Raw genomic sequence first — 144,179 nt, 5'->3', positions numbered from 1 at the left:
TGACACAGCAATGGAACTAAAAAAAACACCCATCTGCTCATTTACTTCACTCCACGGGTTGTGAATTCGGTGTGGTGCTGTGGGTATAGAGTGTGTGTGTGTACATGCAACCATTTTTATCAGGAATACATATCTGTTCATCTTCAGAAACCAAAATGATGTGATTATATAACATATCCATTGTAATTTTAAAAGCATAAAACACTAGAGAACAGATCAAGCAACACATCTTATTAGCGAAGAATAAAAAAAAGACAGTGCATGCTGTTATATGGAAAATAATCAACACCCAGGGGCTGCGATTCAGCCTGCCGTAAAGCACAGGAATTTCTGACTCAGTGAATATTGCAAACAATGTAAACAATTACATACTGTGGGAAAATTAACACACTTATTCTTTAACGGTTCCAGTTTTGGTGCAAGTGTAGCCTCAGATTCCTGTTCTCAGCTGACAGGAGAGGAACCCGACGTGATCTTCTCAATGTATCCTATCAACCTCCCAGTTTGAGGTGTTGTGCATTCAGAGATGCTTTTCTTCTCACCACATTTGCAAAGAGTTACTCTTTAGTAGTCTTTCTGTAAGCTCAAATAGTCTGATAATTTTCCCCTGATCTCCAAGAACCATACCAAGGTCAAGTCACTCAAATAATATTTTTTCTTCTTTCTCATGCTTAATGAGAACATTAACCAAACCTCTTCATGATTTTAATTATTGCACATTATAGCCCTTTTTAGGTGTGAAAAGTTTGTATTTGCAAGTGAATGTGTTTTGCAAGAAGACACTTAAAGGCTTGTATGTTTTTTAAAATTTGTTTTTTAAGTTTAGTTTGGAGCTACATTGTTCGAAAATTCATTGACTATACCTTTAATCAGGAATCAAATGCAAAGACAGGCTTGCAGGTCAGTGTGATTGGTTGCTATCTGGTCCTACATCCTTACAAATGACAAAGAATTATATACAGGGAAGGTTATATTTTATAGAGCATTGTGTTTATACTGTAGAGTGTTGGGGCAAATTGTTAAGACTCTAGGATGTTGCTTAAAAGGTTGAGGTTTAAGCCACAACACCTCCAAACTGCCAATGTTGGGCCCTTGAGCAAGGCCCTTATTCTACTCCTCTCTGCTCCAGGGATGCTGTATCCTGGATGATACTGTGCTCTAACCCCAACATTCTAGAAAACTGAAGGATGTGGGGAGGATGGAAGGATATGCATGTTGTGATTTTCAGTCGTCCACAAAGTACAGGTTATAAGATGTAACTGCATGCAGGCATTTTTGTTAAAAAAGGGTAGATTTATTTACATTGGAAGCCAAGTCAATGACTGGCTAATGAGAATAGTATGGAAGCCTCAAGAGATCATTACATTTCTTAACCCCTAACTAACCCCAAACATTTTCACTAAATGTGAAAACTAAGCTTCAGAACAGAGGATCTTAATTTTAAGGTCATTTTTACACTTGTAATTGAGCGAGTGTGAGACAGAGACTGTATAGCACATTGAGTATCAAATATACAAATGGTATTGTATAGTAGTGCTTTCTTCTGGCTTCACATTGCAGAGGAATATCAGCAAATGCAAAATGAAGTAAAGCAATCATGTTGTTCTGGAATTCATTAAGATGTAAATGAGAAATGTTTCCATAGGGCCCATTATCACAAGGTTTAAATAAACTGGGGGCTGTAACGCAGCCTGTAGAGCTGCTATATTTGTTTATTCTTATACAAAATTTTCAAAATCCACCAAATTTAAAAATGATATTAGTAGTTGAGTCAGTGTTCTGGTCAGTGTATTAAGCATATTCAGATTAGCTCAGTTGGACTAACGATCAAAAGGTTTGGAGTTTATATCCCATCGCTGCAAAGCTGTTACTGCTGGGCCCTCGATCATGACCCTTATAACCTTCTGTTCAGCTGAATTCATGAGACAAATATAAGTAGCTCTGGTTAATAACTCTGCCAAATGTACATATTTTTTTCTTGAGTAGCATTGATTCAGATTTTAGACACAGGCAAAAAAATCAGGGTACAGAAAATGCGGACTGAGGAGGCAAATCATTTTTTTGCTGCTTTGATGTTCAATGTAATATGTTATAGTATATAAGTGAGCAAATAAAAAAAAAACACTGAATACAATCCTTATAATGATATATGGATGAGAAGCTATATAAAATACTCTAATGAATAAAAAATGCACTTTTATCACGATTAACTGAATTCTGATTTCCCAGTGAGAAATGTGTATAGATAATGCTTTTTACTGTAATTTCATTGATTCTATTTTAATTAATTAAAAAAAAATGTATACTATTCTTTTTTATTATTTATCATTTTTTTAAATAAATGTTAAGGTAATAATAATAAAATAATTCAGATGTATGTGTGTTCCTAATAAAGTGGATGGTGAGAGTAGACCAGACTGTTACCTAATTACTCTGCTGGAGATAGATCTGCACAGACAGCCAATGAACCATGGGAGTGCTGTGGATAGAACCACTTGAAGACTCAGCTTTGTGCTCGGGTTTTCATAGGTGAACATTTGAATACTTCGACAGGAATGACTCTGACCTATTAGTTCCTCAGGAGCGCTTGGTTGCACAATTCCACTCATATATAAACTGTTGTAGAAATTACATTATTTACATTTACATAATTTACTGTCCAGTGTCACCCAGATAAGGATGAGGTTCCCTTCCAAAGTCCTCTCAAGATTTCTTCCTCTCATATAATCTCATGGAGTTTTTCCTTGCCATCACATTCCTTTCCAAGCTCAGGCTTTTCATTAAAGATAGATGTTAGAGATATACAGTAAATAAAAACTTTTATTCTGTTCCGGTACTTCTGTAAAGTTGCTATGAGACAACATCAATTGTTAAAAGGGCTAGACAAATAAATTGAAAATCGATTAATATATCATACTTTTGTCTGATAATTCCAATTATTAGGTGATAAAAGAAAGACCAACTTTATCAATGACTTAGATACAAGCTTCAATTTGCAAAAATACACAGTTGAAGTGACACATTTGCACGTTACTTAAATAAGTATTAAACCAAAAGCCACTGGGAATTAATGGAGGAAATGTTTGTACTATTATGCTGTGTAGAGTAAAAAGTGTACATGTAAAGCTAGTGTGCATAAAATAAAGTATTCATTAGTTAAGAGCAACACTGAGAATATAGCTAACAATTAAGAGCAACCTTTTCAAATGCAAGTAGTTAGTCATAGTTTAGCCTATTTTAAATGTGTTATAATGTAATTTGACAATTAATGTCATTTTGATTTCAGTTAAACACAGGTCTTTATACATTTAACTGAACAATCACTTATTACAGATTGGTGTTAGCTGAAGTCAAAAGACATTGGTACAAAGTCTTTTCCAATTATTTTATGGCCTGAGGAACAATGACTACATTTTACTTTATGATTAATTTCCTATTTATCTGTTCATGCTATCATATTATTGTGTTTGAGTTTTAATGAAACAGAACAGCCTGAAAACTTGCAGTGAAATTTCCTTTGTCAAACATTCATTTATTATTTTATATTCTTCTCACCGGTCGCAGCAACGGATTTAGCAATTAAACTTCATACTGTATATGAAAGATGGAGATGAGCGCCACTAGCGATGTGTGACTCATGTTTGATTTGTGTCTTTGCAAATTGTATTTTTTTTAACTTCAACTGTGAGGCAACGTTTAAAAAGAAAATACTTATTTGATTCGGTGAAAGTCTTCTAGCACTTGAAAAAAAATTCTTGCAGTTGCGTGTAAAGCGACTGATGGACCATCTGTTGCACTTCGTCCAAACAAATGGTTTTTCCACCCAGTGTCTCCATTAGTGGTCCAAAAACAGGATGATGTTTGCCTGACTCATGTAAATTACAGCTGTCTGTTTATCTAGTTGATTTCCCATTTCTAATTGACTAATTTTCACTGTCATTCACAGGTGAAAAAAAGACAAATATATTAACTCTAGTGATTCCTCCGAAACATTACTATCTAAAAAATTCTAGTTAATGTAGGTAATATAATACATATGATGAGCTTAGCTTAAAAGTTCATCGATACAAAATAATGTTAAATGAACGAGTAGAGATAGGGATTATTTTTTGTAATCATGGTTTCTAATGTCACGTTTTGTTTGCTTTGGTGTTAGCGTTGTCAAGAAGTCTTTGGGCACCATACTTGCTGTAATATTTGGTGTTCCTGCATAAAAGGGATCATGTGAATCTGACTAGTCTTTTCATTTTCTATAAATATGTTAAACTGTGATGAGAGAGACAGAGTTTTAACCTGCATGACGGCTTAAGCTGTGTTTGTTCAGTTCTTACTGCTCGGCTGTTCTTACAGTATGTACCGATCAGTATATGTGTGTAGTAATCAGTGTTGTATAAAGTACAAGAAAGCAATACTTGAGTAAAAGTACAAGTATCGTACTAGAAAAAGAAGTGGTAGAAGTGAAAGTCACCTTTTAGAATATTACTCAAGTAAAAGTCTTAAAGTATCTGATATTTACTGTACTTAAGTATCAAAAGTCATTTTATGATATTCAATGTACTTAAGTATTAGAAGTAAAAGTAAAAAGTAAAATTTCAGTGATTTTCGGTAGGCATAAGAGCAGGGGCGGTTCTAGGGTTTCATCTTTAGGGGTTTTAGCCCTCAGTGAGAATTTAAAACAAGAAGAGTTTTATATTATATATTATATGACTACATAGTAAGCCAAAACTTATGGTATTATTAAATGGCAAAAGTGGACACCAAAATTTTATGCATGATGTATGATGTCAGTCTTGAATCAAATCAGTTCATGTATGTGTGCATTCTCTATGAACAGTGTGTCCAATAAATGCAGTCATTAATAAACTAATATTCACAAGACAAAGTCCAAATCAATAAATGTTATTTTTATTTAGTAATGATATTGCCTTAATATTTTCTTTGTGCTATCAACTCTGGTAATAAGAATAGTGACATTTTACTGCGTTTGGTTGCCGCCGTTATAGATAAATGCCTCCAGCTCTGACTGCGTGTGCACGCTGCGCGTACCTGTGCTTCTCCGTACAGCATGCGGAGCGTAATACAATCTAGGGGCAGTGATTCGCCAAACCTCCCTTATTGCAGTCGCACACATTTCTGCTGATTTTATTTTGTAGTAACGAGTAACGAAGATGCTTAGTGGAAATATAACGGAGTAAAAGTGTACATTTTATCTAGAAAATGTAGTGGAGTAAAAGTGAAAGTTGACATAAATTTAAATAGCGAAGTAAAGTACAGATTCGTGAAATTTTTACTTAAGTACAGTAACGAAGTATTTGTACTCCGTTACATTACAACACTGGTAGTAATGATACAATTTGGTCATACTTACATCCACCATGTCCATATTGGTGTTGTCATGTGACCTACAAGATCAGATTAACTGCAAAACAATTTTTTTAAACCTTCAAGTTAAAAGTTTACTCCAGTGTTGGTAAACAAGTAGGAACAGTGTTTAATATCTATAGCACCTACACTTAAAAAGAGCTGACATGATTCCTTAAACTTACTGAAAACTTTGTTGCCCTAGTCGCATTGCCTTATGGGATAGTACAGAGCTTCCATCCTACAGAATCTCTGGAGAAGCTGTAGGCCATCTGCATTTATCCCCTACTGTTTTTTAGATATAAGAAATTCAGACAAACAACTGTTTTGGTGTACTGCTTTTTTTAACCAGCTCTATGACAGGGTGGTTAAGCTATTCGGACACATCTCTGGTCTTATAATTGATTTTGCTCGGGTTCATCAGTGTTTCTGCATATATTTCTGCTAGTTCTTGATAATGAAACATCTACTATCAGACAGATGACATGCCTAGACGGATACTGTATGTGCAGTGCAGCAAATGGAACCTCAGGTGAGCCACAGCAAAATCCATAACGTTTAAACATACATAAAGAAAGCATTGTTTTGTAAAATTAACTACAGTAAGTAGCAAGATTTTCAGTTGCTTGTCTCACTAATTTGCCCACCTTTGTAGTTTAATAACCTGCATTTCTGAACATATTCAGGAGAGTGTATATCCAGTATTCAGCAACCAATTCTGCACCTACTTTGTGGTTCCAGATGTTCTACATCTGGATTTCATTTTCAAAAAAATCATCAATAAGAACAGCTGAGCAGAATATTAAAACATTCAGGTCTGGATAATAAGTTGTTTTCACACACACACACACACACACACACACACACACACACACACACACACACACACACACACACACACACACACACACACACACACAGTAATATTGTGATTTCATTTATGTTGTTAGGTTGTCAGCTTATAATTAGATTTACCTCAAGGTTAATCACAGACTGTTCCTCCGACTATTTCATCATCTCCGTTAGTTAAGAGTCAATTTGTGCAACTGTAGATGTAGTGAGACTCTGAGCAGTCAGGCACTTTGCCATCTGCGTATTGCATAATGCAAAGGATTAAGCTACATAAAGTAATTAAATGGTTGAAGAGGGATAATAGTTTTGTACATAGTTGCAGTCTCTTAAATGGACATTTTTGGCTTCAGACAAATGTCTGTGTGGGCAAGGGTGTGAGGTCTTTAAGCATTTGACTAATATGATAGTATACACTCCTGAATTATCGGCATCCTTTTTTTTTTAAAAAAAAAAAAGAAGAAGAAATACAAAATGAGCATATGGCAACCATATGGCAATATTATGTTTTTTGCATTAATATATTTTAATTTCCTGGCCATTATTCAACATATATACTTAAATTTTGAGTTATTGCCATTTTGTCTTCAAAAATATATATAAAAAAATGTTTGAAATTTTCAACATATACAGTAGCTTAATGGAGCTACTGTATATGTTGAAAATTTCAAACATTTTTTATATATATTTTTGAAGACAAAATGGCAATAACTCTAATTTTTTATTCGGGTGTGTTTATATTAGGAGCTTTGGTTTTCCTATGGGCACCTGGTGGCTTAGCGGTTAGCATGATGGCTTTGCATCTCTGTGGTTGGGGATCCTTTTTTTTTTACTTAAATTATTCATTCATTGTGCCTTGATGTTATTTTATAATTTCCTGTCAATTTTTTTTAAAAGATGTCAGTAGATTTCATTGTTCATTCAATTCTTTAATGCGGATGTGAAATGCCATCAGGTACTATGATGGAAGGAACAAATATTGGATTTTGTCTACACACATAAACAAACAAACAAACAAACAAACAAACAAATAAATAAATAACATAATACAAGTACAGGAAAGAAAAAAAGGTTTCTTTTATTCTGTTCATATCTTTATATATCGAGTATCATTCTGAGCTTCATTTAGCCAAAAGAACTCCAGCATACAAATGTGTTTTTACTCAGGCATGATCTGACAGGTGAAGGAAAGTCACATGTACAAGGTGAACAGCTTATTTCCATAAGACACCAATAGATTTGTCTACACTTGTCAATAGCGGGTTGACGCTTCATTACGAAGTGACAGCGTAAGTGTTTTGGGATTATCCATCATAGGGATTGTAAACAACATGACAAAGAACTTCCTCAGAAATCGCCAATGCATTCAAAGTGACTAGAATTTGCTGGAAGGTGAATAATAACAAGCCGTGATACCGTAAATGTCTGGGTTACTTTTTATAGTCAAGAGAAAAGAAACACTACAAAGACTCCACATTTTTGCTTTTGCACATGAGTGCTCCACATTCACATAGACACTCTTGACCAATCCTCAGCCTGTTTTACTAACTTTAAATCTAGTTAGTAAGATAACCACACCAGCCCTGAGCAGGATAAAGCACTTACTGAAGATGAATGAATGAAAGCCTTTCTATCTGCATATCTGATGACCTGAGCGTGAAGACTACATTAAGTATAATTATCACTCTTTGGTGCCGTGCTGAACAGAAGAGCATCTAAGAAAAGAATGCACAACAATAACATACCTTAAGGTAGACGGGCAACAACAGCCGTCCACGTCAGGTTCCACTCCTTTCAGCCAAGAACCATCTGGACAGTTTAAGACCTGAAAAACAATACCCGCATTTCTTCTAAACATACAGTAATAAGCTAAGTCTTTTGGATACAGTAACTACACATAACATAACAGCATCATTAACAAAATCAGTAACATATCGTCCTTTTCACCTGGACACCCAGCTAGCATTCCTCCTTGTCCGTAATTGTTGAGTTACGGAACCAGTGATTGTTGACATTCCTGAGCCTTCTTATCCTTCAAGCTTCTCTAACAGTGTTGTTCATCTCTGGTCCAACACTGGAAGATTAGCATTGACTGCTGCTATTCAACATTGTTCCTCTACCTCACATACACTATTAAACTATTTAACAAGCTTCTCTGGTGGTTTCACAAGTCTACGTGGAAGTACATAGTCTATAAACCCACAGAGCAGTCTTTATCCCATGGGACCTGGTGGTGAAAATTGCTTTTGTGGTCGACGCAGATTCTGATGGAACCACTGTGCCGACAGTTAAGCAGTTTAAACACAGCTCATTTATCATGCCTTACATTTCAGGGAACTAGCTGGTTGGTGGTCTTTAGAGAAGGTAGGTATAAAATGTCTGGCTGGAAGGCTGAATAAATCTTCCTGCAGAGTCACACAACAATTATATGATATCAAACCATTCATGTTGAATATGTCTATAGTTGACTTATTTATAATATAAAGAGTTTATTCAGTATTTGTAACTGTAAGCTGTCAGTATATTATTGATCTGGCAGAATGTTCACTAAAAAACAGTCTTTACTGTACATTAATAGTTAAAAACACAAAGGGTATAAATTTCTGATATTCGGCTAATACAGATTTTTTCCACAGTCAAAAAAAAAAAGGAAATAAATGGTTGTCTAACATCTGCAATATAATTTGGTAATCTTGTAATTACTTCATATTCACGACATTTGGAAACTGATTGCCGAGAGATAACATTGTTTTGCTAGTGAATTTATGGTACCAGGAAGTTTTTGGCAGTTAAGCAAGTCCTATTTTAGAGCAAAGCATATTGAAAATATCACTGTGACAGTGAACTGTCACTTCCGTCCATGCTGCGCAGCTTCGTATACGTCAGTACACCCGTTCTTTTTTCCATACAGCAACAGAAAGCAAATTTTAAAGAATTTTTCTTAAAATACACTGGCATTATACCAGCTGCTTAACCTATCTGATTAAGTGGTGACAGCCGTTTTACACCATGAGCCTATAATATCTAAGCCTTTTTTTTCCAGTTATACCATACACGTTCACACATACAGCATGAATCATAGTCTGAAATTGGAGCAGAGAAAACATGAAACTGTGAATGAAATGTGAATGAATTATTCCTTCCTTGATACTTTCCCAACATACATGTCCATATTGTGAGGCTTTCTATAATGATACAGAGCGTGACACCCTAGATTGAGTGCCAACTTATCACAGGGCACAATTGCACACACACTCACACAACTATTCACACAATTTAGAGATGCCAAACAGCCTACAACGCATGTCTTTCTGGAATCTAACCCCCAACCCTAAAGCTATAAGGCAAATGCAGTAACCACTAATCCACTGTCCCTCCTAGACTTTTTATATCCAGTGTATATATAGTATTATTGTGACCACATGCATCCTTGAGGTCATTCTGTCTGTTGTCTATTCTAAGGTTTGAGAATACCAAAATTAAACATATGATATGGTTTTTAATATCATTACACACATAAACAGATTGGATGGATACAAACAAATTGGCAGACTTAACATTTTTATAGAGATTTATTGAAACAATGCTACAAAAATTTCTTCAAAAGTTGGATGGGGTACTTGGTGGATGTAGTTACTGATTCATATGGCTAGGTTGCGATATAGGTGCTGTTTAAACAGATGGCATCCTGAACCTGCCAGGTGGCTGCAGGTATGGTGTCGACATGGTTAGAGAAGCAGAAAGATATTTGTCAAAGTCAACAGTTGTGGGGAGCTAAGCGGTGACCCACAGCAAGTCAATACACTGTTGACTTATATCATCAGTGCATCAAGTAATGGACATTGACATGCTATGTACTTTATTCTCCTTGCAGTGTGACCCTGAAGGATTTCCTTTTCCTTTCACATGAGGTCTCTGTATTTAATTATTCAAAATCAAGGATATTTGGAAGAGCAATGACTAAAGACATTCAATTCATTTCTATTTTTGTTTGTATAGTGCCTTTCAAAGATAAAGTTACATTTATTTTTATTCCACATGAGCAAGCCAGAGGCAACGGTGGCAATGAAATACTCCATGAGATAATATGAGGAATAACCCTTGAAAAGAACCAGGCTAAATAAAGAAATTAAGATTTTAACCGCAAATTGTCTGTACATTTGGCAGAGCAACCTATATACATCTCGTTTATATGCAAATGACCTAGCAGTGGCAGCTTTGGGATTCAAACTCACACCCTTCAGCTCTCTAGTCCCACACCTTAACCACTGAAATACCACTGCTTCTTTACAAAACTTCTTGTCTCTGCTTGTCTTTCTCACTAAAAACCCTTCCCTTTGACTGAATAATATGAACACATGATTCTTATCTATGCAGCACGATTGTAATTGATTGGGCTTCAGTTGAATGTTGAGTATTATAAGTAAAGCATTAGTATGCAGCAGAGATAGCTTGGATATTGAGATCAAAGCAAATGATGAATGTAGATCATTTTCTCAGTAAAGCAGATAGCTTTATTTCTGACATTTCAACTCTCTAATGACTATGTAACTTTAACTTCCATGTCTGCACATTAAGCTCTATATAACAAGCGAAGATAAGCCAAGCCGACTCCATGGTAAAATTTGACTTAACAGAAAGTTTATAATGATAAGCTCTGTGACTTAAACTTGGGTGGGAATAAAAGTATGCTATATGTCTGTTGAAGTACAGAAATTACTCTATTTGCTTTATGCATTGCAAAATAATTGTGTACTTCCAGATATGTTTTTAACCAATTTTTCAGCTTATTTACTACTTATTCTCAAGGACTGTCCCATGTGTTAACCGTTTCCTCAATCATCAGTTTTGTGTTTTGTTTCCTCATTCACCACCTTCTCCATGTCTCCCAGTTGTACTCCACACTATGCTGACAGCAGACGTCCTCTGAATGCTTTGCTGGCAGATTGAATGCTATACCAACTCCTTCATTTATCATCCCTTCACATGTGCTCACAGACAAACTTCCAAAACTAGCACTTCCAACATAAATCCAGCATATTTCATCATGATTTATGATATCCTTATAATTCTGTGCTAAAAATATAAGTAAACTATAATTACTATAAATGAACTATGATGACCTGTACTTGTGTCCTTGGCAAATATTTAGGAGACATTCGTCATCATATGTCTATGCTTGTTAAATATGTTGTATTGCTTAATTAACACATACTCTAATCCTTATCGCATCAGAAAATAATGAGCATATATAAACACCCTCTGAGTCATACAGCATATAAATAATTAAAGTCAATATGTTTTTATTGTCATTTCTACCATATATAGCTGATGCAGGACCCTGATAATACATAAAGACAAAGAGCTACATAAGACAACACAGAACTAAGGGCTAAAAAGTGAACATAATAGGCATATAAATATAATATATAGATATAATATAAACATATAATAATGAGAATACTGATCAGTACTGATATCTTGTAAACACTTATGTGTTAATATTTTCAGTAGTACCTCATAAACCTAACCGAAATGACCTGAACTTATCCAAAAGGTTAGTAGTTAAATATAGAGTTGAGAGTGTGAAAATGTAATTATCTGATTTCTTGTAATCCAATTCGTAGCAATAAATATTACATAAATAATATAATATATACAAAAAAAAAGTGCAATATATAATATATTTACACAAGAGTAAGAGCCAGAGTGTGAACAGGTTCACTGAAACTATACAAACCATCTCTTGGTCTTTTTCTAATCTCCAACCGTCGAGTTTCTGTCAGACTGTTTACAATGTACCCTCAGATTAATTTTCTTGGCTGACAGTAGTGGAACTTTATGCAGTCTTCTGCCTCATGGTTTGGTGTGAAGTGCTTTCTGAGATGCTTTTCTGCTCATCGTGGATGTAAAGAGTGATTATCTGAGTAGCCTTCCTGTTACCCCGAACCACTCTGACCATTCATCTTTATTTTTTGTAATCAACAATGTGTTTCTACCCACAGAGCTACTACTCAGTGGGCGTGTTTTGCTTTTTGCACCATTCTGAATAAACTTTTTGTGAAAATTCAGGAAATCATACAGTTTCTGAAATACTCAAAACACTTCTGTCACCAAAACAAGACAGAGTCACTTAGAACCTACACATGTTAACATTAACTGAAGCTCTTGACCTGCATCTGCATGACTATATGCTTTGAGTTGCTGCCACATTATCGGCTGATTGTCTGACTGCATTAACAGGTTAGTTTGAGTTTGGGTTTGAGTTTGAGTTAACCTGATTAAAACTTGATTAAAAGACTATTCATAATGACAACAGTAGCACTCTATAAAAAATAAAAAAAGTGTATTAATTAGCAGAATTAGTTAACAAAATGTTAGCACTTAAAAATATCCATTATTAATGGATATGCATATGTAACTCAGATGCTGTTTATGAATAGTGAGTGTATGTGATAAATTAATTATCTTATTGTATTCAATTTATTAAATGTTGAATTTTCATTTCTACATGTCTCTGACAGGTTTATATTAATACACTCTACTAATAAGGTATCGTTTCTATAGTAACAGCTGATTAAAAAGGACCGTTATTGAAGACGATCCACATAATTGAATTCTAAAAACAATTTCTTAAATCTATTTTCGTTGCCCTGGTAAACATTTTTGTATAGAGAACATGATACCATTTAGTGCAGGAAATGAATTCGGTATTTTCTGCTCTCTGTTATTTCATTAAGATGTCAATTTTCTTTTTTGTGTATTATTATCTTCATGACAGAAGAGAAAAGCAGAGGGGGAAAAAGAAATCTTTAAAGCTCTTAAAACGTAAATACAACAACAATACTGCTCATTGAAGCCCAATTATTGTGTAGCCCATTGTTGACTATTTTCTTAACAGCATACATGGATAATTTTTTATTCTTTACATATAAAAGAATGCGTTAGGTATTAATACCATATATGGTCGTTATGTTTCGACCTTACAGTAAATTGTAAGCAATATGGTTCTCTCAGCTCTTTGAAAAGGAACTAAATAACCTGGGCCCATATTCATAACGATTTTAAGAATGATCTCATGGAGCTCCTAAAATTTCTAACTTAGAATTTTAGCTTAAGAGTAATTCAGGAGCAATCTCAGAGCAACGTTGAGCAAGGAAAATACAAAAACTTTTATCTTATAGAGGGGGTGGGGCTAAACCCTGTTACTAGGTATGACATTCTTTTGAAGACTGTGATTGGTTGTGCAATAAAAAAATAGGAGCTTTTATTATATCAGTGGAAACTCCAAATAGCTGACATAATTGCTTTTATTTTATTTTATTTTTTAATTATTTTAAGCTACTATTTTATTGCAACAAATTAAATCAGTTCTAGACTACCTCTTAAACTAATTCTAAATGAATATGTCAGACCTGAGATTAAATCAGTTACGTATTTTCTATACCATTTATAACTGCTATAATGACTGCTATGAATGAGATAATTTTATATATGGTACTTAATATAAAGGTCTTGTGATATTGCATATGAATTTCCATATAAAGAGATGATGTATTTGCAATATTAATGGATTTTTAACATGACTGTTTCACAGTTTGACCCTCTTTAAAACGGATTTAATTACCCTTAAATATATACAATATTATATACTATATACTGTACAGTAGTGGAGGCCCAAGTGGTTAATTCTCTGGGTTGTTGATTAAAAGATCAAGGTTCAAGCCCCAAAACTGCCAAATCTGCTACTGTTGGGCCCTTGAGCAAGGCCCTTAACCCTCACTGCTCCAGGTGTGCTGTATCATGGCTGACTCGGTATGATTTCAACCTCCAAAGTATATGTGACAAAATAAAGGATTTTTCTACTGACAAAACATCAGTGTTCTACTGTATTTATTCAGAATTTCATGTGTCAGGCCGGGGCATAAATACCAATCAGTGATCGTGCTAATATTTATCTGTCAGTTTATCAGTTTTTAGCTTCTGATTTTATGGAGATAAACACAGCCACATGTTTTCAGCACTCCTTTATGTCAACAGAAGAAAGAATAATTGAATTTAGCTGCATTTTTCATCAGCAATTTGGCAGCTTCACAGGATGGAAAATTGCTGAGGCAGCCAAAAGCTGAGCTGGCACTATTTTTTTTTTTTTTGCCTCATATGTTTTGTCTTCCAGCTCACCATAGTAAAGGCTTGAAATTTCAGGTGTGACTGTTTATGAATTTCAAATGCTCTGATTGACATGTTCATGTTTTCTTTGTTTTGAGTCTCAACAGTCAGTATAATACCTTATGAATGCCTGTTATGAACGTGTTCACAGTTCATTCTACACATGACCTTCAAACAGTCATTGGGATATGATGTAAAATTTTATTGACTGTGTCTTGCATTCTTTTAAGTGCCTTAACTTGACTACTTCAAGCTAACAACTTGAGAGTTTGACCTTCTTTGAAATTGTCATGCCATAAATAAGGCAAGTCACAATCAGATTCATCATGTATAGAAAGTCAGCAAGGACACAGAAGTTTGTGCCTGAAACAGTTATAATGAATAATATTTCTTAATATTTCATAATATTTCATAATATTTTATAATATTTCATTAAATTTATCCAATGTTCTAGAGTTTTTTGAAAAAAGGGAGGGAGGAAGGAAGGAAGGAAGGAAGGAAGGAAGGAAGGAAGGAAGGAAGGAAGGTGTTTGTGTGGGCTTTCGTTGTGTTCCCTGAAACTGGCTATGATCATTTTCTTCTGGTTGTACACAAGTGTGTGAACACTTGTTTGATTGATGTATTCAGACCCATCATGTATTGCAGGACTACCCTCACGGAATTGGCTCTGGATCCCTCAGGATCTCTCTCTCTCTCTCTCCTCCCACTCTCCCTCTCTCCCTGAACTAATACTGTATGATGAGTGAGTTCTTGTTTCACCCAAAACAATCAGAGTATATGATGCTTCCCACGCCACTTTCGATAAGAAAACAAAACCTATCCACACACTAACCTCTTTACAGCTTTTCCCAGATGATCATTCTTTCATGAATGTGTTCTAGCTGGATCTATGATCATACTTTGTACTGGTTATTTTGGAGCATTTCTTTTTCCAGCTTTGTTGACTCATGAACCGCATGTAGCGTTTTTTTTTTCAGCGTGATGTTTCTAAAACTCTGCAGTATTTTTGATTTGTATATCATTTTAATATTTAGAGGGGAAAAAGCCCACCATTGACGTTTACACACATGAAAAACCACTTGATTCTTCTTTTGTCACATAGCACAGCTTTTTACTCTCAGCTCTGGATTGTCCATGCCCCGCATCGTTGTGTGCAGCTGCGTGTGTTTTGTCTCACCTGTGTTTCGTTCTGTTGTGTTTGCGCATTCCGACGTCTTTCGATCACGTCCTTATGGAGTTTGGCATGTAGGCAGTTAGCTGATTCTCAGAAGTTTGTGGTCTCCGGCTTCTTTAGCTGTCCAATCCTTTGAAATTCAAATTCAGATTTTATTGGTCACATACACAATACGGCATGAACTGAAATGCTTTTTATGAACGTCAGAAAAATGGAAATAAATCAAATAAATATAGACTAAAGAATAAAATGGCAATAAATATACCATTTAAATATACAGTTAAGAATTGTTGAAATACAACATAAATGCAATCAAATATCATTACAGCATTAATGAGTATATTTACAGCATTTAGCAAATGCCCTTATCCAGAATGACTTGCATTTACTGTATCTAGTTTATACAGCTGAGCAATGCAGCATGTCTGTTAAATATAAAGTGCAGATGTGTGTAATTGCTTTTCTTTATTTTACATGCGTGTAATTGATTTTATTAAATTTTTTTTTTAGAAAACTCCATTCTGTGTTTTCAGAGCTTTCATGTTCTACCATTGCTTTAGGGGTTTCTTCTGGATACTCTGTTTTCTTCCCCACTTCCTTATTGTAGAATGATTGACATCTCTAAACTGTCTGGCTGTGTATGATTGCGCCTGTTGATGAGTTTGCACTCAGTCCATGGTGACCCCACCTAGTGCCCCAAGTTCCCTGGAATAAACTCCAGGTTCCCTGAGACCATGTGTAGGAAAAAAGGTACAAAAAATGGATGTTTGTTTTCAAATTGTTGCGGTATAAGAAGAATAAACATAAAACACTCTCGAGTTGATGATTATTTTCTATACGGACACATTCACTTGTGTCACACTCTCGTACCATTGACGGTTCACAGAGTACTGAGCAACAAACATCATTGTATGTGTAAATATTGGAAAACAGTGTCTTATTCGTGATACTGTGACTATATAGTCTAAACTTTCCACATTGTTTCAAATTCAAAGCCCTGCCCTTTCTTATGTCAATAATATCCCATCTCACACTAATATCTTTTCATTCTTGAATGACATGCAGTTATGAAATCCATTTTGTCAGCCTCAGAAGACAAAATAAATTTTTGTTTTTCTCTTGGCCAGAAGCATGGTCGATTTTCAGCAATAAATGGCTGCCATGTGGTTGAAATAGCCTTAGGTAGAGGAAGGCTGGCTCTGTGTCCTACACTTGATCTTTTGTAAACTTGGAAGTAGGGCAAGGGTCAAATTTTGAGCTCATCCCTACTTGGCTTCCAGAATGCTCAGCATTGTATTTTCTGATGAACTAAAAGCAATTGAGTAATTACACTGGTTTAAAGAGATTTTCTTTCAGTTACAGGGGGCTTAATAACAGTTACAGGGGGCTTAATAAGAGTTACAGTTGGTTTAATAGGAGAGAACTCAGTGAACAATCTCAAACATGAGGCATAAAGGCCACATTTTGTTCTGAGCAACTGAGCAATTGAGGATTAATGGCATTGCCCAGGAGCCCAGCAGTGCCAGATTGCTGGATGTGAGATTGGAACTAACAACCATTTGATTGGTAATCCAACACCTTAACCACTAGGCTACCCCATCCCCACATTTCTCACATATAAAACATTTTTGGTGGTGGCAGTTTGTAACGTAATTAAATCTGTAAGGTAATTACAGTACTCAGCGGGGGCATGGTGGCTTAGTGGTTAGCAGATTCGCCTCACACCTCCAGGGTTGTGGTTCAATTCCAGCCTCCGCCTTGTGTGTGTGGAGTTTGCATGTCCTCCCCATGCCTCCGGGTACTCCATTTTCCTCTCCCGGTCCAAAGACATGCATGGTAGGTTGATTGGCATCCTTGGAAAATTGTCTGTAGTGTGTGATTGCGTGAGTGAATGAGAGTGTGTGCCCTGAGATGGGTTGGCACTCCGTCCAGGGTGTATCCTGCCTTGATGCCCGATGATGCCTGAGATAGGCACAGGGTCCCCGTGACCCGAGAAGTTCGGATAAGCAGCAGAAAATGAGTGAGTGAGTGAGGTAATTACTCAAGTCATTTTCTTTTTCAGTACTTCTGCTCAATTGAATGATTACAACAAATAACTGGAGATTTTCTGACATTATGTTTTGTGGTGCTTTTTTTTCACCACGTCTCCTCATAAATACTTTAGCCATGTTCCACCATTAGTACAAACAATTTACACTACAACAGCTCATTCAGTTCTCTATTAGGCTTCATAACCTGCTAGTAGACAACCCCAGTCCAGGTTAATTCTCCACAGTCAGACTGCATTCTTGAATCTTGAATACACAGAAAGATGCCATGGAAATTATTTGGCTGAGGTTGTTAGCTGAAGTGAGGTTTGTTTGCCAATCCCTGTGCAGTGAAAACCACTCCAATCACCCCATCCTAGCTTGTTTCAAACTCCTGTGATCTCCTTTCAAGTCACTTATTCTTGTTGTGCTGTCCCAGAGCACTCATTGGCCCCCTGATGTGCTAGCAATATTAAAAGCCCTGCTATCGACAAAAAGCAGCGTGTTGACAAATCCATCGGCGTACTGGGACTTCACTAAACTGTTCAGCAAAACCAAACAGTGGAAAGCTGAATCTTTTAGCTTTCCATAGAGTCTCATACAGACACAGACACAGACACACACACACACACACACACACACACACACACACACACACACACACACACACACACACACACACACACACACACACCATTTTTATAATATGGATGGCGACCTATAATTCAAGTGTTTTCTAATTTTGATCCATATCTAAACCATTAATATCATCAATAATAAATTTCATATTCGCTGATTATGTTTTTCTTACTAATAAAATACAGATGGTGAAAATAAACAACATATCCTCTATTGGTTGGAATTTTGGAGTAGTTAACATTGTATGTTCAAAGATCGCAAAGATCTCATGCAGCTTTATAGACTCCAAGCCATTTTTTCATTTATATATAATCATATCAGTCTTTTTTAGTTATCTGTTAAAAATATAATATGACAACCTCAGACGCTTGAACTACAGGAAAGTGATTTCAATATTCTAAATTTTTTAGGCAAGATTTAAGCAGGTGTGTAACTGAATTCTTAAAAGTCAAAGAAGAATCCCTTTTTAATTACCACTTCAGTCTTTTTTTTAGACTTTAGTCTTCTAAATTACCAGCAAACATCTTAAACCAGAATTTTTACATTTTTTGATGCAATTGCTTTAAAACTTAAAAAAATTGAACATCTAATGCTGTTACATAAACAATAAAAGTTATACATTTAGCACATGACATTAGCTGCATTAATGTAGAAACATTTACTTTTAACCTTTCTAACACGGTAAAAAAAATTGCTTTCATTGAGTACTTTTTTGGCTGAGTACTGATTTTGGCACATTATCTATACTTCCATTACTCAGTACTTTTCCACCTTCGCTCTTGACTCATATTCATCTCTATTGACAATTTTTTATTGTTTTATTTGCAGAAAGGTACAGCCACGCATGTTTTTTCACATAATAAGATTTCCGTTCTAATAACCTTAATCTAGATTTTATTTTTTTTCTATGTTTCAGTATTAGAGTGTGCTAGGATTTGGTATGGTTGCCTTTCTGTCAAATTAATGACCAGATTGTCTAGACTTCTTGAAATTTCTTCCAAGATTGTAGGCCAAACAATGATAAGAAGTTTCCGGTCTTCTCAGTAGACAGAAGCTATATGCTGACCGGTAAAATATGTTCAGATCACGATTCAAATTAAGTTATTTACTGGATAAGATGACACAAATGAGCATGGCACATAGCCACAATAAAGAGCATATCATCCTTCTGTGTAAACGTTCGGGTGTGTGCGGCAAGAATAAAATAAATTACAGTAAATGCTTATAGACCAAAGAGTTTCATTTCTGTCATAAGACTGACGAAGGAGCAGAAAGCAGCGCCACACCAGCAGACGACTGGCTGGTTGTTCGAGTCATAAATAACGCTACAGAGGAATGACTGGGTGCAGTGAGGACTGCAAGCATGATAGACGAGGTTGTAAAGTTTGGCGGCCTCAGTGTGCAGCCGATGTGAGGCAGCATTCTGACAGGATGGATTTGGCTTCAGATCTGATTTATTTTTGCACAGGGGATGCAGAGATGAGATCCGGCAGCAGAAAAAGGGAGCTGCTTAGTGACAAAACCAGACACCGTCAACTAAAGCACTCACAACACCTCCTCTATCAAATAAGGTGGCAAATTAATAACGGACGTTTTGTGGAACAAACAAAATACTTTTTTTGTGTTCCGTGAAAAAAGGAAAGCAAGAACATAATGACTGAAGTGGCCTTGTCGTTCTTTCTTTTCCATTTCAAAGACTTATTGCTTTTATCCTACATATGTTGCAGGCTCAGAAATAGTGCAACTGTCTGTTATACTCTAATGCACTGCGAACATATATCAGCATTAACCTGAGAAATGGCTGTGATGAGTGGGTTCATTTACAAAATGCATTTAGTTGTTTGCTGATTTATGTCAGGTATCTTGTTAGCTGACATGCTAACAGGCAACACATTTTTTCTATCCGTAGCACCCTTAATGTTGTTTGGACATCAGCATAAAATCTTTATTGTTTCCTCCTTATTCAAGGGACCAACAGTGGAAGGTTGGAGATGCTGGGTATTGAGCCCTCAACCTTCTGATCAGTAATGCAGTCCTTAACTACCACTGCCGGTTCAGTCACCCTCTTCCTCATACATTAACTCGCAGATACCCATGATCAGCTGTAATAGACAGAGAAGAGAGAATACGCCATAACTTCCACACTGAGACCAGGCTACATATAATTTACGGCATTTTCCACACACCCTTATTCAGAGTGACTTAATTTTTTTATCTCTTTTTATACAGTTGAGCAATTGAGTGTTAAGGGCCTTGCTAAGGGGCCCAGCAGTGGCATTTTGGTGGACTTAGGATTCAAACTCACAACCTTCAGATCAGAAGTACAACCACTAAGCTCCCACATCCCACAAAATGTTGCTTCACATTATTAACTAAATTTCTTCCAAGATTGTAGGCCAAACAATTATAAGAAGTTTCCGGTCTTCTCAGTAGACAGAAGCTATATGCTGACCGGTAAAATATGTTCAGATCACGATTCAAATTAAGTTATTTACTGGATAAGATGACACAAATCCTCTTCCCCAGCATTTGGAAGATGCCCTTATCCAGATACATACATTTTTATCTCATTTTATACAACTGAGAAATTGAGGGTTAAAGGCCTTGCTCAGTGGCCCAGATGGCAGCTTGGTGGACCTGGGGTTTGAGCTCAGAACCCTCTGATCATTACTCCAACACCTAGCTACTGAGCTACCACATCCCGCATCATATTTCAATGATATCATCACTATTTAAACTTGCAATCTTCCAACCGTAAGGCCATTTTTTTAAACACTGCTGATTGCTGCACTTGTCTGCACTCTCTGCTCTTCTTCTTCACTAACCTTTTCTCAATGTATGCCAAAAATGTGCTATAACACCATATGCGAGAATCATCCAGAATCAGCCAAAGAAAGATCAATTGAACTTCAGATAAAGTGTCTTAAACCTCTTAGTTAATTGCATATATCTTTTGACACAGTAAGGAATAAGAGATCCTCACACCTTTCGGACATTTATTCCTGTTACATTAAAGAATATGCAACCTCAGAGTGGTTCAGTTAGTGATTCACAGAATTTATTTATGTAGCTTACAGATTTATAGTTTGTAATTGAAATATCACAGAAAAATTCTGATAAAAAAAAAAAAAAAAAGTGACTCCACATGTAGGAGCAATGCATACTGAAGCCCTGTTTGACTCCTAAAACTGTGTCACTTTTAAACTGAAATAACGTTGAACTATTTCGATATAGTGCTTTTGAATCTGGATTCTGTCACTGCAGCATCATGTTGGTTTTTGTTGAATCGAGCTCTCGCCTTCCACACAGCATGCACTGGCCCATTGAGGGCAATAAACATAGATTATGTTTAGCTTTGTCAAGCTGAAGTTTTCACATCAGGCTGAATGTCAGCAGTGTAAGAACTCAGTGGAAATATTAGCATTAGTGTACTATGTCAGCTAATGTGTGTTTAAGGATTTATGTAAACAACCCTTCAAAAAGAAATATCTTTTTGTTGATTAATTATGATACAATGCAGAATGTCAACTGCTAGCATGCAGAAACACATTAACATTTATTCTACCGCTCAGCTTTCATAATGTAACATCAGTCAAAGAGACACAATAATTAATTATTATTATATTAGAATGATTATACAAATTGCTAAACTGAACTTTATTTTATTAACAAATCGGTCAAGAGAGAGAAACGCGTATCGGACGCTTGAAGGTGGTGGCAATTGTCAAAGTGCAGGGAGTGTACAAAAATTTGAATAGTCAATATAATAGAAATAGTCAGTTCAAAGAAATTAGGAACAAGGGCAAATGAGGTAAGAAAACATTCCAAAAATGTCAGACAAAGAGCAAGGTCATAGGGGTATAGACAGATCCACATCCAAATGAGAAATCAGAGCAAGAGGTAGGTTTGAAAATCCCAGGAACACAGGACCTGAATATATACTTCCCTAAAGTAAACCATAACAGAGGTGCTTGGTTAAAGGGTGTTAAGCAAACATAAAGTTGATGACTGGGAGCGTGGAACTGCAGGTGGTTGCTGGGAGTTGGAGTCCATGGTGGCCATGTTTGTAGGTCTCGGTGAAGTGGTGTTTGTAACTGTTTGTGATGATAATTACTGTGATAGATAGATAGATAGATAGATAGATAGATAGATAGATAGATAGATAGATAGATAGATAGATAGATAGATAGATAGATAGATAGATAGATAGATAGATAGATAGATAGATAGATAGATAGATAGATAGATAGATAGATAGATAGATAGATAGATAGCCATGATGGAATGGCTGTTTGTATATAACTTACTGTACATTATGTGGACATTCATCAAAATGAAATGTAACTGAAACGTAGGACATGGTGTATATTAATAAATACTAAATTGTAATGGTTGTAATTACTGTGGTATAAATGAAATAAAATTATTTAGGAAGTCATCATTGACTTTATTCATTACTCTTCATTTATTATGTTCAATCTATTTTTTTTGTTCTGCTATTTTCTGTTTATTGAATCATTGTCCCATTGCAATTTTTCTGTCTTTGATTCTATAATCACAGAATCATTGACATTTGCCATTTGCCTTACTCTCCAAGTCAAATTACATATTTCATATAATTCATTTTTGTGTTTTATGTATTTATAATAAATTATTTTGCACGTACGACATAGTGACATTGTGCCATGGTTGATATCCTAATACTAAAAGAAGAAAAGCTGTCCAAGTCCAAACAGTTGAAATTGGCACTATGAGTCATTTGACTTATACCCACCTGTAACCTCTGAGACAGCTGAATGTTTATCAATAACGCAGAAAGCCTTTGGTGGGCATCTATCCATACAGCATAGAGCTTTCTTTAGAGCTTTCATGGTCCCTTGGTAAAGGCTGCCATCTGTCCAGACTTTCTATTATATCCTTGACAATCCCATTCTCAGGCAAATGTGTATTGTTACAGAACCTTTTAGGGGTAAGAGAGAAATTGTTCAGAGGATAGAGAGCTACTATGTAGTGTTTTGTGTGGTGACCAGATTGGACTACATTATTTCTATAAGCTTTACTTTTTTTTTTTTTTACATTAAAAGATCCTAGTGGATATCAGATCATGAGATCTACTGTATGAAGAATGAAATGTTTACCCTGACCATTACTTCATAGTCGAAAGAGACATCAGGGCCCAATTCATGAAATTTCAAGTTTATGAATGCAAAGATCAACTGGAATAAAATAGCCTTGTGTCAATTCTCGTTTACTGAACTGCTTTTTCCACTGGTTAAATTTTATTCTGATATGAGAAGTCATATAAAGTGGCATGAAGAACACATCATTCTCCTTCATACAGACTATTCATTTGTGTCCCACAAAGGTCAATGTTGGATCCTCTTCCATTCTACCTCCATACCTAAGCTCTAGGTGAGATGATATCCTCACATGAATTATCTTAAGAGAAAAGGCTTACCTTTTCATCAACCTCTTGAATTTAAACTTTTAAACTTGTTTCACACTGTACTCACTTGGCCAACAGAGTTTTAGCTCAATGGTACATTTATTCACTGAGCTAGTGAACTAACACGTTTTGATAGAGACTACAAAACATTTCTGTCGGTCCATCTGGATAAAAGTGTCTGCTAAATGCTGTAAATCTAAAATAGGCCAAAAATCTGAAATGCTACAGCAAACCCAAAGATGTTGGAACATCTGCTTTCTCATTTACTGCCAAGAAAATAAAACAGGGTCTGAAAACGGTTTCTCTAACTACTCATGAGTCATCAATGGTAGTGAATAAAACAGATGCCGAAGCATTAGCAGTCATTTAAAAAGTAATCAGCTCCTTTTTCCATAGTCGAAATCTGCTTGACTTAATTTTTATGTGAGACTGAACTTACTGACACATTTTATATTTTAGATACTGGACTATTGGGCCAATGATTAACTTGAAGTGAAGACAGAAATTATCTTTGGCTAGCAGGGATGCTTAATCACTTGTCATCAGAGAACGAGTCAGCATGCGTTCACTAGACCATTTAAAATCATGGTCACAGCATCTTTTGGCATCCATTTTAAGGAATGATGTAGATTTCAGCATGCAAAGTAATGTCTGTGTGGTGCTTAGAACTATTGTACATAGTAATTTACAGCACATTGATCCAAATAGTTGAGAAACTTCAGTGTCTTGAAAAGCAATGGAAATGACTGACTTTTTTCTTTACTGTGATTTCTGCTCACCAGGTCTGATCAGTAGAATCTTTACAACAGATTGAAGCATGGAGTTACCACGGTTACCATATTTCTCTACCGTTTATTTAATTAAGATAAATACTAAAGCTTTAATGTGATGCCAGTAATAGTCATGATCTAAGCCTCCACACTTTTTACCATGGTTGCAGTGCCACACATTTCTTGTTTTGTTTTAGTCTTCATTCAGAGCCTTAAGCACTGAAAGTCTTTGCACTGTAAGTTATGGCTCTGATGCACCCGTGCAAGGCATATTCCCATTTTGAACGGTCACACAGAAAAGAGACGATTCTTTGAAACTAACAGATGTGACCTGAAAGTGAGAAAATGAAAATGAGAAAATGAGATTTTCTATTTGCCATAAAGCTCCATCCTGTAGTGTTTACAGCTGTCATCTCCACTGGTAACTTTTAAAACTGCAGTATGGTTTCATTTTTTATTAATCTCCATGATTAAAGAAATCCCATTCTCATGTCTTTCTTTTGGAAAAGGAATTTAATTCCATCACCACATGTTGTCTAATATAAACCTATAAACTGTATCATTACACAATAGCAGGTATCCTTAATATAACTTTACTGATTGATTGACTGGTAGATTTAAATCAACCCAGCTCTGTTTTCACTTATACTATGTAGTTACTTAATATCCATTTATACCACAGCACTGTTGAATTCTCTATTTTGATTGTTCAGAAGTTGATTTCCGTAACAGCAGCTTCCAGTAGTTCCAATGGCTGCCAGGTTTGAAGTAAACTGCTTGTTCTAATACGTTCTTTTATTTCTCACACTGGCTTTTTTAATGGGAAAATAAATTTCATCATAGATATGGTGAGATTTCTGCAAGGAGATGTCTAGTTTTTTTTAGAGTCTCCAGTGCCAGCACTTTGTAACAGCTATTACTTTTGTGTAAAGTTTGTGCTTTGGGCTGAACACACACATATGCACTTTATGTAGTACTGCCTAGTATAGTTAGATCTTTTGGTCTCATTTATGTGCTTTATTTAGCTTCATGGTCCTGGAGGAACGTTGTTTTATTTTACCTTGTACTGAAACAACTGTATATGTTTGAAATGACAATACAGATATGTTGACATGACCTGATGGCTTGGAACATGTTATAATAAAACCAGAGATTTCCTGTAGGAGTTTGTATAAATGTGAAGGAACAAATTATTAAACTTCTAATCCCTATGCAAATAGAAGTCTTAGAAGTGCGTTAAAAAGGTACTGGCTTACTGTGTCAATCACAATGAGGATAATCTTATTTAAAAATTTACTAAGATTTGGGTAAACACTTCCTGGCTTAATATTCACTATCAAATCCTGTCATGTTGTCCAGCTGGTGTTAACTACTACAAATACTGTAGTGGAGTGATAATGTGGTTTTTAACAGTCATGGTAAGCAGAAATAACCTATAGCACATAAAAAAAACCCCAAAAAATCCATATTGCTATACTAAAGTATCAACTACAATGTAGACTGGTACTTGTTGTTCATGCCTCCCAGATAGCCAGATCTTTCTTGATGACAGGATGTTTCAACATAGTTATTAAGCAGATTATAAATTACCCATTTATCTGTTGTCATTTTCAGATCCATCCCTCGTTAGTCAGCACTTCTACTCACATCTGAATGGCAATTAATTGCACCATGTAAATCATGAGTTCTCTGGAAAAAAAACAGGTCTCTGAAAGGTTTTATGCCAGTTCGTTTTATTTCAATCATCCAGTTCAGGCACTCTTGAATTTCTGCTTTCTTTTTAACTCCCCAAGCTGTTATTTTTGGCTCAACCGGTGCCGCTTCATAACTTTTTCAATACAGTGGCTGACTGTGATGAACACAGAAATGCTGCAGGAGAAAAGGTTTCTTTTGGTTTATTTGAGAATTTTCATGGTGAATAATGGATCAAATAGCTTGAGGAAGTAATAAAAGTAAAGTCACTAAAGAAACCAAACTTAGCAAGCAAAACCACTATAGTGGAACTTGTGTGGCCTCAAAGATTCTGACAGGTATTTTAGTTGGATATTTGATGCAACATTTTAAATTATGGTTTTCAAAATAATCACTCAGTAGACTGCTTGTCAGTAAACCTGCCAGCTTCTGGCATCAGAGGATATCATAATTATGATAATCACTTCTAATTAATAATTATTCTTCTCTACAATCCACCAACTGTTTTGCTTTTGTTAGAATAAACACAGATGAAACCCATGAACATGAAAAACTGCACACAAACAACAACCCACAGGAGCTTAAAACCTCTTCCCTGTCACCCCCCCCCCCCCCCCCATTTTCATGATTTTCGCCTAGATGACATACCCACCTAAAAAGTGGTACAGCTCCCATATACTTTGACACACAGAGGTGAGCTTGGTCTCATTGGAAAGAAGAGAGTCTAGTGTTATAGAGGCTAGAATGGAGGATTTTTATTTCTGTCTGAGTTGTTTACCTGATAAACTGATTACATACATTGCTGTATTTAATGATGGTTGGTAAACAACAACTGAGGGTCATAGCCACATGTCTTGGCTTTCACCAAAAAAAAATGAAGTCAAAAGACTCAAAAATGGATTTTATATGAATATTTTTCTAAGGACATGTCCGTCCGTTCAGGTTTTTCTTGTTTATTTTTTTTACTGTATGTTTTTGTACTGTATAACTGGACGAAGCAAATGTCAGTCAAAGGGAGGGTCACCCACATAGCATGGAGAGACCTCATTGGCTTCTTAGCTGCCTATCTCGGCAGCACAGGCACTGGTTGGCTCATGCGAGGGCTTGTTTGATTCGTCAGATCCTCGACTACAAATCTTTTAAAAGTTTGGTATGCGTCCAATGAGACGTAGGAGTCCAACAAAGGGCGGAAGTGAAGCGGTGTGTTCAGTTTCCGGTCAGACACATAATTCTTGTGAAGCGAGCAAAGCGTTTTGGATTAAAAGGATTACATATTCAAGTTCCTTGGACTCTTGGGGATTTTTACAAGTATTTGTTTTGGAAAATACATTAACATTAATGACAATGTGAAGAAAGGGAAATTTAAAGACCAGCGTTAAAGGTGAGTTCGCAAAACAAACTAGCGCCACCTAGTTCAAATTTCTATCAAATGGTTAAATTACTATAAATCATATTATGCTTTGTGTGTGCACTTAATAAAATCCTGAGAGTCTAAGCTTTCAAACAGTATATAATTTAACTGTGTATTTAGAGGATTTAATGCTTAAAAGTTACAATGAAGTTACAATGAAGTTGATGCAGTCTCGCCTCCTAGCGGTGGTGGCTCGTTAACGAGACGTCGACCTGTAACAGGTTTTAAAACTGAACCAGGGACTCTGGAGCTGTGAGGTGGCAAAGCTACCTGCGGTTCCACCAGGCACTTTCCAGTCAGTAAGCAAAAATTAACTATTAGGTTAATTTTTATCCTTCCATTTGAGTACTACTTTTTGGTAAACATATTGCTCATCATCAATGAGTGGTGGTCTTCTCAGAGACTGTTCCATCAATTTATTAGCAGCAACACCTGTGGAAGACATGCTGCTTGTGAAAAGTAGACACCTATTCAGTTCCAACAGAGCTCATAAAATAGCCAGAAAATAACTAACACTCGATGTTACCCAGTGTATTTCTATTCCAAACAGGAAGTGTGTCTCCAGTCTGGTTGTCAGGGGTTAGTTCTTTGTTGTGTTTTATTTTCGCTTTGTCCAGTCTGGTACACAGCCAATCCAAGACTATATTCTGCCCTCATGTCACTGAGCAAATGTCATGGATACAGCATCATCAGTTGTGGTGGAGTATCATCTCACCTGACCTTTGAATTTACCTTTTCATCACTGTTTTCTTCCACCCCTCCTCTGCCTCCCATCATTTTAATCCTCATTTTGCTCTGTTCCATTGTTTAGTATGGCAGCAGAGTTTTGTACTCCTGTAAAGTGACATGAATATGTTTTCATTATAGTCCATACTGAGCTACCTCCTTTTTAGGATGAATCAAGGCAGTTTTTATAAATGGCAAGTGACTCATTATAATGACACACAGTCATTATCGCTTTGTTGGAATCTATTCAGATGATCATTTTATATCATACAAATGTCTCAGAAGTGGCACCTGCAGATTTGTAAAGTAGTACGACAAGTGATTCAATTTGCTATTCACCAGTGCATGTTAAAATTGAGGCAATTCAGCCTCTTTTTTTCCTTGTCCTTAAACTATGGTATTTTTTTTTTTTTTTTGGTAGGAAAGGAGTGGGGTTGATGGTGTTGTAATACCATATAGTTAATTTTCAATTACAATTTTCAATTTTATTTTTTATTGTTTTAGGTGGTTTTTAGACCTTTTTGCAGCCATAGTCAAACATGTATATAATTTAACATATCCCAACATTGGAGGTTGGGGTCAGAGCTCAGAGTCAGCCATGATACAGCTTTCCTGGAACAGAAAGGGTTAAGGGCCTTGCTCAAGGGCCCAACAGTGGCAGCTTGGCAGTGCTGGGGCTTGAATCCTGATTCTCCAATCAACAACCCATAGCCGTAACCGTTTGAGCTACTACTGCATTTCATAGTTAAGTCAAATCAACTCAAGTCAAGTAGAGTTTATTGTGATTTCATCCATATATAGCTGACGAAGTACATAGTGAAATGAGACAACGATTCTCCAAGACCATGGTGCTTGTGTGTGTGTGTGTGTGTGTGTGTGTGTGTGTGTGTGTGTGTGTGTGTGTGTGTGTGTGTGTGTGTGTGTGTGTGTGTGTGTGTGTGTGTGCATTGTGCTCTGAACAGTTTAGTTCAGTTATTGAGGAGTCTGATGGCTTGTGGAAAGAAACTGTTACACAGTCTGGCCAAGACGGTCTGAATGCTGTTAGAATTAAAGGGTGTGTTGTTGGAGGCAAATGAGTTCTGATATGTGCAATAATTTAAGTTTAAGATTAATTAGTATCTCAAGAATTTGAATTATGTGTCTTTTCTCACCACATCAATCCCTTTTCTTATTCATTGTGGTAAGCCATTTCCTCTCTTAGCGCATCTTGTACAGCTGTGCTTTTTAGAGGCCATAGTCATTTCCGTTTACTTTAGGGAAGCCATAAGTCATGGCATGCATATCCACCATGCGAGGTAACACAAACCCCCAGACACGGCTTTTGAGAATTATCCTTCACTAGTGTTAACGTCTCCTCTTCATTGTGCGGCGTTAGTTTAGTTTAATTACTTCATCCAGCACCACTGACCTTTACAGGTCAAGGCAAAGACACAGACTATGGGCTAAATAGAAGGGAAAATATAATGACATAAGATAGTGATAATTAATATGGGCATGTGAGTAGGCATGCCTGCATAGAGGGGCAAGAATTCTTACATGATTTGTCTCACAGCAGAAAGCTTTGTCCTTTGTTTGCTTTTCTTTGGGTAGACTACAAATTAATTTCCTGCCATCTGGGTTTTTTTCCCCTATGGTTCATTCACCCATTTCTGCTAGCAAGGAGCCATTCCCGAATGATTCATTAAAGCAAACTGTGTGAATTCATTTACAGACACAAGTAAATAAAGCAAATCAATTTGTCCATGCACTAAAAACCCAGGACACATTGTGCATATCCTTTAGTTCTTGTTCAACTACATGTTAGAGTGATCCGCTTATGTGCATTTAATATGCAACAGAAAAAATAATTAAATAGTGTTGCTTGTTGTCATTGTGTGGACATTTTGCAATAACTAAACTTTAAATACACCTTTAAAACGATGTAAGTAAATAAATAAATAAATAAATAAATAAATAAATAAATAAATAAATAAATAAATAAATACAATTTTATTGCAATTATATTTATATAAAATGTTTATTTTATTATTTGTAATTAGTTTAGTTTTACTACTGTTAATAATAATGATAAATACAAATATTAGCAACATTATTATTATTATTATTATTATTATTATTATTATTATTATTATTATTATTATTATTATTATTATTATTATATCAATTATATTTTGTACATAAAAGCTGAACAGGTATGAGAAGATTGGTCAAATTACCTCTTTTTTATTTTAATTTTCAACAATCTTTGTGCTTAACCCCTAGAAATTATTACATTAAATGCATTCTTGGAAATTACATTAGACTCTAAATAGGAAATGCTACGTATCACCTATGTCTACATTTACATTTACAGCATTTGGCAAACGCCCTTATCCAGAGCGACATACATAAGTGCTTAAATCTCTAACACTGGGTACATTAATGCTGGCTCACTAGGTTACATACTTAAGTTACCATGAGTTTAAAACATTGTTCAAAGTTACAATGAAAAAGTGTCAAAGGTTGTGTTTTATATATATATATGCAAAAGATAGGGAAAAAGTGCTAGTAGAAGTGTTTCCTGAATAAGTAGGTCTTCAACCGCCGTTTGAAAATAGCCAGTGACTCAGCTGTTCGGACCTTTAATTCATATCTATAACCACATGATCTAAATGTATTCTTCTTAGATATACATTTAAAAAATTTTGTCACATAGGCAAAAGTTCAAGCTATGAGTGAGATGCATCTGCGTAAAATCAGTGTGTCTGTTCTTCGTGCCAATCCATGAATCATTATTCATATTCCATAGAGAGATCAAAACTAGGATGCACATAGAGAAAGAAAACAAGGATACTATGAATAAGGCTCAGTAATGCATATTAATAATGACAAAGACATGGGAGGATATTAATAAGCAAACACCTGGACACATTCAAGAAAACACACGAATGACAGGACACGAGGTTCAAGACTCAATTGAAAATGCATGTTAATTCTAAACAAAAAGCACATGGAGGAAATTGAAAACAAAACATGTACAGGGTGCATCACGCCGAGGCTAGTGCCATGAGCTGTGAGAGCCATGATAGTACTTGTCATTACTGATTAATTGATGATTTTCTCATCAGAGATTATTCTAAGAAGCTCACGTAAGAAGATTGCGACTAAGATAAATGTAGATTTAATTAACAAGGACATAGTGAAACAGCAGGTAATCTCTGATAATCTCTGTCTCTATTGTTTGTTTGTTTTTTTTGTTTGTTTTTTAACGTTTTCCGTGTTTATCCCTTTTGTCTTTTTTTTCCTTTCTGCTTTCATGTGTTTTTCAGGTGTCTGTGTTTCCTCCAGATACTTTGGTTTCCTCCAACCTCTAAAAAACATACCAGTAGGTAAATTAGCATCAATAAATTGCCCCAATAATGTGTGTGTGTGTGTGTGTCTGTGTGTGTGTGTGTCTGTGTGTGTGTGTGTGTCTGTGTGTGTGTGTGTGTCTGTGTGTGTGTGTGTGTCTGTGTGTGTGTCTGTGTGTGTGTCTGTGTGTGTGTCTGTGTGTGTCTGTGTGTGTCTGTGTGTGTCTGTGTGTGGTGCATTGTGCCCTGTAATGGCAAACCCATATTCACATAGGCATCACAAGGTTTCTTCTTTTTACAAACCTTTTTACAAACAAATTACAAACCTTGAAAGCTGTCATACGGACCAGGAAGGTACCAAACCCGAGAGTGTAGGAGGTGGTGTGAGTTCGGTTGCACTGGAACTGTGCTGCGATCCCCATGAATGGCAACACAACTTTTACTCCAGTCTGTAATTGTTCAGAAAGTAAATTACTGTGTGTGTTTTAGCTGATGACGACATCATTAATGTCTGCAACACGTAGAAATAAAACATAGATGCAGGTTTCATTTACAAACAACAAAAAGTATGAGTTTATATGGTTGTGTTTTGCATTTCAGTTTGAACCCGAGTGTTCTCTGGATAGCTCGGGATCCAACACAACCCTGAGGCAGTAATGCAATAACTAAACAATAAAACATATAAGAATATACTCACTCTTTGTTTATTCAAAGGAAACATTTACAACATAGAATGCTTTCCAACATTTGTTTATTTTCCAGTTTTCTCATTATGACTACATTTAACCTTTAAGCTCTTTCAGAGGAGAAGGTGATGGTGTTCATTCCATGCCCACGTACAGTAGCAACAGGTGCTATGTCTCTACTTTCCAATTCATTAATATAATTGTATTTAGCTTTCTCACAGAGTGTCTCCGCATATTGTGAAAAGTGCCACCATCTTTCTGGGTGACCGGTGGACAATTAATAACTCAGCTGTGTGCCTCATAGCACTGTATTTATAGCAACATGCTCTGAGGCCTTGTCCAGTTTGGGTGATTTCATTAGTCCTCTTGGCCTTGCTGGTTGCAATCCTGCAGGGAAAAAGCAATTACTTCCTTTTGGTCAGCAGCTGGGTATTGAATGGAAGATGACAAGTGAAAAAAATGGAGAGAGAAAAGAAGAAGAAGCCTATTGAGGCAGGGATTGAGGAAAGAGAAGACTTCATTAGGTTGCTTGTTTTAGCTGACACGGATTAATCTGCAAACTGATCAAAATATGTGTACACTTGAAGGTTCAAGTCCTGGAAGAGGTTTTCCACAAGAAAGTAAATCGATTCTGAAATGATTTGTGGTTCCTGGACGGGATCTACCGGTTCCACATTTTCACCCTTATTTAAGGTTCTAATTATTTTCATTGGTGCCTTTAGTTCATTCAGAAGAAATATGTTTGGCAGGAAAGAACCCCGGTGTTAAGGAGCCAACATTTGTAAACAATCGACGATTTACTAGTTTGATCTCTCCTTCTCCCTATGAGTTATCGCTGACGTTTCCTTGAGGCAAAGCAAAACCTGGACCGAACCCGTCAACATAACTCAGCGAAAGTCCTTTCACAACATTATTAAATCCGGTGCTTTTGTTGGAACAAAACGTTCTTAAACAGCCCATTTACCGAGTCCACTTTTGAAAGTAGACAGAATAATGTACAGTGGCCTATAGTGAAAAAACACATTAAAAAACACAAAAGTACAGCAAATCAGAAAACATGACAACAAAAGACACCACAAAAGCAAAACCTAACACAAAACAGTGAATACAGAAACACAACAGCAAAACAAACCAAAAAAATGTTTTAAGCAGAAAGCTCATAAGTTGCATGAAAGTCTTAAGGAGTACATGACAAAAGGTTTAATTGACAATAAATATTTATACATCTAAAATTCTGACAATCTGCAGCCCTAATTTTTTTCAATCCATGAATGGGTTCCATTGATTCAGTGCCAGATGAAACACTCTCATAACTAAATACAGTACCTTTGGAGTCAGCTGTGGAAAAGTGGCTTGTAAGGAATGTCCATGATCCATTTCTGCCAAGTTAAATGATGGATGTGACAAATAGTTTCTCAATCTGTTGTTTTCACTGCTGTAAAATGAGCAGCATTAACTAATCCATTAAGTGTTGAGTTTTTAATATTCTAATTAGGAAATATTTAGGGCCCTTTAGTCTTAAAATTAAATCTGCTTTTGTAATAAAAGATTTCCTCATCACCCAGTGAATTTCCCTACAGTGGCCTACATATAGCTGGTCCCTACAAATAAACAGTTGTCGATATTTATTTGAGGTTTGTTTTACAGAACTTAAAGTCCTCAAAATAAATAAGTAGAAGATAGAAATCTATGTAATGGTTTTGAGGTTTGTCAGGACCCCATGAGGATTATTACAAAGAAGACAACAGAAACAAAAAAAAAACTTTACCTTTTCTTTACCGAGTTTACGGGTCAATGGAATGGGCGGTGCTCAGAAGGATAATAAAGCGTGTGTGTGTGTGTGTGTGTGTGTGTGTGTGTGTGTGTGTGTGTGTGTGTGTGTGTGTGTGTGTGTGTGTGCTATTGTATAGTGTTATTTGTATGTTATTTAGTGGTAGAAAATACAGTATTAAAATGCTTAGTGAAGTCAAAAAGTACCTTTTGAGTAAGTAAGTAAACATACTCAAGTATTCAAGAATAAAATTAAGTATTTTCAAATGGTCAAAAATAAACAATCCAATCAGGTTTTTATTTATTTAAATATTTATTAAATATTATACTTACTAGAACTATACTGAATTCAAATTTTATTGGTCATATACACAATCATACACAGTATGGAGCTAGAAGTGTTGTAGAAATGCTGAAGTAAATAGAGAAGGATAAAAAATGCCTGGGGGGTTAAAATGTTAATAAAATAGGATAAAATGTAATTAAATAAAAGTAAAAAAAATAAAATGAAGTAAAAAAAAAAAGATAAAAGAAAATTAGGTAGATTGCATAGCTTTGCAAAATAGAGTAATGGAAAAAATTTGAAAAAATAAAGTGGACTGACCAGTGGAAGATAAATAGATAAATATAAAAGATGCAGCATAAAAGATAAATCTAAAAGAAGAAAATGAAACAGTGACTGATGAAATACAGCGATATGAATAAAGAACGACTGTTAGGAATAAAGTGTCTATTTGTAATTGTGTCCAGTATTAGGTGTTGGTCAGAATCTGTGTTGTGTTATTTTATATTATTAAATTATGATAAGTATATTAGTCTAATTTAGAATTTATCTTGAGCTTAAAATTGTAGCGATTATTTTTAAATGTTTAAAAATAAACATTTAAAAAATGTTTGTGTTGGTGTTGTGGGATAGACCCTCAGGCCGGGGTGAAAGGCCAAAAGTCTGTCTAATTACAGCGATTACAGTAAGTGACAATCAAAAGACGACCTTTCAGCTAATGTGTGTTCTTGCACCTCCCAATAGCCACACCTACAGTACACATGGCCAGCACTGCAGGGGACATTCACACTCGGGGTGTGTAAGTACTGCTAATGGGTGTCTACACATCAAGACAGTGTCGTGACAACAAGGAACACACACTCACAATCGCACACACACACACACACACACACACACACACACACACACACACACACACACACACACACACACACACACACACACAGCCTTAGATTAGCTCATTGCTCATGTCATATTAAACCTGCTGTTGGCCACAAACATTCATGCCATGATGTATGACAGAGAGGTTGATGAATGATTTTTGATGTTTTAGAAGCCAAGCGCATGGCATTTGAATAAGGACAAGCACGCACAAACACACACACACACACACACACACACACACACACACACACACACACACACACACACACACACACACACACACACACAAAACAAACTGACTTCTCAACAACTACTGTCTCCATGATGGTTAATGATGTTTTCTGCTGAAGACAAAACACTAGGTCTTAGAGGAAACCTTTTCATCTTGCATTATTTATGGTGCCATGTTAACAACGGCAGACAGTGGACAGGCCACCATTTTGTCCGTCCAATCCACAAAGCACGGAACATGAAAAACTGCTGTAATACGAGCTAGTGTGAGAGGGCAAATGTACCTGTTTAAACTCACACAAATCTAACAATAACAGAGGTGACAAAATTTACACTTCAGTCACATCATTTACAGTTTTTCTGCATTGCCACATCATGGTTCCCATAGCGACAAGCACCATGTGCTCATGCTTTTTTAGGATTTTTTTCGTAGTCCTGTCTATGGCTCCATCCCATCGTTGATTTGTTATATGACTGTGTTCGCCTGTTTAGTGTTAGGTTTGCATTATTTTGTCTCTTTATACTCTGTTGTGTCTGGAGATTTTCATATTATGTTTAATGTCTAAAACAGTGCCATGTTTCTTTCTTCTGTAATCCTGGTTTTGATGCTTGCTCTTAAGATTCATGATCACAGATGATCTACTTTTATGGAAGCTTTTTCCTGATTGTTTTGTTTCCTGCCTGGAATTAACTACAATAATACCCTGAAAAGGTTATTCACTGATTAGGAAATGACACAGGAAGTGAATGACATGCATTTGCTTGTAGTAGCAATTACATTCTTTTGGTTTTGCTTTTGGTTTCTCAAAAAATGAATAGTGAATTCAGCGACGGTTGGTTTTGTAAACCAGTAGAAAACAAGATGATGCCCTGTCTGTGGCCTCTGTTTAGTAAAAGCGCATGGGCAAATGAGCTGTTTATCATTTGTGCTGTTTATTCATGCCGTTAGCATGGAGTCATCCTACTCAACAACCTTTGTTAGGGTTTTTGTGGGTTTTTTTAAACGTCTGTTTTTTCCCTCTCTTGCTGCTTGCTAAGATTTTCTCTGTAGTAAACATTGTATGAACTTGCTTAACGTACATACAGTAGTCTTCCCAATTTACAGCTTTGTGAAGGAATGATACATATAACATGTACACTTGTCATGATTGTTGATAAAGGTTAGAAATATAGATCTTTGTTTGCTTGTTGGTTTATGTCTGAAGGTTTGAAGGAATTCAGTATGGCTTATTGTTTTTATGTTATTAATATCATCCATGTGTCCAAAAGCCTTAAAGAAAATATTAGGCAAGGCATTTATTATTTTAAGTGAACTTTTTTATTTTTACCCTTTATTTTGCTTCAATTCATTCAAAGTAAACCAACAGAGTACACAGAGAACAGGAGAACAGGACTGTCAGGAGATTTAAATTCTTTGTGCTACTTTGAAATGTTTTTGTATCATGCACAAGACTGGATTACTCCAACGCACTGCTGGCAGGTCTACCTATGAATGCAATTTATCCCTGCAAATGATCCAAAATGCAGCTGCACGGTTTGTTTTTAACCTGCCTCAGTTCTCGCATACAACCCCGCTGCTGCGATCCTTCCACTGGCTTCCGGTAGTTGCACGCATACAAAGCCAAAAACGGACAAGCTCCCTCTTACCTCAAAGCCCGCATCACTCCTAGCACTGAACCTTGCACCCTCAGATCTACCAGCACTGCTCGACTGGTTCCACCATCTCTCAGGGTAAGAGGCATGTATACTACAAGACTCTTCTCTGTTCTGGCACCAAGGTGGTGGAATGAACTCCCCTTAGAGGTCCGGACAGCTGAGTCACTGGCTATTTTCAAAGGACGGTTGAAGGCCTACTTATTCAGGAAACACTTCAACTAGCACTTCCTTCCTTGTTTGTTGTATATATGTTTATATATAAAAAAAATAAAAAAATAAAAACTTGAACAATGTTTTAGACTCATGGTATCTTAAGTATGTAACCTAGTGAACCAGAGTTAATGTTTCCAATGAAAGAATCTTTGCTCTGGATTAGGGCGTCTACCAAATGCTGTAAATGTAAATGTAAATGCACAAAATTTCTGCACAATTAACAGCACAATTTAAAGTGTCTGCAAGATACTAAATTAAGGTCATAAAATAGAACAGAATATGTTTCACCACAGCCGACAAATTTGGCGACCATGAACAACTCCTAGCAACCACCAGCACTCCCACTGTTAGTCATCAGCCTTTTAATTGTTTAAACCTGTGTGGTATTATGTATGTTTGGTTTCAACATTTTGGTATTAATTCCTCAATGTCAGATATACGCTCTGTTTATTAATACTAGTGAATATCTGATTCATGATTCTGTTTGGTTTCCCAACCCAATATTGCTTCTGTCCTGTTGATGCAAGCTTGCTTGCATCATTTTGCTTATTTTGGTGACTGCCCTAATACCTTTGCCCTCTTCCTACTTTTTGTGACATTCCTGATACTGCCTTGTCCCTACTTTTTTTGTGACATTCATTATTACTATTATTAGTATTATTACTCTCTCTAAGTGATATATTGGTTAGTTAGACATAGCTTGTTAGTTAGATATAAAAATAAAATGTGCTTCTGAACATGCTATGTAAGCACAGTACATTAGTACAGCAGTCATTAAACTAAATGGCTCACAACATTAAATGACTATGTTTCTTTTTTTAAAACCACAAGCAATGCTAAATTAGTAGAATTAGCAAACAAATAAACATTCAGAACATTTGAAGTTGGAAAGAGTTTTTTCTGTAGCTTCAATATCTCCATTTTGTTCCTCACTTTAGCATCATGGAGCTTAGTCAATTTTCTGTAATTAGCAGATATATGCCAGTTCATTGAGCCCCTGCAGTAATTATGTGTCTTTCCTCTCATCACTTTGTCATCATAATGGGAAAACTGCAATTCAGCACCATTAGAGATAGATCACGCTGCCAAAATGCAACCTCGGGAAACCAGTTCTGCTTAAAAACTGAGTTTAGCTGCTGAATGAGCTTATGAATCATATTTGTGACACAGTGACAGTGAGAAGCTTCTTTTCTTCAGCAGAGCTCGGCATAAGTGGCAGAAATGCACATTTAGAAGCTGCAACACTGCATGGTGACAGTCTTTGATGAACATGGACATGCTGGATATGAAACATTTACCAACCCACCTACTGGAATATATCTCTCCATTACTATTACTATTGTTAATGTTACTATTACTGACATTTTCCAGGTGATGTCTATGTGAGAAATTTTAGCTAACTTTATTTTCTACATGTCAAATTTGGTGGTATAATTTGTCATGAGATATCTCCTTGGGTTTGTAAATATGAGAAGCCATTCTGTTGTTAATCATGCTGGTGGTCATCTCCCTACTGACTGCTCATGCTTGTGTTTAATAGCAAATCCATCCAGGAGCCTTGTTATAAGTAATAGTAAGGAGATATAAGTAATATTACAGCATGCACTTAAATGTTAATAACCAAATAATAGTCTCCAAGTATAAAACTGTGCTTCAGCCTCTCTTCTGAATTTCCTTGCTGTTTTAATTTTTAATTTTTTAAATTTCAGGCGGGTCATGATGGGTTTGAGGTCTCTTACTGAAAGTATAAACATTGGTGCTGATTGTAGTTTGGTTTATTATTTAAAAAAATTTATAAATTTATACCCAACTTAATTCTGCATCTCTGGAATCAACTAACTCCAGTTCCCAAGATACACCACAGCCTACAAACATGGCTGTATCTTACTCCGTTCCCCATAACACACACTGACTTCCTCCTTTACAGTAACCCACATACTGACTACACACACCTCATTGTGTTTGGTCACCTTGTTTCTGTTTTCGACATATTCTGCATTTTGTCTAGCCCTCGTATTGTTTTTCGCTGATCACCTGACCTGTCACTTACCTTGACCTTTTTTTCCCTTACATTTTGGATGTAACTTTATTAAAATCGCTTTTCCATCCTTTCAGACTTTTCTTACATGATGCATACTTTTAATGTAATCTATTGTGTATTCAAACTAAAATTCATTCAGGTTAAATAATGTGTTAAATAATGTAACTTAATTACTCTTTAATAGAGCATTACCATGTTATAAATAAATGTGCTAAAAGTTAAGATATTTGTTAAGATTAGATAACAGAAGGGTTGGGCAATACTTAGAAAAGTGAGGCAAGCTAAAGGGGAGGTGATTCACAAACGGGCATAAACTAAACAATAATCAACATATTTTTATCTCTTTACTCAGTTTTAGAAGAAGAAGCTTTTTTTTTTTTTTTTGCATATACATTACAGCAAAATGTTTCTCTTTATATATATATGTATAGCGTTCAGCGTCAGTTCAGGCAGGCCACATAGTCAAGCTCGGCTATCAGCTGATGTCAATTTTCTAACCCCGCCCATCAGCTGATCTGATTCCTAAGCGCTATTGGTCCATTTCAAACAGGGCACCCTATTTAAATGCTTTTTTCAGTCTGTCTGCTTGGCTGTTTCCTCTGCATTGCTGCAATTGCGATTTAAACTCGGTGGCTATTTGGAGTTTAAACCGCAAGCTATCTTCTTTTGTGGGGCTGCTGCCTCTGCTATGCTGCTGCAATTCAAACTTGACGGCTAATTAGAGTTTAAATCAAACCTCCTTTTGGTTTCGCGAAATGGGACTATAAGAGGTCGTGATTACTATTAGTAGACTTGAGCCGAAAAGGAGGTTTGATGATGCTTTGACCTTACGGCAAATCGATACGGCACGCATGTTCGTGTACAGTATAATAGTGCATTTGTTGAGCCGGAAGGGCTGTCGTGTTGTACAGTCTGTTAGGCTATGCTTCGATATGCTATGCATGTTATGCTATGCTAGGTTATATTATTGTATGTTACGCTATGTTATAAGATGAGGTTATGCTATGCTTTTGCTATGCACGTCACGATGGGTCATGCCATGCTTGCTTCGCTAGGCTAGATTACCTCATGCTAGGTAATGCTATGCCTCAATATGCTTTGCTATGCCAGCTCGTTATGTTATGGGGCTGTTTCCTCTGCATTGCTGCTGCTGCGAGTTAAATTAGGCGGCTATTAGAGATTAAACCGCAAGTTATCTCCTTTTGTGTTCGCGATATGGCACTATAAGAGGTTGTGATTACTATTAGTATACTCGAGCCGAAGGGGTCGTTTTGAAAACGCTTTGAACTTACAGTAAATCGATATGGCACGCATGTTCGTGTCTAATGGTGCGTTTGTTGAGCCGGAAGCGACCGGGCTGGCGTGTTGTACAGTCTGTTATGCTAGGTAGGCTACGCCTTGCTAGGCTATGTTGCATTTTGCTAGGCTAGGCCAGGTTAGGTTACGTTACGCTATGTTATGACTCGCTAGGCTGTTATGATACGTTATGCTATGCCTCACTAGGCTATGTTAGGTGAAAGTGAAAGTGACGTGACATACGGCTAAGTATGGTGAACCATACTCAGAATTCGTTCTCTGCATTTGACCCATCCAAAGTGCACACACACAGCAGTGAACATACACACCGTGAACACACACCCGGAGCAGTGGGCAGCCATTAATGCTGCGGCGCCCGGGGAGCATTTGGGGGGTTCGGTGCCTTGCTCAAGGGCACCTCAATCGTGGCCGGACCGAGACTCAAACCCACAACCTTAGGATTACAAGTCACACTCTCTAACCATTAGGCCACGACTTGTTATGCTATGCCTCACTAGGCTATGTTAGGTTACATTATGCTATGCCCTGTTAAGCTATGTTAGGTTATGCTATGCCTCGCTAGGCTATGTTGGGTTACGTTATGCTATCCCCTGCTAGGCTGTGTTACATTATGCTATACCTCGCTAGGCCAGGTTAGGTTACGTTGCCCTATGTTATGCCTCGCTAGGCTGTTATGATACGTTATGCTATGCCTCGCTAGGCTGTGTTATGGTGCTTGGTGCTGTGCCTTGCTGGGCTTGTTTTGTTGCGTTGTGCTGTGCCTTGCTAGGCCGTGTTAGGTTACGTTACTCTATGTTGTGCCTCGCTAGGCTGTTGTGATACGTCAGGCTGTGTCTCGATAGGCTGTGGTGATACATTGTGCTGTGCCTTGCTAGGCGATGTTAGGTTACGTTGCGCTATGTTATGCCTCGCTGGGCTGTGTTATGGTGTGTTGTGCTGTGCCTTGCTGGGCTATGTTGTGTTGCATTGCTAGGCCGTGTTAGGTAACGTTACCATATGTTGTGCCTTGCTAGACTGTTGTGATGCGTTATGCTATGTATCGTTAGGCTGTGTTATGGTGTGGTGTTCTGTGCCTTGCTGGGCTATGTTGTGTTGCATTGCGGTTGGCTGTGCATTGCTAGGCCGTTTTGGGTAACGTTACCATATGTTGTGCCTTGCTAGACTGTTGTGATGCATTATGCTGTGCCTCGATAGGCTCTGTTGTGATACTGTACGTTGTGCTATGCTCCGCTGGGCTGTGTTATGGTACAGTATATTGTGCTGTGCGTCGCTAGGCTATGTTGTGTTGCGTTGCTTTATGCTATGCCTTGCTAGGCTATGTTAGGTTACGTTGCACTGTGTACCTCGCTAGGCTGTTATGATGCGTTAGGCCATGCCTGCTAGGCGTTTACGTTGTGCTGTGCCTCACTAGGCTGTTGGGATGCGTTAGGCCGTGCTTTGCTAGGCGTTTTGTTACGTTATGCTGTGCCTCGCTTGGCTATTATATGTTGTGCCATGCCTTGCTGGGCTGTGTTTGTTACATTGTGCTGTGCCCTGCTGGGCTGTGTTGGGTTGCGCTGTGCTATGTTGTGTTGTGTGGTGCTGTTGTAATGCGTGTGCTGTGTCTCACTGGGCTGTAGTGATATGTTATGCGGTGCCTTGCTAGGCGTTATTTTGCATTGTTCTGTGCTTTGCTGGGCTGTGTTGCGTTTATGATATGCCTTGCTGGGCTTTGTTGGGTTGAGTAACACTGGGTTATGCCTTGCTGGGCTGTGCTTCGCTGAGCTGTTGTAATGCCTTATGCCATGCATTGCTGGGCATTATGTTGCGTTGTGCTAGGACTCTCCTGGCCATTATGATGCGTTATGCCATGCCTTGCGAGGCGTTGTTACGTTATACGATGCCTCGCTAGGCTATGGTATGTTGTAGTATGCCCAACTAGGCAGTTATGACATATGATATGCCATGACTTGCTAGGCGTTATGTTGCGTCACGCTGTGCCTTGCTAGGCTGTTATGATGTTATGCCATGCCTCGCTAGGCTGTTATGATACGTTATGCAGGAAATATTTACTGGCAAATGGTTTAACTTCTTAACCTGACATCGTTAAATTTTAGCCAGCAATGAAAATGAAAAGTTTGATTAAATTTCTCTCCTCTCTGTACGAGTGTCCAGCGAAAGATGGTGACCTTTGGATTGATAATCAATGGCTCCTGGCCCTGCTTGTATTGTTTCTGTTCATTACAAACAAACAAACAAACAAACAAACAAATAAATAAATAAATAAATAAATAAATAAAGTAAATGTTCCAAAGCTGGAAAGGCCCCGAGAAGCATCCTAACCGCTGCTTCTTCAATTATTTAATAGCTGGACTTATCCAAGGTTTTCGCAGGAGTGTTTGGTTGACTACTCATTAGTTTGCCTATAATTTGCTTTCTGCCGTTAAAGAACTTGAAATTGTTGGAAAAGGAAGTTAAGACTGGATTTCTTGTTGGGTCTTTTGGAAGTCTCCTTTCTCGGGTTGTTGGATGGATCCTAGAGCTAGAGATGGCTACTCGGGATATTCAGGGAGGAGGCACTTGGTTCTCGTGTTCTGTTTGTGATTGAGCTAGCTCTGCTGCTGCTATGCTAGCTCTCCTCCTCTGCTGCTGCTAGCTCTCCTTTTCTGCTGCTGTCCCTAAGGTAGCTGAACCAGGAGTGGAACGTTAAAGGTTCTGGTTGCTCCTTGGGAAATTGGGATGGCATGATGTTCTTGATGATCTGGAGTCTTCTGCAGCCTTGAATGGTATACAGGCACTGAGCCTTCCGTTGTTTTTTTTTTTGTTTTTTTTTTGGGGGGGGGGGGGTAAAGGTCAGTGGTTGCTAGTAAATGGTAAAGAAACTGCTTTCCGTGCCTGATAACATGTCCTCTGCTCTGTTGGTATTTTACTAGTGACTACTACTAGTAGTAGTTTGTCTAGTGAAAAGCTCGCTTTAATCCTCTGCTGGCTCTTCAGTTAGCATGAAGAGCCAGGGAGGATTGCCTGGTATGGTCTGTTTGGGGGGGGTTTTGTCTGGCTGCTTTCCCAGTTAATGGGAGATTGTCCCCCCACGAAGATGCTGCTGTTCCCTGACTAGCTTTCATGGAGCTCATGAAAAGGAAGGGGAATTCAGAACAGAGCCATACCGCCAAATGTAAATTTCATAAGCTTGCAAATAAAAAATGTAAATATTTCAAAGAATTGTCTTTATTTTGGCTCAAGTGGTCCTGACTGAACTCAGCTTAGGAAGTTCGGGTCAGAGGACAGAGTCAGCTATAATACAGTACACCTTGAGCAGAGTGGGTTAAGGGCCTTGCTCAAGGGTCCAAGAGTGGCAGCTTGGCAGTGCAACAGATTGAACCCCAAACATTTGATAAATAACCCAGATCCTTATCTTCTGCCAAATACATGTTTTTGTCTAGTAGGATCCTGATTTGTTCTTCTACTATTCTAGTCCTTAAGGTTCAGCATGTTGTAGATTTTGAGATGTTTTTTTTCCAATCCCCATGATTGCAAATAATGTTTTCTTGAGTTACTGTAGCCTTCCTGTCATGTAGGCCCAATCTTGGATATTCTCATCTGATAAAATCTTTTCCTCACAAAGAACGTCTGGATGTTTTTGTATCATTGCTTCATTTTGTGTAAACTCTAGAGACTCTAGAGTGAAAATTCCAGGATATCAGAATCCATGTCACAGAGCTTACAGTTTTCTTCTGATTCTGATGTTTGATATGAACATGAAGCTGTTCAGTTCAGTTGTCTCTGTTTGCCTGTAGGCAGGTTGGTTATGCTGAATTTCTCCTTGGTGGCTACTGATGATGAAACTAATCTAAAAAAAGCCGACTATTTCTGCTCCCATTCTCTGTGCACGCTCCCATCCGCACGTAATGAGAGTTAAATGGGTGCCAGTAAGTGCAGTTCATGCTAATGCATGACAGTGTGTGAGGATTATGTGCATGTTTATGGTACAATTTTGGAAGAAAACATGAAGGAAAGTGGAGCATTTATTCACTTATTTGAATGACATACACCAGATGGGGCTTCAACCATCTGCTCTGCATTGCAGTAAAAGAGAATAATGCCTTCTGGAAGGTTTTTGTAATAAAATATAGATACTACTGGAATATTTTCCGTTCAGTTAGCTGGCCTGCTCTTATTTTGTTTCTTTTAACACCATTGTAACAACAACCTTTTAACAACAACCTTTTCTCAGTAAAGTCAGCACTCTGATAAGGTTGCCTGATACAACAGTTCAAGCAGAATTCACCTTATTTGAACATGTTGAAGATTAAATAAGCTTATTTTATGATACATGAGATGCTGAGAACAAGATCATATTCTGGACCACTTATAGGAAGAAATAACAGAGAATGTTCCATAACACTTTATCACGTTTAAAAGAACAAAGTTCCACACCAGACAAAACAAAAGCCTGTGATCATACTGTTATCATACGTGCGTAACCTTCATGATAAATAAACGTCTGGTCTCAGATGTACTGTACAAGGGAGCTTCAGATCTCTGTGGGATCTCGCTTAGTTCGGATTAGTTTAGGGGTTCATAAACAAACCAGAGGCATACTTTCTGTGCACATCATTCCCACCCCATGATAAAGCCAAGATAAATAAGACCAGCTCATTCTCTAACTTTAATCTGATATAACAACTAAATTCAAGTGGAAGACAAACAGAAAGATATTAGTAGACTCAACCCACAGCATTCCTACCCCATCCTTACACTTAATACATAGGCAGAGAACATCCACAGCATTGTAAGCATCATAAATCTGTATCTACTGTTCAATCTTAAACCAAAAATGAGCTTATAATACAGAGGTTAAGATGCGTCTTCAGCCCCGGCGTGTCACACGACCATTTCACACATCTCACACCTGTTTCATGTTACTCCACATTAGCAGTTCTATTTAACTTTGTGTTTTCTTGCCAGGTTTTTGTTCTTGATGATGATGTAATTGTGTGCGGTCCTATGTGCCATGATTTTGCTTAGTCTATGTTTTTCAAGTCTTGGTTCTAGTTCTCACTCTTTTAAACTAAACAGTAAAAAGATCTGCACTTGCATCCACATCCTTTACAGCCCCTGATAATAGTCTAATTATAGAGGCAGTCAGGTGGCTGACATGAAGCCTCTTTTTAATAAAGTATGACTGTAAGTAAATATATAAACTCAATAAACGTGAACTCAATTAAATTAGACTACTGTTTCCAGAGAAACATAAACATGGGGCCTGATAATTATTACAATTTACATAATTTTAAATGGTGTATAAAAAAAAAAAGGTGATACACTTGATTGATATTTATATTATAAAACTCATTACAGAGTTACATAAATATTAATATATAGAGGCTTGGGGAATATAAAGTAAAGCTTTTCTTATGTTTAGAAAAAATAGAACAGAAAAGAGAACAATCACAAGTTACACAATTGTAATTACATAAAGAAGGCATATCTGCTTTAAACCTGGTTTCACTGTTAGAAAAAAAACACAAATCCTGTAAATTTAGAGCTAATTATTCCATTCATTCATTATTCATTTGTTGCAGTTGTTCCATTTATAGTTTTTTTTTCTTCTTTAGAGAATCACACAGCACAGATATAGATGGAGGAGGGGATTAAATGTCTTACATACTTTACACAAATTACATAAATACCTCATATTCATGTATTTAATGTCAATCAACATCTTTGTCAGCCCAACATATTCAATACATTTCCTTTCTTTTCTTTCATCATTTCCTGAAAGTGTAATAAGGACATTAGAGCAATGTGATGGTCTGATGGTCTCAATTTTGTCATCCTGGCATTGTGAACTTTCTAAGCAAGGCTGCGAGCACTAATTTGATGCTGGCAGTGGAGACGTTTGTTTGTCATAATATGATGACAAAGAAGAGGAATGGGGATAATGAAGGACACATTTGGTATTGCATGTGCTCTGTTCCTTCAACCATATGACCACATATTGGGTCAGATACTCTATCTCTTAAACTAATATGCATATTTTTGCATGTATTTTTGAGGCGCTGCACTTTTAAAATGATTGCTGGAAATTGCATTTAGCTTTTCTTGATGGAAAATTCAGCCTGTAGGGAATTGAGCATTGGGATAAAAATTTCGATGAGTTTTCATTCTCATCTTGCTTCTTATAGTACATCAAACATAGAGAATCTTTATATATTTATAGATTTTCATATTTTTTACAGATTTTATATCTCATTTTGTATTTAGAATAACGTTTATAAGTTATAATAACTTGTTAATTATCCTAAACTGCAATTAAGTCACCGCATGTCTTTCATTTCGTTTCTCTCTTTCTCATTTGAAACTTTTACTTCTGTTTCTATTCTCTTCTATTCTTTTCTCTCTCTCTCTCTCTCTCTCTCTCTCTCTCTCTCTCTCTCTCTCTCTCTCTCTCTCTCTCTCTCTCGTGGATAATTCAAATTATCTGAATATATAGTAATAAATTACCCGTTTCCATTTCCGATGCCTAATCATGCTTCTTCTAGCATATCAAATACCAAGAACTAATTGGTGAAATATTTTCTGGATGTTAATATTTCTGGATATCCTCATCCTCCAAAAGTTACAGTATGCGTTTGTCTCTTGTATTGTTTCTCTCTTTCTCATTTAGGACTATTACTGCACTGGGTTATTACTGCCCTTTCTTTTCTTTCTGTACTGTACCATCTCCTTCTGCTCTCTGTTTCTCTTGCAGCTTTATGGACTATTCTATTTATCTGAATACATTTCTTTTTAAATTAAATATAAAAGCTATACCCTTTTCTATCATAAAGTTTAAAAAAGCACAAGCAAATTTGATCAATAACAGTTAGGGAATATAAAGGAATGGACTTCGGAGAAACAAGGGCACAAAGCCTGAGAATTATAATGGAATCATAAAAGACGTTGCCAAGACCCAAACAAAGGAGTGTATATATTCTGACTGGAATAGAAAGAAAATCAGGTACAGGTGAGAAGAAACTGGATACACATGCACTCAGCGATCAAGGACTGTGGCTGAGGTAGAGTCAAAGCAGAACCTGTGGAAAAACAGTAGACCAACAGAAGGTTTTCATGACACCCAGACCTGCAAGTCTCTGCTTTATATGTAGATTAGTCAGATCTGTGACACCGCAGCAAAACAGAAGCAGATGGACCAGGAAACAAAAACAACTTCACATGCATTCTCACATGCAAGTGTGCATCTTTAAGTATGTGTTCTTTTATATATATTTTCTTAACTTACAGTATTCATTTACCATTCATATTTTTAATGACACAAAACTGGGTAATAAGCTGTCACAGACAAATAAATAGTTATTTTAAAACCAATTAAAATAAATCCATATTATTAGTCCATGATTAGTCAATCCTGAGAATTAACTTAGCAATAATATTAGTACAGTAATACCTCGAGATAAGAGTTTAATTCATTCTGTGACCTTGCTGGTATCTCAATTTGCTCGTATCTCAAAGCAATTTTCCCCATTTAAATTAATTTAAATCCCATTAATCCGTTCCAGCTCGTAAAATTCCACTCTAGTTGTTTTGTTTATACGTTTTGAATATGAAAAATGTACAGTACCTGTATTTATAAATGACAAATATTGTATAAAAACGTATAGTAATAAAAGAGAATGTTAAAAAAAATAATAAACTGGTTTTACTATAAAGTGTATTATTTACCTTGGAGATCAGACGACTTGAGCTAACGGAAGATGCGCACGGAGGTTGAGGGAGGAGTAAACAGGCGGAGGAGTTAGGAGGAATTTTGTCTCATACGTAAACTCACTTTCGTTCACTTACAGTACTCGCTACTGTACACTCTTAATGCTACTTTACACTTAAGTGGAACTTAAATAAACTTCACTAAAATTAATGAACTTAACTAAAATTCTCTTAACTTAACTGAATTAAATTGCTACAATTTCTGTTTTCTTTACATTCATTTTGCTTAATTTTCTTCACCGCTTTTCTCTTCACTTGTTTTTGCCTTTTTTGTCACTCTTTCCGATGTTCGTACCTCACACGTGGTTGTTGGGGATCTTTGTTTTCGGTGGCGTCGGCTCGGATGCTTGTATCTCAAATTTTTTTTGTATCTCAAGGCAAAAATTTGGTCGAATCACAGCTCATATCTCAAAAAATACGTATGTCAATGCACTCATATCTCGAGGTATCACTGTGTATATATTGCATATGTATTTTTATTTCTTAAGTATTCAAAGACAATTTTTTTGGTCACATACACATACTCATACACAGTACAACATGCAGTAAAATGTTTTTTATGCATGTATTATATGCAGTTGGAGCTGAATGTTTTTTATCCTCACTACAAATAGATTTGGTGATTTTCTTCCATATTGCTTGTTTTTTTATTTCATGTAGTTTCTGGAAACGTGCAATAGGCAATCAAGTAATTAGCATAGAAATGTATATGTGCATCTTGATTTTATTCTAAATGTTTTATTCCCTATTCTAATAACACTATAGCAACTGTTCTTGCATTGTCTTTATTTTTGTGTAGCATTCTATGTAGAGACTAGAGACTGTTGTGTTAAGTTTAGAATTGATTACAAGCTGCTGCTACTTACGTACAAGGCTCTTAATAGTTTAGATACCATGTATCTAACTTAGTAGACTTAGATATTCCCAGAATATCTAAGTCTACTAAAGGTGGTAGTGTTTTCCTATTTAGCGTCCAAACTTTGGAATAGTCTTCCTGATAGTGTTTGGTGCTCAGACACACTTTCTCAGTTTAAACGTAGATTAAAAACTCATCTCTTTAGTCAGGCGTACACATAATACATCCCATAATATTAGTATTATAGTGTAGTATTACATCAGACTTGCAAATATTATGAACAGCAGATATGTTAATCCCTCGTCACTGCTTCTCTCTTTCAACCCATCCCGAGGCATCCAGAAATTGTACCAGCTCAGATCGTCTTACGTGCGATGAAGATTTTGGACCTCTACTGAGATGTGGCCGACTCTGAGGATCCTGAGACATCTAGAGATCTACCAGCTCCAGTTGCGATACTAAAGAAGAGATGTGAACACCATGTGATCTTTTGCATCAATACAACATTTGTCAGACTGTATATTTATAATCACAGCCTCCAGTGTCACCCATATGAGGATGAGGTTCCCCATTGAGTCTGGTTCCTCTCAAGGTTGCTTCCTTCACCATCTAAGGGAGTTTTTCCTCCCCACAGTCACCTGAGTCACCTCAGACTTGCTCATTGGGGACAAATACAAACACATTGTGAACTAAATATTTCTATTAATAATCTTGAATTTTATATTCTATTAATCATTATATCATTCTTTATATGAACCTTTTGTTCTATGTTTATGTTCTGTAAAGCTGCTTTGAGACAATGTCTATTGTAAAAAGCGCTATACAAATAAACTTGAATTGAATTGTGCATAAAAAAAAATACAAAAATCAGATCAGCAGTTTCTAAAAATCCAATTCTCTATACTCCAAACAGCCAGAAAAATAGCTTATTTATTTTATTTGCATGTCTAGTTGGGCTTAGGAGACCTTTAAGATGAAGAACTTAATCTCTTGAAGTCTGTTATTGATTAAGATTATTTGTTGGCATATTATGTGTTGGCATCATAAATAATGTGATTTGCAGGGATTTGAGGCTCAGGTTGGATGGACATGTGTGAAATATGAGGTGCATTACAGATTTGAAAGTTTACTCTTGACAAGTTTATAAGTCTTCAGTCATTCAAACCATTGTACTTTCTAGTATTTCTGCATCAGGATTTATAAATGTCCTGAATACGCATGAAGAAACCCTGTACACAGAGTGCTGTTCTTGTTAGTCAGCTTCCAACATTGCATCATCATTGCAGTGGTACTACTTCAGCATAATATCATTGCTCCTTCAGCGCTGTTTATCTTCCATGATCACAGGCAGGGCCAAGAGCCAAGTGCAAGACTCCTGAGAACACAAAGCAGGTCTTTGTAATACTGTGATTTTTAGTTTTGGGGTAAAAGATCAGTTCGAGATTTTAATAAGACCAAAACTGTTGCAGCTTGTTCTTTTATCTTCTTTTTGACAATAGGTATAATATGTAAAACATGAGTTGCGTAGAATTATAAACAACCAGTTCCTACGTAATTTTCCTATGTATCTGGATCTCTTCAACTCCATGCAATGGATCTGCATCTGAAGCATCAAGATTCACACATATCTCCTGATTCCAAATCTTCTCAAATGACACTTCATTCCTTCATGCTTCAAGCATGCTTGAAGGAAAAAATATAAATGCTGTCACCAGTATTCACTATAAAGAAGGTGACCAAATACTTTGAGTGCAGATATCTAGCATCTCTCTGCGTTTGTGATTTAAAACACTGGTGTAGACTTGTTAAGGGGGTCAGTCGGAGTGACTCAGTTGCTCTACTGAACAATGATAATTAACACTAATGACAGTGTATCCTTAGGTGTCTGGGGGTCTTTTAAGAAATCTAGTGTAAGTATTAACCAGAGGCATTGTGGGATTGGCACTAGCACTGGTTTTGGCTGGAGCTTTCCTGTTGGGACAGGCCTCAGGGTTTTGAAACCGATAACCACTGTTTGCGATCACAGTAAATGAGAAGAGCCTATGATATTATATACCTAACAAATGCCCCAAAACTAATAAATCTGTTATCTCTTAATGTTAAAATGCTGACTTCATTGTGCCTCATGCATCAATATTTTAATAAACTGTATTTTAATAAATGTGTAAGACAAAACAAACTTGAAAAATTCACCAGATTCACATTTAGTGACACCAACAAAACTCCCTAAAAATGCAGAGAAACACAAAATGACTAATAAAACATGGAAAATTAGTGTTTGTTTGGCTACTTTGTTTAATATAATTAGTTGTCTCACTAAATATTTTGACTGTGATTATTTAATTAGCAAACTAATTGAGTTCTCATCTAATCTAATTGTTATTCTTTGTTCTGTAATGTGTTCTCCCCTGTATGTGGGTTATGGACTAGTCCTTTGTCTAAATAAGTTTTCCTTGTGTATCATTAAAGAGTCTGAGTTCTCTTCAGTTTGTGATGTTTGTGTTGCTTAAGTATGGTTCTGTTCATTTGCACTCTTTGATGGGCCCAGATTTACTTTTACATTTACGTCTAATTTGATTTATTCATTTATTCATTCATTCATTTTCTACCGCTTATACGAACTTCTCGGGTCACGGGGCGTCATCAGGCATCAAGGCAGGATCCACCCTGGACGGAGTGCCAACCCATCGCAGGGCACACACACACTCTCATTCACTCACACACTCACACACTACGGACAATTTTTCCAGAGATGCCAATCAACCTACCATGCATGTCTTTGGACCGGGGGAGGAAACCAGAGTACCCGGAGGAAACCCCCGAGACACGGGGAGAACATGCAAACTCCACACACACAAGGCGGAGGCGGGAATTGAACCTTCAACCCTGGAGGTGTGAGGCAAATGTGCAAATGTGACCACTAAGCCACTGTGCCCCCCTACTTCTAATTTAATTTGTAAATTCAACATAAATAAAGTATTTTTGTTTGCAATGACCTGCATTCCCTGCAGTTGGACTGGTACCTCACATTTACATTAGCGTTCTTATTATGTGAATCTAGACAAATGATAAATTATTTATTAAAAAATCCACTCATACCCTACTTGATCACTGAGACCTGATGAATCAGAACCAGATCCAGTACCATATTTTACCATACTCCTTTTCACTTTCCTATTGATTTTACACACCTGTTCCCCATTATAGTTCATTAATTACTTTAAATGAAACATCACTCTTCTACACTCCTGGAGAGGTTGTGCCAATTCTCCCTTGAGCATTTCTGAGTGCTGTTTCCAGTATTTGAGTTCAGCTTGTCTGCGGTGCATCTTCTAATTCTCTTTACTACATCTTTCCTACACTCACTGGGCATTTTATTAAGAATGCTTGTTATGTATTACTGAGTAGATCCTCCCTTTGCTCTCAAACAGCTTCAATTCTCATGGCAGTTCTTTGAGATTTTGCATCAGACATTTTCTGCAGATTTCTGCACTTTTATAGTGCAAAACTCCAAATAAGCTATGGCATTCAAGCAATGAATGTTACACGCCTGTAAGGGAATTCAGTGGCTTCCAACTCACCTGAAATAGTTCAGAAACACTGAGAATAGTTTTCATCCATCTTTTACTAAATAGTTCTGAAAACTGCAGAAATTGTGAACTGAACTTAAATGACTTTCCATTTTTTGCTTTTAATAGTTGAATTATATATTTATAATCACACCCTCCAGCATGATCCAAATGAGGATGAGGTTCTTTTTTGAATCTGGTTCCTCTCAAGATTTTTTCCTCTTCCACCTGAGGGAGTTTTTCCATGCCACATTCACTTAAGTCACCTCAGGCTTGTTTATTGAGGATAAATACAAAGACGTTTAAATCTAAGACTAATATAAGTTTTTGCAGTATTCATCTTTGTATAATATTAAATTATTATACTTATGTATAAGTAAATTATTTACTTATGTACTGTAAAGCTGCTTTGAGACAATGTCCATTGTTAAAAGATTAAATTTAATGAATTGAGTTGTAGTGGATTTTATAGCATTTCAATGTTTGGTTAGTGAAAAGGGGAAAAAAAAGAAAAAAAAAACGAATGCTTTTTTTTAAATGCTTTTAAAGATGTAATTCTGCCTGTGGCACTGACACCATTTTGAAAAATGAACACAAGGTACAGTAGGTGACTGTTTTAGACAGTGTTTTAAACAGTAGACTGTTTTAAACAGTGTTTAAAATGGGCGGTTCTAGGCCTTTTTTAGGGTGGCTTCAGCCCCCCTGTCTGTGATCTCAGCCACCCTAAAACTATAAGTATAATTTTTTCTTTCATAAATAAAAAAATTTAATTATGTTAAAATGCAGGACATGTTTTCGATGGGAAAGAAAATTCTTTATTAGTTTGATCCAAGAGCGATTTTTATTTTTTACTTTGCTTTTATGCGTGTGCGTCTGTCATAGTGCGTCATCAGCTGTCTGCTTTATTTGAACGGAGAAGCACAGAGTCAGTCAGAGAGCAGTGAAATGTCACTACTCTTATTACCAGAGTTGATAGCACAAACAAAATATTAATGCAAACAATCCATTCAATACTGAATTAAAAATAACATTTATCGATTTGGTCTTTGTCTTGTGAATATTTATTTTATTAATGACTGCATTCATTGGACACACTGTTCATAGAGAATGCACATATACACAAACTGATTTGATTCAAGACTGGCATCATTACATCATGCATAAAATTTTGGTGTCCACTTTTGCCATTTTAAATAATAGCATAACTTTTGGCTTACTATGTAGTCATACAATATATAATATCAAACTCTTCTTGTTTTAAATTCACACTGAGGGCTAAAACCCCTAAAGATGAAACCCTAGAATCGCCCCTGGTCCTTACACAACATAACCTTTACAGGTATGCAAGCAAAGCAATACTAAAACGATTAAATAAGCACATCTCAGTTCTCTAAAATTCTACATATTTACAGTTTTGTAAAAGTTTAATATTAATATTAATTTAATATTTTTTTGGCAGTAAAATTCAACAGGTGTCCAAATTTGCCATGCATACCACGTCTTGTCTTGCATGATTTTTAAGATGTGACCTCAGTGGCTGGGAGAATTAAAACTGCTTAATGTTACTCAGCACTTTTCTGAAACTTTTGGAAACACTGACAGAAATATGCTGGTGTTAGCACTTTCTAAAAGGCGGTCATATTCTGCTCACCTTTCAGCTGCTTCCTATTAGATTCAAAATTTGTACTAGTAGCTGTGGAAAAATCACTCAATCCAGGTTTCTTAAATATCACTCAAATCTTACAAAAAGGCAATGAAAGTAGTTTAAAAAATGGAAGAAGAAAAAAAATTGTTCTTTTCTTTCTTCTTAATAATTGTGCTTGTATTGGAATGTATATTTGCTTAAAAACAGTAGAATAGATATTAGTTATCATTCATTAATTCATTTTCTACCGCTTTTATCCGAACTACCTCCCGTCACGGGGAGCCTGTGCCTATCTCAGGTGTCATCGGGCATCAAGGTAGGATACACCTTGGACGGAGTGCCAACCCATCGCAGGGCACACACACTCTCATTCACTCACACACACACACACACACACACACACACACACATTACGGACAATTTTCTAGAGATGCCAATCAACCTACCATGCATGTCTTTGGACCGGGGGAGGAAACCGGAGTACCCGGAGAACATGCAAACTCCACACACACAAGGCGGAGGTGGGAATCAAACCCCCAAACCTGGAGGTGTGAGGCAAACGTGCTAACCACTAAGCCACCGTGCCCCCTTATATTAGTTATCAGATTAAAGTAAAATTAAATCTTTAACATTTCCATGTTACCAGTGTGGAGAACTCTATTGTACAGTATTTAGCAGGAAGTCATGTATACTGTTGTAGACACTGTGGAGTAAAGTAGATCCCCAGCTCCAGAGTGAATTTAAACCCTGCATGTCCAGACTTAACACATGCATTTTATGCTCAATGTAACACAGCAGGAAAAGTGCCAGAGAACAAACTGAGAACAGTTTCTCTGGCATGAGTGTGATTAAAGGTTCCAGCAGAATTATGTAGTAAATGTTGTTTGTGTTTAACCAATGCCAAGACCACGAGTCATTCTAATACTATTGCAGAAAGAGTTCCTTGTACTGCTGACACTGAATTCCATATCCATCTGAACATGTTCTATAAAGGCAAGGTAGTGCTACTTTCAACATAGGGCATGATGTGAGCAATAAAATAATCAATAATGGGGTGGGGTGATGCTGCCCAAGGCAAAGAAGACACACTGGTATCAATGCAAATTTTATATGTCACCTGCACAACCACATAGAGTACGACATGAGGAGACATGTATTATTGGCTGTCTGTGTCAATAAAATGCAATCAGTAATTAAAAATATATAATAATAATAATAATAATAATAATAAAAATAATAATAAAAATATATATCAAGAATAGAATTTTGATAGAATTACAATACGATAAAATTTTAATTTACACAGTTTAAAAGAGAATTTACAAGTATAATTTACACAATTTGAAGAATATTTTTTACGCAAGAAAAAATACAATTTAGCAAATATTGTACGTTATTGTACAATATTGTATAAATACAAATAGCAAATAGAGGCACATAAATAAAAAAATATATATCTTACAAATAACAAAAAATAATTTAGACAAAAGATTATTTTTTAATTAAAAATAGAATTAACAAATCAAAAATAGAAACTATACAATAAAAATTACATTTATATAGTATCTGAGTGTTAAATGGCTCAGCTAACTATATTATACTTAGTGAATTAGCAATATTCTGCTGATCAGCTGTTTTAACTCTGCATTAAAGAAATCTTAGAATTTGATATTTTTCCCTTTTTTTTTTGTTCAGCATAAATTCCAAACCTTTTACTACACATCATATTTTCCACCTCATTAAACATGCATCCGAAGACCATTCTGTAATGAGAGTGTCTGCATTGTGTGCTGCAGGTGTTTTATTAAATCTGCTGATTGTGCTGTGGACAAGAGTGAAAAGAGCAATGAAAATGCCAACTAGTTTAATGGCAAATAGATTATTCTGTAGTTGTTCGGGAAATGGCACATAAGGACAAAAGGTCTCTTGATTTAATGTCTTTACAATTTATCCACAAAGCATTTTGTGTTGAATTTTGGTGTGAAATTTAAGGCCAAATATGTGGAACACTGTGGAGGCAACAGAAGCTAAACATGTCCACAGAGATTCAGAATAGCAGTTCTTTCTTTCTTTTGCTCTTTTAATACAGTAATTTCTATAGAATCATGTTACAGTACTTTAATGGATATGTATGTACTTTTATTCAGTTGAGGCTTCACTTATGCTATCTATACAAATTGTATTAGGTGTGTGTGTGTGTGTGTGTGTGTGTGTGTGTGTGTGTGTGTGTGTGTGTGTGTGTGTGTGTGTGTGTGTGTGTGTGTGTGTGTGTGTGGCTTCAGAAAAAAACATTTGGTGCAAAAGGGCCTTTAGTAACAGAAATGAATCTTGTTTAAATATAACCAAGACAAAAAACATTCCTAAAACCTTATCAGGATTATAAACGTTTAAGGCTGATTATGTTTTTGCCCAGGTTCAGGTGAGGTGAAAATATTGCTATATGCTTGTGACTGTGTCCTCGGTATGCTCATTCACGAACACAGAAATAACAATATAATGCAAATGGAGGGGAAAATGTCTTGTGTCCAACTAAAATAGCACTAGAGTGGTATTAACCAGCTAATTACTCTCTTAATGGCATGAAAACCGAGCCTCAAGCCGTTAAGCCCTTATGTGCTTTTCCTCTAAAATATATGCATACGTGCATATAGTCACAGCAGCACAGTATACTATACAATACCATCACCTGATAGAATATATTCAAAATAAAATCTAATTAAAGAATCTTGTTCTGATTGCTTAATCAATATATTTCCTTTAGGAAATGCAATTGTAGTCACTTAACACTTAATTTATGATTCTAATAATATAATTATATGTATAACATTAAATATATTATATAATAACAAATAAACATTAAATACAGTAGGGAAAAAGTACGATTTTATGAGATATTATGTATTATGCATTGCACTTGTGTGATCCTGTCTTCCCCTGCCCATGTGTATGTATCAGACATGTGTATGTATCAGACGTGTGTATGTATCAGACGTGTGTATGTATCAGACGTGTGTATGTATCAGATGTGTGTATGCATCAGATGTGTGTATGTATCAGACGTGTGTATGTATCAGATGTGTAACTCATCACAGATTCATAATAATGTAAACGTACTTATATTTTATGATATTCTGCAATTCTGTACAGCAGGCAAACAGTGTGTTCCTGTTCCAGTGTGTATTTGACTTAGAGCTCTATGATTGTATGTGTTCCTGGGATTAAGGGCAGATCCACTGATCTCATCACCTTTATATCCTCAAAAGGCCTTAGTCACAAGCTATTTAATGGATTTTCTTTAATGAAAACCTCCAGCAGATGAACGGTCTATGAAACATTGGAGTAAATGACCTTTAGCCTAAACAGCATGGAAGTAGAAGGTATGAAATAAATCAGGAGTACAACTCCATTCCAGCTGAGAGACGAGACCAGCCTGCTTTTGAAGAGCTATTGATTGGAGAATGATACGATGATTAGACCCACTGATGTCTTGTAACCAAACACAAAACATAAAAAACAATATATATATATATATATATATATATATATATATATATATATATATATATATATATATATATATATATAAAGAAAACACTCAACAGACCTGTTATCTTTCCTTGACTTTAATTTGTACCTTGATTTGATAATACAGTATGTGCATATTCTGTCTTTTAGATTGTCCTCCAAAGGTATTTTGTGGAAACAAGTACAGTATGGTTGAGAGGTTGGTTAAACCCTTGTATGTTGTTCAGGTCTGTGGGACCCATATTTGATTTTCTGTTTTTTTTTTCACACTTTATTAAAAAACAACAAAAAAGGAATAGCACTTTAATTTAAAAATGTGACCTAATAAAGGTAAAGGGCAAATATTAACCATATATGCCGATTATATTGCTTGCAATTGGGATGAAGTAAACATCTGTAAAGTATTTTAACATAAAATTTTTGATTGTATTGAATTAAAAACCCAAAAATGCAGCAGGTCCAGCAGACCCACGAACACTGGCAGAGTAACAAAAATACGAACATCATACAAAGGTTAAGTTAACATTTTAAAAAATGTAAAAAAGACGACCATTGTGTGTACTTTTCTTATTTTTGTTCATGTTTTTGTTGCGCTTAATCCAAAATAATCCACCCTAAGAAGACATTTGTTAGCAGCAAATAATTGAATGCGGATGAAAAAACGAACTGTTATCTTCTTTGAAAAACAGCTCAGCCCTGCTAACACATTTATTCCAGATGATGTCATAACAAAATGATTAGCATGTTCTCTTTTCACTATTTTGCTAACTTTTAGATATCAATGTATGAACAGTGTTTAAAGGTCTTGGCATCATTTCAGTGTTACATATGACTAAGACTATGACTGTCGTATTTGTTCTGATGCTAAAACGTGGTTGTGTGAGATGATTAAAATTTCCCCAGCTCGAATGTTCTCCTTGCTATGAACCCTGCTGAGAACTTGTACTTGTTCCTGATTCACTATAATGAAGTGACTCTCAAAGTCTTGCCCCTTAGTTAAAATGGTTCTGCCCTTGGGGCTTGAAAGTGGTTTACTGTGAGCCTGACCATGTACAGTAGCAAAGAGGAAATCACTGGAAAATGAAACCAAGGAGATGCTCAATAGCTAATATCTAATGTGATTTCATGTGAAGGAAACAACAGACTGCTGTGTGGTTACTTTTGACATATTTCTTTTAGTAAAAGACTAAAGGTGCAGAATAAATGATTGTGACTGCAACAGTCAACCGTTCTAATGTTAACCATCAATAATCAGTTTATATATCAAGCTACATCATGTACACAACACATCTATTGCTGAAATGAGCTGAAGTATTCACATTGACAGACCACCATGTGCAATTTTCATAGGTCAGTTTGTTTAATTTTGAGTTTTTTTCATGAATTGTTTTATATTTCTATATTTATTTAATTATAAGTGCATCATTCATTAAATCCCCTCTGCTTGGTCTTGTACAAAGGTTTACAAATATTAATTGGAGGGATTTTGGGAGGAATTTTGTAAATTAATTAATTAATTAATAAATTAATAAATACCCACCAAAAAATAGGGGAAAGTTACAGTAAAAATCCGACATGATGTTGATTTTTAACCCCACCTGATGACATTGGCACTATTGTGGCAGTGACTGGAAATGCATCAATAAGTTATGGAAAACTGCAAGAAATAAATCAATTTTACAAAACACACACACAAAGAAATATGCTTAGAATAACTAGAGATTCAAGGCTGTATTAAATGAACTGATTCATTATGAGATTAATCTAAACAAACATTTTATGCAGACAGGGAGGAAAGGATTATTTATTTATTTATTTATTTTTTTATAGTATTCTTTTTAACGTCAGAACAAACACCCTCCAGCACCTGTAGTGTACTAACAAGGCTTTAGTGGCATCTTGGGCTTAGTAAGCAGCAGAAAACTGGAAATTATTACATAGTCAAGCACTTTTACTGATTTTTCTCTAACACAAAGCTAAAATCTGCTTCATTTTTGAGGAGTCACTCGGGCTCCAGGCACTTATAATGAATTCACTCTTGACACATGTCTGCTTGGTCATTTGCGCCTTTCTGTATGTGGGTGTGGATGGTGTAAGCGTGAAGCACCTGGTGTGTGGCTTCTTGGTCAAGCTCATGCGTCATCCAGTTGTAACTAGAGACTAGATGGTCTTAAACTAAGTTCTCGAAAAATAAACATTGTGCAAAGAGATCAACATTTATATTGTTCTGTGTGTCCATTATTATTCGCTATTGTACACCTCAACAAGTTTTTATTCTACAATATTGTTCTGCATAACAGCTGTTTTTAACTATTCATCAAATGCTGCTTTGATTTAAGTACAGCAATTATAGTCAGATGAATTAGCTACAATCATTGTAGCTACTCTTGTTAATCAGAAATCAGACTGTGAAGTGAGTCGTGTGTGAATCGTGTGCCCATTACCATTTTCTGCATAGCTGTAATTACTCCTCTTGACTTTTAATAATTATACACTAGGACTTCAAATCTTCATCAGAGACCATTGATTTAAGCAGAAATTTCAAACTGCTTTGTTTTAGAGTATTCAAATGTAATCAAAGCCATGGACATGATAATAAATATACATATGGTGTATATATTCACCTTAATATTGACCATTGTCCTCCTTGGTAATGTTGGATTATTTCAGGCTGTAAGTTGGGGTAACATGAAGAAATAATAATACATTTGATAAAGAGGTGAACATTGAGACAGTAAAGCATTAATAGGGGTTACATTAAATATAATGTAAATGTGTTTCTGAGTATGAAGGGGAAGACAAGACAAATTATTAAAGGACATAGGATATCCCATAAGAAGTAAAATCGTCTCATGCTGAAAACCAACAGTGTCCTGACTAATTTTATATAAGACTCGCTGCTTTAAATTCATTCTGATTAGATTATACTAATTAGTCAATTTCCATTCAACCAACAGACTGAAACACCATGGCAGTGTGATGATAAAAAGATTTAATGGCATTGTATACTTTATCTGATATGGACTCCACAATTTTATGCAAAACTTTGTGATCCATTTCAGATCAAATCCACAAATGTGTCATGTGAGCACACACTTCTGGGGTTAAAACACACACAAAATGAGGTTAATATGGCCAATACCAGAAATTTGCATATGGTTTTGTAAATGTTTCTGGTCAATCAAAAACACCACAGTTTCACCAGAAGTAAGATGACTGAAGAATGAGTTGATTATACTCAGAGAGATTATTTATACATGTTACTGTATAAGCAATCTATTACAATCTATATCATAAACATATGTGGAAAAGGGTGGACTTACATGGAGGTGTATGTGCAGTGAAAGGACACACTCCAGACCGTGTAGATAATGCTAAAGGCTAAAAAATAAGTGAAAGACAGAACATGAACAATGACAAAAACATCAGATATAAATAAATGACAGATGTGTGGCATCATAAGTAAGCAAAAATCCTCATGAGTTTATCTTAACTGATTAAATCATGTATCTTTCATTACATATTCTGCAATTTTACTGAATTACTCTAAAATCTCCCATTACACCAAGATGGCCAAGCACTAGCCAAGTATTAATATACACGGACCTAGATATTGTTTAGCATCTTGAATAGTGAACCTTCAAAATGTTGCAGATTTACTTTTAGAATTTTTAAAATTCTAAAACTTCCTGTTTATTTCTACAACTTGGTGGTTATGTTTTGTATAGGCATTTCATGTTAGTACTTCTGGATGTGAAACGGCATGTATTCTGCACAGATATTTTAGTTTGGCCCAGGAAGTATAAATTTATATTTTTCCATCCAATCCATGTTTAAACACTAAAAGGACATAGAGAAGGTAAATGAGATTCTATGGAAAAATCTATGGATAAACTTCACTTCACTAATGCTTAGTTGTGCTGAGAATCTTGTTTATTTTTGTACAGTCTGATTAAGGTAGATATTTATAGCTACTGGCTACTTAGCTAGCATAGAAAACAAAATGACACATTTAGGAATGCATTGTGGACATTAGCTAGTGCAAGTCCTGTTGAACGTTGTTGTTATTATTCCAAGCCATAGACTTTTAGTGTGGAAATTGTAGAGGGAAGAACATTTCGGAGTAGTAAATCTGTTGCTCTACAGGCTTGTAATGCTTTCCAAAAAGCTTTGGAAGTGTGGGATTTCAGTTAATTTATTGATTTATTTGTTACTTTTCCTGAGAACTCATGAAAACACAACACACGGTCTGTGAAAGAAGGAAGGATAAAGCTTGGATTGTCACCCAAACTAAATAGTATTTTGTGGGTTTGATTTGGTTTGGACACTACAACTTGTTTTAATACAGCGGTTACTCACTCCAGTAGCAGGTCACTTCTGAGGATTTGGTCATGGACATTGTTAATAGTTTAAAAGGGAGCAATTTTTTAAAAAGCTGTGTCCATAAAGATACACCTAGATTATCTGTCAAAATATACACACTACAGACGTCTCAAACACATTTTTTTCGATGTCATACTATTTTACAATAATAACAAAGAAATTAGGAGTATAATATACATACTCATGGAATTGCTTATTGAAAAGGAAGAGTATCAACTATTAAACATTTTCCTGATGAAAACTCATCTCTCAAGTAGCTTTATAAGACAGCTTCACCTGGAAGACTAATCTAAGTTCCCACATAAACCAAACTCACAAATGACATCTACGTACTAATAAAAACCGAAAGCCTTACATTTATTAGGGGAATAATTTGTTTGTTTGATTGTGTTTTGTGGTCATTATGTGGTAAATCTATTTCGATTTGGCTCATGACTGAAATTAAAGAAAAATAGCAAAATTTTTATCTTAATTTTAAGTAAATTTTAATCTTAGTTGTCAGATAAATTAACTATTTTAATGTCCTCAAATTGTAAACCAAAATATAATCAGGTTTGTGTATGTTTCTTATTATAGATTAAATAAAATGCTCTTAATCTATAATGTTGAAGGATGAATGTACAGACAGTTCTTTTTCGCTGATCCTCTGGAAACTCAGCTGACACTTCCTGTTGAATGGTTAACTTGTAGAGCGTTTCAGAGGGGTGAATGTGTTAAGATAACAGGTTTGAGTGAATGCTTGAATACTACAAATATTTCATTTTTATTAATTATTCATGAGTCTGTTTTAAGCATGACATATTAAATGGATTCCGAAATGAATGCAAACATAATACAAATTTTAAACATTCTGGATTTTCATGATTGTATTTCAAGGTCAAATATAATTATGGTGGTCTAGGAGCGGACCTAGTGCTGTTTACTCTTGTTCTAGGTTTAATTAAAGATTTAAATCATTTATCGGGAAACATGTACATGTTGTGATGGAGCTGTTAAGATGTTATCTGTGTTTAATAAATATTTTGTTTGTAATTATAACATCATTTGGACATGATTGGCACCCTAATCATGGAATTATCCTCATTACTGCTAGCTACATTGGATTATCTGCAATATTTGAAATCACAATACTCATTTTTCATAAACATATAAGTGTATAATAAGCGTTACGACAGGATTATTTTGGGTTGTTTTATTGCCATTGGATGAAATGTCGTTGGGACACATCTATCACACATCTATAAAAATGGTAAAATGGATCTGCATGATAGTGACATGGAGTGCAGTAGCATAAGCAACAACAGTTCAATCTACACACTGTTGTATACATTTGTATGGATGTTTGTTTTCTTCTTGTAGACACCAGATGCCTATAGAACGGTAGAATGATAACGAAAAAAACGCTCTGAGGACAATTTGCAGGTCTTTTTTTATGATTTGTGGAGTTGTAGGGCTTGCCTGTGTGGCACAAATCACTTTTTATTGCGTGAAATTCTCCAGATTCACTTCCCGCACAAATCCCACAGTAAATTCAGACTATCAGCACTATATGTATGACTGCAGGAAACACACACAGCATTTGTGAGTAGAGCCTGCCACTTTATCCTATCTCTTTATGTTATATCATTTCAAACTATCTCAACTGTCTTCTCTCAGGTTGCTTCTCAGCAGATGGTAAAACTTCTCCAGTATTAATGACAACAGATGTTCCAAAGCAGCTTGAGCTTTACCAGTTATGAACCACACACTAATATCATTTTCTGTGGGCATTGTATGTGAGACAGTGTTCTAATCATTTTTATTATTTGATTAGATAAATCTTTCACAAACCTAATGGTCTAAATCTCCAGCACTCCAAACAGGCAGGTGCTCAGCTGGGTTTAGCATCTACGATCAATGTTCATCTAAGAACAATGTCCTGAGAAGAAACTGTTGACAAATTCTTCCTGTTTTTGTGTGCCACTTTTCCCAGTACTCTGAGTGCTGCTTTGCTGTTTGCTCTTTGTTCTACATGTGCTTTTGTTTATGTTATGGCTAGTCACCTTTGTTATTGGCTTAAGTCATGTCTCTGCTCCTCTCTTATCATGTGTTTGTTATTCTGGTGTGTTCACCTGTTCTGTGTTTCACATGGATTATTTTGGTTATTTATGACCTGTTGTGTCTGTTTCTGATTCAGCCTTCATTGCCAGTGTCCCCTGTGCTTTGTTTCTTTTTGTACCTCTTGGTTTTGACCCTTGCCTGCTTTTCTCAGTTCTGATTATAGGATGCCTTGTGTTGCTCAAATCCACCCAATAGACATTGACAACGGTGCTTGCGCCTCATAATAACTACCAATTTCCATCAACTATAAAAAGATGAGGAGAACTTTGAATTATTCCTACTCCCAGTAGGGCATGTGTAATACTGCAATGTTGCCATCTTGTGCGTGGAAATTGAAACTGCAAATGAGAATGAGGAAACATATATTTCTTTACATAAATAGACAATTTTATTAGAGTAAACCATTGTTTTTCTAACAAAAAAAAAAACTTTACATCACCATCTGTTTTGTGCTCTCCCTTTGTGCATACTCAGATCTTATTTTCTGTCCTTGAGACTTTTTATTCACAGAAGCGTCAACGTTACTACTGAATAAATCTTTTATGCGTGCCATCAGCTTTTTCATTGACCATTAACAAGCACCCAAGGATATTTTCTGCCGGCCTTTCAGAGTAATACCTATCTAGCAAGACTTTTGAGTCTTTAAGAGTTTCAGCCAGAGTGTGAAAGAGACTCAAGGTCAAACAGTCAGCAAATGACAGATATCTGACAGTTCATCATTGTGACATGTGTTTCTCAAGATGTGAGCAATGTCCAGAGAGCTGGGGTGTGAAAACTGATCTTTCATCACTTTTGATCATCACTGAGACTCTTGTGTGCAGGATTATCCTCTCTACCCATCGCTTTAGCTTTAACTCATAGCATCGATTTGATGAGAAGAATTTTATATGGTGAATTAGGTTATACTGTATTAATTCTTTGGTTCTAATACATTATTGTTTCTATAGGAATAAAATCACAACACACTGACATATGGTAGACACTACCATATCACTGATCATCATAAATCACTGATCATCAAATGTGTACAATATTGTTTTCTGTGAGGACACATTCAGCATTTACATTTGTGCAGTTCCGCGCTAAGATTTTGTCTTATTACAGTACCTTCAAGAGAAAAATGGTGTTGGAGCAGCTATTTAAAGCTGTTTGAACATTATATATAATATGTATAATACAAACTTGTATTGTATTGCAGACAATATTTAATAATGATAGTGAGAAGATGCTACATATTAGATCGTGTTGTATTATATTTGTGACACATTTGTGATCTCAGACACAGCTCAGAAAAGATAAATAATAGATCATATTTTAAAAGCACTCATTTTTATTTTTTTTATTGGACGACGAATCACAGTCTTCAAAAGAATGTGCCACACCTAACTGGCTTAGCCCCACATCCTCTCTAAGATAAAAGTTGTTGTATTTTTGTTGCTCTGAGTTGGTCCTGAATCATTCTTCAGCTAAGGTTCCTAGTTGAAAATTAATAAGATAACTTAAATTGAAAAATGACGTGACAAACGGCTAAGTATGGTGACCCATATTCAGAATTTGTTCTCTGCATTGAACCCATCCAAAGTGCACACACAGCAGTGAACACACACACACACACACACACACCAAGAACACACACACTCGAAGCAGTGGGCAGCCATTTATGCTGTGGCGCCCGGGAAGCAGTTGGGGGGAGTTCGGTGCCTTGCTCAAGGACACCTCAGTCGTGGTATTGCCGGACCGAGACTCGAACCCACAACCTTAGGGTTAGGAGTCAAACTCTCTTACCATTAGGCCACAACTTCCCCAGGAGGAATTCTCTGAGATCATTCTTAGAATCTTTATGAATAGAGGCAATGGTGATTTCTTTCCTAATGTTCTACTGTTCATCTTTGGGTGAGACTGTTCCCATGATAACCTCATGTTCCTGTTCTTGGCTGACAGGAGTGGAACCCGATGTGGTCTTCTTCTGCTGTAGCTCATCCACATACTCAAACCAGCCCAACTGGTATCAGTAATCTTGCCATGATGCCTCTAAAGTCTCAGAGATCAAACATTCCTTCATTCTGATGTTTGATTTAAACATTAACTGATACTCTTGTTGTGTATCTGTATTCATTTATGCAGTTTGCTGTTGCCATGTGATTGGTTGATTAGATAACAGCATGAACATAGTGTTCATAATAGTGGATTGGAAAAGTAGATGTTGACTCTATATGTATAACTTCATAAGTGGTAGAGTAAAAGGTTTTCTCCTCATGTGATTAACAGTGGATTGTGGTATGTCATCATGAGTTTATTTACTTTTTTTAGTATTTACTAGTGAACTCTTATTCAGGAGATTCATGCCTCACAACAACCAAAAAGCAAAACCTAATACTCCTTAATTGCTTACATTTTAGTGTATTGAAATCTATTTCTGATAAAAACTCATAATTTCTCTCATTTTCTACCGCTTTATCCGAACTACCTCGGGTCACGGGGAGCCTGTGCCTATCCCAGGCATCATTGGGCATCAAGGCAGGATACACCCTGGACGGAGTGCCAACCCATCGCAGGGCACACACACACGCACACTCTCATTCACTCATGCAATCACACACTACGGACAATTTTCCAGAGATGCCAATCAACCTACCATGCATGTCTTTGGACTGGGGAGGAAACCGGAGTACCCAGGAGGAAACCCCCGAGGCACACGGAGAACATGCAAACTCCACACACACAAGGCGGAGGCGGGAATCGAACCCCGACCCTGGAGGTGTGAGGCGAACATGCTACCCAATAAGCCACCGTTCCCCCCTCTGATAAAAACATTTGGTACAATTTCATTTTTTCAGTACTGACAGAAAAAAATCATCTCATTTGACAAATCTCCTTGAAAGGCAGAAACATTTCACTTCACTTCTTCTGTGATGTTCACTCATATGTTTGAATTTAAGTCAAGAATATTGATTTAGTTATATTTAGTATATATTTAGTTACACAAGTCTCTTTTTTGAGTTGCCACCCCCACTCGATATAGTCTAACCTTCAAACAACCTATTTTATCATTTCCTGCAATTACCAGCAAACAGTAGGTATATATAATATAATAGGCCTTGATCATCACTTGCCCATTATCACTGTTGTAACCTTGTGACTTCTTTATGAACATACACCTTTTTTGCAGACACGACTTTAAATGTATGACCATTATTACCACCATTATTATCTGGATAGCAACATGGCTTATTTTTTTTTTCTGTCCTGTTCTGGGTTAAGAATCGATTTCTTTATTAACCTCATATTTGCCCCACTTGAGACATTGCAGGCCATTTTGTTTCTGTGTAATGGATTTTTACAGTAAGAAATATGTTTCAAGGCTTCCTTTTCAGGTAGGTATGATGAGAAGTCTGGATAAGAATCAAGTAATCCCCACTCACACCGTTATCATTCAGAATCTTGGCTTTCGCAGTGTAAGAGAGTAAAGTGAACAGTAGGTGTTTGACACTCCTTAATACCTCTCAGGCTTTAAAATCTGGGAGCAAGCTCAAGTAAATTGCGTCAGATCCTTGGCATTGCTCCACTTGAGGTTTAAATCAAGTGAGATGCTACTCACTACGATTACAGAATAAGATAGAAAGAACTGAAAAGTCACACTTGGTTATCATCTTGAAAGTAACATTCATGTTTTCAGTGATTTTGTGTGCAGTGTTTTTATGCCCTCTGAGAAGTGGTGGAAAATCTATCGGGTGCCCAATGGAATGTTGCCTGCTGAGCCATATAAGAGATAAGAAAACAGGAATGAGGATGAGCCACGTTATTTTCTCTAGTTTAGTTAGAAATGCTATACACCTATACACCTATACACCTGCCTTTCCTCTTCCCCCTCTTTCCTTGACCAACAGTAGTCAAATTTCTGACAGCACCCTATAGGTCAACAGTGCCTGTGGCGGTTGTTGTGAACCCAGGCCTCGACCGATCCAGTATGGAATTCCCACTGACGATTTGCATGTTTAAATTTGGTACGTTTTTTGTCGGATACACTTCCTGATTCAACCCTTTCTTTTATTCTATGCTTGGGACCGGTTCAGAAGTCACTGGCTTGCAATCCCTGTTGCTAGATTGTATTTGGGGCTTCGCTATTCTTTGAAAAAATCTGTTTTTATTTTATTCAACATTATGTGTTTTGTTTTTTTTATACTGGGATGACGTGATGTACGTATATGAATCACATATGGGACAAATCACATCCTTTGTTAATCAGCATTTTTTTTCTCAATTTTTTTATTACAGGACAATCCTGTATTATAAAGGACAGATTATGTTGCTACTTACAGGAGCAGCATTTATCATGATTGCAATTAAAGTAGTGTAATCAGTGCATCTGTAATTATAAAAACAAAACAAAGCGAGAGATTTATTGTTCATTTGGAAAAAGAAGATTCTCTGCACTCTGTTTCTCTCTGTTGCACTCTGTCCTGATGTCTCTCTGTGCACTTCTTATTCTGCTTCTCCATATCCTCCCTCTCTTTATCAAACCAGAGCATAATCCTCACCTCTTCTACCTGAAACCTTCTTTTTGTCTTGTTTATTTTCTTCTCTGCTCCTCTTTTCGGTTCTCTACACTGTCCACTGAAACACTCACTCTCTATTCCTTCTGATAAAACCACCAATACTTTACAGAAATTGTTCTGATATGGTTGGAAATTACACCATGGTGTCAATTCACCCATTTCCTTCAGAATAGCCTCAATCTCTTTGTTTTTGTCTTAGTGTTGTTCTAGATCTTGTGTCTTTAACAGTTTCTCCTTGATGTTTTTCTTTTTTTAGAGCTTCTGGAAAGACTGTGAATCTTCTGTTTCTTATCAACTTGGTTAAGCTCTTCCATCATCCCAGGCTCCTTCTTCTCTGCTTCTTTTTGAAGTTCTTTTATATTTCTTTTCAGGTTCTCCATCTCCTCCAGCATTTCTTTAGAGTCTTCTGTGACAATTCCCTCTTTTCCTTTACAGGAACATCCAACTCTGACATTAGTTCTCTGGCCTTGCTTTCTCTTAGCTGCAGCTCAAAACTCTGTTGTTGTTTCTCCATATTCTCCCATTCTTTTTCACGTTTGAGTATCAGCATCCTGAATATTTGAGTTTATTAATATGCTCCACCATATATTCTTCAATATTTTAGATAATCCATGCATCTATATATATTACCTATGTATACTCATCAGAGCCACCATTGGCACCTTATATGTATATTATATGATAACTGTATTAAATGTTGAATATATAAAAATGCACATATGTGCAGTGCTTCATAAATAAAGAGACCATTTCTAAAGTCTGTGTCTAGTTCATGTATATAACACCATTTATACAGGAAGTGATGCAATTCCTGTTGGTTTTTGTTTGATAATACCCAGAGACTAGTGGTCCAGGTTAATCTCTGAGTTGCAGGGGATCTCATCTTCCTTCCCAGCACAATAATGCCTTTATTTCAAACCCTAGTAAGAGCAGCACATTCAAACACTACAAGCTCTTAGTATTATTAATATAATGTGCTACATATTATGTGTATAATATTTATTTATTTATTTATTTATTCTCACACTTACTCTCCATGTCTCCATCTATTTCTCTAAAAATATATTCAAATATTATACAACAGCCTTGTCATTGCCTATTAAAGGTTTGCACAGAAGCATGGACTGTATACTGGCTTGCTTTTAACTACAGGAAACAGATTGACACATTCAGGAAAATGAGGCTAGCACTAGTTTCTGCCTGAAATGACAAATATATTTATCGCTGCTTTCAACATGACGAAAGTTTTTATCGTAGTTAATCAGCAGATATTACACAAGTACATACACTCATAGCACAATGAGGACGCTTCTCTCAACCAAAAATAATCGTCCTGTAATGAGCAGAAAACATTTCCAATGGAGGGAATAATTTTTGTGTTTGCTATATATTTCACAGCCAGTGTATTTCCACGCCAAGGCTATAGCTTTAACCTGGATCTGACAAATTACATAGAGCTTTCAGGACCAAAAGGGAGTTACTTTGGCTTTTCTGTGGACTTTTTTCAAGCAAAGAACCAAGAGTAAGTAGACATGTTATTAATTTTCTTTATAAACATATGTGTTTGTGTAATTGTGTAGGCAACATTAATGCAACAAAAAAATAGACACACATTATTGGGTTTACACATAAGATTGAAACAAGACAACTACTTGAATATTGTCCAACATGATGATGTTTTGTATCTAATGCAATCCTAGGCTTTAATTTGCCCAGTAAGCACATTGGCAAAGTGCCTACAGTTTTGGTATTAAAGCTTCTGCCATCAATGATATGCAGTGTTTTATAAATATTCTGCAAGAAATTTCTGTGAAATTGTATAATTCAATTCAACACGTGGTTTAGTACTAAACTGTAAACTATAAACTGTACATTTTCTTGTCACCTTTTGTAACTTAATTATTATTCCTATACATAAAACTGTGTATATACTACAGTGCATCTATCTAAAGGTGCAAAAGTCAAGACTACAATCACAGAAACAAAGTAGAGCTATAATTTACTACCCGCTCGTTGTTCTGAGCTCCTTGAGTTTGAGTAAAACATACAGTATTGTGATCTGTTGTAGAGTAAGCATTATAGTAGGTGCTCCAAGAGATGATGTAGGACCTTCACGTGGCGGCTCTGTCTTCCTCTGTCCCTGGAATTCTACAGAACGTCTTGAATGTCAAAAAATGAACTTCGACCAAACAGGTAAACTTTGGCTTTATATAACATTAAAAGATTGATTATTGATTACAAATAGTAACACATCTATAACCTTCTATAGGTTTTTACATAAATATTTCTGTGTGAATGAATATGTAATTCAGAATGATCTTAATTTGTGCATACAACATTTATAACAATGCACACTGTACAATAAATAATGCCTATTCTAACTGTAATCTTCTGGTGTATATATATTTTTCATAGGTGATGTAAACATCACGTTTGACAATATGCTCTTAATGACCTATAAATCTAACCAGTGGTTCGGAGCCATGGTACGAACCCACAACAACTTTGTCCTGGTGAGCAGAAAAAAATTGTAGCATTCACTGTCGGCTTTTAACGTTTAACCAATTTTCTCATAATGACATTTCCATGTGCTGCATATTTACAGTACGTGTTTTTTTTTTCTTGCTCTAAAACACTTGTTTTTATTTTCATTACTGATTTTTTAAGGTGACCTTGAAATTATGCCTATTTTAAACATACAAAAAAAATTTACAATATAAAACATTTCAATGTAAAAAAAAGTAAATGTACTCCAATGGATTGTCATGATGAAACAGGTTTAGGGAAAGGAAAATTACAAAGACAATTGTTTGCTTCCAACAGTTTGGAAAATAATTGTATATAGATGTCGGTTGTTCAGAAATATTTATATACTTTTACTGTAAATACTGAACATTATCACTAAGCTGGGTTTTATTTTTTCTACACAGGCTTGTGCTCCATTATTCCACTGGAATGTGGTTGAGGGCAATGATGAAGCTATGAATACACCAGTGGGAAACTGTCAGCTACTGAACATGGAAACTGGAGAGATAGCAAACTATTCTCCCTGTAGGGGAAATGAAGTGGAGAATACTTACAGAAACAGAAAAGGCTGTAAGAACATGCTAAGACCAGATCTCTGTTAACAGGTTACAACTCTGTGTACTTTGTTTTCATGTGACCAAAGACAGGGACCCTTGATTGCTTAAAACATATCACAAACCATATGACATGCTCCACTCCATATTTCCACTCCAAAACTCAATTGTTCTTTCTTCTATTCCAGTTAACGACAGGCGTTACTGTGAAGCAGGGTTTAGCTCGGACATCACAGGGGTATGAATCCCATTTAACAAAATGCTGGTTTTCTAGAAGATTCTACATTTGAGAAGAAACTGTGAATTGGTTCATGAATTTCTGAAAGCTTCATGGATTTTCACGTGCTTGATATAATTAACTCAATTTTACAGTTCTAGTTCAATTTTGCTTGGATGGAGTTATGAAATAAAATGTGTTTAATAAAGCATTCAATACAGATTTGATCCTTTTTGCTGCTTTAGGATGGTACAGTGATTCTTGGTGCTCCTGGAGGATTTTTCTTCCTAGGTAATAATCATTTCACATTAGCTACAGATAGTTATACCAGTATAGCATTAGCTCTGTTGTAGCCTAGATGAAACTTAAATGCCTGATATATTTGACTTGAACGAAATAAACATTCACATCAAACAGCATAGTTTTAACATAGCTTATAATTTACATTTACACCACAGAGCCAATTTAAACATGTTTTGTTTTCTTTTTATAAGGATTATAATGATATATATATATATATATATATATATATATATATATATATATATATATATATATATATTCACACACACACACACACACACACACACACACACACACACACACACACACACACACATCATGTTAACATCTGGTCATGGTCTTGAACTAAGACCTGATTCTGAAATAGACTGTAAAACACTTATTAATTCACATATTTATACACTTGAGCACAATGTAAAAGTTGTAAAGAAGCCAGATTGTGTTTCAGGCCAGATCATTACTGCATCTCTTCAAAACATCATGTCCAGTGGTAGGACGTTCACTCCAGAAAACGACGTAAAAGACGAGCGTGCATCATATGAATCCCAAAAGCAGTATGACGTTTATCTGGGTAAGACATCAGACAAATATGTCAACCATGCAATATTCCATGAATGGGTAATTAGTTTTGCTTTTCTGCTCTGACTAAAACTTTAAGTATCAGTGAATTTTTGTTCCTGATTTGTTTAGTTGTGTTTTTTATATATTTCATTCGCAGGCTATTCAGTGGCAGTAGGTCATTTCTCTGCTGACACCATCGCAGGTAAGAGCTAGTATTATGAAATATGCTTTTGAATGTCGTTACTTTCTTTAAAGGAAATTATCCTTAGCAGATTTAATTGTGCCTATGGCATATAGGAAGATGTTTCATGATTCTGCTTTGTTTTGTAGACTATGTAGTCAGCGCCCCACTTGACCTAGACTCAGCAGGTTCTGTAAGTACACTGTGATTAATTCTTTCAGATTTTTCCTTAATAAATATCCAAGTGTCTAATCCTAACTGTCTTTTTTGGAGGTCAATATCTATGACGGAGCTTCTGCACATAGATACGTCTTCAAACCCATTACGACTCTAATGGGCTCTCAAGTGAGAAATGCCTGTGGTCACTTATTGCTTTCCTTTTTTTTTTTATGGCTGATCTTTTTAGAGCCACTTAATAGTGAAGCTGTTTGGTTTTTGTATGTCCTCCATAGGTAGCTTCCTATTTTGGCCACTGTGTTGCTGTGACAGATGTAAACAATGATGGGTAAATGACATTTATGTCACCAGGAATTCTTAAGAAGTTAATGATTAACAATAAATAAAAATTTACATTAAATAAGGAACATTGTATTGTATACTTTTTTATTTTACTCTTGTAAAATATTAGCAATATGTAATGAATTTCACCTGATACATTATTTGAATATATTATATACATCTAATACAATATTTATTATTAATTAATACTTATTTTATCAATTGATCATGAATATTTAAGTAAGTATTGCTTCAATAGTACACTATGTCTAAAAGCAATAAATTACTTACTTAGTTTATTTTAAGATCTCTTTTTGCATTGGATCGTAATATTCATGTGAGACTTGTGTAATTTTGTGCTCATGCAGGAGGGATGATATCCTGGTAGGCGCTCCTCTCTTCATAGAGCACTTGTCAACTCATAAGCTGCGTGAGGTCGGCCAGGTGTATGTTTACCTGCAGAAGGAAGGTTATCGTTTCTCCCAAAAGCCTGATCAGACTTTATCAAGCTCACACAGTTATGGACGCTTTGGCATCACCATCGCTCCTTTGGGAGATATTAACTATGATGGCTTCAATGGTAAGGAGCTACTGCTAGCTAGTAATGTATAGCATAAAAGAGAGCAACAACTTGTAACCATACATTTTTGTGGGGCAGGACGACATTAATAAGGTCATTAAAAAAAATTATCTCAACCTGTCCCTAAATATGAGCTGGCAGATATTTAATATTTATCATTTACAAATATTCGTTCATCATTTACAATTTCATTGAACATTATATTTATTACAATGCTCACAAGAATTAAAAGAAAAAACACTTGGTCTTTATGCTTTTGATTTGGTCTTTCAAAATTCATTTGGCTCAAAAATTTAGGCTCAAAATTCATTTGGCATTCCAACAGCTCATTTTTCCTCTCTACACACATTATTATGTTCATTGATCAAGAAGGACTTCTTCAATGATCTCATTTTTCTCACTTACAGATAACTAGGGCCACAAGTGTAAATGTAATAAGCAGGGTTTCAGATGTTCCACTGTCTGTGCCAGCAAGAGCAATTTAGAATCTACACGCTTTCCATGTCATTTGTAATTATGGATTGGTCAAGCATAAATCAACAAGAAACAACAAATGGCAATGTTGCACTATATAACATCTACATATCATGAATAATATTATAATAAAGCACCTTCAATTTTGTACCCTAAACGTGGACACTATGTTGAAAAGTCCTTTAAGTTCTTAAAAAGCCTCTAAGTGTCTTCACTGAAAGATCAGCTGTGAAAAATACTAAATAACAGAAACACGTCTGATTGTAGATGTGGCTGTGGGGGCACCAGGAGCAGGTGATGGCGGTTTGGTGTTCATCTATTTGGGACAGAATGATGGTTTGAACCCACAGTATGGGCAAGTCATCAAGAGCCCTTTCCAGTCTCTTGCACCATCTTTCGGTTTTACCCTAAGAGGAGGCACAGACATTGACAACAACGGATATCCAGGTTTCTACTATATTCTGCATTATATCCTTTCCTACTAAAATGGATTAAATAGCCAATCAATTTTGGGTTCTTTAAAATAGAACAGTAACTCAAACAACCATTTTCTTCTCTTGGCTTGAGTTTTGGAAAGTTATGCTTCAATTATTATTCAATTGCTTTTCAACCATCCAGCCAAGATAGAAACACTAGAGTTCACTCCTCTACTTAAGGTCAAAGGCTACAGAAGTCATACAAGTTCAAAATCACAGCTGAATGCAGCTTTCAATAAAAGCTTGTTTCCATCTGTCTCATGGGAAACACTGATGGTAGTTTGAGCAACTGGTGGAAGAGAGACAAGTATTAGAAAAGACCATGACCATCAGTTGTGTCTCCTGGGCCTGCAATGGACACATCAATGCTTTCTGACAGACAGCACCTTTGTCTCAGGAGAACTATCTCTAAGAAATAGCAGAGTTGTCCATTAGACACACTTGTTTACTTATAAAAACAAACTAGACTGATGTTGTTTTGCTAAGATTGAACTGTTTTGTCTAGATTTTCACTTTAGCTTTCTTGCCCTGCAGATGTCATTGTTGGTGCATGGGGAGCAGATAAAGTGGCAATATACAGGTAGGAAGAAAAAAGACAACTGAAAAAGCCTAAAAAGATTGGGACTGTTTATTAAAATGCACAGAATTAATTATCTGAATGAATCATTATGTCAACACGTACTGTACATATTTTCTGTACATATTTTATTCCACTGTTTTGGCCTATCTTGTGGTGCGTGTGTGTGTGTGTTTGTGTGTACTGAAATGGACTGATATCCTGAATAGAGTGTATTTTCCCTTCTTACATACTGTACTTAGTTAAAATGGTTACTGGACAAATAAATTAATAGTTGTGTCATAGAAAGGTCCTCATACGGAAAGTAAGACAAAAATGTGTGTGTGTGTCTTTACCAGGTCAAAAGCAGTAGTGATGACTAAAGCCCAGCTTTCCTTCCTCCCTGATTTCCTACAGCCTGATGTAAAATTCTGTCAGCTGCAAGACAACCCTGTCTCCTGGTAATGATTTAGTACATATTAAGCTTTTTCACACTTTCCTGGTTAAAGGAACCATTGTGAAACCCTGCTCTGGCCTCGTATTGTGGTACCAGACATGTACAGTGTGAACTGTTCAGTGTTAGCAGTACTATCAGATAAATATACGCTGTATTGAGAAGGAAATACGGAGAAAATCAACAAATGTTTTGTCAAGTAGTGACAAACTTAATAATAAAAAAAACAATTACAAAACTGACAGTTCACCATTCTGCATCTGTAATGTTTTTTTTAACAGAATGTGTTGATATTGATGTAGAATGCTAGTATCATTTACATATAGAAAGTATGTTACCAGCCATTTTTCCAGCCAGCATCCTGAATGGTGTCCTCTTCTAATTTCCAGTCCATGACTTCTGTTTGTCAAGGGTGGAAAAAAAATCACTATAACCACTTTATACGTTTTTATCTGACAACTGAGACAAAATGTATAACTCAGAATATGTTAGGCTCATTGACGAAATGAACGTTTAATGAAGTAAACCATCTCAGTGTGCCAATTGCAATTCTGTCTCTTATTCTACTTTCAGCTTTAATATCATGATGTGCATTAGGGTCTCTGGGTACAGAATACCAGAAGAAATTGGTAAGAATGTCATATTGTACTGTCTCATCCCTGTAAATCTAGCTTCCTGCATAGTGTGTCGCTGAAAGCAAATGTAGCAAATTAGATATAAAGTGTAGCTGATTGCAGCTAATAGATTATCTTATGTAATATAAATCATTTTGATTTATTTAAGATATTCTCAGATCTTAGCATTAGTACTGCTTATAGGAGTATGTATGATCCTTTTTTATTATTTGCTCTATCTAGTCATCTGCCTAGCTTTAACACACAAAAAACATTGGGGTAGATAGAACCATGCATTAAAATAAAGGGTTTTCACTACTGTGTTTAAGTCATCAGTTTTCTTTGTATAAATTGGCTTTATTCAGTGTTGAATATTGAGCTCCAGCTGGACAAACTGAAGTCAAATGTGGCAAGACGGACCCTCCTGCTGGACTCTCATCAGCCATACAGACACTTTCAGATCAACATTAAGAGAGAGGCGGGAACATATTGTAAAAACTTTACTGCATACCTAGTGGTAGGTTTCTTATAGTAAATCAAATTTATTTGTATAAATTTTATACATTTTTATAGTGTTCCAAAAAGTCCAATATATGTAAATGTTTGGTATGTCATTACTTTAATTATTTATTTTACTTCTTAACCTTTGTAGCCAAAAATCCAAACTCGGTGCTGGGATAGACACATTTCTGTTGCATAATGCTTTTGATTTATTTTATCATATATCATATTATATTTATTCTTTATATAACTTTAGCCAGAGTTCAAGGACAAGCTGAGCCCTATCCTTATGTCAGTGAGCTACAGCCTGGTGAACACACATGATGCAATACTACAAGGACAAAATGTTGTAGTTGGCCAGGTGGGAATTGCATGTCTTATAGAACAGAAATGTTCTTTTTACTTTAGTTACAGTAAAACAAGTCTGTTTTCTCTAATGTTCTCCCTCATATATACTGTATATATACAGACACAGATAGTTCTTGACTGTGGTGATGATAACATCTGCATCCCTGAATTGAAGCTTGCAGCCAAGGCGTAAGCATTAAAATCTTTTAAAAATATTCTTGCTTATTTTAATGCCATGATGGATGCTTTCATCCTTCTGATCTACTCTGACAGTCGAACAGATCCTCTATTGATCGGGGATGAGAATCCAGCGCTCCTGATCATAACTGCTGAGAATTTTGGTGAAGGAGCATATGAGACAGAACTGTATGTGCATCTTCCACCTCAAACCCATTATCAGGGTGTGCTAAGTGATGAGGAGGTGAGGACTGTTTCTCTCATGCCTGAAGTAAACTCTCATGCTTGAAGTGCACTTGGATGTACACCAATAACCAATGGAAGGAAATACACTCACAGAGAAATGGCTTAACCTTCATATTGTGTTTGGGTTTCTGAAGACCAGATTCCCATCTATTCCACAGTTTCCACAGTTTATCAACTCACTACTAATTATTCAAATGAAATTATATTTTAATTATATATGTATTTATATGTTTCTTTGGGGTTTTGAATTTTCACCTTATTGTTTAATTGCTAATCGTCTCACATATAATACTTGTAAATGGTCATGCCCTATATAACATATGTAAACAGTCATGACCCTTAATAAGAATTTGTTTTCTTTCTTTTTAAAGTGAATATGATTAAAAATATAGCTTCTTCTATTGCTACGATACCATAAAGCATTCAGTCTTGAATTCCTACGTCAGAAATCTCCGGTAAAGTGTCTATAAAACCTAAAGTCTGTAAATATAACGAAAATGTTTCTGTTATTCGGTTCATTTTGCAGGGCTTTAGTCATCTCCTTTGTGGTCCAAAAAAAGACAATGGTTCTATCATTGTGATATGTGAACTGGGCAACCCAATGAAAGCTAACCAGAAGGTAAAACAGGGCTCTGATTCATGCTTAGATGTTAACAAATGCTTAGATGCATTTTCCCCCTAACATCATTTTAACATACACTTGCTAGAACATACTGCCAATTTTATTTTTGGGTCTCTTTGAACTCTGTTGTAGATCATGGCAGGTCTGTATTTCAGCATGGGTGGATTGGAGGAGGTTGAGACCCAAGTGTCCTTCCATTTGCAAATTAAAAGGCAAGAACCTCCTTAAGGCTCAATGTTGCTTGGAAAACCGTCCATAATAATGATCATTCTTCACAGTAGCATGTTATCTTAACATTGAAGTGCTAATGATTTTTTTTCCCCAAGATTATAGCAGTATTGCTTGAATGTTTGTTTTACTTCATTAATCACTAGCAAGAACAGTCTGAACCCAGACAGCAACGTGGTGGAAGTGAAGATCAATGTTCTGGCAGTGGCTTTCCTGGAAATGCGGGGGTGAGTGAGTTTAGTTTGAGTTTCCTGTTCTTCAAATGTGATTTCTGCGTTTTTGCTTCTTTTTGTTGTTGATTCACCTAGCACTGCAGTTCAATGTATGAAATTCACTGCACAAGTATATTAATTAATGTGAATGTTATTTTTAATGTGACTCTTAAGAATCTGACCTAGGGATGCTTTGCTGGAAAAGGTAGCAGATTGTAGTTAAGAAGTATTTTAATTTTATTTATCTTCTCATTTGCAGAGTCTCCTCTCCTTCCGAGTTTGTCCTGCCAATTGCCAAATGGGGAAAAAAAGAATTCCCAAAGAATTTGGATGATGTGGGCCCACTTGTAGAGCATGTTTATGAGGTGACACAAAATGTGCAGTACACTATTTTTTTCCATTTAGCAAATCTGTTCAGTTTTGCAGGGCTGTTTATTGTCATCACCAAGAATTTCAAAAGCATAAAACATAAAATCAGGTATCTACAATGTCAAACATGTTTTCCCCAAATCTCAGGGTTCCTTTGGGTTCTACAGTCACCTTTCACCTCACAAATTCAAAATAGAAGGTGGATTGACTAGGTGTGAATGTGTGTGAATGTCTGTTTTCTTGTGGTAGAGTGGAATACCATCAGCACTGCATTCTCCACTGTTTCTCAGATAGGTCCCAAATCCACCTCTTCCCAAATCCACCTCTACCCAGCATGAAGTAGTTCCTGAAGATAAATGAGCAAACATGTTCAATTATTAAAATGTTTTTAAGTAATGAACATATTAAACATCCCGTAGCATTGATTCTAGTTCCCAGTTCCTCCAGGACTGCCTCACACTCTTAGAAAAAGAAGTTCCCGCCTGCACTCTGTAGGGTTCTTTGGTTTGTTATTTCCTTAATTTTTCTATGGAGAAGCATACAACAGAATATTTTAGGAAGAGCCCTTTCAGAAAAGTATTATTCAGTGGGTCCTTGTATAGTTAAGGGCTCTTATCGTTCTAGCATGGGGATGCAATTTGAACCCTTTATAATCACTTATAAAATTTTACATTGAACCTTTTAGAAAGTCCCATTGCAACGCATATAATTTTTATTATACGTTACATTATATGTTTTTATTTCAAGACGGTAGAAATGCTGTAGATCTGCATCTGTAGATAAGGTCTACAGGCCATCGAGTGATTGCTCTGGATAAGGGTTTATAGAAATGGATTCGAAATACAGTATAATAGGTTTCAAGCAATTAGTCAACATACTCCCTATGATTTTGAGGAAACCATTTGAGGTGCAACATTTTGACAAGTTTTTCTAAGAAGTACTGAGTTTACTAATGACTTTTTGAATCCGAATAGAAACTCTGACACCACAGTCCTGCTTAGTCGAACATGCACAGATAATAATACAGATTCTGCCCTTTGCCTAAGTTAAAGCCAAGTGTTGGTAATGTTGATATATCATTGTTCTGTGTGTTACAGACAATGTTTTTGTCTAATTTATGATGTTGTGATATTTAACATAGAACTTATCCATGCTCCTTTGTGCTGTCAGTTAAGGAACAAAGGGCCCAGCACAGTCAAGGTGAAGCTGGAGCTACATTTCCCAGTAGAGCAGAATGGCTCTTATTTGCTCTATGTGTTCAGCAACGCTTCAGAGGAACTTCTGAAGTGCCACACAAACCTTTCTCAGATCGATCAGTTTAGGGTAAGAGTGCCCCCTGCCGGTCAGAATATATAACGCATTATACATTTCCCTTAAATTCAGATATTTTCTGTTTATAATGGTTTATAATGCATTAGAATTTAATACCCTATTTGACTTGATATAAGTTTTTTGTATTGTCACATTTAATTTTCTCTTTTGAATCCTAATTTATATAAATGTTATATCTTTACATTTTTAATTGAAACTCACCCTTATGTCACTTCATCACTTATCCCCAATAAAGAGCAATCAGTTGTTTGGATTTTTTTAATGCTGTGTCAGAGATACGTGATCTTCACTGCTGTCCAGTTCTGTAAGATAATGAAGGTTTTGCCCGTAAGAGGGGTATCTTTTCTTTATATCACTATGTTGCATATTTTTTTATCTTTGTCATTGGTGTGATTGCTTAATCTCTGGCACAGAATCTTCTTGGTAGAAATAAGAGACAGTATGCACATTGGTTTAATATTTCACCAGGGATTCATTTAAATTAAAATAACAATCCCATAAGGATCCCAGGTACAGTATGACAGCAACTCTGCCACAAACTGCAATACAATTATATATCTGCACATTCACAACACAGGATGATCTCAGTTTCTTGTTAATACCTGCCTGCACTCTTCCTGTTCTTATCCATAGCTTGTGACACCAGAGGTTATTAATACAACTAATGATCCTGTTCATCATTTTAACAAACGGGAGGTGGAGGAGCTGAATCAGGAGGTCAAGGAGCTGCCCGAGTTTCCTAACAGAGCAACTGTGCATGTGGTAAGGACATGTTAACTGTGTTAATCATACAGAACACACAGAAAACAAATGTTTTAGGTGGAGATTTTTTCCAGATGTATGATGATGACGTTTAGGAAGTCAAAAGTGTCAAAACAGCCTGGTGCCTCAACCCTGAGTTTGTAAAAACTCTGCTTTCTTGAAATGAATGACTAATTGGTGTAGTTACAAAGCCATACCATCAGATGGGGCTATTGTCTGAAACTTCAAAAATCCACCTCCTACACGTACCAAACATTGCAGATAAAACTGTGAATTTCATGTGTTTGATTCTAAGATTATATCAATTGCTTATTTCTATGCTTAAATAACATTGCAATAAATGGCAATTTTCTGTTCCTTGAGAGAGCCTATGCCAAGCTTAAAATACAGCAAATAAATACAGCTCCTGTTTAAATGTAACAAGATTGAAACTGTATATTGTAAAAAGTAAACAGTAAAAATACATTATCATTCTACTCATTTTAATCATTTAAAATAATACATTGCCACATGTAATAACATTCATCTGTGGGCCCGAATAATTGAGGACAAGTTACTACCTGAAAACCAAGTCTCATTATTGCCAAAACCTCCTGCTGAGAAAAGCCCCTAGGTGTACATACAGCCTGGTAGAGCAGAAACGCCTGATTTGGCAAATCCCATGGGTGGATTAAAGCTTCAATCCAGGCAATGTTCCAGGCACCTGCTTCTGGGCAGAGCCGTATATAGATAGCTCTTGCTGGGCAATGTCCTATTATGGGTTAATGCAAAAGCCTCCTGTTGGGCAAAGTCCTGTAGTGGGTTTTGTCCTGCTTCTGGCAAAGGCCCACTGTGGTTAAAGCCTTGTTTTGGGCAAAGCCCAGTTTGGAGCCTTCTGCTGGCTTAAGTCCTATGAAGAGCAGAAGCCCCTTGGTAGGCATTGCGTATGTTGGGCACAAGCCTCTGGTCGCTACCTAAAGTCCATGCAGGTTACAAAGTCTGAAAACTAATATGGTCAACCAGGGACTAAAGCTGGTTTGTCTAAGTATAAATGCCATCGGTTGGTTAGAAGCGCCCTCCTAGACAACAGTATTAAAATATTTTAAGGAGTTTTAGAGAATACTCACAGTAAAACCCAAAGGAGACTTTGATTTTAGAAGGAGACTTAGATTTTTAAATATCCAAAAAAACAAAACACAGGAAACCTGACGCACTTTTTAGAAGCTCCTATTGGTTGGATATCACAAGTTTGACTCAGTATGATGTGACAGCCATCTGAGATTAGGAGTCCAAGAGAGCGAAACTGGGATTGCTCGCTGAGTGGGCAGATGGAAATTCTCGCTGTTCCTCTCTACCCTGTTTTTCACAGCTAGAAATTCTGTGGGCATCTGTGAACTCTTGTATGTGAAAGAAGGCAGGTTCCTCTAAGTGTTATTCTGCCCTATTATGCAATGTGACCGGCAGTTGCACTTGCCTGGCTTCACGTGTCTCTGAAGAAGCATATGTTAACCCTCACCCTATGTTAGCTATTGGATAATAGGGGCGAGTTGACGGGAGCTTGGGAGATTGTTGGAAAAAAAACTTTTTTTAATTTATTTATTTATTTTTAATGTCCATAGTGTTTGAAGAATCATTTGAAAGATCATTTTGATACTGAATTACCTAAAAAGTATATATATTTTTATATATATACTTTTTTAGGTAATTCAGTATCAAAATGATCTTTCAAATGATTCTTCAAAGCCATTTTAGCTTTTGTGTGAATTTTTATATCTTTTTTTTTTTTTTTACCAGAGGCCAATAAAAGGACTACTGAAATGTTTTGTCATGTCACACTCCACAGTAGTGGCGCATGTGCTGTGGTGATGTGACAATAAAAGTGACTTGACTTGACTTGATTAGTGGTTAATAGCTCTTATGACTTAGGGATTAGCACACACTTACACAAATGTTTATATCTTCAAAATAAATGGTGTAGAGATTCATTAGAACCTAAAATATGAAGGTGTTATCTTCAACCATAAAAATCCTATATAAGGTTTTACATGCAAACAGAGCGAAAAACTTCTCACACTGAAAGCCAACAGTGTCTTGATTAATTTTATACCAGACTTGTAGTGATTAATTTATTCTTTTTTTTTTTATACTGATTGAAAGTTTATATCCATTCCGCTGGCAGACTGGAACGCCAGTCTACTGGTAAATGAAAGTGAAAATGGCCTGTGTAAGGTACAGTGAGTAGCCTTATTTCTGTCTTGGTTTAGAATTGCACTACTGAGCCTTGTGTGGTGTTCAACTGTGAGGCTCCAGAACTACAGAGAGATGCAAGAGCCATTGTGAGAGTGGCAGCACGCTTGTGGGTTAATAGCTTTGAAAAGGTGAGAAAATCACAAGCATGTTCACATCAGTTTTTATTTTGGTTTCAATTCAGGGTGGTTAAATTCCCAATTGTAAAAGGAAAACATTAATTAATTAACAAAAACAAAAAAAAAAAAAGGACTGCTCAGGTTCACGTTCAAATGAATTTACTTATTCTAATACTAAGCTGGTGGTTAAAGCTGATAAAAATTATTAAGATGACTCTAATATTAAAAAAAATATATTTATATATTAAATTGACTTTGAATGATTTCTTAATATTTTCAGTCTTATGTGAACTATGTCCTCTTGTCCACTGCTCACTATGAGGTAGTGAGCATGCTGTCCAAGATCCAGCCAAGCATCTTGCCTAGTGGACAAGCAGAGGTAAGCACATATAATGCTACGTATGCACTAAATGTATTTATATTTTTAGTAAAGACAATCTGATTTCCCAATCCTGGTATAATGGATTCAGTGAAAAGAATGTAAAAAAAAGACCTGCGCTCTGTATTAGACAAACACCAGTGTGGTTTGGAGGCCTGATGCAGAGGATGTGCCACTGTGGTGGATTGTTGTGTCAATAATTGCTGGCCTCCTCCTGTTAGCTTTGCTGAGCATCATCTTCTGGAAGGTAAATATATGATGTAAACCCTAGAGGATGCAACACAGTAACAACATACGGAGATCATTCGCAAATGGTCCATCTTTACGATTACGCATGTCCTGCAGCTGGAACCGGTGTCTTAAAGTCTTCTTTGTTGCAGATTGGATTTTTCAAGCGCAACCGTCCACCAGCTGATGATGACAGGGATGACACAAGTCATGAGATGAAAGAAGAAGAACAATCACAATATGCAGATGTCTCGAACACTAGTCCTGAAATTGATTAAAGAAAATACAAAGCTTTTTTCCCAAATGGTACATTTTATTGTGTAATGTGTGCCCTGCTATTCAAAAGTGTGTGAACCCCTGCATGTTGGAAAGTTTTTTCGCCCACAATGTTGCTGAATTCTCCATTCCGATTGGTCAGAATCTTAATTAATTCAATTTCTATACCCTTAGCTCAGACAGTAGATATAACCCCAATGCAAATCACAGATTTATATAAATGTGATCAGTATAATGCATTTTAGTAATAACAACATATGCAGTACTTATATGGTGGACAATCAAAACAGATTTAAAATGTGTTATGTTGTGGGAAGATATATATATTAATGTTTTTGAGACCGTAATAATAGTCATAGGCTAAATTAGTTAGTGTGGGCAAACTGATGTGGTATAACAAGAATGAAACACTTCAGGATGTGCTGTTACTTGAAAATAATCAATTTTGTGGTGGTAACCGTCTCACAGAATAACGAATAAAACAATATTGAACTCAATTTTCTTAGTCATTGCTTATAACATGCTTAAAATGCTTAAAACATTCACAGTACTGTAAATATTATTATTAATAATCACACTTAAAAAAAATTACACTCATATTTGTTACTTGTAATAATGAAGGGAAAACTGCACACTTACATTAAATAATTTTGTGTATCGTATGAAATTGTATATCTTTTTATATACAAGGCCGATAAAATGACACTACTGAATTTTTGTCATGTCACACTCCACAGTAGTGTTTAATAGCTCTTATGACAGGGATTAGCACACACTTACACAAATGTTGATATCTTCAAAATAAATGGTGTAGAGATTCATTAGCATCTAAAACATGAAGGTGTTATCTTCAACCATAAAAATCCTATATAAGGTTCTGCATGCAAACAGAGCGAAAAACTTCTCACACTAACTTACATTTATAGCATTGAGCAGACACACGCTCTCATCCAGAGCGACTTACATTTCATACAACTGAGAGTTACTCAGGGGCCCAACCATGGGAATCAAACTCACAACCTTTTGATTGGAAGTCCAGCACCTTAACCACTAGGCTACCAAGTAAGTTAGCCAAATTTTTTATATTTTTTTAAAAAAAAGTATTCGTTTTACTGTATAATAAAATAACTCGTGTTAAATTGAAAGCAAGAATAATTTCAAATGAGAAGAATGTATAAATTAGAAAGTAAAGTTATAAAAACATTTAGGAATTTAACAGCAGAGGGCGCGTGAGAGTACGGGAGCGCGCCTGCCTGCGCCTGAACGTCTGCGCGCGCACAACCTCCCTCCCCGCACAGGACAATAGAGGCGCGGAGAAAGGAAGGGAAAGGAAGGGAAGGGAAGGGAAGGGAAGGGAAGGGGGCAGAGTGGGCATCTCCGGACCAGCACTTCTCTGTGCCTCATCCAGAGAAGTAAACATGGACGAATGGGCGCCTCGGGCACTTCTGTGATGTTGCTGTAAGAATGCCGCCGCCGCGGATTTCCCGAATCTTCGCCTTTACGCTTCTGTTGTGCGGCGTTTGGCTGAAATCCGCAGCGCAGCGTGGAGCATTTGGTGAGTTGTTCAGCTCCACTTTCTGAGATCTCGGGTCTTGTATCGGTAACGCGGTGTGTGCGCGAACACCGAGAGCCATTTTTGATCTTGAATGAACTCAGGAATTACGCATGAACTTTGTTGTGGATTAAAATGAAGATCATTCAAATAAAAATGCTTTCTCGGAGCTGGAGTTTAAACAGGGTTCAGGATGTTGTTCATCTGAGCTTCTGGGTGAGGGTCGTGTTTTTCATGATCATCTATCAATCACAGATTTGATTTCATTTCGTAGAACTTACTTTAGGTGAACTCTAGGTGCATGCAGTGTAAAAATGTACAGCAAACAGCAAACAACATGGATTTACAGTAAACTTTTAGACATCTTTACATGGCACAAAAGAACACAATAATCCTGTAGATCTGATCATTTGGCTAATACTTTCTGATGCAGTTCAACTCATGTGAAGGTTAAGGGCCTTGTTTAAAAGGACACGAAGATTGCAGTATTGTGGTGCTGGGATTTGAACACACAACCTTCTCCTCTGTAACTAAACTGACTCGCTAGTTTAACTTGCTTACAGTGACATTACAAGCCACTTCAACAACTGAATTAACTTGCACTTAAAGATTTTTCTTGAATCAGAGCATTCTAGTAGTCCAATGTGGACCACTGGCTAGTAAATTAATGTGAAACTTTTTTATTTTTGCATTAGTATGTAAAATTACAATGTGAAAAAAAAAACGTGTCTGAGTCATTGGGCTTTAAATCGAAAATGATTTGAAAATAAATAACAATTACAATTCTATGACTTGTCAATAAGGTGCAAATCAGTTTGTAAAGTTGGGTTTACAAACCACTAAGACCAAGAGGCGAAAAATCTAATAAGATTTTTGACATAAAATGTGTCCAAACTCAAGTAAACAACTTTACAATACAATCAGTTCAGAATTCAACTCGGTTGAAAAGCTCTTGAAAACTTGTGCATGTTTTTAAACGGTTAAAAGTGTAACGTAATTAAATATCCCGATTTTAACCTTCCTAAATCTTCACACAAGCTTTCGTTATGGATCGGCATGAAACCGTCTTGTTCGTCTTTGTACTTTGATTTAACATCATCCAACATGTTCATATCCAAGCGCATACATGGACATTTTCCCACTCGAAAAGTTTGTACCATATTTTATCATGTCTATTATTAGGTGGGATTCAGTTTAAGACAAACATTGTTGGAACTTTATCTGCATCCACTGATGAACAGCTGCCTCAAAAAGACACCCAATTCATGACTCTGGATTTACAAGGTTGTTTTCTTCAATACTTCAACAATTCTATGGTAATGTTTCAATATTTTTTGTGTGTTAAGTCTAAGCTCTGTCCAAAATCATAGTTTTTCGCTAAAAATCATATCAATTTATTTATTATTATTATTATTATTATTATTATTATTATTATTATTATTATTATTATTATCATTATATTGCAACAGTGCAATCATACTGATGCAGCTGTGTTTCATTGGATAAATCATTAAGAATGTGAGTGTGTAGTATCTATCCTAATAAAATATCTAGCATCTAGTATACTTGTTGCTTTAATCATTAAGCACTGAGTCATTTTTTGCCCCCCCAGTTCAGTCTGTCGGAGTTGTTTGTGTAAACTCTTTGCAGGAACTCTTTGCTTCCGCAGGGACATTAGGGGAATATTAATGTGATCCATGAGCCTTTTCTCTGCCTCCACTCTGTTTTTCTCTCTCCATGAGCCTATGGCAAGCGATGCTTCTGTGACTCATTTGCTTGCGGTTGCACATGCCACAAAAGTAACCGCCGGCTCTTCCTAAACGCAAGGACTCTCAGTCTCTGATATTTTGCCCCAAACCTTTGAAATCTTTTCTAGTTTTTAGGCATTGCGTGAATTTTTAAATTTGTTAGTTATAAACTTGTAATTTCTAGTTTATTGTTTTGAACAGTTTTCATCTTATTACACACATACAACACAAACAACAGTGTAATATTTTGACGTTTAATTAAATGATGGGGGGGGGGGGTAACGGTGGCTTATTGGTAGCACGTTTGCCTCACACCTCCAGGGTTGGGGGTTCGATTCCCGCCTCCGCCTTGTGTGTGTGTAGTTTGCATGTTCGTAGTGTGTGAGTGAATGAGAGCGTATGTGTGCCCTGCGATGGGTTGGCACTCCGTCCAGGGTGTATCCTGCCTTGATGCCCGATGATGCCTGAGATAGGCACAGGCTCCCCGTGACCCGTGAAGTTCAGATATGCGGTAGAAAATGAGTGAGAGAAAGTGAGAGAATAAAATGATAGTGGAATTTCATCCTTCGGATTAACAAACATTCCCTGCGGTCAAGGACATTGTTTTTTGTACATTAAGTAGGTGTTATTTTATATGTTGGTGTTACACAGTGCTGAGCGATTTTAACAATGTTTAATAATATCAATGTTCAATTGTGCAACAAAAAAAAAATCACAATAACAAATTTTGTTAAAATTCACAGCAAAATCAAGCATTTGTACCGCAGCGAATTACAAAAAACCTTGAAATCCTGGAGGGACAGCTTGATACTTCGTGATACTTTAGTCTGCTTTCTTTGACAGTTTATGTCCTTTGGAGAAAAAGGAAGGAACTGCAGCCGATGCTACATGTCATAATTTGTTAGCTGTATGTGTATATTTAAAAAAAACAAAAAACCCTGAACAGAGGTTGAAGGTATCCTAAGTCTGTAACCTAAAGAACCAGTGGTAATGTATTCATCGATAGAGACTTAAAAGCACTGTAATAAACGTCGCTCTGGATAAGGGAGTAAATGTAAATGTAAGCTGTAATGTATGAAAATGTTTTGTTGAAAAGCAACTTTTTGAATAGACACAATTTTAATAAATCTTAGACTGACAGCAGTTTCTGCAAACCAATTCCAGATAAGGAGCCCAACTGGTGCATATTTAGTCACGGGTACATGCCTTCTGAAGCTTTAATGACATGATGCCCTTTTTAAATTGCCCAGGAATCAGCCATGTGCATGTGCATAGTGAGGGAACATTATTATATTGTAATATAAATCAGCAGAAAAGCTATTTTACATTATTTTATTAGCATTAGGACACATTGATTTCTCTTCTGGTGGCAGAGGAAAAGATATGGCATCATAATTTTGAGTTAATTAATGTTATGGAAATTATAATTGTAAATTAATGTTATGGAAATTATAATTGTAAATTAATGTTATGGAAATTATAATTGTAAATTAATGTTATGGAAATATTTTTGGAAATGCAGATATTGTGCATATGTAGACATTTGAAGCATTTGGCTGATATCTTATACAGAGTGAATTATTTATACAGATGTGCAGCTAAGGTTTAAGGTCCTCGCTCAAGGGCCCAAGAGTAGCAGCTTCGTGGTCCTGGGATTTGAATTCAAACAACCTACAAAATCATCAGTCCAACACCTTAACTACTGAGCCTCCAATTCTAGTTTGTAATTATTTTAGTTTGTAACTTAAAATAACACAATCTTGTAGTTTAGCTAATTTTAGATGATTTTGATGTTACCTACACTGTTTTTTTTTCCAGTACTGCACATAGTTAAGCATGTGTGCTGTTAACTATTACTAGTAAGATCCATGTTCTAATAACATGATTAAACCATAATTAAACATAAATAAATGTACTGTCCTATATCTCATCAATGTATTTGGGGCTTTGATATTTTGTTTCTTTTTTTTTTTTTATTTTGCTAAGTCTTGTGCAGATGCACAGTGCCTGAGTCATCTAGTAATGTGTGAAACTGGGTTATTCTTGGCTTTTTTGTCATCTCATGGCAAGCCCTTGGCCGTCCTAATCGTGCTGACACCCAAACTCAGCCTCCTCTGTGTTCTGCGTTTGCACGAAAGCCTGCAGAGGAAAAGCCAGTTCTGGATTAATGCAAAGTGACTGTGGTGGATTTCAGCTTGTTTAACGCTGCCCCAGCCAAAATAGTTTATTATTATTATTATTATTATTGTTGTTGTTGTTGTTATTGTTATTGTTATTAATAACAATAATAATAACAATAATAATAATAATTACAATAACAATAACAATAATAATAATAATAATAATAATAATAATAATAATAAATATTATTTGCAGTTTATTGTCATGCTTAAACATCAGCTGCTGAAAAACAAAACTCGAATTGATCACGAATTGTATGACGTGAGAGATGAAGGTCTATACCAAAGAAAGACTCTATTCTGCGGTATCTAATTCACTCTAATTGGACATCGCAGGATTCACATTCAGAGCAAACATTTCACTTTTACCCAAGAAAAAAATATTCCGTATACAGAAATGTTATGTTTTTCAATAGAACATGATTTCATTGCTTGTGCTACACTTCATTTAAAAAAGTTTCTTAAACACCAGATTGAATGATGTAGAGTGAACAGGATCCGTTCATGTAGTATTAACATAAACCAGTTACTCACGAGGATGTTGGCGTTAATGGGAACTGCACTATAACTATAGTATTACATTTGGACAGCTAAACACGTGTGGTAGAATAGTGCAGAACTCTAGTGTCTTTGGGCTTTGAAGATACACCGTCAATTCATGTGGAACTGGCGTATGCATTTGACTTAAGTGAATTCAGTGTGGGGTTTTTTTTCAGTGTGTTTTTAGATCATCTCAGTGAGTAGATCATTTAGAAATGCAAACCTCTTTTGTCTGAGGGTGTTCTCAGGGTTTCTAGCAATTACATGACCATTAAACTACGATTAGAATTTAAATGCTGGATGTAGTAATCTACATCCGAGGGGTGTTTGTGCATTGATGTCCTCAAGTGTCTTTCACCGTGGTTCAGCTTCCACTGGAGTGAAGGACTGAATTTATTTAACACTATCAGTATTTATCACTATCTGGATATTGAGCACATTTTGCAGATCAGCAAAGATCAGTTGTTCAGCAATAACCTTCTGCAGGGGGTATGAGGATGTTCCTGTTGGCTCCATTCACTTAATCAGCAGTATTGCAATGTTTTTAGTGATTCAGTCTGATTGTGTACCTCATCAGGACTAATTCCTATGTATGACTCACTCGTCAATGGGAGGTTCATAAGCCTCGTCCCAGTGGTCAGTATTCAAGACCAGTGTCAGGCCAGTGGATGTTTAAGAAAGACTTTAGGCACTCATTGTGTGGAGTTTGAGACTGAGAACATTCTTGACCCAGCTGTAAGAAAAAAAGTTTGACTTTTGGAAGACAGCATCCAGTGTTTATGTTGTTGGAGTGTTTGCTGGGTTCGCATTGCTAATTTTATTCATTTTAATAAAAACACTCAAAAACGCTAGATGTCACAATGTGTAAGTTTCCCATTTTGGAAAATCTATTGACTGTTACAAAGTGCTGACACATTTATTAACATAAATGTTGCTTAAAATTACTAAAGAAGACTTTGCCAGGTTAATAATTTTAAAAATCTGTTTATTATTAGCCTTAGTTTATGTCCAGGATCAGCCATTCAACTCTCTATGAGTTAGCTGAGTAACTTTCGCTTGGTCTGCTTTAGTTGTATGTGATTACTGGTCAGTTTCATCAAAACTGGTAAATGAAAAAACATTCAAGTTTTTTATAGGATTTAGAAGCTTTACAGCTACATTGTGAGATTTAGGTCTAACTAGGACGAGGGGGAGACCAGATCCCGGAACTACAGCGGAACCTAATGACTTTTTTCTTTCTTTTTTTTTTCTTTGAAAGGGATACACTTAATTTTGCCTTTACACTGAGGTAAAAATTGTAGCTAGGTTATTGGACTTTTAACTTTTAACATGCATGAACGAATGCTACCTAAAAATCCTGCCTACTTTGTGTCCATAATAAAGAAAATTCTTGGATATTATGGTACTGTATTCTTTTTTTAGTTTAATATGGTTATGGCATCCAGCCCAGTGACATTTCCATCATTGTTGTAGACAGATTTTTGCCACTAACAGCCTGAAAACATGGCTATGAACCCTCTATCCACAAGCTAAACCACTGCTCCTGGTACAACTTACCCAGACCTCAGAGTGACAGATTGGTGTGTATGATATAAAGTCACCACTGCCACTGTTATTTTTACTGGAAATATATCATGAAGTTTGAAATGGTAGAGGGAAAGAGTCAGAAATGAATTTTATCTGGAGTTGATTTATGTTTTTCCATAAATCCACAGCATAACCATAAACACACAGCCTCATCCACTGACATCAAATTCACAACGATTTTTATTGCCTTAATTTTCATCATAAATTTACTAGCTAAAGAAACAGCTTCCATAACATTAAGTTACTTGTATATTATTTGTCATCAAATGATATTTAACTTGACTATAAAGCTTGTTTTTTGTTTTTCCTTCAGATCGTTAGCATGAATTTCAACATCAAGCTAGTGTTTTGATGGCATGCCTGTTTGCATACCTTCATGCTGCTCATTATATGGTATAGAATAAATTAGCAGACATATATTTTACAAATAAATTAGAGGATTTACTGACTGTCTAGGACTCGTACTGTCTAGGACAGTACTTGTACTGTTGGGGCAGTGGTGGCTCAACTAGTTAAGGCTCTGGGTTGTGGATCGGAGGATTGGAGGCTGCCACTGTTGGGCCCTTGAGCAAAGCCCTCAGCCCTCCCTGCTCCAGGGGCGCTGTATCATAGCTGTCCCTGCACTCTGACCCCAACCTCCTCAGTTGGGGTATGTGAAGAAAAGAATTCCACTGTGCTGTAATGTATAATAAATATGTAAGTATATATTATAAAGGCTTCTATGCCTATGTAATTAGCCTCTATGTATTCACTTCATATTGCTAATTTTTGCATATGCTAAAATACACTAGCGACTTTTTGCTGTGACTCGGTTAATTATCCTGCATTGTTTTGACCCAAATGATTTCCATTTGCAAGATTATGTGGATGCAATGATTCATCAAAAAAAAAAAACACAGAAAGTTACATCTGGAACATATGAAGTTGGTTAGTACACTCTGAGTACACAACTAAACAGTTACTGATTGATTTTCATATTACATCTCCGGCCGTGGCCAGTTTGCACAAGTTTTGTTCTTAGTGGTGTTCAGCTTTTATCCACTGTATGCATCTTCTTTCCTTCTTCTTTTAATGTTTTTTCATGCGGGGTCTTCAGATGCATTCAGATTTACATACTTTATGAACTAAAATACAATTGGCAGAGAGATGGTTCCTTGTCAACTGACCTTCAGGTTATAAACCTGAAAGATTGAGACCTACTTACATGTAATAGAGGCACAAAAACTGAAATATTCGATTATTGTTTAGATTTCTAAATAATGAAATTGCACCATTTAATAAAATTCAAATTCAAAGTGTTTATTGTCATACGCACAGACAGAAAGCATGTTTCCCTGCACAATGAAATTCTTACTTTGCGTCCACACTAAATGTCATACAGTAAAGTAAAAATAAAAATGTGTGAATGAAAAATGAAACAAACAAAAACAAAACAAAAATACTTACGAATGAGAGGAAATGTCACAGCCTTATGGACACCCCGGGTTCTCGTGTCCTGTTGGCATGCTGTGCAGATGTTTCAAACCTTGAGGCAGAGGCTGCTGACTCAACTCGCTGCTGGGATTCATTTCCTCCCAGAGGAACTGTAAACCCTTTTATGAAGCCTGGAAATCTCTCCACTCAGCGATCCCACATCCACACCTTTACGAATAGAGTGTGTGACATTTTCATTAAGTGATCATGATTAGAACGGACAAAACTGAAAGCCTAAGGCCAAGATCACTTGGTGTAGCAGTGTGGGGAGAAAATCTAAATTGTGCCTTATTTACCAAATCTGAAGGGAAGAGAACCAGTAGTAATTGACCCTCACTGCAACTACTAGTAATGAGATGATGTCATCTATGATGATATAAAGGGCCAGATCAGAGAATTCAAGGAAACGCATATCTAGTAACTTTCTGTCTGTTTGTTCATGATAAAGTTAAACAACAAAAATAGTTTTGTAAGGTATGACTTACTCATTTTTCAGGTTTTAGGACAAATCTCTGCAGCACTCTTTTCCACATGCAGTCACACCTGTAGCAGTTTAAGAAGTCTTGGCATTTCCTTTGACAGAGTCTTTGGAAATCTTTCGAATGATTAAATTCAATCCATTGGAATGAATGTCGATTTTTGCCAGTTCAAGCTTCCTGAAGCATTAAAATGAACTGTTATTTCTGTTAGTCAAATATTTGTTTATATACGTTACTGAACTCTCAAAACTGATCTAGAATTATCTAGAACAGCGTGGCAACAAGGAGAATTACATGTTTATATGAATTTGTTTCGATAGTAACAGATAGTTTATTGCTACATTGCACATCTAAGGGTACATGCAAGTCACTTAGGAAGTTTTTAGAAGTTAGAAAGTTTAACTTAGAAAGTTTTTAGACTGTAGGTACAGTATTTGTAGTTTGTGATCTAGTGAACTAGTATCGATGTACTTATTGCTAGAGTCTTCAAATGACTTTTATTAAGTTGCTCAAACTCTTTTCCCCCAAATGTAAATGTCCAATCTTTAACAACGAAAATATACAAACTTGTTATTTATTCATTCCACAGCATTAAGCTATAAATGTGGTTATATATGAATATAAAAGTTACAGTTTATTTATATTGCTGTTGTGTAAAAGAAATAACAGGTTTGCACTTATTGTGCTATATTGCATCACCCCTTTCCTGATTTTTTTTTTGCTGATTTTTTTCCATAACAGTGATTTATTCCGTGCGCTTAATTTCAGCCCTCCTGAATTCTGCATGGGCTTCTGCTAGAATTTCAGGTTCCAAGCAGCAGTGAGACTCATCGACTTGTATTTGAAGCTAGGTTCTTTAAAAACATGTCCAGGTGTTGCTCTGTTTTTTTCCCCATGTGGTACAAAGATGTCCTGAATCTCCCTTTCTTCAGTGCACTTCTCGTCCTCAGTGAAAGCTGGATTAGTGAGTGTTGCTGAACTGGGGCTGATGGCTTCCAGCTGGAGCAAAAGTGCCATGAGAAGGCAATCAGGGGATTTATTTGCTGCATGCTCTCCTCCAGGCCCTCCCAAAGAAGAGACGAACGAGCTTTTTTGAAGAGCAGCAGGAACGATTCAGTATATCCTATCATTATGAGCTAGGATAAACGTTGCTTAACAGGTGTGGTACTGTGATAGCTTGCGTATTGTTGACATGAGGAAAAAAATGACTTCAACTCACTGACTAGAAACATAACTTCACCAAGCAATAGAAGTAGACAGTAAATGACTTTATTTTATTGATAGAGCATGGATGGAAAAATCATGATTTCTGGGCTACAATTTTGTTTTTCTGTTGTTGGAGTTTGAGTTCTTTTCTTGTTTGGTTGGTCTGTATTTATTTGTTTGGTCTGTATTTATACCATTAAAAAGCATTCAAGCTCACTTTGCTTCCTCTTGCATGGTTTGATAGCCAAAATCTAAAAATATAGTGTTGATTATGATATGAGAAAGAAACTGTAAAAGGCTATAAAATAATTGAAGATTTATATAGTCTAAGTACAGATAAAACTGAAAAGAACGTTTACAAGAAGTGGCATGGAAATTATCCGGTCATTTACAGATATTTCTACTAAATATGTCATTCAAGAGTGAAAATGCCACATATAAAAGCCATATGACTTTGAAGGGTTTTGGCACACATTTGGTTCATGCTTTTTAATATATAAGCATATAAAAAAATATAAGCATAAAAAAGGAATGCAATTTAGGATAAAAAAAAATAAACCAAAACCAAAAGGAGATAGATAAATAAAAAAGTATAAACTATATAAAACAAACTATAGAAAATATGAAAATATATACATAAATATACATATACATAAATGTGTATGGTTTTTAAAGAAGTGTCCAGGTGCAGTAAGGTGTGTAAATAGTGTATATAGTGTATAAAGTGGCACTGTGCTGTGCAAGTCCAGAGTTAAAGTGTCAGTGCAAAAAAGGTGTGCATAAAAACAGTGAAGATGGAGAGAGAGGTTCAGTACTAGATCTTGGCCTGTGGGAAGAAGCTTCTCCTCATTCTCTCTGTGTTTGCTTTCAAGGAGCGGAAGCATGTCCCTTAACGCAACAAAGAAAAGAGTCCATTGTTGGGATGGCTGAGATCCTTTACAATCTTCCTGGCTCTGGTCCGGCACCACGTGCTGTAGATGATCTGCAGGTCATCTTCGTCTTTTTGCTGCTTCGTTATTATATGGCCATGCTGTCTGTGTGTGGTCAATGGCTGCATCCGACTCCAGCATGAATAAAGATGCTATGCTACTGGAACAAACCAACAAATATCTTTCAATTGACCCATGATGCTTTGAGCATCTTTTGGCAGGCAGTTACGGGTTATAGGAAACGACAGTTTTAGCGTAGGTCAGAACATCTGTGCACTGATGTGATTATGATTACTCATCAAAATCCAGTAATCCACACTGCAAAAAAGGATACAATAGAAAGTTCTAACATCTTGATTAGAGGTAGATTTTTTTGAAAATTTCATAGATTATTATTAACAAATTAAAACACAATTCAAACTAAACTGTATGGTCAAATGTTTGTGGTATTATAACTCTTTGCTCTTTTGGAAATATTTCCCTAGTCCCTGGGGTGTGGCTGTGGGGATTTGGGATTATTCAGCCAAATTCGTATTGTCAAGGAGGTGAGAAGCTCAGGGCTGCATTTGGTGTTTAGTTCATACCAAAGGTGTTAGGTGGGGTTGAGCTCAGGATTCTGTGCAGGACACTTGATTAATTATTCTCCAAATTTGGCAAACCATGTGTTCGTGTCTTTCGCTGGTGCACAGGGGCATTGTCATGCTGGACCTCTTAGTTATAGTGAAGGGAAATTGCCCTATCAGATTAATTTTATAGTAGATTGGTGTATAGTTTATATACCAACATTTAACATGTACATTCAAGGCATTTGAATGTCATATATCCTTATCCGAGTAACTTATAGAAGTGCTTTTGAAGTCTCTATCATTTAATACAATTATACTAGCTCACTAGACCACAGTCCAAGAATACCATCAGTCTAAAACCGGTGGGAGGAAATACAACAAAAACACAATAAAGAAGAAGAAAGGAAGAAGTACAAGTAGTTCATTAGATGGCCAGTAACTCAGCTTGACACCTAGGAGAAGTTTATTTCACCATCTAAGTGCCAAGATAGAGAAGAGTGTTGAAGATGGCTGGATCATTCGAGCAGTGCTGAGGCAGCATGATGCAGTTCAGGGAGTGATAGGATGCAATTTTTATACACAGCAGAGCAGTTTTAACCTGCTTGTCCATTTTTTTATTTTATTAATTTATTTTATTTTTTACTTTTTCTTTACTTGGTTCAGAGTTTGGGTTACGTATGCAAAACATATCAGCTGTATACTGTTATTACAATATCAGAATACAGTATCAGTTGTATACTGATCTTACATAATCCAACAGGCACTTATTTTAATTGCAGAATCAAAGATACACAATGCATTTTTAATGAAGAGGAAACAATTTTAATCTTGTAAATTGTAGTACTGGGCAGAATGTTAGCAAAACAGGAGCTGATCTTCATGTAGCAGAAGGATCTTGGAAATAACTTGACAATGGATGATTCAAGTAGTGGATGGGAAATGGATTTATATACAGGAAACTCTGGCTGTGAAAGACATTAAAATGGACATTCTTTGAATAGTGCCTTCCTTTCTCATTATCTGTAAACAACATAAAAAGTGCAAGGATGCTAATCATGGATTCAACAAATCGATCTGTATTTTTTATTATTATTATTTTATGGCTACATTGATTTGACAATGTATGTCACTAAAGGTAGTATACATTTGGCTTAGTCATAACATTAGCCTAGCTAAGATAAAAAAACAAACAAATGCTAGCAAGCAAACACAATACACTTTTCATTGTGAGTGAAAGTAAAAACAATAATTTATAGCTAATTTAAAGGCTTTATTTCATTAGCTAGTATTAACAGATTTAAGCTTAGGACATATTTAATACTCATTTTACTTAAGTCCTGCAAAGTAGCAATACCTGAGCTTCAACTAAATAATATTTTCTTTTCTTTACTTCAATATCAAATATCCTGTAGATAAAAATATTAGCATGGCAACTCAATTGACTAACAGGGAACGATAATGTAAGGCATGATGTGAATATACTTCTGGGAGTAGTTTGTTTCTCCTTCTGACAACTTTAAATAGGTGATACTTTATCTTTGAGGTTTAAATTCAACAAACCATTGTGGTCTAGAGACAGTTAAAGTGCAAGTTCAAATGTGCTAGATTTACAGTTGTGTGCATACTATAAATAAAATATAGATCTACAGAAGGATATGTGCTGTAACAAGATATGGTTAATACTATATAATACTATAAACAGTAATTTACAGATATGTATGTTCTATTAATATAATATACAAATGAATATATATGTACTATGAATATAATGTACAGATGAATATATATATTTTCTGTTAATATAATATACAGATGAATTTACTGTTTATGTGCTATGAACATTAATATACAGATGTCTATTACTATAAACTAAAATTTACAGAGGGTGTGTGCTATAAACAAAATATATTGTTATTACGATAAACCGAAATATACAGGAGGATATGTACTATGATCATAATATAATATATTGCTGTTATTATGAACAGAAATTAGGTGTGTATAAACAATGATAAGGCAATGCCGAGCACCAAAAAGTGTGTAAAAGACAAGTGTGTAAATGAGCATGATTTTATGTAACAGTCCATTAGTGCAATAACGAATTGTGTGGTGTGATTGAGCAAATGTACAAGTGATCAGAAGTTTTAGTTTAGACAGTCCATTAACACAATAGCATAGTGTAAGGTGAGTGTGGGTTTTGAGGGGGGGGTGTTTGACAGTAGAATGAAGGACAGTAGGATCAGCGAGTGGCAGAGTTCAGTAAAGAGACAGCTCTACGCTGCTACCATGGAGCCACTGGGTTTTTGTGCTAAAATTCTGTTTTCTTTCTGCTTTCTAGAATGTTCTTGTTGGACCCCGGTATATGTTATAAGATTAATAAGCTAGAAGTGTGGAGGGTTAGTATAATAAAATCAGCAGGTGCCTCATATCAAAAATATTTTTATTTCTGTTCAAAAATCAACCGTAAGCCAAGAATCAGGCACACTTTGTTATCGCCACTGTGATATATGATACAGCGCCTCTGGAGCAGGGAGGGTTAAGGGCCTTGCTCAATTGCCCAACAGTGGCAGCTTAGCAGTGCTGGGGCTTGAAACCCAACCTTCCAATCAACGACCCAGGCCCTTAACCGCTTGAGCCACCACTTTCGTGGATGCAGTTGTTTTGTATTAAAGACACAAAAAAAAAAACAGGCAGAGTAAAAAAACAGGCAGAATTAGAGACACACAAAAGGAATACAGGATCAAAGGCAAGACCAGAACAGAGATAAAAAAAATATAAGGCTTGGCATATCAGGGGAAAGGTTCACTAAAGGATATGTCATGATTTGTGTGAATTTGGAATTTGGAATCAGGTGTGGGAAGCTGAAGTGTGACAATTCGGAGCTGTAGGCCATTTGTAAGTTTGTACTGAATTATAGGAAGTAGTATAGGAAGTGGTGTCTGTTTCCTATTCCAGGATTAACGTGAGACCAGGTGTGCAGTTGGTACTGTATTACTGTGGAAATAAACTGCATACCTCTTTTAATGGTACTGATGTTTTAGATATGCACAGTTTACATGAATTCCTCTCATGAGAATGAAGAGAGCCACTGTCCTAAGAGCAATTAAGAATCTTTTGGTTTAATGATGAACTCATATTTACTCAATGTTTAAAACAGGTACAATGATCATGTAGGATTATTCAGTCAAAAGGTGTGAAACACATTCTTGTAAACTCTTTTTACAAAAGCATTTTGACCTCTAATCAATGCCAGTATAAATCAATAGATTCTACCAAAAAGCCAGAGGCAAAGAAAACATCAGAAGTGATCTTTGCACACCGGAGTTATTTACATTTTCAAGTCCTATTTCCTGGATTTATACAAGCAGCATGCCTCCTGACTCTATTCTTCTCACCTCAGGTTTGGAATCACTATTAACAACATTGCCAAAAAAAGACCTTTTCGCATTTTGCATGTATTGATTAGGAATGGGCAATAGTGCAGTTCTACTTGCATAAAGGCTTCTTTGAATCAGGCCTCTGATAGCTTCAGGGTATTGGAAGGGTACTTCAGATGGGGAGTATATCGATTTGGATAAGTCACTTTCTGGAGCAGAACTGTTCACTCTGTGTATGGTAGTGTTCCTGGGGATCTTCTCGGGAGATCATTGCTTTGGAAAACAGTGAACACAAGCAAATCAGGCTTGGCTTCAAATGAATTGTCTGTGTTTACACAGGGTTGGTTGTATCTGACTTGAACAACAGAGTAAGGTGCACTTCAGGAGTGCTCCACACTGTGTGATCCTCTCATGTGAACAAGGCAAATTCTTAAATATCTTGCACAGTGTGGTGTCAAAACAGAGTGGCCAGGGAGATCCGTAGTTGCATCTCTGCCAAGAAAAGCGATGATGAGATATTATGCTCCATTAGTTAGCCTGCTTCTAAATTATATGCTCATTATAAGATATTTAATATTTCCGTATTGTTATGAATGATGTTTCAGAACAACACTAACGAATGCAATTAATATAATGCATCCTAACAGGCAATGTATGTAATTTTGGATGGATGGATGAATTAATAGATTGATGGAAAGATAATGGGTGAATAAGATAGGTGGTATGGTTGGATGGATGGATGGATGGATGGATTAATGGATTGATGGATAGATAATGGGTGAATAAGATTGGTGGTATGGTTGGATGGATGGATGGATGGATGGATGGATGGATGGATGGATGGATGGATGGATGGCAGTATGGATGGATAGGCACTGGGTGGTTAAATGTGTGGGTTGGTATGGATGAATGGATAATGGTTGGATGAAATGCTTTTTTTGATTGGATGAAGAGATGTGTAGTGGTGGATGAGCTCTGGGCTACTAATGTGGATTGATGAACAGATGGTTGAATTGATAGGAGGGTGTGATGGATGGGTGGACAAAAAGGATAGTGGTAGCTTTTAGAGATCTTCACAGCTAATCAGAAGGTTGATTTTTTTAATCTCATTTGAAACTTTAAGGTTAAATAATTCATGTCTATCACCCTAACAATTGTCTATTTCTTTCTCTATCCCACAGAAGTGTTGATTAAAGTCCAGATCTTTGACAACGGTGACCTTTCATCTCTGAAAGAAGCTGCAGTTCAGGTGCATGGGAACCAATCCATCTTGGCATCTGGCCTCACAAGGGAGGACGGTATTGTCACGGTTAACTTCCTGTACCGCCCAGGAACTTGGGTCATTGTCTCAGCCTCCAAGCATGGATTTGTGACCAACTCCGCACCTTGGCATGCCAACCGCATCCCCTGTAAGTGGCACTTATTATTACACTCTTTCTGGGTTATAACTACTAATATCCAAACATGTATCCGGTAAGTAGCCTACCGGAGCTTTTAGAGCAAGTTAAATTTGTATTTATATGCAAGATTTTTACATAAAGGAGAGAGAAGGACCTACACAATCACACAAAAACAGGCAAAGTTATAGCTTAAATATGATGTGGTGAGGCTCCTCTGTAAGAACCATGCTTCTGTTACATGAATCATCTTCACGTGATGCCCATGGGGTACTTACACTGAACATGTTTCTTATTGTGTCATTTAATACAGCACAGGACCTCAACGGACTGCATGCACTTGAACTGACCTCTTCTGCTATTTCCATGCCTTTCTGTTTAGATACTAAAAGTTCCAAGTTAAGATCTACATCCCAGACAAGGTTATGGAATCTGAGCTTTGTACTTAAACAGGCTTGTTAACAGCACTCTTGTTTAGGTGCTATGAACCCTACCAGCTGTCGTGTTAACCTCTCTTTTGTCCTCCTTTTTTTTTTATGTCCACACTTTCATATATTAATGCTGGTTTTATGTGAAATGGAAAGCGAACTTCTAATTACTGTAACATGATAAATTGTCTGACCACAGTATAATTGTCGGATTAAAATGTTTACTAAGGCCAACTTTAAGCTCTCTGGCATCATTAATTTTTGTCAGTCAATTACCTCATGCTGTGACTGGTCACAAAATGTCTCAAATGTTTAGAAACATTCCAGATGCTAGTTAAAGCTAGATGTCTGGCTCAGGTAGCAAGACATAGTACGATATTGAGGTTAATGCTTGTTCAGAATTTTTTGCTCATTGGAAATCCTTAAAGGGTAGATATCTATATATTAAAGTATAGGTGGCAAGTTGTCAACTTTGCTGGATCTCCATCCAGATCCAATGACACCCACACTCCACACTGTGTTAATACACCATGCCTATTAAGCAGCTAAATCAGGTCTGGGTTCAGTGCTGTCTGCACCACCAGCTGGATGTCATTTAGTTATACATACTCCACTTTTAGTGGCAGCTAAAAATGTGGCCCACCCTCACAAGTTGGTGTTGGTGTATCCCGGCTGCTGTGTACAAGCATTTCTACTGTGGCTGTATTCCCTCGTGGGAAAATTGCACACATTCCCAACTCTAATTTCCACTTCAGTCATGCCACATTAGGCAGTGCGGGCCTCAAATGTTTATAATGACCACAGGTGGACAAGAGTCCAAGATTTTTCAAGTGGTTTTTGTGATGTTGGTGTTTTGGGGCATTTGTAGTCTCACTGTAGAAGTTTTAAATGTAAAGCTGTCAAACTGCCTAATGCCATGTGTTTTGATTAGATTATATTTTACAGTTGTGGATGCTGATATCCAGTTTTAGTGTGTATATTAGCTGAAATGTCAATATACATGGAATTACATCCACCTTAATGAACACTCCAGATTCTTTTGCAAAACCACCATTTATCCATTCAGGCTGTTTTAACACCTTCACTACCTCCTGATCCACTTCCCAACCAGGAGCCTGAATCCAGTCCAGTCATTATAACATTCACACAACTTGACTTCTAGTAAACATTATTTTTTTCTAAATCAGCTACTTAAACTGCTCATTCATCAGCATTTTTTGCAAGCTTTCGTCATCTTTTCTGCATGCACCTCTGACTGTTATTTTCCTGATTGCTTACTTGCTTTTGGCTTTTAGCTTTTTTTTGCATTTTTAATTTTCTTGTTTTATTCTTAAAGCAAGTATTGATTATTAGGACACTGTACTAGAGGTGTATAACTAACTACTTGCCATAGACTAATGATTAGTTAGTTTAATAAGAAAAAAAGATACATTTAATAAACAATGTAATATTAAAAACACAACACAAATATAAAATAAATCTAATATAAATAAATGTATAATATAAAAATATCAGATAATATTTTGTTTTGTCTGTTTATATATAAAAGTGTGAAAATTGCTTCATTTAGGTTGTAATTATTAAAAAATGAAATCCAGAAAAATACAAATTCTCAATATCTCAGAAATGAGTATTGTGACATTATATCACCATTTCCCAGGCCCACACTGTACTTTTCCGTATATTCTCACTAATGTGCTTACTTGCTAATTCTCACCCAGCTCTCCCCTATCATACAACAATCACAAGTCAAGAGGCATGAAAATGCTTTTTCCATGACACACACACAGACAGACACACACACAGACAGACAGACAGACACACACACAGACAGACAGACAGACAGACAGACAGACAGACAGACAGATAGATACCAGAAGTGCAAAATGTAGCAGTCGTGCAAAAGTACAGATAAATATCTAGCATATTTACAGAAAGTGGTATATATGAAAGCATATACAGCAAATAAATATAAAGGCTATAACAGTGCAGAGATGTGTGGACATCATTAAGAATTACAGAATTACAGAAATGGCTCTAAGACTATGGCATTGAATAGGAATGTGCAGAGTGAAAGGTTACAAGATTACAAGATTATGACATTTAAGGACACATAAACCCTGATGACCACATTTGTTGATCTGCTGCTTCACAAGGCTGCAAAACAATGTCAAAGAAAAACACTTTCTATCCTCTTCTGCATACATGGGCTCAACAGATGCACATGATTGGGTACTGTAGTTGTGACAGGGGAGAAAGTTTACCACAATCTTTCTCAACCATTGAACATGTCCTGTCTTTCCCCCTTGGCCCTTGGCCAAGGATGTTAGTGGCATCATCTGGATTCAAACCCAAATGCTTCTGTTTCATCACTGAGCTACTGTGTATTATATTTAAGTCCATTTTGGCACCATTGAACATAACGTGCTAATTCAAGACTAGGAAGTTTTCTGTAACATTAAATGAAAGCCAGCTTCGTTTCCAAAGTGGAGTCCTTTTGTCTGACGCCTTATTGTTCATCTGCGTGCCACATGTTGGTGTCTGTCAGCTTTATTGTGTCAGCAAATAGCAATGTGCTTTCTGTATTAAAGAGTGTTATGATTTGGAAGAATGTGTTGCTGTTAAAGCTGCCGTTTCCATGGCAAGATGAATACAGAGAGCCGCTGTTGGTGCCGGGCTGGTGCGGAGGCAAAAATGGGACAGTGAGTCAGCTGTTTAGAGGGCAGCTTTTTCAGGCTACGTATTTGCACAGGGACACGTGGAGATGCTGAAACCTGCCCTCCTTCTCTTGTCTTTAATTAATGATAGTGGAGGCAGAGTCCTGAAGTGTCCCAGTGTCCTGAAGCCTGGAAGGTTCTCCTGCTGTTCTGCAAATCTGTGCATGTCACGCAAAGCCAGGGAGTGAGTCATGCTCCAAGAGGAGGCTTTGCTCAAAGAGCTCACTGTTTAGTGAGATCTGATCCTGAGAGCTTTATTTTAAAGACCTATGAACAATAGAATTGCTCTCTTGCTAAGATCGAGGCCCTCTGTGTCATTGGTTCAGTTTCACTTGCCTTCCGTGTTGGTTTTGGAGAACATTTTGTCCTCCCACATCTTGCCCACTATCTTTCGAAAGCTCTCAAGTTACTCACTTTGTCTCTTAAGTATCATTCCTGACTTAAGTAGCCTCAGGTTAGCTTTCTTTATGTCTAATGTTATATTTCTATTACAGTCTCCCACTGTACCCACTGAGAATGCATTGAAAACAGCACACTTTCTCCTGATAGTAGCATCTGTGCCATTGATGTGTGTAAATCCCATGTCCTGAAGCATAGGTTTAATATCCAATGTGCAGAACGTCTTATAAATTATTATTATAATTATTATTATTATAGTAAATAAACTTTGTCAGATCATCCTTCATTTAGGCTCATTAAACTTTAGGCTCATTATAAATGTGTTTCTATATTTATTTATTTGAATTATTTATTTATTTTAATTCTTAAATTTTCACTAACACTACACATTTTTTTTAATTATTATTAGAATTATGTATAAGCCTTTTTTTTTCAGATGTTGAATTTTGGATTAAATCTACTTATTAATCAGACAAACCTTCACGGACTCGTGTAGGTTCCTAGAAAATGGCTTCAAATAAAATCATCCCTCTATATGATTTTAAAGTGATTTCCTGTTCTGATCCACAAGATTGAGAGCTCACTGTCCAGTGAACAGTTTAGTGATTATTTTATCCTGCACTTGTTTTCATGGCATGATTCAGACCAGGGAAACTATAGCTTAGTGGTACGCACACTTGAGAGTTTGGTTCCCTGCTGTGCTCTGAGTGCACAGAGTTTGCATCTTTTCCCTGTGCTTCCTCCAGTGTTTCCTTCAGATACTTCAGTTACCTCCCCAGTCCAAAGATATGTGCTGTGTGTGTGTGTGTGTGTGTGTGTGTGTGTGTGTGTGTGTGTGTGTGTGTGTGTGTGTGTGTGCGTGTGCTAGGGTTTATCCAGGGTGTCCCCCAAGTTCCCTGAGGTAGACTCCCTGTTCCCTGCAAGCCTATGTAGAATAAGCAGTACAGAAATTGGATGAATGATCTCAGACCAGAAGACATTACTGGCCTTAGCTCTCACATAACACTTAAAAATATTTTTCTTTTCTTTCAGAACAGTACAAACACACAAATGTCATCATATCAAGTTCAACTGAAACTGGAGTATTAAGTAAATCTCAACAGGACGTTGCATCCACCGTACAAGTATCTGTGTTGGGTGTAATTAAATAAACAATCGTTTCTAAAAGAAGCGCATGAATAAAAATCTGCGATTTGCCTTGCAGCTGGCACAACTGTCAGAGCTGCTGTTGTAGAAAATGAATCAACGTCTATCATGAATCAGTAAAAATGGTTTCAAGTGTTTTCTAATTTTCGTTCCTCTATTTCTACTGTCTAGTGTATGCATCAGTGAGCCTTTATCTGCTTCCCCAAAGGCCAGCTACACTGCTTCTCTATGATGACGTGGTTCAGCTCCTGCTTGGTTCTCCAGGTGAGTAAAGCTCTATCAGATTCCCATTATAATGTTTCAGTGCACCAAGCTGATCCACTTTTCTGCATTGCCCACATTTTTCCAATCTCCACTGTAGCCTCTGATTCCTTTTTGAGGTGCTTTGTTTTGAGATGCTTTTCAACTCACCATGGTTGTAAAGAGTAACTATTTGAGTTACTGTAGTCTTGTGAGCTCAAACTGGTCTGGCCATTGTCCTCTGAACACTCATAAACTAGGCATTCAACTGCTTATTTTGTTTTCCACAGCATTCTGAGGAAACCAGCATCCATTTTCCTCCTTTCTGATGTTTAATATAAGCACTAACTTAAGCTCTTGATTGTATCTGCATGATTTTAAGTGTTGCACTGTGGCCACATGATTGCACGTTTTATTTTAAAATTTATTTGTAAATGCTGTAAATAATAAAACAGCATGCATATTTTTTCCCTTTGCTATAGCTTAGGCTGGCTTCCAAATTAAACAAACTTATCAAGGAAACACACATATGCTATGCAGAAACAGCTGTCAACCTAAGCAGTTGTCTCCCTCCTGGAATAAAAGGGGTAGTTGCGATAGCAATGTTGTGAATATTGCAGTGTGCCACGTTACCAATTCTTAGCACAGGCAGCGAACCGAGCTTTTCTGCAATAATGTCGATTAGCAAGTAGGGAGTTCTCAAAGAAATTATTGCTTCTTCTGCTGCTCTGGTGTGAGCATTGCTGATGTGTCCCTCTCATGCAATAAACACCTCAATCTCATCTCTCCAGAAGAGCTCGTGGATGCATGCAGGGGAAAAAACTGAGGTGTGCAATTAATGTGGTGTGAATCAGGCGATCTGGAAAGCATTTTCAGGCTTCTAAGCACAATGAATGTCCTGTTAAATTTACACTCATTATCAAACTGTCTAAGCTTCGCATGCTTTAGCACGCAGTTGCGGGGTGTAAAAAAGACTAAGAACCCTTTCCTTGTGGGTTTTGTGCTTGTAAAACAGCCTGAGTGGCTTTGATAGTTTTAGCCCATGGTTAGGCTGCTGCTTGGTGATTGGTGTTATTGAGGGAATTATGGCTGTGTGATAATGCTAGGCTTTATTGAATGGTGTTTTTTATTAGCAGGAGGTCAGAACTGCCTTGGAAAATAGAGCTCAAACAAAATAGAGCTCAGCTGAATGCTGAGTTTTCTGAATATTATTTGTATTGTATGTGTTATACATTATTACATGATTTTCATGAAGAGTTTATTGCTGTTTACCCTATTATCAAACACGATGTCATCGCTTTGCAAAGGAAATGAAACACAGTGCTTCCCATCACCTCAGCCTCAGTCTTTTCCTCCTGACACAGCTTCTTTTTGTCCGATTTTTATCTGTTTAACAAGCGTCCTTCCACATGCTGCTGAATAGCTGCTGGAGCTCTGGGGCCTGAGTAATCGAGGCTGTTTTGCCTGATTGCACCCACTGCTGTTCATTGATTATAGTCAGACTCGTTTAAAAGAGAGCACTGTGTTCACTCGTTATTCTGAATGACAGCTCTCCACTCTTCTCTTAAGAGGGTCTGTCAGTTGAGAATGACAAACTACTCTCACGCAGTATTATAAAGAAGCCATTTGTATTGTTTAAAGGGCTTTCTAGATGTATAATAATCAAACGATTTAGAAGAGAACTTTAAAAGAAACTGTAATTCACAACATTGCATCCTAATGTTTCATTTCTTAAATTCAAGTTTGTAAGTCACACTGATGGTACTGTCTTATTGGTTGTCAAACCTCTACAGACAAAAGATTGTTTTTGTAGTTCATTATTAACAGATCCTTGACCATAACATGAATACTATATGTCCAAATGTTTGTGAACACCTAAGAAAAAAGTGGATTTTGGACCATGGCTGTGGAGGTTTGCCCATTTAGTTACAAGAGCATTGATATCAGATGAGGAATTCTGGGGTGTTCCATTCATTCATCCATTCCGTACTACCTCGGGTCACGGGGAGCCTGTGCCTATCTCATGCGTCATCGGGCATCAAGGCAGGATACACCCTGGACGGAGTGCCAACCCATCGCAGGGCACACACACACTCTCATTCACTCACACACTCACACACTACGGACAATTTTTCCAGAGATGGGATTTGTGGAGTACATTTGAGTTGTTTCATACCGAGTTTGACAAACCATGTCTTCATGGGTCTTGCTTTGCACAAGGACATTGTCATTCTGGAATATGTTTGGGTGCTTTAATTCCAGTGAAGGGAAATTGTAAATCTACAGCATACAAAGACATTCTATACAACTTTTTTGTCAAACATTTTATGAAGACCTACTACAGGCATGATCAAGTGTCAATAAAAATTACAGAATGTATATTTCCAGTGCTCATTTTATGGATTGTGATACATACTATAGTTTTCTTCAACTGGATACCTGTGCAGTCTGAAAGCCTGTAATTAGTCTGAAAAAATGACTGACACAACAAATTTTAGAAGGGACTATTAAGTCCCAGAGAAAATCGGTTTATAATCATTACTTCCTTATGTAAATCTATTCAAATCTAAGAAAAGTTATAGCTATATGTTCTGAGTATATGAATAGACCTGTATGGAAAGGGTGTTATAGGTTTTCTCTGGCTGGATCCAGCTTTTAGTTTGAATGAAGAGACTGGAGCCCTCTATAACTATTCTCACATTGAAATCCATTTCCATGGCAACTTTGGCACAGAAATGCGCATGTTGCAAAAGACTGAGGCTGAAGAGAGGCCTGTTAAAATGCTGCACATCTCCACCATGGGGGCGGATGTGGCTTCTGGTATGTTGAACCAGCCTGAACTCTTGCATCCATGACACTTTTATCTCTGTGTTGTATTCTGGCAACTCTCTGCAATAATGAAAATTGCAGGTTATGAACAGAAACACCTGACCCTGTCATATACACCATCTGATGTAATGGAGTGTCACGGTTCTGCCAGGGTTTGGTCAATGCACTTTCCATCAAATGTACAATATTATAATGGTATATGGATATGGAGTGGATGCAGACAGACATAGTATCAGAAGCTGACCTTGATTAGTAGCTGTTGGATTAGTGGATGAGATTTGTTTCTGTTCTGAGACAACAAAAATGATTAGAACAGTAAGCGCTTACACAACCTTTATTGAATATAAATGTAAATACAACTCTGTAGAAATATTGTGTTTTATCCATCAGGGACACTGCACAAGGACATCTCTAGGCTATATCTGGTCCAGTTTTGTATTTGTAGTTTCTCAGTAGTTAAGTAGATACAGCAAGATACTAAACACTACTTTCCTTTTCAATGTAAGTTTAAAAGTTGGCGTGACTCACATCGATGATGTAACTATTTCTATATGATTATTGTAAGGTGGGATTACATCCTTGATTATCTTCAGGAAGGATGCAAGTGCAGTATGAAGGTTTCCGACTGCATAGTATATATTAAATCTAAAACGGTGTCCAAAATCATAATCCAAGATCAGGCATGGGCCAGGCGATTTGCAAACATCAACAATGGGTCAAAATCCAGTATAACAAATGGAAATCAGTATCAAAAACAAAATAACACTACAAGAGAAAACAAAGGCTTGTTAAGTTCAGACTGTTAATGTTGTAGCATCACCCCGCAGATGAGTGCATGGGACTATCTGTGATACCATTACAACTTTTTCCATATATGGAGGTGAAATGATCTTGACTCTTCCATCCCCTGTCATTCCATGCTGGATCAGTTCTGGATTACAGTGCTCTGGTTTCTCAGTGGAAGAAAAATAATAGGTCTGAACACTGGGCTTTGAGGAACCCATCAACCCTTATTGTGGTTTTGGTGGTTCTATAATGCTGATGTATGTTCAGTATAGAATTTTATATAATATATAATATTTCGAGTGGAACATTATCAAATTAAAAGATGATAGTCTAGGTCCCAGTCCCATCTATAATCTAAAATAAGATTCTTTACAACTATTCTACAATTCACATTTCTTCTCTTCCATGTTCTCATCTCTTGGCTTGTAGTGTGAGTCAAACCACCTGGCTCTTTTCTCAGATCCAGAATCAAGGAACAGGTTGTACTAGGTACTGACTGGCACCATGCCAGAGTCCTTTAATATTGTTTAGTACAGGCATGTAGTTTGCTTCACCTAGAGCAGGGAGGAATACAGATAAGGTACGATTCCCAGAAAAGCAATAGAGAGAAAGCTTGAAAAAAATTAAGGAAAACAAAATATCCAGCCTGCTGAATCCTGGAAAGATGCTTAGCTTGTCAGGTGCCAAACATATGAATCACTGATGAGTGTTGAAAGGCACAAGGACAAGGTACACAAATCCTAAAAGGACATTGTACCCATAAACCCCTTCACTGACCTTCTGATACTAGAACGTTTGTCTTGAGCTTTTGGCTAAATACCAGCAGAGTTTATATAATGAAGCAGTAGTCCCTAGACTTGGCAGTACTCCCACACATTAGCACAGAGGTTCATGGTTTATCTTAAGTAAGGTAAGCAAAGATGTTGGCAGAAAAAGAATGTCCCGTTCCTTAATGAATAGGAATTAGTATTATGAGAATAGCATTTGAATAAGTTTGCAACAAAGGGTTTTCTTAACATATTCAGCATGTTTTGCTTCCCTATTAAAAGACAAGGTCATTCTGTTAAGCAAGCTTGCTGTGCAAAAGCTATCAAAACAGTTTAGGGGCATCATCTCAAAAGGCAAGATGTTAATACCCAGAGCATCAGTAGAGGGGCTGGAAGAAAACATGCATTTTCAGGATATACGCTTGTGTATCTTTCCCTGCTTGTGTTTTTTTTTCTTATTTTAGTCAATCATTTGAGACAATCAGCTGCATAGTCCAGCACTCATTACTAGCAGTGGTAATTGTAAAATATCAGCCAGCTTGTGGATTATTTACCATGTATAAAAAAAAACTGCTGCTGCTAAAAGTGTTTGAATGATGAAACTGGAAAGTGCCTTTTTTGAATAATTTTTTTCAGTGGCATTGCATTATTATATGTTCGATTGATTGCACATTAATGAATACAAAGCATTTTCCTTTTGAAGAAGAAGGATGGGGATTCTAGGCGGTTTCAAAATCATTCCAGTTTTATATGTTTTCAGATTATCTCCTGTCTTTTGGCATATTGAGTTACGACTTGTACCTACGTTAAATTGCAGAGATACCAAGCAAAATGCATAAGGTTGGCAGGTTTTGAAGTGTAAATGTAGTCTTAGTAACTAAACATCACTGAATATGGTAGCAGTGTAATATCATGTAGAGATGAATCAAACTATTATATTGTACATGCCTAAGAGCCTCTCAAGGCCCAAAAATTTGTGGAAAACCCCTTGGTGAGATATCACTTACAGAGACAAAGATTGGAATACTAGCAAGCCTCTTATCAGTTCAGCCAACTGTTCTGCGACCGTGAAAAATATTGCGTCTACTGTACCTCCACTCTAAAAATCTTCATTTCATGGTGCACTCAATTGTTCTGTCACTTTGAGAACAGATGGGATGCTTCCATTCACCTTTGACCTTGAGCTTGTCCTTTCATCCAGCGTCCCTCTGCTGCATTAGACTAAACACAGAGCACTTCCACTTATTCATCTTTTCCAACAGCATGGCTCCCATGTCAGCAATCTGCACTTGTTTTCACCAAGTAATGTTCCTACCATTCTTTCTACAGACACTGTTAATGCTAGTAATGATAGTCCTGTTAGAAATAATGATGATTTGGCTGGTTGAATTGAAGAGAGTGCACTTTTGTGATTAATGTGAGTGCCGTGAGTCCCAGGGGTGTAGTAATTAACATTTGGGAGACTGATATTGCACTGTCGGTTAGGGCTTTTTTTAAGGGTTGAATTGTTTACTTCCACCATAATATTAAGCGATTGTGTTTTCTGATAGAAAATGATTGCAGCTATTCACAGTTGTTCCCATTATTTTACACAATGATATTTTAAATCTCTCTATTCTGAAGCTTAAAAACAAACTTTTTTTAAACAACAGTAAAAACGTTCAGGGTTCAAATGTTTTTGATCCATTGTGTCCTGACTTGCCCGGACCAGATCAACATGGCACTGTTCCTGTTGCAGACAGACAAGCTCTGTTCCATGGCAGAGAAAAGGGAGGCCTGAGAACTGGGCCCTGAGGAACCCCTTAACCCCAATAAGCTTCTTGTTTTCTGCATCACTGACCACAAAGACACAGGCATAGCCTAAGAAGTCTAACACATGAATGATATCAGGGACTTTGAAATAGTATAATGATAATTGTTGCAGTTCTTGCAAAGTAACCTTATTTGAGAGATCTTTAGAAAAGCTTTTCAGTGGTGTCTCAAGTGGTTAAGGCTTTGGGATGTTGATTGGAGGATCGGGGTTCAAGGCACGTGAAGCTTCCATCATTGGGAACTGCAGCGATTCCCTTATAATATATATGTTTGTGGTTGTTTTTCTTTTTTACTGCTAGCACCATAACTGTGTAAAGAGAAGCAAACCTAGGATACATTAAGTAAGGGTTAAAACATGACATATAGAAAAATAATCAACCAACCAACACGTTTTTTCTCATATGCTGCATCAGACTTAAAACCAGGGATAAAAATGGACCCAAACGCAGGACAGCTAAACGAAAACAGGATTTATTAACTTAAAAAACACGAAACAGAACGAACACAAAACCAGACATGAAGACAATAAATACTAATAATAATCAAGACACATAAGGGACAGGTGTGCAGAGGCAGGGAGAAAAAGATAAGGGCGTGGCAGACACGTGAACACCAAACATAAACAAAAAGGCACATGGCCAAAGTCCTGACAAGACTAATAATTGCATTTATATACAAAAATATTTAGCTTGAATATAACTTTTTCAATTTCTAGTTACATTTAATGATGTGGTACATCCAACAATTGTTTATTATATCAATTATAAACACTTTCCTCACATTCTATGGACGTTAAAAAGATAGGAACCGCCCAACACAATATCCTTTTTCCACAGACGTTCCTGTGACGGAAAACTTAAAGGCACAACCTTACCTATGTGAGTTGTATAACTCATGTGTTGTCAAATAACCCATTTTAAAATCAGTTTATTAAATAATTTTGTGGGCAGGGTACTGTACAAACACTGTATATTAGCTGTTAGTTTAGAAGCAATAACATATTACAACAAGTGCTTTAATATAAACCTGTGATTTGAATTACAGCTGGAGTGACATAAAAATTGAGTCAACACCTTGTGACCAATAACAATGAAGGGTGAATAATATGTAACTCCAGGTGTATTAGTGATGTAGTCTTGTGCATTTCCGAAAAGACATTCATATGATTTCTCCATATGTTTACCCATATGGAGAGAACCAGAAGAGCATCTGTGCCATTTCAGACAGCAGACATCCCTTTCTCTGGACCCAGGCCACAATACATCCCCAGTGTGAAGTGTATTCTGTGCTGCTGCTGCTGCTGTGTGTGAAATAGCCAAGCTCTTCAGGAACCTAGCCAGCTTGGCAAACTACCAATTATAGATAGACTTTTCTGTTCTTTCCCAATATAATCATACTTTTCTGTGTCAACATTACTGTGGCTGAGTTAAATGTGGGACAGTTTTTTCCTTAATGTGAATTACTGGTACAGTAATGATATCAGTAAAAGAGACCCAGAGAAGGAGCCTTACTACATATCAAATTACTGTCTGATACCATAATATCTGATACACTTTCTTCCATCAGCTGTTGTCTGTTTTGTCTGCGCTCTTGATGTTATTAGATTCTGTCTGTGTTGAAGTTGAAATGATTAAACTTAGTATAGTGTGTTATTTTGAAAGATTTTGAAAGACAAAACACAGACTGTTAAGACTGTTAAGAGTTAACACTCCATCAGAAGATAAGGACTAGTTTTTTTTTTTTGTTTTTTTTTGTATGCCTAGGCTTAGCAGTCTAATAGTGCCACCATTTCGAAGACTTAAAAAAATAGTAAACAACATAAACTTTTATCTGAATGACAAAAAATATGATTGGATAGTTTCAGATTGAGGGTGTATGTGATTGACAGAAATATTATTACTCTATAGAAATTCTGGGAAAAACAGCACTATAGTCACAAAAATTGTTGTTTTTATTTATTTTTTCATAAAACTGTGTTGTGTTTTCAATTGTTTGCTATCCAGTACTCTTTGCTCATGTGTACCAAGGGTTCCAATAGTCGTGGAGGACACTGGGTTCATCATGCATGGATGAATGATGAACTTATTACGTTTTTTTTTTTTCACATTTAACATGAGCAAGATATCAGAGCGTAATGTAGTTTGCATGTTCTCCCCGTGCCTTGGGGGTTTCCTCCGGGTACTCCAGTTTCCTCCCCGGTCCAAAGACATGCATGGTAGGTTGATTGGCATCTAGTGTGTGTCCGTAGTGTGTGAGTGTGTAAGTGAGTGAGAGTGTGTGTGTGTGTGCCCTGCGATGAGTTGGCACTCCGTCCAGGGTGTATCTTGCCTCGATGCCCGATGACGCCTGAGATAGGCACAGGCTCCCCGTGACTCCCGTGACTCGAGGTAGTTCAGATAAGCGGTAGAAAATGAATGAATGAATGAAATAATTAAAATTCTGTAAATTTTTTAACATTGTATATCTCACTACTTGGATTAGGCCCAAGTTGAGGCACAAGGTGTGTAGTGGACAAGAGCAGAATGTGTGTGTGTGTGTGTGTGTGTGTGTGTGTGTGTGTGTGTGTGTGTGTGTGTGTGTGTGTGTGTGTGTGTGTGTGTGCGCTATGGGTGAGTGAATATAATGGATAAAAAAAAAACAAGAGTGATGTAGAGTGTGAGAGTGGATCAGCCTGTCTGAGCCTGTCAGTAACTAGCTATCTCAATGCTAATGAAAACAGACATCCCAAATTCACACACACGCGTGTGTTTTGGGTTCTTCCATTTTGCGTTTCGCCTTCCAAGGATAGCTGTATAGCGGGGAATATTCATATTCACAGTACTCTACATCTATATTGTGGTTGCTGGATTTGAACAGATATGTTTCTAAAGATAATAAAGGACATGAGTGAGTGCTAATAGCAAGTTATTGCATGTGGGTATATTTACTTAACCTTATAATGAGGCTCAGATTTGAGGTCTCTTAAAAATATGTAGAAATGAACAGATGAAAATCTCCCCAGTTATTCAGGTTAGTTTCAAAGTAATACAAATTGAACTCTTGTATAAATTCTTATATTTTACTGTAGCGTAGTGAAATGTATTGTATTATGTATTGTAGGTTCCAAAAATCATCCATGGGTACAGCTCCAGAGAAAAGCCATTGGACCCACAGTCAACGCCTCCCAAGTCACTCTCTCGGCCATGCTCACATCCACAAGGAGCCAGTACGAGCTTGGTGGCTTTCCCTACCCCCTCGGCCTGGAGAACAACAGCACAGGTGTGTTCAAAAAGATTCTTTCATTCGCTTCACTTGAAAATGATGAGTTTACATATTCCACATAATCAGTCCTATTACTTCGAAACTTCAAATGATTCTTAAATATTTACCACATCAGACCTACCAACTTAAAGTAAGTCACATAGTAGCTAGCATCTTAGGAATACGGTTTTTAATCTTGATAGCGATATTTGCTATTCGCTAGCGATATTTTTATCTGGAATGCTTCACATTAGTCACGTCGGTGTTTTAAAATTTCTGATAAATTTCTGACCCGCACTAGAAGCCCCGCCTCCTTCTCTATCACCTGTTTGTAATCATACACAACATCTTTAAAATACAAAGAAGAACATGGTGCTATTTAGCAGAAAGAAATTAAACAATTTCAGTTTCAACCACTAAAATCTTTCACCACAAATAATCAAAACAGATCTTTGGTTGTTCAATAAAAAAATTTAATATAAAAAGTACCTAACAATTTACAGATAATTTTAATAACAATGATAATTAGACAGACACAATCATTAGTGCAGTTTAAGCAGAAGGTCAGCAGTGACAATTTAAAACTATTCCATTGTCCTGGTTTCAGTGAATTTGCAAAATATCGAAAATTTAATGTGTACAGTAGGTTATATTATACATCATATTATTATGTTATTCCCGTTGTTCCACTACAGGGCTTCTACAGTAGCTCAGTCTGTATGATTGCACCCCCTAGTCTATCCAGTATTGGGCAATCTGCCCATTTATTTGGTCATGCATTATACACACTGTCCAAACCCCTTGGTTATTTTCATGTCCCATGCTTTGTGTGTACAGAGTGATCTGTCTCCTCCCCTACCTTCAGTGTCAGTGTTCCAGCATGACCCAGCGCCTCTTAGCACAAACACTTAATGCTAGGTTACAATATGTCCTTTGTTGCATCTCTCTACGTCCAGACACGTCTTTCTTTTTCACTGATTTATACTCTTTTGTTAAGGCCAGAGACTGAATTAAGTTAAGTTAGGGTGAGAAGGATAGACGACAAAGAAATATCAACATCCTTATTCATGACTCATTTACAACACAATAATAACAGGAAAAGAACACAAAAGTCCAGTAAGACTTTTTGATGATTTATGGCATTTGTGAATACAGAGACAATGTGAGCTCCGACTGTGCAAATATTGTGAATGGTTTAGTTTTATTAATCATAGCAGTAGTCATTTCGAGAGAGCCACTAGCATAAAAGGAATAAAACGCGTTCGATTACTTCTCACAGCACATCCTCAATCGTCTCATTCCTCTTAACTCAACAACGATTTAATAATTTCATAAAGAACAGGACATCATACATTTAAACCGTGTACAATGTTAAATTAGTTCTTGACAGATCCAAAAAAAAAAACCCTAAGCTCGTCACGTTACCAAGAAAACAGCGAGAACTTGTTGACTGTTCTTACACTGGAGACTCCTTCCACAGATGTTAAGTAAAATCTCCTAAACCAAAAAGCTTTTTAATATCAATAATGATTTGTTTTTCTTTCATAAATAACCATTTAAAAATCCATTTTTAGTAGAGTTCGATTTACGTAACGTTCACCGTACAAGTTCCTAAAATTGAGCTTTTGCTATGGAAATGTATCAGAAAATGTACCAGAACTAGTACACTATTATTAAAGCTATCATTTAAATTACAACAGGAGCTACTGTCAGAGCCAGGGTTCTAGAAACTTCTCTCAGGTTCTCAGATCTGAGACTTCAACAGCTCTGTGTATGATACACAGTGTGAATGATGAGCACTTGTGGTGACATTTGTGATTGTAGATAAATTCAGTTAAGACAGCAAATGTTGTCTTTTTTCCCCCATAAAATACTGTTTTCAATTCTGCAAGCACCCACATAGAATAAATATAGAGAATATGGAGAACATAACCACAATGAGCATGTAATGTCAAAGAAAACAAGAGATACTTCTGGAGGAACTTGAGCCACTCCTTAATGCAGAGTATTTTAAACTTCTTTATTCTCTCTCTCTCTCTCTCTCTCTCTCTCTCTCTCTCTCTCTCTCTCTCTCTCTCTCTCTCTCTCTCTCTCTCTCTCTCTCTCTGTCTCTCTCTCTCTCTCTCTTACTTTTTCTGCCCTCAGGCTTGAACAATAGCTGGGTAGAGCTGACTGCAGTGGCTGCAGTTTGTGCCACGCTCACTGGACCCAATGGCACTGAGGTGCAGGTGTCAGAACCCATCCATGTTTCTGTCCCGCTTCCCTCAGACTCACCCGTCAAATCTGCCACCAGTGTCCCCATCTGGAGGTTTGAGGACAGGACAGGTAAACGGCCATGTGACACATTTCACTGTAATGAGCATCACATCAAATGTCCATTCAGTCAGAGCTGAAAATCAGGTTTCACACATTTATAGATGGAGTTTTCAGTGTTTTCACAACTACCTTCAGGCCACATCACAACACATCAACCCTTAAGTGTTATGCCTTATCTAATCGACTGCAATATTAGAATTTCATGCATATAACGGTTCAGTGGCGAACAGTTATAGGTATTATTTTCCTCATTATAATTTCATTTGAATTGAACTTTCGTCATTTGAAGACTTTGGCAGGTAGGAAATAGTGTTGAGTCCATTGTGAACTCAGAGTTTGTGCTGACCCTTTAGATCCTCAGGAGTTCTCAGATGCAGTATTATAAACAGTTGTGCATAAGTACATAAGTACATAAGTATTATAAACAGTTGTGCATAAGTACATACATTATAGTACTTATGCACAGTTGTGCATAAGTACTATAAACAGTTGTGCATAAGATGGGTTTCCTTCTGAGTCTGGTTAGAGATTCATGATATTTTTCAATTTTTAATTAATATATTTAAATTAATTTTAAACTTTAAATGTATGTATTTTACGTGTAAGGATTTTTTTTTATTCTTATTTTTATCCCCCCCCCCCCCCCCTTGATTCTATACTTCAAATGAGACAAATGTGAATTGAATTATAATTCATCATTAATTCAGAATAATAAACATGCTGTGCTTGAATAAAAGAAGGGATCTGCTGCAGCTGTTGGAGGTTAGAAGATCTCAGGTCATGAGCAGTGCTGCTTCACAGAGGGACCGTTACATGAGAGAGAGAGAGAGAGAGAGAGAGAGAGAGAGAGAGAGAGAGAGAGGGAGAGAGAGAGAGGGAGAGAGAGAGAAAGGCCCATTTGAAACCTTTGATGCAGGCATTTTTTTAAAGCACAGAGGACAAGGACTGCACAGTTTGTGCTGGTTGCCTGGGGAACCTACATTATTTGGAGACATAATCCACATTGTATTTTTGTTATGCATCCTTTGGAAGAGATTTTAAGCTAAACATCTGCAAAATATGGTTGTATTTATTATAAAGAGAATTTATGAAATATAAATCGGTCTAATCTATTTATCTTGAATTTATTGCCAAGAACTGCTTTAAAAAAGATTGTACACAGATTACAGACAAGCTGGCTAAAGTTGTGTTGCACCACTGTATAGGATGTAGTTCGTGGTTAATAGTTGTAGTATTTATCTTTATCCTTAGCTCTTTTACATGGCTCTGTTTGCTTGAAGGCCTGTGGATTTTCATCCTTTGGCTAGCCATAGCTGATTTTACTAGCAAGCCAGCTCAGTATTACCTGCCACTTAACAACAGTCAGTTGGTGTTAGAGTAGTGTGGAACATCTGTAACAGCTAGTATCCAGTGCAGATCATTTAAAAATAGTGTAGAAAAAAATGAGATTTTTATGTAAGAATTCAAATTAGCACTTATGCTGGCTTTATACTGTATGAGTTTCAACCCTATTGTCCTGTCATGGGAAATAAATCGTACATTGTAGAAGGTTGTAAGATGTTTGGCATTGAGATGAGATCGGTCAGCTCAATGACCAGCTGGGTCACCAATGCCTGTCCCTGGATATAATGATTTGCAAAGCTACCATGCTTGCTAGTAGATAGAAAAAAATATACGTATTATCTCAACCCAACCTTAAAGAATGAGCATTCTATTTTTTATCCCCCCCCCCCTCCCCCAGTCATTCAAGGATCATATCTCTACTTCTTTGCCATTTAAAACATTTTTCCTAACCATGACATGTTGTCATGGTTAGGAAAAATCCAGGATCATTGATTGATGGTGTGGGTAGAACATAGTAATTTAATTGCAGGTTTAAGGTTAGAGGATCTTTGTATAATCTGACATGTACACATTATCTCACCATCTGTTATAGAATTCTGCAGTGTAATTGGGATCATTTCATACTGTTTGACAAGTAATAGCTGTAAAAGAAAGTCTAACCCTGACTTTAGTTAGCTTTGTCCGCTATCATCACGATTTTTTTATTTTCTTTGGAATCACAGAGCCTATCCTTCTGTTAACACCATCTACAATTGTGTGGTTAGTCGCATGCTGGAGTAGAGCAACTTTAGGCCATTTATTATATTCTTGAGTATCTAGTATAACATATATTGAGGTATAAAATTTGTATTTTATTATTTGTACATTTGTAGTGGCTTACAGCCAAATATAATTTTGCCTGCTTTCCTGCAAATAGCTGCAGTGTTTACAGATTAGTGCGAACCTGCACTAGTGTTAACTTAAATGTCTATATATCACACTGGATTAGATGCTACAGGATGTAATGGAGGGCTCTGTTCATCTGGTTGTTAAGCGACAGCTTAGTAATGCGAACAGGGGAAGAATGGATATGAATATGCAGCATGTGTGGGTGGGCAGAATGTACTAAGGTCTTAAAAAAAATAATAAACGGTCAGGCAGAGCCATGTTTTTTGGGTGTGTGTACAAGCATGAGTCTTAGACAACGGTCTCCTTTTGAAGCCTATTTGTTTTAAAGACAGTAGAGAGCTTAGCCTCTTAGCGAGCTTGTGTGACCTGTTTTGGGAAAGCCCCCTATTTCAGGCACTCAGCAAAGCTTGCAAGATTTAAGTGCATACATTGCACCCTAGTGGCCAGACTTTAGCATGGCAGCTGTGTGAGATCTTTATAAATTGCCTCTAAGGACTTAAATTGACTGCTGGAGCTTTCAAGTTATAAATTATAGCACAGCATGGAGCTGCAAAATGGCCAGCAGAGTTTGAAAATAAGCTGGCTGTAAATAACTAGGACAAGGAAATATATTTGCCAAGTGTGAGAGACAGACAAAGCATAAAGGAAATTGAGAGTATTTAGTAGTTTTATTTGTGTGTCACCCCTGAACATATTTCTTGCACATACTGTCTTGTATGTATTTTTATTTCTGTATGGAAGTAAAAGTAATAGTACAAAAATTAGTAAATTTTTGCCCCTTTCACTAAAGAAAAATGGAACATTGGACAGAACAACAGCTTTATTCCTAATCTCTTAAATGTTAGGTAACAATAATTCTGACACTAGCTACAAACTGCCTTGATAAACACAAAGTGTACATAGCAACATATTACAGTGATGGGTTAGTTTTTATTCGCATTTGCACGTGTTGAAGTTTCAGTTTGTTTCAAATTAAATAACTTAAAATACTAAGTAAAAAAAAGGAAAACGTTCCCATTGTGGATGATCTGCCTGAAAATTGAAAGTGAAACATTGGTACTTTTGCAGTCAGTGGTCACTGTTTGGGTTGCATTTCATTACACTCAGACAGTATATTGCGTTCTGATGTGATGTTTTAAATTGAACTGTACCATTCGGACTTGAGCAAAAAATTCATCAAAGGGCCTCCACAATAATGGACTCCATTTTTTTCTATTTGTTTTCTAATCCACAGATAATACAACTCTTGTACATAATTGCCCATAGTACAAATAATATAATAGATGCCTATTTATTTACAAATTACTCTATGCTTTGTTCAACCTATGGTTTGAACTTCTATATAGGATCTCATTGTGTTTGTTTGTGTGGTTTCCTTCAGGTCTTTGGATTAGAAGTGGTGTGGGCTACATTAAAAAAGATGGGTCTCACATGACCTGGAGCTTTGTGGCTTCACAATTAGGATACTGTCTTGCAGCTTTTCCATCTGCTGGAGGTGAGCTATGTTTTGCCCTATACAGTTGCATACACTGTTCAAAGCCATTTAGTCAAATCTTTGTTTCCTCTAAAAAATATATAAAATGTTAGAGTTACTGGTATGCTGCCGGTATTTAATGAAATAAACTTGCCAAAAAATTCTAAGGCAGCTACAGTAATCAAGAAACTTTTTTCACATTCATATTGTTCACATTAAGCTCAGGATATATATTCACATTAAGCTCAGGAGATAAATCATGACATTATATTTTAATATTCTAAAAAAAAAATTCATGCTCTAATATGTTTTGTAAATCAGAGGTTAGCAAGAATTATAGTATTTTCATATTTCTGTTCCAGGCAAAGTGCTGAACAACTCTGGCCTGAGAGATATCACTACGTACCACACCATCTTCCTTCTGACAATTCTGGGTTTTATGGCCTTACTGGTTCTCATCCTGCTCTGCATGTTGCTCTACCACTGCAGGTATCTGAAGTCCAACTGTCCATGTTGAACAGATCGAACCACAAAAGCCAAAACAGATTAATGGCTCTTTTTACTTGGGGGTGAGGCCACCTGTACAAAAAGCATAGCTGTGGGACTGAAGTGGATACTGTGAATACTAGCTTAAGACCTATTTGTATATAGACTAATAAATAAGCAGAAAGCTGTTGCCACAATGGTGGAAGCTAACAATTGGCTAGAAAATCAGTTGTCTATAAAATCAACAAACTTGTTATTAATGATTTTGAAGAGGAATGTTCAGCAAGAGCTAATATGTTTATGATAATGTGGTGTCAACATACTTTTATCCATATAGTGTATATAGAAATTCAGTAGTATTTTTTCTCTCATGCTCATCACAAACATTCTTTTTCTGCCAGGAGGAGATGCCTGAAACCCAGGCAACATCGCCGTAAAATGTATATCTCATCTACTCTGGAGAGTGCCAAAAGGGACCAGGGTACATCCACTTCCCATCTTAACCTCATAAGTGGAGGACATTTGGAGACAGCTTCCTCCACTGGAGCTGGTGTGAAATCGGACCTGTCCTCTACAAAGGACTTGCACAGCTCAAGGGAAGACTTTTTCAGGCGCAAGCAACGCCATTCCAAGGGGAACAGCAAACAAGGCGAGAGCTTCCCACTGCATGTCTTGTGTTCTAACAATACCAACAACTTAGATCTCCTTCTGCAAGATGACCATCGAATGAGTTATAGTCCAACAAATGATTCTGATGATCGTAGGAACCATCGTCATCCCCATAATGCCAAGGACAACCAAGGTTATACATCTGATCCTCCTTCTCCCCCACAGCTGCTCCCATTTTCTGGTCTCTACCAGGAGCAAAGACGGGACAGCAAGCCCCCAGAGTACTCTGCCTCTCAGGCTGCAGATAATTTAAACAGACCTGTCTCCATGAATGCACAGCCAGGCCAGCTCGTCTTCTGCCATTCCATGGAGCAAATGAAGGACAGCATGTACCACAGTGTTGTTCCCACTTTAGTCATCCCAGCACATTACATGCGCCTCTCCACAGATCTGTCATCCATGGAACAGGCTGTGGAAAGGCAGCAGCAGCTGCAGCATGATGTGGAGGCCATTCAGGTAAGCATGACATTACCTTGCCAGCAGAGTCAACAGCAGCAGCAGGATGCCAAGCTGCAGAATGAGACAGAAAAAGCTAGCCAGCAAGGAGAGGGGTCAGTGTCTCAGAACTGGAATTCAGATGCCTCCACCAGCCCAGTCCACATCCCTGTGCTTTTCAACGAATCTACCATGACACAGATGAATGGAGAGCTGAAGGCTCTCACAGAGAAAAAGCTACTGGAACTGGGTGTAAAGCCTCATCCTATGGCCTGGTTTGTGTCCCTTGATGGCCGTGCCAATTCACTAGTCCGGCACTCCTACATCGAGCTGGGTAATGAGCCTCTACGGGCACCCCAAGAGCACCATGCAGAGACATACCCAGGGAATGCAGGAAGGTCTTCCCAGAGAAAAAGCAAAGAGGAAAGAAAAGCAAGGGAAGGGGGTGAGCGAAAGGCCCATGGCAAAATCTACTCTAAGCTCCCAGTCATTGACAGCACTAAGCCTAGCACCAGCAGTGAAAGCCACAAAGGCCCCTACGCACCAGAGGATGGTTCAATGGCACCACTACTTGATGACACTCCTGAGGCCAAGGGTGGAACATTTCCACGTAAAGGACGCAGCCGGGACTACAGTGGCCACAGTAGCAACACAGAAGCCCGCAGGGATTTGGAAACCAGCCCTGATGACGATGACAATGATGGAGATGACAAGGACGATGAAGGCGAGAATAAGAAGAGCCCGTGGCAGAGGCGTGAAGAAAGACCACTTATGGTATTCAATGTCAAGTAGTCCCAGCAAGCATTCCACCATGGACTCTTCAGTTTTCTTGTCTGCCAAGACAAGAAAAAATGGTATTGCAGTCAAGAATCATCATGGAACTTTGTCTACACTGTTGCCTCTTACTGTGAGTCTCTTGACTCACTCATCAACAAAAAAAATGCACTGTTGCTTTTCTTGTGGACCAGTTTACAGAAGACATAGTCAGAGGCGCATCACCCCAACAATAGAGACAATATGATTTTAAATGTGACTTGCCTCTACTGGACAGCAAGTACTCAAGGTCAATTCTTTTGAATGCCCTGCAAGTGTATTTTTGTAGGATGTCAACACCACTAAACCAGACTATGCTATTTTTTTAAGCCTAGTTTATTTCTTGAAATAATTTGGTATGGTTTACTTTCTGAAAAAAATGTGACTACCCTGAAAATGATGTTTCTTCTATAACGGTCACTTCTGCACTCTACTAGGAATCATTATGAGCCATTTTTAAACTTATTGGACATATTCCATGGGCCTTAAAGAATTTCTCAAAGGAGAGCGTGCCCAACGATTAAGAAGTGTTAAAAAGACATAACAACTGAAGTGTGGAAGGTCTGGATATGTTCAGGCTTTCATAACAAATTGTTTTTTAAATAATTGGTAAGAAAATATAGATGTATTTGTCTGAATCAAACCATAATAAAAGGGAGCAAAATATTGCTGGGTTAATATGTTTATGCTAAATATGCCTTTCCATTGAATGCCCCCGAATTTGGCCTCTTAGAATTTTGCCCTTGTAACCTGATCTGTGTAATTAATTGTCATATTCTAGAAGGCATTCTTTTTTTGCAGCTTTACAGAGTGAATCTTACTGAATCAGTAGTGAAACTAGTGTGTCAAATAATGAAATAAATTAAAAACACTTTAGGATATTAAATGGAACTTTGTCTTAGAGTTTAACTGGCAGTTTGTATTTTCAAAGCTGATTTTTACTGTCCAATAACTCTATGCTATAACAGGCCATAGTGTGTGTGTGTGTGTGTGTGTGTGTATATATATACACACACACACACACACACATATATATATATACACGTATATATATATATATATATATATATATATATATATATATATATATATATATATATATATATATACATATACATATATATATAGTCACACCTCCAGAAACATCCTTAAATTGTATGACAACTTATATACGATGACAATAACTATGGCTGACATAAAGTCTGTCACATGGTATTAGTTGTCTTTTCATTTTTTTATTAAAAGAAGAAATATGTGTCATCCATGGTCTAATAGAGACCAAAATATATATATACAAAAGCTTTGTTTATTACAATCAATAAAGTGCTGAAATATACATACCAGCTTATTTTCCCAGGGGATACGTGACAGCAGGATAAAGCTGCCTTAAATAATTTTAGAATTTCATATTCATCTTTTTCCCCCTTAAAAGTTCTTTCCTGGCATAATGTGGTCATAAGCTGGTCTAAATCAAGCATAGACATGCTTGTACTTGGCTGTGGTTCTTGCACTTGGCATAAAAAGACACTTGTAATGCTAGACTTCTTCTACTGTCAAGAAGCATTCTCCTAGTTTTGCAGTTTGTAATGGTGATGCATGAATGCTTTTACACTACAGGAAAATTATCAGGTATTTTTTTTAACATGATTAAGTATTGCTTAGTCAAGCGTGCTTACTAAACTTTGTGAACCACTTGTTTAATAATAGTGTAGTAAACTTATAGTTTGGCCTCATGTGTTATTTTGACTGTTTTCTGATAATGACATTATCTTACGTGTAAGATGTACTAATCTCTTAATTGTTTCAAATAATTGTTTTTGTTTTGTTGTGTTGTGTCTTTAAATATCACACTTTTTAGAATATAAATCAATAAATGCTACCCATAGCATGCCAAAGTACACACTTCAAAGTAAGAATGATGTACTAACAACCTGCCATCTTATCTGTCACATTCTGTTTCTCTTGCTGCCTATAAAGTGCCTTTCTGTGTCAGAATCAGCCCCAGTCTCGCTGGTTTCACATAGCTCTGTTATTCAAAATGACAATCTGACATAAAGGGCCACATACAAATAAGACAAGACGTCTGCACTGTCTTTCTTTTTGCTTCACCAAGGCATATCCTGTGTCTAATAAACCAACATGAACACATTTTATTTTATATTCCTGGCTTTTTTTTTTATTTATCAATAACTGCTATAATAAATCAGATCCCGTAGCAGGACACTGAGCACTCTTTTGCCCTTTTTTGTTTGTTTGTTGCTCATGAAGAAACTTGAAAAGGTTGCAACAGATTTTAATCTCTAGTCATCTGTAATTTGTGATAGTTTTTCTACACATAAGTATGCATAATTATTATAACTACTGTATATATGCATTTTATGTCAGTCGATTTTCCAGTTTTTAGACTATAATACATATAATATCATGTATAGATACTAGAATGTGAGCAGAAGTTGTTTTTATGATTTTTGGATGCTAATGCAACACTAGCAACACTCAAATCTTAATGTATGGGCACACAATTGTGTTTCAGTTTTAAAACACTTCACAATTTGAACTGTTGCACTTGCACTGTATCACGGATTTACTCTTATACCTTCACCTTATTTCATGGCATTGTTATTAGCTTGAGAATGTTTTACAATAGAGATTCTATTGCACTTCTGGAAGTCTCTCTGGATAGCAGCATCTGCCAAACACTACAAATGTAAATGTAGGTAAGTTTACCGAGAAATTATTCACATAACGAATAAATAATTCATGGCAGATTTTTTTGTACATTGATGAACTTGATTGGATGCTAAACTGATATTTAAATAAAGGTGAAGTAAACGTGAACAATATACAGTGTATAATATACAGTTATAGGGTGAATTATCTAAGAAGCAGTGGGGATGTTTAATGAGTATTTTTTTTTCTAAATACAACAATGTACAGTTACTCCAGCTTTTTAAATACCCAATGAAAAAACATAATATTGTACAACGTTATATTGTTACAAACATATCAAATCAATTATGACGCTAGGAATAAAATATTTAGGAAACAAATATTTTCTTACTATATAATATGTTTTTTAATTAAAAACATCCCGCCAGATGGCGCAATATTTTCCTCACAAATTAGCATAATCGGATTGAGTTAGCTCATCCATGTTGAACGAATGCGTGAATGTGAACATTTATGTTTTGCACTAATTGACACTTGTTTTATATCGAAAATTAGCCGTTTAGCTAAAGATTTTTTGTCAGTATCATTTTAATGAAGAGAAAACGCACGAGTTTGCTGGCACTCGCACGCGCAAGCAGTCACGCGGATGCGCTCTCGTGCTGCTTTTCCTGCCCTTGAAGAGAGAGAGAGAGAGAGAGAGAGAGAGAGAGAGAGAGAGAGAGAGAGAGAGGGGCTGACGGATAACGGGAAACAGTTCTGGGACAGGAGTAAGCGAAGATTCGAGGGTCAGTGTATATATATATATTTGTTTTGTGTTTGAGTTGTTAGTATTACCTGTATAATAACCAGTGGTGTTGGAGCTGTTGGCATTACCTGTATAGTAGCCTGTGGTGTTCAAGCTGTTAGTAACTGTATAAAAACCTGTGGTGTTTGAGCTGTTAGTACCTGTATAATAACCTGTTACGTTTGAGTTGTTAGTATTACCTGTATAGTAGCCTGGGGTGTTTGAGTTGCTAGTGTAACCTGTATAAAAAGCTGTGGTGTTTGAGCTGTTAGTACCTGTATAATAACCTGTTACGTTTGAGTTGTTAGTATTACCTGTATAAAAACCTGTGGTGTTTGAGCTGTTAGTATTACCTGTATAATAACATGTTTTGTTGAGTTGTTAGTGTAACCTGTATGATAACCTGTGGTGTCCGAGTTGTTAGTATTATCTGTATAGTAGCCTGTGGTGTTGGAGCTGTTAGTATTACCTGTATAATAACCAGTGGTGTTGGAGCTGTTAGTGTAACCTGTATAATAACCTGTGGCATGGGAGCTGTTAGTGTAACCTGTACAGTAACCTGTGGTGTCCGAGCTGTTGTGTAACCTGTACAGTAACCTACTGTATGGAGTTTTAGCTGTTAGTGTAACCTGTATAATAACCTGTGGTGTTCGAGCTGTTAGTTTAAACTGTATAGTAACCTGTGGTGTTCGAGCTGTTAGTATTACCTGTATAATAACTTGTCTTGTTTGAGCTGTTTGTATTACCTGTATGATAACCTGTGGTGTTTGAGCTGTTAGTATTACCTGGATAACAACCTGTGGTGTTTTAGCTGTTAGTGTAACCTGTATAGTAACCTGTGGTGTTCGAGCTCTTAGTGTGACCTGTATAACAACCTGTGGTGTTTGAGCTGATGGTGTGTGCTGTGGAATGAAAGATGTACATTGCCCTAAATTTTTTGGACCAAAGTAGACTACACACGTGATTTCTCGCTAACATGTTAATCTGTACAATAATCGGCAGGAGGATGGAGCAGGCATACGGGGCAGGAAAAGCCGGAGGAGCCTTCGATCCAGTAGCGTTTATCCAGCAGCCGCAGCCTATCCTCCGCTTTGTGTCCTGGGTGAGTAAGGGTCCTAATAATTGTAATATTCTAATTCTTGCAGCACCTGGTAAGTGTGTTTGCATGTGTGTGTTAGAAAGAAACAGAGACTAAAAATCTGATAAATAGTGCAGCGGGTATTTAAACACATGGTGAGAGGGTGGGAGAGAGAGAGATTACAGATGGATGAGAGACAGACAGACAGATAGAGAGAGAGAGAGAGAGAGAGAGAGAGAGAGAGAGAGAGAGAGAGAGAGAGCAGGATGGGGGAAGGGAAGGCAGGTGGCTTTAGAGGTTACTATAGTCTACAACTGTCCTAACTGTCATCACTCATCATTACTCCAATTACGTTTGTTTTTTTTTGCATGAAAAGATATTTGATGGATGTCAGAAAATATTGTACAATGTTTATTCTGAAGTATTCTGTGCTTTAGTGATAAGATATACATATATACACATACATACACACATACATACATATATATGTATGTATGTGTGTATGTATATGTGTGTGTGTGTATATATATATATATATATAATGCAGATACAAGTCAAGAGCTTGGGTTAATGTTCACATCAAACATTAGATTGAACAGAATGGTGCAAAAAAGCATTAAGTGAGTGACTGTTCTGTGTATGGAAATGCTGTGTTGATTAGGCTTCTGATAGCTCAGAAGCTTTTGACGAATTTTCTTTAAAAGCAGATCATTGCACTTATTCTAATATGTTACTTTTTCTGTAGTAACAATGTACACAGGGACTTGTATAGTACACACTAAGGATTCTTCAGTGTCAGGACATAGGTCATTCTGTTTCAGTCAGTTAACTCTGTAAGGGAGTCTGGTGTGGGAAAGTCTTCAGGAATATATTTTTGTTTTCTTTATTATTACTAAAATTAAGAGAGAGAAAAGAAGAGACAGGCTGTTGATTAATAAATTTACAATTACAGGAAATAATTAATTTCACAGATGGTTCAGAATATCTAATGCAACTATAAAAAGGGATATGTAATTACTGCCAAAATGTTGTGTTATGCAAGGAATAAGATATTTGTTGTTATAAGCCAGCTGCCATATGCTACGCTGTGCCTTTGTTCTGAAACACATTATCATTTTATGAATCTATGTTTAATATCTCATTATCACCCAGTTGATCTTAGCATGAAATTCTGTCCATGTGCCTATTGGCTAAAAGAATGAATGAATATGGTACAACGTTCATTCATAATTTACACAGTACATCGTTGGAAAAATGGTGGAATATTCCTAGTGTGTTCCTATATGTGTTGCATGACACTTTTTCCATGTTCCCATCCACACCATCTGTTCTCAGGTCCATTCAAAGTAAAAATAAACAAACAAACAAACAAATAAATAAATAAATAGAACAAGAATAAATAGCTGAAGCTCAGAGCTGAGCTTTAAGAACTTTAGAACCCCAGAGCTATGAGGGCCAGATTTGCATTATTGATTTTTTTTTTTTTTTTAAATCTAGTACTAATAACAAAACTGGTATGCTAATATCAACATTTCTATGGATTTCTATTAAGTGTGTGTACATAGGAGAAATTTGCATTATGATTATTATACATCACATATGCATCATTTGTCTTTAAATGCATGACTGTGAAAGTGTGTTAAAGTATCACAGTCGAATAAAAGTGACTTGCTCTCAATTGTGTTCTTGTGCAAATATGCATCATATAGGACTTGCTGCTCAGTGATCTTAAATCAGCGTTCAGAACTGTTTGATATACTTGTTGTTATTTCCTGATAAAGGTATTTTGAATACTAAATTGTCCTTTGTTCCTCTAAGTGGAAGACAGATTTCTTTCTCTTGCCTCGGCTCTGAGCACTGGGTCAGGAAGATTAAAGGGAAGGATTTATGGTGGAGGGGGTGGTGTAAGCAGACGAGGCATGGGCATACAGCAAAGAGAGAAATTAACACCCCGAATAACTCTTAATAGAGTAAACGCTTACCTTCTGACATTATGAAACGTCTCACTGAAGCCACATGGCATTGTAATGTATGCATGTGTAAAAATCAGTTTCATCATGGCCTCATGTTAGAGGTTGCATTTGTGAGACTGTCATGTGTTGAGTGACCTTGACATTATACTGTGTTTGATAAGGATACTAAGGTTTCAGCCATTAAAGCACAACTTTAATGAAGAATATATGGAAATCCACCTTAATAGACTTTTGTGGGGTTATAGATGTATCGGATGTGTTTATCTGGAGTAAATATTGTAAATGAAGGCTTAATAAATATGTATGTATATGGTGTTTGGACATGAAAATATAGTAATGAAGGTTTCTCATCCAAATATGCATGGCATTGTGGCAAATCTTGATTTCACATTCTATAAGTAAGAGCAAAGTGTGAAGGTCTATTCAGCAGAGTAATAGCACAAGTGGACATAAAATATTGCAATCCACACAATATAAAATAGAGACAAATCAGATTGTTGGTGCACATTTTAACGGCACAATCTTGACCAGGGCACAAGTCTTCAGGGTATCCAGGGTAATTTCAGCATAAAAGCACGAAAAGCAAGTCACATCTACAGTAGCTGTCGACAAAAGAGGAATCTGTCTGAAGGCGATGTCTGTGTACTAACCCATATTGTATCATATAAAACATAAAACTACAGCTGCCAAACTCACTGCAGAATTACATGTGCATATCACATCTCTCTGGTTTTGAAGACAACTCTTTGGAGCTCCAATTGGTCTCTATTCATGGTCAGGCTACTATTGCCAAACCTTTGGTCACACGTGCCAATGAAAAACATTAGCTTCAATAGTGCAAGCAGCAGAAATCTTTTGTTCTCTCATGAGTCCACCTTCACTGTTTATCTTACATCTGCAAAATTTACTGGGTGGAAAAGCCTAAAGAAGTGTGCCCAGGGGTGGATCAGTGATGGTTTGGGCTGCAATATAATGGCATTCATATATCATGGAGAGAGAGAGAGAGAGAGAGAGAGAGAGAGAGAGAGAGAGAGAGAGAGAGAGGTGCAGTCATTGGAAAATATTTATCTTTAGGCTGATATCAGTAAGTCAGCATTATGCTGTGTTGCATCACATCACCACATTGTTCATTGTTTTCCACAGCATATTCATTCTGTGCATATGCTAGCTACCTAGCATTAATTTAGTAAAAATGGCTGGGCAAGCGAATCCTCATGTGAATCCTCATCAGTGATTCCTATGATTACTGTATTCACTGCTGACAGATTTTTAAACACAAGTTGATGGTGTGTGCTGTGGAATGAAAGATGTACATTGCCCTACATTTTTTGGACCAAAGTAGACCACACACGTGATTTCTCGCTAACATAGTCTTGTGATATGCACCATACTTCTGAAATACTAAACATACACATACACCATTACTCTAAGATATGTAGCAGGGAAAAAAATGCTCTGCTGATGATGATCACAAGATCAGGACCCCACGTGCTGCTTCAAACAAAGCCTGCTTTCATGTGCTCATGGGGCGCAGGAGCCTTGTGATCCAGCTCACTCACTACTTAAGGCCCAAGACAGAACGGTTGCCCTCAGGATAGCTGTGCGAATGCACGATGTATCATTTTTATAAAAATAAAAAAGAAATGGTGGTAAATTGCTGTAGTTTGAGAAGAATAAAACATTTCAGAAAGAACAGAATGTGTTTTATCAACTAATTTTGTCATTATGATTTATAAGTGGGGAAATAATGAAAGGCTATTAAATAATCATATAATCAGGACGCTGACTTAGTTGTCAAAAAAACAAAAAAAAACAAAGAACCGATGCTGATAAAGAGGGCAAACATTTGTCAATTCTAGTTTGCTACCTCTAAAAGATGGTTGGCAGAGCTCCTGCTCTCTCTCTCTCTCTCTCTCTCTCTCTCTCTCTCTCCCCCTCTCTCGCTCTCTCTCTCTCTCAGTGTATGTGTGCTTTCAGCTTCAGCAGAGCAATCTAATCCGACTCTGACTGAAACTCAGACCTGCCAACCTTTACTCATTTTGTGTAGCAGATACGCATTTAGACATTAAAGTACGCTGCTACGATTTGTCACTTCAAAATACGCATTGTAAAAAAATGATGCCTTTGAGTACAACTGTCTGTGCATTTGCGCACCAGGCAATGCGCCTATGTGTGTAACCGCATTGGGCAGCAACCTGGGAAAATAATAATTCGACCAATCATAGCACCAGTTTAATGTGTCTTCAACGCTACAAGCGGAGAGCCGTCAAAACGAATGTGGTTTTCATCTGTCTCTGTCCGTCTTCAATCCTTCTTACAGTGACTGTTTTTTTACAAGTTAGGACTTAACGTTTCAAAGGTAAATGGCCAGAATTGTGAATTTCATCCTGCCAAACCACAGGCGTCGTTAGACTCCTTTACTGGGGCATGTGCCCAAGTGTCCGGTGTTGTGCCTCAAGTTTAAGTTTTACGCACATATCAAGTTTTACTTTATTTGCCAGTATTTATATAGGAAACGTAAGTCATGTCTGTAAACGCATTGCCGTCGTACCTTAACGGAAAAGACAAACTGACGCGAGCACGCAGAAATCAATATCTGACAAAACTAATGTAATTTTGAAATATCAATCGTATTCTGACTCGATTGTTACTGGCTCCTGTAGATCACATATTGTACATTTTGTACTGTACATCAGTACTGTAAAATGCAAATCTTCTTACATGCCATTTGTGCCTTAAAACATAATAATGTACAAAGTGTTTTCACGCAAATGCGCGTGGAAACCTATTATGAAAAACATGAGAATGATGATGTGTGTGTTTTGTGTGTGCCTTGCAGTTAGTTATACACATGATGTCAGATGAGGATACTGACAGAGAGGGAGAGGGAAGCAAATCTAAAAAGAAGCGAGTATACTGTATGCCCCTCAGAAGTTCTTGACCGGTGTTGTGCCTCAAGTTTAAGTTTTACGCACAGATCAAGTTTTACTTCATTTGCCAGTATTTATATAGGAAATATATAGTAAAAAGTTGTGATGAGTGAGCCTGTGAACTTAATCAACACTGACCAGCAAATGTGCCTGACCTCGTCCCGCGTCGCTGCAGTAAGTTCCTACTCAAAAACTTTTTCCAAGGTTGGCAGGTCTGAAACATAGTAACTGAGCTAAATAGTGCAATTCGGATTTTAAACAGACATTGGGATAAAGTTCGCTGTGGTCTGTCATGTGTGCTTCACCGCCAATTTTCAGAAATCTGTTCTTTGAGTGATGACTTTATTCTACTAGAAATAACCAAAAATAAGAATTTTTAATATTTTTTATATTAAGGTTTAATCAAACATTGTTTCTCCTTTCCAACCTCCTCTAGATCTTCTCCATAGTAATTTTTGGGTGTATTGCCAATGAGGGCTATGTGAACCTACCTGAGGATGAGGAGGAGTACTGCATCTTTAACCGTAACCAGAATGCCTGTAACTATGGTGTGACTATGGGCTCTCTGGCCTTTCTCACCTGTCTTGCCTTTTTGGCCTTGGACGCCTATTTTCCACAAATCAGTGGAGTCAAAGACCGTAAGAAAGCCGTTTTGGCAGACGTCAGCCTCTCAGGTGAGATGCCTCTACATCTCATCTTATATATTAGTTTTACTTTAGAGTAATATTCTCCTGGACACCAATTAAAATAATAATATGATAAGAATGTGTACATTTTTGTGTAGAAGCTGGTTGTTGGAACTGGTAAGGATTTTTGATACTGCATATGGCTTATAAAGTTTTACTTTGATTTCATATTTATCAAGAGAAAATCACATTCTAGCACATTACACAATTATAACACAAACATAGATGTATGGATACAATTAATGTAAAGACTCAACAAATATTCATTTTAAATGTTTACAATACCCTGATTTAATTAAAAAAATTATCTATTTTCAGCAGCCTCCCTTAATGCTGTTAAATTGCTTTCTATCTATTAAGATAGATAGATAGATAGATAGATAGATAGATAGATAGATAGATAGATAGATAGATAGATAGATAGATAGATAGATAGATAGAAACAAATTAAACAACAAAATACAACAACAGCAATCATAAGATTTATTATTATTATTAATAATAATTATAATAATAATAATAATAATATTTTATATGAGGGGCACGGTGGCTTAGTGGTTAGCACGTTCACCTCACACCTCCAGGGTTGGGTGTTCGATTCCCGCCTCCGCCTTGTGTGTGTGGAGTTTGCATGCTCTCCTCGTGCATCAGGGTTTCCTCTGGGTACTCCGGTTTCCTCCCCTGGTCCAAAGACATGCATGGTAGGTTGATTGGCATCTCTGGAAAATTGTCTGTAGTGTGTGAGTGAATGAGAGTGTGTGTGTGTGTGCCCTGTGATGGGTTGGCACTCCGTCCAGGGTGTATCCTGCCTCGATGCCCGATGACGCCTGAGATAGGCACAGACTCCCCGTGACCCGAGAAGTTTGGATAAGCGGTAGAAATTGAATGAATGAATGAATAAATATTTTATATGACATAGATGGCTATTACTGTGTATAACAGGCAATGTAGCCAAAGGTTTACAGTCTCTCTCTACACATAATTACATAATCCATTTTTAAAAGCATTCCAGAATTTGTACCTTTGTGTATAAATGTATATATTTATTGGAAGAATTCACGCTGAAGATGTGGCTTGTTTATGAAAAGGCTTGGGCTGTGATCTTACTGTGATCTTGCCATATGTCCTTCAATCCCTGCCAAACATTTCCTAAGTCCAGAATTACTGCATAGCTGGAGATTGCTAGTTTATTAAACCCAGAAGGTCCTAAATAAATGAATATTGTTTAATTCCAGGCTGCATGTAAGCTAATGTTAAATAAATAAATAAATAAAGCCCTGCCTTTAAATTGTTTGACTTCAGAGTTTTAAGAGCAAAGCTGTTCTTTAATATTTACTTGAAAAGCATGGGTTTGCTGCTCTCTGTTGGCTAACTGTGGAACTGCAAGCACTCTATTTGTGCATTTGGTGTGGGTTAGTACAGACTACTGTATTTGAATAATCCTAATCTGGTTTTAACAGACTCTTAACTCTGATCTGAGACTTAACATTAATCGTTTTCTTACATCTATATTGCTTTCTTTTAACATGTTTTTCTTGTTCCTCAGCTGGCTGGGCCTTTCTGTGGTTTGTGGGTTTCTGTTTCCTGACTAATCAGTGGCAGGTAACTAATCCTGAAGACATCCCTTTAAACGAAGGTGCAGATGCAGCAAGAGCAGCCATCACATTTTCCTTCTTCTCCATCTTTACCTGGGTCAGTACCACTATTTATTTTGTCTCTGAATCCAAGATATAGCAAAGCATTTTTCTCTTTTTTATGATACCATATTCATGTAAACAGGTGATTCGTCTTGCAGTCTACATTCTTGTCAAAGCTGCTGATACAGAAAATTTATCAGCACCTTCAGACCAATCAGATTTGAGAATTGAACCTTTCTGTGACGTACAGAATTCTAACCATGCTGCCACGATGTGCTTTAACACTGTAACATCTTCCCATGTGCTCTGTCACATCTGTGTGCTTTGCGTTTCTCACTCTTTAATGGCCATACATTTCACAATGGATATAGTCAGATAAACACACTCAGATCAAACGGAAGGTTTCTGTCATGTAAAAAAAAAAAATCAAACCAAGGCAAATCATGTCAAAGTGGCTGCATACTTATAGGATTGTTGTTTATTTAAGTTAAGTTGTTTATTTATTTATTATTTTTGGTTTCTGATTGTTTTTTATTTTGTAATTTCTCATGTAGCATGGAAAAAGGTCTTACGTGATTTATCTTGGTTTAATTTTTTTTTTACATCACAAACCCCTGCCATTTTATTAGGGGTGTGTAGAATGTACATATCCACTGTAAATGTCTAAACATAAATATTTAAAAGTCTATGCAACCTTTATTCTTTGTTAGTGTGAACTCTTTTCATAAATGCTGGGCTAAAAGTTGAACTAACCGCATATTCTCTTCTTGTTTATCATATGATCAGTGCCTGACCGATGTTCTGAGGAAAATGACATGCTGACAACACACTGATCTTCCTTTATAGTGGATGTGCTTTTGGTCTGACTCTTTTTTCAACGTCTAACATTTACAATTAACACAAATTTTCTTGCCAGAGTTTTTAACCATACGTCTGTACTTTCTACTCTCTTTTTTTTTTTTTTTGTAGCATGGAAAGATTTATTATGATTAGAATGCTGGCTAATTTTCATCTACATTGGACAGTACCGAAGATTTGTTACGATTTAATGTATACGTTTTTTGTTTTTTTTTTACCCCGTGTCTGTCATGTTAATGCTCACTGCGCCGGTCGTTTTTTCCTTCTCTAGGGTGCGCTAACGTTTCTTGCTGTGGAGCGTATGAAGAGAGTTTCATTTGAAGAGGAGTACAACAAACTGTTCACCCCTCAGCCTCCTCCCCCATTTGTTTAACATGCTACAAACTTATACAAGCACAGGGACAGATGCTGGGGTCCATCAACTGAGAAGCCATTTCTCTCTCTCTCTCTCTCTCTCTCTCTCTCTCTCTCTCTCTCTCTCTCTCTCTCTCTCTCTCTCTCTCTCTCTCTCTGAAAGTATGAGGACTGAAGTACTGTGAAAGAAAATAACATTTGCACAGAATACCAGTGCTGACCATGGGCATGGTGTTGTTATTTTTGACAGTATTATATAAACAAAAATATAAACATAATAATCATAATATTCTACATTTGCTGGCCACTTTAATATGAACACCTATGCACCTGGAAGTCATGTGGCAGCAGTGCAATGCATAAAGTCATCAAATAAGATACAGCTTATTGTCCTGTTTTGATGAGCTCAGATTTTTTTGTAACCTCATATTCCTAAGCTGGGCTGCCATGAATGGTGCCTGATGTGGTCCTCTGCTGATGTTGTTCATCCACCTCAAGGTTTGTGTGTTATTTGAATTAGAATCCTGTCAACTCAAACAAGTCTGGTCATTTTTTTCTGATCCGTCTCATTAACAAGGTGTTTTTACCCATTACTCATGTCGTGTCATGTCATGGACCTGAAGGATTTGAGAAATACTATATCAGTCCATCTGGCACCAACAAGCATGCCGTGCTTAAAGTCACTAAATTCCCTATTCTGAGGTTTCATGCCGTTTATGCATCGGTCTGTTGCCACAGGGAATTTATTTAAATCTAATAAATATCTCTGACTGCACCTTCGTACATGGCTTCAATACAGTTTTCATATTTCTCAGTAGAATCTTCGGACGAAGACGGCGTATATCCACAAACGTCTTTAAATGTGACAGATTGATTTTCAGATTGTGTGTGCTTTTGTGTGCCTTTAATGTCCATTATCTTCTAAGTCTTAATTGAAGAAATGTAAGTGAACATACATGCAGGATGCTGGATGCAGTTCTGCAAAGATTTATTGTTTTATCTCTTTCACTGGGCAAAATAAGATGGACCTTTTAGCTGGAATTTAAGAACAAAAGTGTGTCCGTAGCGTGTGAAAATAATATCAATGTACCAGGGAAATGATCTTTTCTCTGTTTGTGTATTTGCACCTGTTGTCTAGCAGGCACTATTTATACAGGACACTGTAGCGACACCGGATGTAAATCTGGACCTGTTGGATGTTTAAGGAAATAATAATATGCACATGTTCTTGTAGGATACAGTTCTTCAGATCATTCCTTTATGTTGTTTAGGGTAACTTGATTTTTATGTCCTGTTGAATTTTTTTTTCCAAATACAATCATTTTAGCTTAGTATTTTGCATCATTTATAGATTGTAGTTATATCGTGTATTGAATTGTTGGAGCTGTATTTTATTTTGATTTTTTAATGTTCTTGTTCTTAAAATGCCAAAAGTGTATTCAACAACAACAAAACAAAGTTTGTTCCTCTGACCCTGTATTAAGGATTTTGGGGTTTTTTCTGACATTCGTTCACATGTGTAACTCGGTGCCTTTGGGTTCATTAAAGCTGCCATTGTGAAACTGCCCCTTTACTAGATCTCTCTGATTAAAGAAAGTGAATTCGTTCCTTGTCCGAGTGCTTCGAGTTCCTCCATTAATCAGACATAGTTATCGTTATACAAACATTTTCTTCTCATTAAATCACTTTTTTCATTGTGGCTAGTTTATGATTTAATAAACTAACATGCCTGATAACCTGTAACTAACCAAATTAATATTTCTCTTTTCCCCTTTGTCTCTCTCTCTCTCTCTCTCTCTCTCTCTCTCTCTCTCTCTCTCTCTCTCTCTCTCTCTCTCTCTCCTCTACTTTTCATCTTTGTGCACTGAATTTCTGGTCATTGATTGATTCTCACTGCCTCTCCTACCCTAATAACACCATCACATTGCTGTCCACATGTAATTCTTTCCATTTCATTTCCTCACGTTTTATTCACCAACCATTTCTCTGCTCGATCACTCGCATCCTTCAGGCCGGTCAGGCTTTCCTGGCATTTCAGAAGTACAAGCTAGGAGCAAGTTCCAGTCTCTTCTCGCAGAACTACACTGACCCGAACGAGGATGCAGCAGCAGGCTCTGAAGGCACGGAGTACATGGGTTACACAGGAGACATGGAGGCACCGGGCACTGTGCATCCCAACTACGATGGATCTACTGGTTACCAGAGCCAAGATTACTAAAGGGGTCATGCAATCAGCCAAGGAAATTTTGTTGGAAGATCTATAATGGGCATCTATATGAAATGAAGAACATTGAAAAGTGGAACTTTGGGGTGAGATCATGAAACAGAAGCTCTCAGATCTTATGGTGTTTCAAGAAGCAGCATGTGGTATTCATTGACATCTCACTGAAGGGGTTTAATCTGGGGATGAATGGGTTTTACATGGGAGGGGAACTGTTAGTGTGCAACTGTTCTGGTTATAATGTTTATAAAATTCACAATGTGTGTGTGTGTGTGTGTGTTTCAACCACTTTGCCTTCAGCTAAAGAGAGCAAATAGCTGGTGGAATTTTGTCATTTTAAGTGGGTTATTTATTTATTTATTTATTTATTTTGTGTGTATGTGTTTTTTAAGTTTGAAGCTTGTAGATTCCTAAAGGGGATGTTTTTTAAAAGTAAAATCCGTAGTTGTATTATTACACACTGTAGAACCCATACAGGTTTTTCACAAAGGGACACTACAAAGAACTTTTAGGATGATTGATTCTGATAACATGTTTCCCCTTTTTTTCCTAAACTGGCAAGAATGATAGAAATGACTGACTATGTTTAAAGCACATACATCCGATCTAGTGTTTATATGGACAAAGTAAGCAATCTGATTTTGTCTTGTATATGTGTATATATAGGAAATGATCTGTGCAAATTTGGAAGGAAAGAGCTTCAACTGCAGTCTTCTTTTTGTAACGCTAAATTCCATTCTAATATCTAAGTATTAAAGAAATGATTACATGGAACACATCCCTTCAATAATCTATTTAATTTATTTTTTCAATTATTAATAATCAATAATCACTCAATTTCATTTAATTTTTTTAAATACAGACCTTTGGGGAGATATATATATATAAGAAATCTAAACTAATAAATGTTAGTGTTTTTACAAAGAGTCAAAGTCAAAATGTTAGAAGTTAGTTCCTGTTATCTATGTTGCAGCAGCTCTATACAGTCAGTCCCTCACCAGCCTCAATTTTGTCTCTATTGAAATTAATAAAGCAAAATGTTCTAATTTCATGTTCCTAAGAAATGCATACTACTTGAATGTAAAAATACAAACAAAAAAAAACTAAAGGTAAAGAGTTACAGCTGAATTATACAAAGCTCTGCCAATGAAGACTCCTTAAATATGTGCTAAATAAAATTCTCATAAAAAGTTTAATCGACCGATCAGGTTCGAGAATTCAACAGCGTTTTGTCTTTGAGTACTGAAATACTGTAACTAACAATGATGTCTAATTAAATGTTTGTCTTGTACACAGGTAAACACATTTTATGGGCATTTGATATTTATACAGCATGTATTACTAAAACACTTGTAGCACGTGTACTATAAAAAAAGGTAATTAAAATGCTTGACATTACATGGTACAACCTAAGAACCTGTTTCTATTTTACTTCACAAATTGTTGGTTGATACAATTTTTATTTCCTTTTTGTGTACTTGAAGTAATCATGGTTCTACTTTCGGCTTTTCCTGTTAGGGGTTGCCACAGCGAATGATCTGTTTCCATCTAACTCTATCCATGGCATCCTCTACTCTCACACCAATTACCTTTATGTCCTCATTTAACACATCTATATATCCCCTCTTTGGCCTTCCTCTTGACCTCTTACCTGCAGCTCCATCTCCAACATCCTTCTACCATTATAACCATCTCCCTCCTCTGTATATGTCCAAACCATCTCAATCTATCTTCTCTGTCCTTGTCCCCAAAACAGCCAACCTGAGCTGTTGTGCTCGTTCCTAATCCTGTCCATCCTCATCACTCCTAAAGACAACCTCAACATCCTCATCCCTGCTACCTCTGCTATCACTGCTACAGTCTCTAACCCCTACAGCAGCGCTGCTCTCAACACTGTCTTCTACACCTTTCCTTTGATTCTTGCTGACACTTTTCTCCACCCACTCCAACCTACCTGCACTCACCTCTTAACCTTTTTTCCACACTCCCCTGTGTTTGATGTGTATATCATGAAAATTGTATATCATGAATGTTTCTACTGTAGGTGTTTTGTATAACTATAGACACTAGGCACAAGTACGGATTTGAAACCACTCCACATTTTTTTTTCTTTTTTGTAGTGTAGTATAAATTCTATTTTGAAAGCAATAAGCAAAAAAATGTCAAAAATGACTGCATTTATGATATGTATATGTATCAAGTGCAATATCTATGGTCTCAGCTGTGGGGTTTGATCATTTATAAATACGATATTTGAGCTGGAGTGTGTTAGAGACAATAAACAATTTGCTGGTTGTTTTATTCTACTAATTTCATGTGTGATTAACTGAGTTGGTAGCAGGAATTTCCCAGTGTCGTAACAAATGATTGGATTTCTGGTTCCAGAGCGTACAGTGTGCTGCGCTGTCAGAATGAGACATGGTGACATCAGTTCTTGTATTTGACCTGTACGTCAGAGAGCAAGCTGCAGTCAGTGATCATAAGGTGTGTGTGTGTGTAACACCAGTAGCTGGACATTCGAATCATCTCTCAGCAATGCAGTTAATCACACAAATGACAGGAGCTTGCATGTCACATAGACTTCCACTGAGTCTCTCACTATACATACACTATGACTATTTCACTTTTAGTTTGCATGTGCACATTTACAGGCACATAGAGAGTTTAAAGTCACAGTTTTTTCCCAAAATCAATCAAATAATGACTGCAAATAGGTACATTGTTTTCTCTTAAACTGAACAGATTGACATTGTGTGCACTTGATAATATAGCTCTTAGACACATCTATTTTATTTTTGGGAATAAAACACTTGGGGGTTTGAAAAAGTATAATCAGTGCAGTGGTGAGATAATAATAATAATAATAATAATAATGCAGGACTGAAATTTATTTTCCACTAACAGCACATCCAAAAGTGGTTCCTCTTACTGTGTAATAGTAACATTTTTTACAGAACAATGACTCAATTTATAGATAGTATGGTATAATATTCATGAAACAAGTTAGTTTCTGTTATCACTTCATTATAAGAGCTATGTATAAATGCACCAACTCTTACTTTTCTCTCTTGAAGTGATTTAAAGATAACCATGACATGTCATTTTAATTGAGAAACCTTAAAGTCTACTGTCAACAGCTTTAAAAGCACTGATACTGGAGACTTCTTTCAGGTATCTGATGACTATCCAGGCCATGTTGGCATAGGAAATTATTAAATAGCTTATGTCCAACCACAACAAAGAATCATGTTGTTATATAATCTTTATAACGTTGTTCTGAAGTAATTTACTGACCTGTTTCAAAGCTTGAATTTTTTGCGTTCTCCTTCACTGGAACTACAGTAACAGGCCCAAACATGTTCCAGCATGACAATACCCCTGTGCAACAAATAAGGTCTGTGAAGACATGGTTTAATAAGGTTGGATTGGAAGAACTCGAGTGTCCTGCACAGACCCCTGACCTCAACCTCTCTGAATACCTTTGGGATGAACTGGAACATGTCTCAACTCCAGATCTCCTCATGTAACATCATCTCACTAATGTTGTTGTGTGGTCAGATGAGCTGCTGCTGAGTCACTGATGTATCAGAATTGAGAAATGAACAGATATTCATGAGCTACTAGAATTGGTTTAATCCCAAACTCAATCCCAAGATGGTCTTCGTATTCAGTCGACCTTTACAGTCACGATAGGAAAATGATACAAATATACTTGAAATATTTTGATTGATTAATAACTGTAATAATCATCATATTAAAAAATTCTAAATGCTGCAACTTCCTTGAAATAAGAATGATATCCAGTTTCAAGAATTTGCCTACAAGAAGATTATATGATTATATAATAATCCCCTGTTAAACCTCTTAACTCTCATGTTCTTTGGTTGTTGGTTGTGTTCTCTCGCATCAGTTCCACTGTATTTCTCAGCACCATGAAATAGTTTCCATGTTGATTGTCACTCATCTGAGTTTCCACATTACTGTAACCTGGTTCTCATCTCAGTGACGGTGGTCATACTGATGATGATGTTCATGACAGTGATGATGGTATAGATGTATAAGGATGTGTGCTATTAGTTAGAAGCACACGT

At 36.6% G+C, this 144,179-nt stretch overlaps 3 protein-coding genes across 6 annotated transcripts; all 3 read left to right on the top strand.

The window, feature by feature from the left end:
• Nucleotides 1-70,322: 70,322 nt before the first annotated feature.
• itga2b (integrin, alpha 2b) lies at nucleotides 70,323-85,571 on the top strand. Of its 3 annotated transcripts, XM_027139181.2 has the most exons (30): nucleotides 70,328-70,577; nucleotides 71,124-71,248; nucleotides 71,471-71,568; nucleotides 71,986-72,151; nucleotides 72,324-72,373; nucleotides 72,598-72,643; nucleotides 73,104-73,226; nucleotides 73,374-73,418; nucleotides 73,547-73,590; nucleotides 73,671-73,742; nucleotides 73,850-73,902; nucleotides 74,264-74,475; nucleotides 75,217-75,396; nucleotides 75,960-76,005; nucleotides 76,341-76,442; nucleotides 77,009-77,064; nucleotides 77,415-77,566; nucleotides 77,807-77,911; nucleotides 78,020-78,087; nucleotides 78,172-78,319; nucleotides 78,848-78,940; nucleotides 79,076-79,155; nucleotides 79,318-79,398; nucleotides 79,643-79,748; nucleotides 80,923-81,075; nucleotides 81,718-81,846; nucleotides 84,090-84,203; nucleotides 84,472-84,570; nucleotides 84,701-84,817; nucleotides 84,951-85,571. In XM_027139181.2, exons 1-30 carry the CDS (start codon nucleotides 70,414-70,416, stop codon nucleotides 85,074-85,076), a joined length of 3,153 nt encoding a protein of 1,050 aa, XP_026994982.2. In that variant the 5' UTR covers nucleotides 70,328-70,413; the 3' UTR covers nucleotides 85,077-85,571. The 3 variants fall into 3 exon arrangements, with proteins under 3 accessions (XP_047657058.1, XP_026994983.2, XP_026994982.2); XM_027139182.2 differs by lacking the exon at nucleotides 80,923-81,075 and having other exon boundaries at nucleotides 70,325-70,577; XM_047801102.1 differs by lacking the exons at nucleotides 84,701-84,817; nucleotides 84,951-85,571 and having other exon boundaries at nucleotides 70,323-70,577; nucleotides 84,518-84,570.
• An 842-nt stretch (nucleotides 85,572-86,413) lies between these two features.
• On the top strand, nucleotides 86,414-125,563 carry fam171a2a (family with sequence similarity 171 member A2a). Its single transcript, XM_027139088.2, has 8 exons — nucleotides 86,414-86,629; nucleotides 101,893-102,120; nucleotides 106,970-107,062; nucleotides 116,332-116,490; nucleotides 118,618-118,797; nucleotides 122,402-122,515; nucleotides 122,857-122,983; nucleotides 123,382-125,563. The coding sequence occupies exons 1-8, from the start codon at nucleotides 86,539-86,541 to the stop codon at nucleotides 124,874-124,876; spliced, it is 2,487 nt and encodes an 828-aa protein (XP_026994889.1). The 5' UTR covers nucleotides 86,414-86,538; the 3' UTR covers nucleotides 124,877-125,563.
• Nucleotides 125,564-128,040: 2,477 nt separating this feature from the next.
• syngr1a (synaptogyrin 1a) lies at nucleotides 128,041-140,967 on the top strand. 2 transcript variants are annotated; one of them, XM_027139089.2, is made up of 5 exons: nucleotides 128,041-128,352; nucleotides 129,354-129,453; nucleotides 134,769-135,006; nucleotides 136,565-136,710; nucleotides 139,879-140,967. In XM_027139089.2, the coding sequence occupies exons 2-5, from the start codon at nucleotides 129,358-129,360 to the stop codon at nucleotides 140,083-140,085; spliced, it is 687 nt and encodes a 228-aa protein (XP_026994890.1). In that variant the 5' UTR covers nucleotides 128,041-128,352; nucleotides 129,354-129,357; the 3' UTR covers nucleotides 140,086-140,967. The 2 variants fall into 2 exon arrangements, with proteins under 2 accessions (XP_026994890.1, XP_026994891.1); XM_027139090.2 differs by lacking the exon at nucleotides 139,879-140,967 and adding an exon at nucleotides 137,785-139,473.
• The last annotated feature ends 3,212 nt before the right edge of the window (nucleotides 140,968-144,179 follow it).

The sequence above is a fragment of the Tachysurus fulvidraco genome, chromosome 15, assembly GCF_022655615.1.
Source record: "Tachysurus fulvidraco isolate hzauxx_2018 chromosome 15, HZAU_PFXX_2.0, whole genome shotgun sequence".
Classification (NCBI taxonomy): Eukaryota; Metazoa; Chordata; class Actinopteri; order Siluriformes; family Bagridae; genus Tachysurus; species Tachysurus fulvidraco.
This window is presented reverse-complemented; position numbering and strand designations above follow the sequence as displayed.

What these genes read in the sequence shown, in the direction of transcription:
- syngr1a (XM_027139089.2), top strand. Translation starts at nt 129,358, where the DNA reads ATGGAGCAGGCATACGGGGCAGGAAAAGCCGGAGGAGCCTTCGATCCA. An exon ending in GGCAGACGTCAGCCTCTCAG is followed by an intron (nt 135,007 to 136,564) that starts GTGAGATGCCTC and finishes CTTGTTCCTCAG; the next exon opens with CTGGCTGGGCCTTTCTGTGG. An exon ending in TCTTCTCCATCTTTACCTGG is followed by an intron (nt 136,711 to 139,878) that starts GTCAGTACCACT and finishes CGCATCCTTCAG; the next exon opens with GCCGGTCAGGCTTTCCTGGC.
- itga2b (XM_027139181.2), top strand. Translation starts at nt 70,414, where the DNA reads ATGGAGGGAATAATTTTTGTGTTTGCTATATATTTCACAGCCAGTGTA. An exon ending in TGGAGGATTTTTCTTCCTAG is followed by an intron (nt 72,644 to 73,103) that starts GTAATAATCATT and finishes ATTGTGTTTCAG; the next exon opens with GCCAGATCATTACTGCATCT. An exon ending in ACTTTACTGCATACCTAGTG is followed by an intron (nt 77,567 to 77,806) that starts GTAGGTTTCTTA and finishes ATATAACTTTAG; the next exon opens with CCAGAGTTCAAGGACAAGCT.
- fam171a2a (XM_027139088.2), top strand. Translation starts at nt 86,539, where the DNA reads ATGCCGCCGCCGCGGATTTCCCGAATCTTCGCCTTTACGCTTCTGTTG. An exon ending in GCTCCTGCTTGGTTCTCCAG is followed by an intron (nt 107,063 to 116,331) that starts GTGAGTAAAGCT and finishes TATGTATTGTAG; the next exon opens with GTTCCAAAAATCATCCATGG. An exon ending in CCTGGAGAACAACAGCACAG is followed by an intron (nt 116,491 to 118,617) that starts GTGTGTTCAAAA and finishes TTCTGCCCTCAG; the next exon opens with GCTTGAACAATAGCTGGGTA.